Source organism: Dermacentor andersoni, chromosome 1 (assembly GCF_023375885.2).
Source record: "Dermacentor andersoni chromosome 1, qqDerAnde1_hic_scaffold, whole genome shotgun sequence".
Classification (NCBI taxonomy): Eukaryota; Metazoa; Arthropoda; class Arachnida; order Ixodida; family Ixodidae; genus Dermacentor; species Dermacentor andersoni.
The window spans coordinates 251,994,382-252,138,560 of NC_092814.1; the positions used below are offsets into that span (position 1 = coordinate 251,994,382).

General features: G+C 48.3%; 1 protein-coding gene across 4 annotated transcripts; it reads right to left on the bottom strand.

Annotated features, from left to right (window-relative positions):
* Positions 1-28,052: 28,052 nt before the first annotated feature.
* On the bottom strand, positions 28,053-90,998 carry LOC126548454 (innexin unc-9-like). 4 transcript variants are annotated; one of them, XM_050196643.3, is made up of 4 exons: positions 90,880-90,998; positions 49,510-51,555; positions 49,403-49,449; positions 28,053-28,395 (listed from the first exon to the last, which is right to left on the bottom strand). In XM_050196643.3, the coding sequence occupies exon 2, from the start codon at positions 51,253-51,255 to the stop codon at positions 49,855-49,857; it is 1,401 nt and encodes a 466-aa protein (XP_050052600.1). In that variant the 5' UTR covers positions 51,256-51,555; positions 90,880-90,998; the 3' UTR covers positions 28,053-28,395; positions 49,403-49,449; positions 49,510-49,854. The 4 variants fall into 4 exon arrangements, with proteins under 4 accessions (XP_050052600.1, XP_050052602.1, XP_050052599.1 ...); XM_050196645.3 differs by having other exon boundaries at positions 49,403-51,495; XM_050196642.3 differs by having other exon boundaries at positions 49,403-51,555.
* Positions 90,999-144,179: the final 53,181 nt, after the last annotated feature.

Genomic DNA, 144,179 nt, shown 5'->3' on the forward strand with positions numbered 1-144,179 from the left:
TAACGATTAATTAACCAACTTCTGTAGTAACAAAGCTTGGGAAAAAATTCAAGTTAGAAAGTTGCAGAGCGGTTTGCAAAACGTCCGAATAAACAGTTTGTCTTTCTAACTATTAACTATTAGTGCATTTCAGCTTACTGATGATGCCCGCGAAATGCAAAACACCACGTGACATGCCCGCTTGCGCGTCGTGGTTGCACTGCTCCCAAATGTTCCGCGCATAAACAGCCATAGGCGCGCTGCCGTTTAAAAGGCGACAGGTCAGCGACTTAGGCATTGACTGTGCGATTTACGCCAGCAATATGCCACCCTCGCGAAAGTTTGCTATAGCGATAAGCAAACGCAGCGGTTATCACTTGCGCTGCCGGAAGCAACAGGTCCGTCATTTCGCGATAGGTGTAAGCAACTTAAACATCCATAAATGAGTAAACTCAGTTTTCAGAAGGCTGAAAATGACAGAATAAGAGTATCCTAAATGGCCAGACGCAGTCTTTCACTGAATTTACGCTTATTTTTCATTTTTCATGCGCTTTCATAGCAAGTGCTCGAAGAGGTCACCTTCTGCAGTGATACAATGCTGGGAAGGCTTGCTGTCGCTGCCTTGAACACTGTCAGTGAAATGCTGTGGCAGACTTCAGTTGTCTTCTCCTGTAAGTCTTCTGGAGTCGTCGTATCCGTCGTGTATACGTGATCCTTAATGTAGCCCCACAAAAAAAAAAAAAGTCATGTAGAGGTCGGGTAACCTTGCCGGCCGCAGGACATGCCCGTTTCTCCCTATCCATTGCCATGGGAAGGTAACATCAAGCAATGCTCGTGCTTGAGTGCAGCTGCGGGCTGGGGCGCCGTCGTGCTGATACCACATTGCGTCAAGCTGGTCTAGTGCCATGCTGCAGCAGAAGTCTTCAACCAGCCCTTTGAGGAACTCACTTACATGCCTCTTGCCGGTCATAGTGTTGTTAAAAAACACTGGGCCAGTGATTGTACTGTCATATATTCCGCACCAAACGTTAAAAGACGACTGATATTGGGGGCGGCTTCTTCCTAGCCAGTGGGGATTTTGCTCACTCCAATAGCATGCATTGTGGGTATTTATACTTGGCAATTTCAGGAAAAGCTCGCCTCGTCAGTCCAGAGAACCTTGGTGAGAATGTCAGAATCCTGCTCCTCCTGCTCCTGCTCCTGCTCAGAATCCTGCTCCTGAATCAAAATCCAATTCGCAAAGTCGAGTCTGTTTTGGAGATCCCTTGACTCCAGGCATTGATGCAACTGTAGATGATAGGAGTGCAGTCCAGCTGTTTTTAAAATCCTCCAGACAGTTGAGTTGGACACACCGAGCTGCGCGTGCTAGCGCATCAGGCTGCGCGTGCTAGCGTGTAGACTGGCTGCCAATAAAGACAAAACGTTGGAGCGAACCTCATTATTTATGACTGAAGCTCTCTGCCTCTTTCTTGTGAAGCTGTCGGCCTCCTCCAGCGACTCGTAGGTAATGAATATTGTCGTCGGGTTCGGTCGCGTACCCGGGTGCAAGCTTCGAAGTATTCTTGTAGCCTGCCGTTTCTATCGGCCTGCAGCTCCTATAGGGCAAGGATCGTGTCTCCTTTTTCCTCAGTGGGCAAAGGCATCATGAAATCGATCGCGTTTTAACAGCCCATGTACGGTAGTGTGTTTATCGCTGTCGGTAACTGTTACCACCACCATGTCAGTCAGTCGCTTTACGCAGCGCAAGCGATAACGGTTGCTAGCCTAAATCGAACAGCCGACGCTTGCGTCGCTGCCCTGTCGCTTTTCAAGCGGCAGCGCACCTATGGCTGTTAGTGCGCGGAACGCTTGAGAGCAGTGCAATCACGACGTGTAAGCGGGCATGTCATATTTTTCTTTTTTTTTTGCATTTCGCGGGCATCCACATTAAGCTGAAAAACACTTAACACTTAATAGATGGAAAGACAGAAAATGTTTATTCGCGTGTTTTGCAAACCACTCTGCAACTTTCTCATGGGATTTTTTTTTCCTAGCTTCGTTGCTTCAGAAATTGGTCAAGTAATCGTGACTAATTGTATAATTAAACAAAATAAAAAACTAGCGCGACACACTGCATACAAAAGTGAGCAACATGCGTTTGGTCACGTCGTCCTAGAGCGCATCGGCATATTTTTAAACCCTGGCTAAAGTTAGTTGAAATACCCTGTATAATGCATCAAACAAGGCAAATAAACATGTTGCGCAATTACAGATTCACAGATCACAATATCTTAAGGCCCGCCCCCCGCCCCCCGCCCCCCGCCCCTTCCTTCTCCCCCCCCCCCCCCCCCGGTGCATCGCGTGCGACGGAAGGCGGCGCGCTTGCTCCCCGCTTTTCTCCGTTGCGCACACAAAATTGATCCACCATCGTCGGCTCCCCCATCCCTCCCCCCCCCCCCCCCTTACGCCTTCACTCGCACATACAGCATGCGGCGCGCGGTGACGATGTTATCGCCCTTCGACTTCATACGGGACATGAGGGCGAAAACGACGACAGGAATGCGCCTTGAGTGCTCAATGAATAATTGCTATCGCAAGAATAAAGTGAGAGTATCCGGCAACTGACTAGTGCCGTGAGCCATTAATTTCCGCAAAAGAAGAAATTACAAAATCGAAATTTTACCATGCGACAGTTTGCTGCGCCGCAACAATGTCTTTTTTTTTCTTTTGTGGGGCGTGGGCACCGAAACGAAAACACGCAAAGGAGATCATGTTGGCCACAATCTAATGCCTAATTTGGGCACCTAATGTGGTTACCGAAGGAATATCGAAAACGTGAGACGCTTGGTCCACAGAGAACCATATGCATGCTGCTCGTTATCCTACACTGGCGAGACAAAAGAGTTTCCGGAGAGGTTGCGATGACATCAAAATGAAGGTGATGCCCTCAAGCGAACGCGTTGCAATCCGTCGAGTCCCCACAGGTGGTGGCGGCGAGCGACCAGTGATTCTTTTTCTCGTCTGCTAGCCAGACAGCGTCCAAAAATCTCTGAGGCCAATGTGCCCTCGGTTAGAGAAAAACGAACGCGCACCGAATTGCGCCGCGCGGTTGTCACGGCAACCTCTGGGTGGCCTCTGGATGACCTCTGGATGACCTCTGGGTGGCTCTAGCAGCCCGCGGGTAGCGAGAACAAGAAAGTTGAAGAGGCTCAATGTGTCCTCGCGAATAAAAGTCAAAGTAGAAAAAATAAGTAAGAACGTAGTGGCTTTAGTGTGTTGACATGGATGCTTTGGCGCAGGTGACATGACGGCACAAATTAACCATCACAACGCTTCGCCTCGCCAGACCTGGTTGCGTGCTTTGCCAACTTGTCTGATAGTGTGTTGATTTGGCTTGTCTCTTTGTATAGTTCTATGTACGACTTTAGAAAAGTTATTGCACCTTCGGCGTCAAATGTTTATAAGAACATTAAACCCAGAAAGATCAAGAATTGAAAATCTGAAGCACGACTTTGGAAATATCAATGCACCTTTCGCATCAAAAGTGTATGTGATTTTTACACCCGTAAAGTTTCGGAATTGAAATCTATGCACTCCGTCGATTTCGCGGCCTCCGCGAGATGCCGCGACGAGCCCGCTCGCCATCAAAACGCCCTTAAAACTTTGTGCTTGGATGGGGCTCTTTGCCTTATGCGACTCCAGGTGCACGGGCGTTGCCGAGAAATCCAGCCCAAGTTCACAATCTTCGCGCCAAATTGTCTTTTCGAGCGTGAAAAATACATTGTAGACAAAATCCAGAAGGATTTCCGGCGCCGGGAGTTGTTTTGGTCGGCGGTGCATGACAGGACGAAAAAATTTCGGGGGGGGGGGGGGCTGTAGCCCCATAAGCCCTCCCCCCTCCTGGCTACGCCCCTGTACAGTGTGCTACTCCATCTGTCAGCTTCATTCTTGATTTTGTTTTTCTTTTTGTATAAAGTTATTCACTGAATTACTTGCACGGAGCTACTATAGGTTCTGGTTAACTACGGGTTCCGCAGAAGACTACCTGGGAAACACAGACCCGTCAACGTTCGTGCCTTTTTCAGCGGACACTCGCCTCTCCAGAGAATACCGAGTCAATACAATTGTCATTTTCTCCATTCTTGATATCTTTCAAAACATGTTGCAATTTTTCTGTTCCATCTTCGTGCTTCATCTTGAGCATCCTTTCTAGCCGCACTCGTCTCCTGTCCTTTCATAGTTTCTCCATAGAGAAGGAAATTGTTTCTCTCTCCTTTCGTATATGTCACCTTGTGGCATGTGCACTTCCAGCCGTCGACTTGGGTTTAATCATGGTTATTCATTGTGTCACCTATTGTCTATGTCTGTAGTCTGTCTCTCAATATTGTGTAATTGCTGAATTTTCGCTCTCTATTATTGGTAATAATAATAATAATTTAAGAACCGAAAGACACTTGAAGATGTGGATCGAAGCAGCAACCAATTCACTCACTTCAGTGCGAATAAAATAATTTTCTGCTCACCATGGAACAAAATAGAGCGGCCACAGTCAAAAGCCTTTTGAAGCTTCCTAGGCCCTGCCGCACAGCTTCCTTTCAATTTCGATGGACTTGTAATTGCGTCCGACTGATTCTGGCTGAACTCTTTCAGCCTTAAGTATAAACCCCATGCAAGCGATCTTGAGCGCGACAACAACAAGCGACGCGATGGAGATGACTGTCACGTTCGCTCGTCGCCTACAAATCGTACCCCATGCGAGCGATGACTTCGAGCGACGTCTCCCCTGTGTTGCCGGTATGAGGGCAGCAATATAGGCGCCGAAACTAGCGTTACGCGTGCTTTATTAAATTAAGTTGATGTTTTTTTTTTACTGTAAAAAGCAGCATAAAATATTTCTGAAGGTCTTCCAGTAGGTTCTTATCCTTGCACTATACAAATTAAATCGTTTGCTCGTTCCGTGCTGCAATCGGTAGTACTTGAGCAATGTACATTCAGTTCTTGCTTCGCGCTATTGGCTAGTCGCTCATAGCACTTCCGGGCGACGAGCGACGAATTCTAGATTTGCAGAACCGAGCGATCGTGCGACGAGGCCGAGCCATAGGTGTTCTCTGGCCGAGCGATCTGTTCAAGCGACGGCCCGATCCGTCGCTCGATGCCGTCGCTCGTCGCCGTCGCGCACAATATCGCTCTCATGGGGTTTAGCCTTTATGGTCGCTTTTTATGTAATCAGTATTCACCTCTTACACTTCCCAGAACATTTAAACACGCAGAACATTTAAACACGGCTTGACTATTGGCGATAAGGGCTTCGTTCCGAACTGCAATCCAGGCTACCGGAGTTGTGCAAATTTTCTTTATTTCGTTATCTTTAAGAGGTGGTGCAGTTTACCATGCGCTAAGCAGTCATTCGGGTGTGTCAGAAAGGCTCGCAATAAATTGCACTTCAATAACGAGTTCCTATGGACGAGAAGGCCACATCCTCGTTGCCTTTATGCCCTTTGGGCAGTCCCCCCGTCAACACAGAATAAACACTTAGGTGAACACAGAGTGAGGTGATTCGATGTCGAATGCAGCGGGAATACTTCCTACACTTGCCACGCCTAAAATGCGTGCATACAAGCCACGGCACCGAATTAACCAGCAGTACCTGAAGTAGGACCGCCGCGGCTTGGTAGGACAGCGGTGACACCGTAGTAGAACCTCATAGTCAGTGTATAGGCGTAACTTTTTAAATGCGTAATCATTTCTATGCCTACCCAACGAAGAAACCTGTCTGTCCGTGCGTCCGTACGTCACGTAAGAGGAATCGCTATAAAGAAATAATGTATAAAACAAAATAAATTCGAAAAGAAAAACTCTGGCGTGTTTCGAAGCTACGACCCCACGCGCTGAAGCGGAGTGTTTTATCCACTGGGCCAAACAACCACGCTTGCAGAAGTTGAATATAAGTGAACCAAATGAATGTGTTTTACCGGTGGTGCAGATGTCAAAGGAGAACAGTTTCTATGAAGGTTCTGTTGAAAGATTTGGTGATGTTGGAATAAAATCCATTTCTAGGGCCACATGTAGGGCCAACTTGAAACATTGTAGACATCAGGAAAATTTCGATTTTGCGAAAATAAATGCCAAACACGCCATTCCCCCGATGTGTTTCGGTGGTCGTGGGATGCGCCTTACGTTGGGGCGTTCCTTCACCGACCGGAATGCCACCGATCTGTGAAGGCTGTTGCGGTTCACGTCGCGCAGCACAGACAGATCAGCAGCCCATGATTTGATAAGGGGTGATGAGGGGTTATACGTGTCTCATCACTGTTGATAATGGTTTGACGTGGATGGATCAGGTGCTAAAGAGCGATAAGGGCTTATAATGGTTATAACAATTCTGATAAGGTCAATAAGCACCGATAAGGGTTGATAAGGGGCGGATCAAGTCCGATAACGTTGATAAGGACCGATAAGAGTTGATAAGGGTCAGATCATGTCCGATAGGGTTGATAAGGCTCGGATCGAGTTCGATAAGGGTGATAAGAACCGATAAGGGACGACAAGGGTCGGATCTAGTCTGATAAGGGTTGATAGGGGTTTACACTGGCCGGATAAAGTTTTCTGTCATTGATAATGACACCGCACTGTGTGGAGATGAGCAAGTGGCACAATGCTTGCGCATACTCAGACAACTCGCTGCAGAGTTTCTGCGTGAATTTTTTTATATTTCCTAAGTTTCTTCACAGCCTCCTCAATTCCCCTCGATTCCCCCGCACACACACAACAGAACAGAACCATATAAAAAATAACGTCATGAAGACAATTCCATTGGGTGCCTTTGAGCATGGTCTAACCCTTGCAATCACTTTTTCTCCCGCAAGAATATTGAAATATTTGCACATTTGAACTTAGCTAATTAGTAAACTAATCACACTTGAAAAAAAAAAACTTTGAGTAACGCACGATAAGTATGAACAATATGCCGTTGGTCTCTATTGCCTACAATTAATACCTTTTTTTAAAAAAGATTGGTTCCAGTTACACGAAACACCTGTCCTCGCATTTGTCTGTAAATTGAAGGAAAATTTTTAGAAGTGGGCTTCTCCACACAAAGGTTCTTATTGTAAAAAAGCCAGCTTTGAAGGTTTTGGGGGAACCCCGACTGCGTTGCTGCGCTGCCGCCGACAGCTAAGGGCGGCAGAGCGAGAGCGAGCGCTCGTGAAGGGAATAAAGTTCAGTTGATTCTTGTTTGTGGTCGTGGCAATTTCGTCCTTTCGCCACAATGATAAATTGGTACTCGCACCTGAAGACACCTCGATCGAGCATTGTCGAACAACGGCTTTTCCCAAAGTTGTAGCCGGGAAGAAGGATAATCTGACTCCTCAAGCTGGAAGCACGATTTTCCCTCCGTGGTATCACATCGAAGCAGAGCAAGTGTCGCATCACTGTAGGCATGCTTTGTCCTGCTATGCGCCGTGGTCTCCCTCCAGCTGGACTGCAGGTTTACGATGCGCTCCGAATCTTCCTGCTAGTCCTATACCTGAACCGGCAGTACCACGTCAGATACTCCCGGCCGTGAAGCCCGATCGCTTCGCCCCTTCGTCAGCGGTATGGCCTGCCTCGACGTATATAGCACTGGCTGATGCGACAGCAGACACGCAGCACCGATTCGAATGCATCCTACCTATTGCATCTCCTTGGATACCAACAGCCTCCGACATGCGCGACACCCTTACGTACACGCCCTAGCTCCCGTCTCTCGACGTCGCACAGCTCGCGTCAAGCCTTCGGACTGCAGATATTACGACACCCCTCCTAAGCGTAGGGCCAGCGCAAAATTGAAAATGGCAACACGCAACAAGCACGCCGTAATGATGGCACCAACAGAGTACTCTGCTGACGCTCCTTTCCTCGCGCCTACCCACAGTCGTCACTTGTCGAGGTATATAGCTTAGTGGCTATGGTGTTGTGCTGCTGAGATCGAGGTTGCATGTTCGATCCCGGACGCGGCGGCCGCATTTCGGTGGAGGCAAAATGCCGAACGTTAACAAAATTTGTGCTGGGCTAGTTTGATCATGCTTAAAAACAACTTAACCAGGGTTCAATTGTTAAAAATGCAGAATGCTCATGTACTATGATTTAGGTGCACATTAAATAACCCCAAGGGTTCCACTTAAATTGAGTACGACGCAACGAGCTATGGAAAGAAGAATGATGGGTGTAACATTAAGGGGGAGGGGGGGATAAGAAGAGAGCAGATTGGGTGAGGGAACAAACGCGAGTTAATGACATCTTAGTTGAAATAAAGAAAAAGAAATGGGCAGAGCATGTAATGAGGAGGGAAGATGACAGATGGTCATTAATGGTTACGGACTGGATTCCAAGAGACGGGAAGCGTAGCAGGGGGCGGCAGAAAGTGGACAGATGAGATTGTAGGAAGTTTGGCCACAATTAGCACGTGACCGGAGTAGTTGGAGAAGTATGGGAGAGGCCTTTGCCCTGCAGTGAGCGTAGCCAGGCCGATGATGATGATGATGATGATGATGATGATGATGATGATCCACAGGCGGTCGAAAGTAACCCGGAGCGCCGCACGGCGTGTCTCATATCAGATCGTGGTTTTGGCGCGTAAAACCCTAAAATATAATTTTAACCTACAGCCGCCAGGGAACTCAGGTGCGTGTTGAAACACAGCCATGCGTTCCCGCTCGCTTCCCCTTACCTTTGAGCTTCACTATGCCGGTGCATCTGAAGGGTTGTGACTTGGGCGGGTTAGTATAGCATTTTTGGAAACAGAACACGACACAAAAACGCAGGACACAGTAAAGGGGCACATACGCAGCGCTGTGTATGTCTCCCTACAGTGTCCTACGATTTCGCGCTGTGCTAGTTCTGTTTTGACAAGCTGCTTCGCCCGAAAGGCGATCCATTAACGGAAATAGCGAGGTATTAGATTATTACACGTAGTTAAGAATCGTAGTTTTATGGGCAGTACAAAATGTAATAGACATTGGCTTACTAGCTAAACAAGCGTGTTGTCACGCTCCCAAAGGCAATCACGAAAAGCGTTCACTCAATGACCGTGAGCACTCGCTGTGGCAACGTTGACCTGATTGGGAGCGCTGACAGGGAGGAGCGCGCATTCTTGTCCCATAACGATCGTTCCCATGCGGCCGCTCCCTTCACTTCTTCAACAGCGCCGCTCCCACAAAATTCGGGAGATCGCGTGACCTTCAACATTTGTTGCGCGGGAAGACAGCGCGCATCAAGCCAACAGCCTTCTCGGATTGCCCTCGCAGCAGATGACCTTCGACACACGGCGCACGGGCAATACGAGCTCGTGGGGCTCGCCGCACGGGCCGCGCATGGTGCCGACGGAGCCAACGCTCGTAGAGTGTCCGTGTAATTGCTACTGCAATAAAAGTACGCCGAAAGCTGCGCTCCCTTCACCAATTATCGCGCGTCATTCTTACAAAATATACGGGTAGATCTGCAGGCTCAAGCCCGCCTTCGTCAGAACTACCCCGGTCAGTTTTGTGTTCTCCCCGTCTCCGCAAATCCCGTCCTGCGACTGTTCGGAGCCGTCCCCGTCGAAGCAAAAGAACGTGCGTTGGGCTTTCGACCGAGTCTCTGTCTCTACGGCGGGCGGCTCTGTGGCGGCGCCGCTACGCAGACGACGATGACGAAGCGTGGCAGAGCGGAGAAAGGCCTGCGAGAAGAATAAAGTTGGTCCGATTCCTGTCTGTTGACGTAGCAACATCATCTTTTCGGCACAGAACTGCGCGCATCAAGACTCGTGAAAAAAAAAATAATATAGAGAGATGACAACAATAAAATGACTCAGCCCTTCCACTGAAGAAGGAGGAGCAGTGAAGCTGTGGTGTGTTTTACCTCAATCGACTTACCTATGTATATTATTATTATTATTATTATTATTATTATTATTATAGCGTCGGCAGTAGGCTTTCGCCACAGCCTGACGTTTATTTTCCGTACAGGCACTTCAAGGGAATGCAGACAAGGAGCATGCGTCGTCCAGCCCGGTTGATCTAGCAATGGTCTGTCAGCAACCAAGAGCGATAACCGCAAGTTCTTCACGCGGCGGTTTTCAAGCCTGTACAAGCCAGATCGCCTCCACATCGAGCAGCCAGAGCCCCAGAGGGCTCCTGTTCGTCTCAGCGCAGCCTTTAAAAGCCTGGACTGATTCCCGGCCTTCTGCAGTCGGCGGCATATCTTCAGCACAACCTGCATGACGTTTATTTTCCGTACATGTAGAGCGCTTTCCTGTACATTGTTTTTATTTTTATATATATATATATATTTTTTCCGCTGACTGCCGAGTATTGGTGAGCATTGATGCGCTGTTATGGGTGACGATTATGAATGTATTGTCTGTCAGAAGGCGTTGCCCGACAATGGCCGTTTTATCAGATGCATGGATTGCAAAGAGCCGTATCATTTGGGGCAAAACTGCTCAGACATTGCTCCAAACACGTTAAATACGATGCGACCGCAAAAACGAGACGTCTGGGTGTGCAAAACTTGCCGTACTAACAAAAAATGTACTGGCTCCAGTTCGCAACAGGTGCCACAACCTACTGACAGCTCTGACACGCTAGCAGCACTTTTAGCGGAGATAAAGGACATCAAACGAATCGTCGAATCACTGCCAGAGCTCCACGCGAAGGTGGATTCCTTGCTTCTGTTAAAGGCAGAATTCACTAGGCTTTGTACAGTGGTTAATGAAGTAGAGGAATCCCTGAAGTTCCTATCTGCACAATACGATAATGTGGTCGAACAATTTAAAATTGATAAAGAGGAAGTCTAGGCTTGCAGAAAAGAAGTGCACCAAATATAAGAAAAGGTGCTCGCCCAAGAATCATTGATTAACTGACTGCAGCAAGGACTAAACGATTCCGAAAAACATAGCAGGAACGCCAACATGTAAATTTATGGCTTGAAATCGAAAACAGATGAAAACCTGACCGAGTTCCTTGATGAACTGGCCGAGAATCTCGAACTACTGAAGCCTCGTAATGGGGAAGTGGTGGCTGTCCACCGTCTTCCAAGCAAGAAACCATCTCCACCGATCTTGGTGTGGTTGGCTACAGTGGCTGTTCGGGAACGCTGGTACGCAGCGCAAGGCAAGCTCCCGAGCGTTTTTCAATCGGAATCATTGGACCAGCTCTATTTCAGTGAAAATCTGACACAGTTCAACAGGAAGTTGTTTTGGTTAGCAAGGACCAGAGGAAAGAAAGCAGGCTACAAATTAGTATGGGTAAAATGCGGCAAATTCTTCGCAAAGAAAGATGAAGCTGCAACACTCATCCGAATTACTTGCGACTCTGACATCGATAAGATAAAATTGTTGACCGCACATCACCCAGCCCACTAGAATTTCCAGACATGGCCGCGTTTAAGGCAAACTTTGGCCGAAACGTAGATCAGGAATTCACGTTGGTAAACTTGAATGTTCGTAGTCTCCGCAAATATTGGGAACAATTCAAGATTTTAGCAGAAGAGTCTACAGGATTTGTCGATGTATTTGTTCTCACCGAGATAAATGCACCACAGTCATGTTTAGATATGTTTACAGTGAATGGTTGTCGTGCCAGTTTTATTGTACGCCCGGTACGCCATGGAGGAGGGATCACTGTCTTTGTGAGCGAAAAATACAATGTTTCTACTGTTAATATTACGTTTATGCATGCGGGATGTTTGGCTTTAAACGTGAATCTATTACACACGGCTTTTACATTACTCGCGGTATATAGACCACCGTCGGGTAGCATGGCAAGATTTGTAATTGAACTCGAGGAAATGCTTTTCAAGTACAAAGTAGCTGAGTTTTTCTGCTTGACAGGTGACCTGAACATTGATATTTTAAGCACAAACAAAATTTCTATTTTAGATTACCTATCCTCACTTTCAGCATATGGAATTGAAAACGCTATCACTGCCCCCACACATGAAGATTTCTTGAATGGTCGACAAGTTAAGTCATTTCTTGATCACATGGCTATTCGTGCGCCGAATCATACTTTGACCTCTCGCATCATTTCGCAGCGGCTAGCAGATCATTATTTAACCGCATGTCATTTTTCTCCTCATTATAAACCGTCTGGAACTGCTTCATCAAGTTTCAGGTGATTTTAATAAGATACCCGTAACAATAACAGATGAAAGAAAGTTGGATGCATTAGTGGCATATTTTCATTGGGAAACTTTAATTGCAGATGATCCAGCCGAGGTAGGTTACTCAAAGATGTTCCGTAACCTTGACGAGCTCAAAAAAAAAAAAAAACTTGTACGCAAAAAGTTATGCGTAAAAAAAAGGCGGAATCATGATTGGCTTAGCCCTGAAATTTTACGGGCCATGTGAACAGAGACTGGCTTCAGAGAAGTTCCAAGCGTGCTTCTAAAAACTCACTCTTCGCTCAGATTACAGAGCCCCCAGAAACAAGGTTGTGGCGGCTCTGTCAGCAGCAGTTAAACGAGCGTTTATAAATCCTGCAAAGATGTGGTCGCTGATTAACCATCTTCGTGCACAAGACGGGAACGTGCCTAGTTCTGGTGTTTTAGTAGATGAGCCTGTTTCAAAAGCTGATAGTTTCAATAAGGACTTCACGCTCACGGCGGAAATGGCAGCAGCGGGACAAGGCGTAAATTGCACATTAAAAGAATCTTTATCAGCTTCCGCATATCTTCCAAAGTTATCAAAGGAAGATCTTGCTAGATTAGGGTTTAGCTACAAGCGGAGTAAGGCCACTGGAATAGATGGCATATCGTCGGCACTGTTGCAACAGAATTTTGACGCTCTTTCGGACATTATGCTCTCTTTGATTAACGGTTCCTTAGAAGACGCAGTCATGCCAGAAAATTTGAAGACCACTATTGTAAGGTCACTGTTCAAGGGAGGTCAGAAGAACGCTGTTGAGAACTATCGACCGATCTGTTTTGCCAATCCTATCCCAAATATTGGAGAAATTTCTATTTGAGTGCGTGATGTGTTTCTTAAACGAATTCGCTGTCCGTTCAAACCGTCAATATGGTTTTATTCCAGGAAGGGGCACCATACACCTTGGAGGAATTCGCAGACGAGGTGTACGCAGCATTTGAGGAAAACTCGTTCAGCTGCGCTCTCTTTTTAGATTTTAAGAAAGCTTGTGGTACGGTTAACCATAGCATTCCTTTACAAAAACTGTACTTACTAGGCTTTCGAGGTCCCTTTTGTGCCATTATCAAGAATTTTTTGAGCGGTCATTCTCAAATTGTTAGTTTAAACAGCCAATCAGAATATATTAGCAAGCTTCCTCTGAAGGCTAGTGTACCACATGAATCCATTTTATCTCCATTACTCTCTAATATTGCTACACGCGTGTGGTATTTGATTGTTTGAACGAGGCGCGTGGGTGCCATCACTCGAGAAAAGAGGAGGAAGAACGAACTAGGCTCGCGCTGTGAATCTAACTGGTCAGCGCTGCAACCGCTGTTGTAAATATAACCTGTAAATAGTTGCTCGTCTTACTGACTCGTCCTTTGCGTAACATTGTGGTGGGGGTGGAACGTTCCCCGTCCTCGCCACAGAGCTCCGAAGCGGCCGCACCGTCGTGTTCTCAGCCATGGCTTCCGATGGAACCACCCCGTCGCCACCTACACCTGCGGCGGCAACCACAACGTACGTTACGGTTCCTAGTCTCCGTGATCCTGGGACATTCTCCGCCCAAAATGACGTTGACGTCGACGACTGGCTCAGCATGCATAAGCTTGTTAGCCAAAGCCACCACTGGGACCCTACCATCATGCTTGCCAATGTGATCTTTTATTTGGACGGGACACCGCGTTTCTGGTTTCGCACCCATGAGACCGAGCTCTCCAGGTAGGACATTTTCAAAGAGCGGCATCGCGACCTATTTGGCAACCCGTCAGGTTGCCAACAGGCTGCGCGAAAAGAACTTGCCACCCGTGCCCAGTCGTCGACCGAATCGTATGTCTCCTACATACAGGAAGTGCTCGCGCTTTGCCGGAAAGACGACGAGCGCATGACCGAGGTTGACACGGTGGGCCATATCCTAAAAGGCATCGCGGACGACGCCTCCAATTTGCTCGTCTATAACGACGTTTCTACCGTCAACGCCATCGTCAAAGAATGCCGCCGTTTCTAGGTAGCCAAAAGCCGCCGCGTCGTCCCACAGTTTTCCCGGCTCCCAAACATTCCTGCACGACCATTTCAAGAGAACGTCACGCGTATCGTTCGCCGTGAGATTGAAGCGGTGAGTCCGGCCCTCCTTCATCCACGACCCCCTGACGGTACCTTTGACCATGCGGCCCCCGCTATTTCCGTTATTCAAGCAGTTGTGTGGCAAGAAATTGCAAACCTTGGCATCCCTTCCACCTGCTCTATCTCCCCACCTGATTCGGCACCCATTTCCATGACGACAACCTGTAAAGACCAGTATTTCGGTCCCAGACCTCGCAGTCCTGCCAGACGACAAACCGATCTGCTTACGCTGCCACCGCGTTGGTCATGTATCCCGTCACTGCCGCACCACCCGGATGCCGCCGTACTGGAGCACATTTCCTGCTCCTCGCCCATACGTTAACGCTCGCCGTTATTCACCTCGCCGTCTGTACCCTACTTCTGATGCCGCTGACAGCCGCTCCTCCGTGCGATCGCCGTCGCCTCAACGCCGTCGGTCCCCGTCACCCCAGCCTCGCCGCTTTTCCTCGCCAAACCCACGGACGGAAAACTAGGCCATGCAGCTCTTGGAGGTAGTGCTGCATCATATTCGTCCTGTCCAAATCCTCCGTTGACTCTCCTCACCGTTACGAACCTAATTGAAGTAGACGTAGACGGTGTTCCGTTGACGGCATTAATTGATACTGGAGCCCAAGTGTCCATAATGAGCGCTAACCTATGTCGTCGCCTCAAAAAATGTTCTTACGCCTGCCACCACTCGAGCCGTACGCGTCACCAATGGCGCCACTGTTGGCGTCAGGGGTATGTGCACTGCTCGCATAGGAATTGCTGGCCGCCAAGTTCCAGTCCTGTTCACCGTGCTGACCAGTTGCCCTCATGACTTAATTTTAGGGCTCGATTTTCTGGCGACGCATTCTGCCCTCATCGGCTGTGCCACCGTGCGCTGTGCCTCGAGCGTGCTCTTCTTTCCAGACGTTCTCCCCGAACAACTAAACACCCTCTGGAATACAGCGTTTGTTCGTTCCAAAAGCCCTAACCTTCGTCGAATTGGCTTCAACGGCAACCGTATCTGATGGCGACTATGTCGTCGCACCTATTCGTGATGTCCCCCTGGCGCGCGACATCTCTGTGCCACACTCGGTCGTAACCCTTGCCGCTAATCGGATGTGTCTCCCCGTCATCAATTTTGGCTTGACGACGCAAGTGTTACCTGAAGGCATAGCGGTTGCCACGCTCCGGTTAGTGTCAGACTACCACGTCACTGCTTTTGGAGCCGACGCGTCTCCAGATCCTCCTGATTACCCGCAGGATGCCTTGAACCTCGACGGCCCATTACGTCTCATGGTCGCTCCGAACCTCGCGCCTGACCAAGCAGCCGCCCTATATCGGCTTTTGCTTTCCTACCGCGACATATTTGACACTGACAATCGACGACTTGGTCAGACGTCCCTTGTTAAGCATCGGATAAACACTGGTGAGGCTGTTCTCATCCACCGCCGACCGTATCGCGTGTCCACGGCAGAGCGGCAAGTTATTCAGCAGGAAGTAAACAAGATGCTCGCCAGAGGCATTGTTGTGCTCTCGTCGAGTCCTTGGGCGTCGCCAGTCGTTCTCGTCAAAAAAGGAAGATGGCACGTGGCGTTTCTGCGTTGATTACCGCCACCTAAACCGAATTACTAAAAAGGATGTTTACCCTTTACCACGAATCGACGACGCTCTTGATTGTCTTCACGGTGCCAAATACTTTTCGTCCATCGACCTTCGATCTGGTTATTGGCAGATTTCCTTCGATGAGACCAAGAAAAGACCGCTTTCGTCACTCCAGATGGCCTCTACCAATTCAAGGTTATGCCGTTCGGTTTATGCAATGCCCCCGCCACGTTCGAACGGATGATCGACTCTCTGCTTCAAGGTTTCAAATGGCCAACTTGCCTTTGTTACCTCGACGACGTCCTTGTGTTTTCTCCTACATTCGATACGCACCTTGAGCGCGTCACAGCTATCGTTGACGTCTTCCGCAAGGCTGAGCTCCAATTAAACTCATCGAAGTGCCACTTCGGACGCCGACAGATTACAGTGCTAGGCCATCTCGTCGATGCTTCCGGAGTGCAACCCGACCCGGAGAAGGTTCGAGCAGTAACAGCTAACAGCTTTTCCTGTACCTCAGTCTCTCAAAGACGACCGGAGTTTTGTGGGGCTCCGTTCTTATTTCCGACGGTTCGTGAAAGATTTCGCAGCAATCGCTCGACCACTCACTGAACTTCTGAAGAAAGACATGCCTTTTACGTGGGGTTCCGCTCAGGCTGCCGCATTTTCACTCACGATTCTCACCAATCCACCAGTCTTGGCCCACTTTGACCCGTCCACATCTACAGAGGTCCGAACCGATGCCAGTGGTTATGGTATCGGCGCCATCTTATCGCAACGCCAACACGGACACGACCGCGGTATAGCCTACGCTAGCCGGCTCCTGACAACTGCAGAGCGCAACTATTCGATTACCGAGCGCGAATGTCTTGCTCTCGTCTGGGCTGTTTCAGCGTTCCGCCCATATTTATATGGCAAGCCTTTCTCAGTAATCACAGACCATCATGCGCTCTGTTGGCTTTCGTCGCTCAAGGATCCTACTGGCCGGCTCGGTCGTTGGGCCCTCCGACGACAAGAATACCCCTACACAGTGACTTACAAGTCGGGACGCCAACACCAGGACGCAGATTGTCTCTTGCTAACCAGTCGAAGACGCGACCTCTACGTCTGATACTGGCACCGACGCCTGTGTTCTTTGTTTTTACACTGCTCCATGTCGCCGACGAGCAGCGCCGTGACCTGTCCTTGCATATCATCATTGACCGCCTGGATCGTCACTTGCCGACAGTTCACTTCGCTTATTCACACTTCAAGATGGCGTACTCTAACGCCACAACGTTCACCCCGACGGCCCTGCATTACTCCTTGTGATCCCTGAACACCTTCGCTCGGCTGCTCTCCACGAACTTCACGACCTCCCCACTGCCGGTCACCTGGGTGTGTCACGTACCTACGGCCGGATACGCCGACGTTTCTTTTGGTCAGGGCTTGCTCGCTCCGTTCGAAGATACATAGCTGCATGTGAGAAATGCCAGCGACGCAAGACACCATCCACGCTCCCTGCTGGGTACCTTCAACCACTCGACATTCCCGCGGAACCATTCTTTCGTGTTGGTTTGGACTTACTTGGTCCTTTTCCTCTTTCTACCTCTGGGAACAGGTGGATCGCTGTGGCCACGGATTACGCCACGCGCTACGCCATCACCCCAGCGCTTCCTACATGCTGTGCCACAGATGTCGCCAATTTTCTTCTACGCGACGCGATTTTATTGCATGGAGCTCCGCGACAGCTTCTCACAGACTGTGACCGGATGTTCCTATCAAAAGTTATCGCGGACATCCTGCAGTCCTGTGCCGCGAGGCACAAGCTATCCACGTCATACGGTCCGCAAACAAATTCACGGAGCGTCTCAATCGCACTCTCACAGGCATGCTCGCGAAATATGTCTCTTCAGACCACACTGACTGGGACCTCGCTCTACCATTTGTCACATTTGCTTATAATTCCTCGCGCCACGACACAGCCGGTTATTTCCCATGTTCCCTTCTGTTCGGCCGAGAACCAGCACTGCCCCTCGACACAACCCTCCCTGTTCACGCGGCACCGACCAGTGAATATGCACTTGACGCCATCGCCTGCTGTGCCCACGCAAGGGAAATTGCCCGTGACCGCCTTCTGAAATCCCAACAGAGTCAAAGGCGTTTGTACGACCGGTGACACCGAGACGTGCACTTCACGCCTGGTTCTTTGGTGCTTCTATGGTCTCCGTCGCGTCAGGTAGGCCTGTCAGAAAAACTGCTGTCTCGTTACACAGGCCGATACCGAGTGCTTCGTGCCGTGACTCCCGTCACCTACGAGATCGCCTCGGGCTTCGCAGTCCAGTGATATCGTGCACGCTACACGACTGAAGCAGTATCACCCTCCCAGTGATTACATTTAGACGCTCCGGGACGTCGCCTCTGCCACCGGGGGATTGTGCTAAACGCGTGTGGTATTTGATTGTTTGAAAGAGGCGCGTGGGCGCCATCACTTGAGAAAAGAGGAGGAAGAACGAACTAGGCTCGCGCTGTGAATCTAACCGGTCAGCGCTGCAACAGCGGCTGTTGTAAATATAACCTGTAAATAGTTGCTCGTCTTACTGACTCGTCCTTCGCGTAACAATATATTTACGAATGACTCGAACTCAATAACTTCTAAGTGTTTAATATTTCAGTACGCGGACGACACTGTCTTGCTCACAAGACATATGAACTACGAGACAGCAGTTAATGTGTTGCAGGAAAACAAATGTAATGAAATGGTTCGCTGAGAACGGAGTTTCAGTAAACACACAGAAAACCAAAAAAATGTTTCAGAAATACTTTAGACAGCCCTTATAGACACACAAGTATTTTTACATGATCATGATTCGCTCTCCGGTCGTTGCTAACCCTTGAATACGTAAATTCATTCAAATATCTCGGAGTTGTTTTCGATAGCACTTTATCATGGCATGCCCACTTGGCTTACGTTTGTGCCAGGCTACGGAAGGTTTTATGGTTACTCTTTAATAATATTAGATCTTCGGCTCCAATGTTCGTGAAGAAAATTGCAATTTATGCACTTGCGTACAGTGTTAGATATGGAATCACCTTATTTACGTCATGTCCTTCTCGTTGCCATTGCCGAATTGATAGCATCTTTAAAAACAATATGTTAAAGAGCATTGCGTATAATTGTCGCATGCCATCCGGGGCGGATATTTTCCGGTTCTTACGTCTTCCCTCATTCCATTTTCTGTTCATGCAAACTGTTGTTCATCGCCGCTTTTGGAATTCACTTTTTAGTTAAATATAATGCTAATCGGAAGTTGCGAAAAACCTTTCGATATTATGTACCGCGGAGCTTAGCAAGGTACGGAAAGTCAAGACGGTGTGCTTATGTGCCTGTCATTTTTAATGGGTTACCAGAAGAACTTTTTGCTGTAACCTAAAGATGCATTTGAGAATATTGTGTTAATGGTTGCATTCTTTTATAGTTGTGTTTAAAAGTATGAAATTACTTATTTTGAGTTTTGTTTCCTTAGAGTTAGCATTGATGTACTTGGTACTGGTTTTGTAATTGCTTTGTTTTTGTACTTCTTCAGCTGCAGCTATTGTTCATTTCAATCAGCGTTCCGTTTGTCGTTGTCATTTTGTTACCTCTGCCGTAACTGCCGGGCCCAGTCCCTCAAACCTCCTGTTGGCTTTGACGGGCCTGAACCTCTCTATATACTCTATAAAGTAGCAATAAATCTGATTATCATTATTATTGCAGGACATAGATAACGAACACATCTTTTGACTGTGGAGTGATTTATCCTTATTCTTTTATGAAGTAGTGACGTGTGCAAGTACTGCCGCATGGCAGACGGGAATTCCGCAATATTTACAGCTTCACTGTGAACTACGTAATTATGAAGAATAGATGAAACTCGGCGTAATGTTAGTCGTATAACTTCTTTCGGGATAGTTTCCATAAAACAAGAGTTAGAACCGTTTCCTGTAACCATACTCCCTCCGTAGACGGTCATGTATTGACAGCAGACAGGAATTCTGTAACGTTTACGACTTCACTGTTTCAGTACAATTTTTTTCCAAGATATCTATACGTTAGAATGAGAGCTGCAGAGTATTCCCGAGAAACTGGATACGAAATTTTTTTCGTGTCGACGCGACGCGTAGACGGACGGGCATCGACCACAGCCGGAGGGCAGCTACATGTATACAGCTTCGCTGTGAAATTATTACGTTGTCTGTTCTTGTAAGACCGCTTCCTGGCGAGTCCACCAGCGATCTACAAAATGCGGCTTCGAGGCCTTTCATGTTCAAATTAGAACAACAAGCACTTTTGATATGTTCCCACTTAAAAAAGCGCACATTGCAGAGATGTTTGTATAACCGAATTATTCCTCTTTTTAACGGCCTGTTTGGCGTGCATGCCAGTGGCGTGCTTGTTTTCATGCAGTCATGGCACTTGTCAAATAATCCGTGCACGAATTCAAAGGTGCAGTTCTCCGTAGCCCGCACCGCTTTTCCTAATATGGATCGGTGGCGTCGGCTGGGACAGCATAACCACTTCGGCATACTAATGGCAAAAGAGGGTGAAAATGCAAATTCAACGAGCAAATAAGAAGGCAAAATAAATTTCTTATTGCCCTAACAACGTAACGGTGTATGAATCAATTTAATAATATAAGTAATATTATTTTCATGGTCGGGATTCGGTACCGTGCACAGAATCTATTAATCTTTGGAGAGCAGGCAAAGTTTGGACGTTATATATAAAAGCCACTCATTTCAGTTTTGCTGACACCCCCTCCCCCCCGAGCTTTGTTTCCATATTGGCTTTTATAAGTACACATATTTTCCAAATAAAGGCCCCATATGCTTGATGGATCACTTTCTGGGATATGACTCTCATTGGGCTTTGCATGACTAAGCATCAAAAGTGAAGGAGGTTGGCGCATCTACCTTGAACGTTATCTTGAGGTCGCATAGTTGGGGAGTGCATTGAGATATAGTGCCCGTCGCTCGAGTCATGCTGAATATGACGTCATTCAAAAGGGAAAGTATCGCCCAAAGTGATCGATCTAGAATGCGGCCCCAGTCAACTTAACGTTCCCGGTGTTGAAATAGTGGGGCTTCTGGCCACCAGAATACATTACTAAGCTTGGCAAATGTATACTACAAACACAACTGACATATTAAAGCTCCTTAGCTTGCCCTAATATAAAAATTTGATGTAAAAAAGACACCTTTGCATGAGAAGTGTACAGGAATGTTCTTGCCCACCCGAAACTACCAGATCCTCCTAACTACAAACATGAATTTCACTTACGGACGCTTGTGAGTTGCCAAAAATATATTCTGTGTAAGGTATCCCAAAAGGGGCGGAAATTATGTTTGAAAGTTCCACAATTTGGAGTAGATATAATATGTGCTTGTTGAATCACTTAGCGAAACAGTAGGCTTAGGCTAACAAATCTGCGTCTATATAAACGTTGCGTTATAATTTATATTTGCAAAAGTGGCCTTGCAAGGAATAGTGAATTTTAAACATGAAGTGGCCTTGAAATAGCTGTGATTTTTTGGTAGTTGTTTGAATGAAATTAATTGTTATTATCAATTGCTTGGCTGAATAAAGAAACAGAAGTACAATAAAATACTTACTGGATAGCTGGAACCACAGTGGTGTACTTGAGTGAAGTAAGTTCGTTGGGACCGAGCTAAATGCTTGCTATATCGGGAGCTTTACAGCACAGTCGGTTCGATACTTCACTTGACCCTACCGGTCTGTTGCCCTTACTGTAAGAGAAAACTTCATTAGTCCACCAACAAACGGCATATTATGTAAAAAAAATGCGATGGCGCTTCACAGAGGAGGCGGGCTATATGTTTGTCTACGATCTTTATGTATTTCCTCGGCAAGCTTTCGAGGCATGTCTCTGTACTACATTGTTATTGACTATCATCCAACGAGTTTAATAGTCTACTACCTGTATACAAAAATTTATTTATTGATGTGGGAGGCGGCACGAAGAGGTAGCCGCTGTGGGCCAGGGTTTATTTAGGCCGGTCAGCCATGGGTGGTGGTGGTGAAAAACGTTGATTTTGCTCTATTTACATATGGATTTAGTGGTTCTTCAGATGGCTTCTTCCATCTTGATATCCAGGGTTGGTTCCCCTAGTCCAGGGCCCCACTGAGGGTAGCTGCCGTGCGAGCACGCCTTGCTAACCCTTGCTGGACTTTCAGGATGTCGCTGGAAAGCATCCTCTCCCACAGTTCCGCACTCGGGTTTTCTATTATGGTTATTTATTTTGCTTTTTGGCAGGCCCACGTGATATGATATAGCGTGGGCTTGTCCCCGCACCAGGGGCATGTGTTCTCATATTGGGTAGGGTAAACTTTGTTTAGTGTGTATAGGTTCGGGTATGTCCCCGTTTGTAGTTGCCGCCAGGTTACGGCTTCTTCTCTGTTGAGTTGTTTGTCTCTCCCCCTCCCCATCTTTCATCTCCCCCATCCCTCTCCCACGTGTAGGGTAGCAAACCGGTTAAGCTAAACTGGTCAACCTCCCTGCCTTTCCTTCTCCACTTTTTCCTTCCTTCCTTCCTTGTCTGGTGCCGGATGGGTGCTGCGGGATCTCGGCAGCGGCCGACACCGCGGCCGCTCATGTCGAGCGCGCTATAGCGTGTTCTGTTCTCGCGATCTATGCGCGTGAGCCGTCTTCTTCACCAGCTCTGGAGGCGATAGTCGCGCCGCTGCAATTTACTTATTACCCACATCGCCAGTAGGCAAATTTCCAGCTAGAAGGGACGTTTTAAGCACCAATGTGCCGCTTCCTTACCCATTTCCTGCTCGGGCTGCAGCTCCATAAAGTAGCGGCGGCTTCGTCCTGGCTTTATCAACTCGTCAAAACCTGGTGTCTTTGCTAAACTGTTGCTGCCTCCTGCTACGCTCCGAGAGCGCTGCGCCACCGACGCTTGCTAATGCACTCGGCACTTCCACTGCGTAAGGTAGCACGAAAATCCGAAATGGTAAGAAATAGCCATGGCTGCTGAAATTAAAACATTTCGAAAGGACCACCGCGGCGCTTTTCGGTTCGTCGGCCTCTCAAGCCTAGATATCAACTTGGAAGAAGCCTCGTGCGGCTGTGTGCCAGCCACGTGCTCTCACCACCGAGGTCAATAGTGTTTAATATGATGAGTATATTAGGAACGCCACCTCCTGGACCCGGACACCACCAGGGCCGAAGGCAGAAGAAACATGGCCAAGTTAATCCACAGGCATGCTCAGGGCCCGGGGGTGTTCCTGGCCGAGATGCGAGACAAGTACATCGGCCCGCAACTCAAGACACCGTTACCTGCGGCCTACCAGGGCCGGCCGAACGCGCACATAGACGAAGACATTACGTTCGCTGAGGTGTCGGCAGCCGCCTACAAGCTGCGGACGAATACGGCGCCGGGTTCGGACCGCGTTACCAACAAGATCCTACGCAACCTGGACGAGGCCGCAATGGAGCAGCTCACCGAGTTCATTAACGAATGCTGGAAGACGGGCGCCATCCCGGGAGAGTGGAAGACGTCAACGATCGTCTTTATACCAAAACCAGGCAAACCACTCAATGCGGACAACCTCAGGCCGATTTCACTCACATCATGCGTCGGCAAACTGATGGAGCACGTGGTCCTAGACCGTCTCAATGAACACGTAGAAGATGGGGACGAGTTCCCCCACTCTATGTTTGGTTTCAGGCCACACCTGTCCTCCCAAGATGTGCTCCTTCAGTTAAAAAGGCAGGTGATGCAACCCGAAAGTCCGGCAGACGCTCGCCGATTCCGGTGCCTCCTGGGCCTCGACCTGAAGAAGGCCTTCGACAATGTCGCCCACGCAGCGGTGCTCGAGGGCCTGACCCAACTGGGTGTCGGAAACCGAGCATACCAATACGTCCGAAACTTTCTCACCGACCGGAAGTGCCGGATCAAAGTCGGCGAACATGAAACTGAATTTATAGAGCTGGGGAGCCGAGGCACGCCGCAGGGATCAGTCATCTCCCCTTTTCTCTTTAACGCGGCGATGCGCGGGCTCCCGGAATTGCTGTGCTCTATCCCTGGGCTTCACCACAGCCTCTACGCTGACGACGTGACGTTATGGGCAGCGGCGGATGATCCACAAACTCTTCAAGAGATCATGCAACGCGGCATCGACGTCGTACAAGCTTATGCGGAGTCGAGGGGCCTGACGTGCTCACCGGAAAAATCCGAATACCTACTGATCAAGCCCGGCAGAAGTAGATGTCCCAGGGGATTACCACGGAGAAGGCGCTTCCTTGAACTTAAGGTTGGAGAACTTACCATCCCGGAGCGCCCCAGTATCAAAATATTGGGGCTAGACTTTCAGAACACGCTGCGCTGCGGGCTCATGTTAAAGAAACTCCAGAGGGCGACCAACTACACACTACAGCTCATTCGCCGGGTGGCTAATCGGCACCACGGCATAGGCGAGGGCGATCTGCTTCGGCTTGTGCAGGCATACATAACCAGCAGAACCATGTACTCGACACCATATGTCAAACTCGCAGCCACGGACTTAGCCAAATTAAACACCATGATCCGACGAAGCACAAAGGCAGCCTTGGGCCTTCCGGACCACGCGGCCACCGCAAGGCTAGAGGCCTTAGGCATGCATAACACGATCGAGGAGCTCTTAGACGCTCACCACACAGCCCAAGTCCGTCGTCTCTCGCTAACCCCGGCTGGCCGCACAGTCCTCCGGAAGCTCAGTCTCGAGGCTATCCCCGAGGGGACAGAGTACATTACGATTCCGCGAAAGGTCAGGGGGCATATTTATGCCCCACCTCTACCCCGCAACATGGACCCCGAGTTCCATCAGGGCCGTCGGCAGGCCCGTAGTGAAGCCATTTGGCGACGCTACGGCTCGCAAGATGGAGTGCTCTACACAGACGCAGCCAGACACCCTCGGGGCGACCTCATGACCGCGGTGGTAGCGGATCACAACGGAGGACTGATAGAATATACAACAATCACGGCTGGCCAAATGGTGGAAGCGGAGGAAACCGCGATTGCCATGGCCATGCATGCGGAAGCGAATACCGTCATCAGCGACAGCAAGCAGGCCATCGGCAATTTCGTCCGTGGTAGAATTTGCAAACAGGCGTACCATGTCCTCACACGACGCCCCCTAAGCGGCTTGAAAACCCTCGTGTGGACCCCCGCTCACGCGGCTGTGCCCGGCAACGCGTCGGCTCACAGTCTGGCTCGAGATCTCGCGCGCCGAGCCTCGTCCGCGGATGCGGACGGCGTGAATGAGGAGGAGAGACACGAGGAACCCTGCGAGACTTATTATGAAATAGCTCATCGGTATCGCTTGAGGCGTCGCGCGCTTCCACCACCGGCCAAGCAACTCGACAAAACGCAAGCGGTCGCGTTTCGGCGACTTCAGACAAATACATACCCACACCCAAAATACATTAACAAAATCACAGGGGGCAGGGAAAGCGACAAATGTAGGCTCTGTTCAGAAACAGGAACACTAACACACATAATGTGGGAATGCACCTCGCTCCCGTTCTCTCATCCCCCCGTCAGCAGCGAGACTGACTGGACAGCCTGGCTCAGTTCCGGGGACGTCGACCGACAACTTGAACTGGTGGACTGGGCGGAAAAGGCCAAGCAGGCCCAGGGCCTTACTTGAGCCCTAACCCTCAGCCACGTCCCTCTTTACCCTTCCCCCTTTTAATAAAGTTTATCACCACCACCAGGAACCGTATGTTGCATACGTCGTTCCTTCGCGATTACTTTCTTTTTTTTTTTCATAAGAAACCCAGATAGCTTACCTTTGCTTATCCGAGGCTACTGTCACGACGTTCTGCTGAAACATCTATCCAGCGCCGCTAAGCAACAAACGCGCCGTGAGATATATTTTATTAGCTTCGGAAGGAAATAGTGAATTTACCACCACCAGAGGAATATGTAAACTACGTCATCCGTCATAAAATGCAGCTCAAATGCAGCTACAGTCTAACCTCGATGTAACGAAGTTGTAATTGCAGCGAAAAACTTCGTAAATCGCAAATTTCATTAATTCAAGGTTTTAAAGTTTCAACATTAGAAACAACTTCACAACTTCCCAGAGCATTCCTTGTGGAGAGTGTCCTGTTAGTCAGCAGTTGTAAACAAATTGGAATAATGTCGAGCCATAACAGCACGGTTCTGAGCGTCAGCCCGTGGGGTGTTGATCGCGCCGAAAGCAATACATCCACGTGGCTCGCGGCGCCCGAAATTTGTATGTTGCGTCGCGCGGCGCCGTGAATTTCGGACGCCATATCTAACAGCGCTTAGTGCCCCGCAGCCGGCAACCCCAAATGAAAACGGTCTGAAAACATACGGATATTTGTGTTGAGAAAAAGGAAAGGAAAAAGGAACCTCAGGAAAGCCACAGTTTTGCCAGAAAGGCAGAACATCATGGCGATAGCAAAGAGATAACCGCACGAAGTATGGTTACGTAGTTCTATTGGTGCCACGCGCGCTCAGGCAAACATGGAACATATCTCACTGGATGACCACGAACTCGCAGTCACAACGCGAGTGAGCGTTTCGCATCGTGTCTTGGAAACTTGAGATTACGCGACCGTCAACACCAGACGCGCGGGAACAGCGCAATCCGCAGGAAGGCACCAACAATTTCGGCTAGGGCTTTGCACTTGCCCTGGAGAGATTACCTTCAAAATACGGCGCGTGGCCAGGGCACAGACGCGCGCGACGAGGAGAAGGCAGATAGGCGCGTGCTTGAGGACTCGACTCCCTCTCATCCCCCCTCCCCCCCCCCCCCCCCCCCATCGCGTGCTTGATCACGTTATTGCGCGCTCACTCCCTTGCCATCTCCTTGCGCAAAAGGAATCGTCAGCTCGTGTGTTTCTCCCAGCGCTGCGAGCTGCGGCGCGCCCCGCGGCCTCCGCAAGTTGTTTACCAACGGGACAAATGGCGCAGCGGTGTCTCCTTCCTACCACATCCCGGCGCGCGCGCTTTAACGGCGGTTTTGCTGCTCAAACTTTGCGCTTGAAATAACCTTTGCCTCGGCGGTAATTTCTAGTTTTTTTTTTTAGATTTAATAGCCATACAGGCTCCAAGTACATGCGTGAATTAGCTTAAAGCTTTGTTAAATCAGAACCGTGTCACGCAATTACTTCGTTAAATCTCGAAAAGAAATAGATGGTTTTGAATGCAACTGAGATCGGGAAATGAAGATAATTTGTGACATCGCGAACGTCATTAAATCGAGGTTCGTTATATCGAGGTTCGACTATTGCGAAAGCGGAGAATTCCATACAAACTTTCCTTTTATTCACTTTTATTTTTTGGTAGCTTTATTTACGATGACAGAAGTTTGACTTGGCGGATCATATTTATGTGACTTGTGCTCATGAGGGCTATATCGAAGGTCACGATAACCTTCTAAGCAACATTCCACTGCTTCAACCATGCAAAGAATTGAGAAAAACGTACTCACCCAGGCATTTGCGCCCGTATAAACTGATGGTATGCTTTGCAGTTGCGTGCAAAATCTCATATACTTCGCGGTTAACTCTGGAATATGTTATAATATTGCGTCAATAATGTCTACGGCCTTTCATCTCTTAACATTTGCTCAAATTGCTAATATTATATTTTTTATTTGTTTAGAGTTCGTCGAAATTCATGAACAACGTTATTTCTTATTTTATGACTAAGAAACTTTCACAGCACCCATATTTGTGAGAATAGAAACAGTTGAGCGAAATAGAGCTTGCAAAAACAAAAATGAGGTTGTTGACAAATATACACTAATAGAAGCGAGCAAAATGTCCTGTCTTTCGTGCGCACAGCGTGTCTATCGCACATGGCCTACATCATAGGCGTCGAAAAAGCTGTATTCTTTTGCTTCAGCTTTTAAATGAAATTAGTAATGCCACCTCGTCCCCCAAGAAATTAATGACATGCTGCGCCCTATGCTTCGTCCAAGCAGGCTCATAGACCGTGGACATCGCCCATCACCAGCCGCCCTCGTTGCCGACGTCTCGAGCTGTGGAAACCCATCGAGTGTGTCTCCCGTACAGAGCGCCTGGCGTCTTCCTTGCTTGTCCGTGCGAGAGGGTGCCACCGGAGCTGAAACGGCGAGCCCCTGGAATGCCGGCGGCCGCATGCCGTGGAGTGCGTGTCGAGCTTGTAGACCAGCTTGTACGCCGAGCGCCACCGAGCCCCGCGTCGCAGCGCTGCGCGCAGTCACACACGAAGGCCACTGGGGTTGGGGGTTTACTCCCGTTTGTCCGTTTATTAGAATTCGCAGCTAGGAACATATTCTGGATGAGTAATTTAAGATTGTTTCTTCGCTCCAGAGCCCGTTAGCAAATAATATCAGCTGATGTGGTTAAGCATGAAATACTTGGCAATGATTTCTACGTTCGCCTCTGAGTCGCGAGTTGGCAGTCCGAACGGCTGGTGCGGAAGCCGAGCGCTTCCCGCTGGGTCCCAACGGGTGCTCGCCAGGGCGGGATCTCGCCGTGCAGGAACGCTTCTCGCCGGCCCTGTGGGACCCGCCACCGCGCCACGCGGCATCGGCCCGGGAGGCTGCCCTCGGGCCGGAAGACCTGCAACAGAGAGAGCGAGAACGTCTGCGTGGGGCACTCGCCGCACGGGGCGTACGCAGTGCGCATACGATCTTTCTACGCCTAAGCGTGCACGTTGTGATCATTTTTCCAACACTGCTTCGACAAATTGCAGGCGATTGGGTGCGGTTGGCGTGAAATGTTTACGGACCGCGGTATCTGAGAAAAACTTGAATTCTTCCACAGCCTGGGCACGCAGCCTGGCATTCGGATTTCTACCTTGTGCTAGTATGTTCCGATAACATAGGCTTGCGTAGTTTTACAAGGTTTGGGCATAAACTGCTGTAAAAGTCACCTTTTTTCCGACTGTACATTTTAACGTCCATCAAGGACACATAACGATGCCCTCTCAGCCGTCTACAGTCGGCAGAATAACGATCAATAAGCTTGCCCCGCCGAAAGCGTTCTTGCGCGCCGGGCGCGCCGAGGACGCTGCACCGTCGCCGCGTGCAATTGCTCGCATGCGACGAGATTCGGCGGGAGCAGTCGAGCGACAAACGGCACTTGCTATGGCTATCACTGGTCACACATCGCCGCGCAGCACACGTCGGCAGAGGGAAAGCGCCGTAAAAACGAACAGAATTTATTTCCTACGCAAAAAATTTCAGTTGTTCGAGCATCATTTGAAATGCAGCACTTTATATATATATATATATATATAAAACCCGCCATGGTTGCGGCCGCATTTCGATGGGGGCCAAATGCGAAAACACCCGTGTGCTTAGATTTAGGTGCACGTTAAAGAACCTCAGGTGGTCAAAACTTCCGGAGTCCTCCACTACGGCGTGCCTCATAATCAGAAAGTGGTTTTGGCACGTAAAACCCCATAATTTAATTTTTAATATATATATTGTGGATTCACATGACTCGCTTGTGGCATAGGCAATTGGATTGATCGCTCAACTACAACACATACAGTTAGATGAAATACAGTCGAACGCCTCTACTACGATGGCTACGGTGAAATGGCCTATATAGCGAAGGATTATTTACCGGCCGAATTCCTATTTTTCATACGTATTGTGAACGCCTCTACAACGAAGACCACGGGCCCTATAACGCAAAACTATTCCAATGTGTTTTTTATTCCAATCTCCTGACGTCAAATTTACGTAACCGCCAACGCAAGCATCGGGCGGTGACCCGCAGCGTTGTCTGAACAGCCCAATCAAACGCTCTCCTCGTTTATAGGAGGTCACTTCTGTGTGCTTTCGAAACGAATAACATTGCCTACATTGAACGGTTTTTCTCATCTAATTGGCTGCTTATTGCAACGCATCAGCGCGTGTGACGGCTGACAAATACGTTGCAGATAATGACTACTTCATGATGCAGTCGTAACTGGCGACCGGTGGCGTTTTCAAAGCTATTTAAGGAGGAAAAGACGCAAATTTCAACGAAGGCAACCGTGATCAAGATTCTGTAAACGAACAAGTATTTTGACGGCAAGGGAGGCGACTGAGGCTTTCGACGATCTGCAGCTTAACTTTGCATAGCTCCCGCGTTTCGCTAGATGCTGCAAACCTCAGTGCAATAAGGCTGCCTACAGTCGCACATCCTTCCACAGTGTGGATGCAAATAAATTAGCAAATTATTTCACTAAGTTTCTCTTGAATTCATGTTAAATAAAGGCCTTTTTTTTGCTGCACGTGCTTAGCCTCTCTATTGTGAGCGATACGGTACGTGACCTTTACAACCAAGTCACCTGTATGACGAAGGATTTTGGAGGTCCCTCGCGCTGCGTTGTAAGGGCGTTTTACTATAGTTGCTTCCACTTGTATTAATTTCATGTTTCACAAGTTTGGGGAGTAGTAAGAGTAGAAACTTAAAGTTGTGTGGTAATGTGAACTGTTCGAAGCGGTATCATCTTGTGATCTCATAGCCACGCTTTCGTCTGTATGTTGTTGCCTTGAGGTCCTGCAAAGGCAGTATTCAAACGTTTTTCTCGACTCGATGCTCATGCGAAGTAACTAGCGAAACGCTGTGACCGCTAAACCAGCGTGGCTGACGTCTACGGTTCTTGCGTGAAGCAAAGCGTGCACGACGCAGCTCGAAATACCAGGCACCTGCACTGAAGGCAGCAACTATCAACAAGCATATACGTTGACAGTTGGCGTTCGCAGCATATTGTCGGACTTGAAACAGAAGTACATTATTGGAACAAATGCTGCCTGCCGAGACCTCGGTCAAGCCAGGAGCAAGAAAAAAAGAAAAAAAAAAAAAAAGAAGCCAGGTATAGCGGCCACATAACTCTCGTCGATATCAACCTTAAAGGAGAATAATTTGAGTCGCGTGACAAGCAATAACCATTTGTGTGCACGCGCAGCTGATAAAGTAGTAAGAATAGCGTAGCGCAAGGAAAACAGAAGACAATAACACGCAAAAACACCGTTACTTATATTAGTAACATATAAGACATATAGGCGTCGTTTAGATGTATAATATAGTAAACTGTTTGTTTAAAAGCTATTACCGTGGTCGTAAACACTGCGTCATGATTAAAGGTCAACCGCAACGAGCTGGGTAGGCCACGTAATGCGTAGGATAGATAACCGGTGGACCATTAGAGTTACAGAAGGGGTGCCAAGAGAAGGGAAGTGCAGTCGAGGACGGCTGAAAACTAGGTGGGGTGATAAAATTGGGAAATTCGCAGGCGCAAGTTGGGATCAGTTGGCGCAGGAGATCGCAGGGAGAGGCCTTCGTCCTTCAGCGGACATAAACTAGGATGATGGTGATGTTGATAGTAGACTGTTTGTTTAAAGGCCATGATTGTGGTCGTAAACACTGTCATGATTCAAGGTCAACCGCAACGAAATCTTGAGCCGCGTAGAAAGCCTAGTTTAAGATAGCGTACCTATAGAGGAGCTTCCACAAAAACCTTGACATTCGAAATACGAGCGTAGGAGTCATGAAGAGCTGGCGAAAATAGGTTTTGGTAAGGAAATTGAAAAAAGAAACCTTCACCGACGGTCACGGTACTCCTTAGTGCGAATTTTGAGCACAGCTGTTGTTTTAAATTTGCGATATGTTGTGGCGCAGAATTTGCTTCTGAACGAGAGGGTGCTCTTGGCGGCGGTGCTGAGCTCGGGCAGACGAAGCATTTCCACCGTTTGCATCGCTCATTGTTCAGAACGCGTGAACGCGCGGCTCCCGCGGAGCTCATGGTCTTGCGGCGGCGGCGCCGCAGGCGAGGTAGCGCATGCGCAGTGGGCCCGAAGCCCACGGCAGCGCTGTTCCCGCGCTCGCCGCATGCCTGGTCGCCGCCAGCTTTCCTCCTCACCATTTCGCCACATTTCCTAATCCACTTTCCTCCGCACGCCTCTTTCCTGTCGCCGCTTTTTTTCGTCCTCGCTGCGCGCCGCGTTCGCGCCCATCTTTCGCTGTGCTCGTTCGCTCAGTTACGCCGACGCTCGCCGCAGGAACGGGCGCCAAAGAGCTGGGATCTAAAACAATCTCAAACGATGACAATCGAAGCAAGCGCGAACGAGACCAACCCAAACAAGCGAAAGTGAGAGCTGATGCGACCAGTGGATAGTACGAAACGAGCGGTCCGGCTGAGGTCAGATCTTTCCAACTACGTAGAATTTGGATATTTTTAAATCTTGGTGCGTGATGGTTGGGACACTCTGTAGATCCAGTGATTCGTGGCACACCAGTGCTTTTACTGGCCAGACCTTACTGCTGCATGAAAACTACACGGCGCTGCCCCTGCATATATGGTTAAGAAGCCACCCTCTCCCGCAATGAAAGAAGAAGGAAAGAAAGAAAGTAACGTTCTCGTCTGTATTCAATGATGACCAAGTGCGATGTGAATGGGTCAGTTCTGTGTCACGTGATAAGTGCATGTTTAGAATACCCTCATCGAATGCAAAGAAGACAAGAAAAAATCGTAAAAAAACATGCTCATCGCAATGTGTTTTCCTTGATACTTTAGTGGCAGTGTGTTACATACGGTGTCGCGCAAGCGCAGGCGTCATTATGCGAAAGCGAAGGTGCACTTGAGTCCGCTGTTAAAATTAGGCTCACCGAGGCACGAAATATATGAGGACCATCGCGGAGAGGTAACTGCAATGAACTCGTGTGAGTTCGAAGCGATGCACCAGTCAACAAGCGCTGTCAGGGAGCAAGCAGTGACTCAAATGGGGGCAAATGGCGAGGTTGATCAGCCCGATGCTGAATGCCAGCAGTAATACGGTGCTGGTGCGACAAATAAAGAAACAATACTAATAAAAAAGAAAAAAAATGTCCGAGGTATCGACATTGCAGAAGTCGCATGAGAGCGAAAAAAAAAACGCAACGGGCAGCAGAGTCAGTTGCTTATAGTAAGCAAAATAGGACGCGATGAGCCTGGTTGCGTCGAACCGCACAGCCACTCGCATACAGGCATTCATCGAGAGTGGTCATGAAGACGAATACGCTCTCAGAATCAGTGTGAAGTGCTCCGAGTGCCTGCCAATGCAGCAAGGAGTCAGTTCGAAAGGAGTCAGCAGTGCCGTGCAAGTTTCCGAATGGCTCATATTATTTTGCCTTGCAAAGTTCGGGTTCATTGTGGTGGTTATGTTGCTCTTAACATGGCTGGAGATTGAAAGACGGGAAAGTTGGTGCGGATTCGGTAGCTGTACTTCCGCAGCGCGACTGAACACACACAGAGAGAGAGAGAGAGAGAGAGAGAGAGAGAGGAAGAAAAGAGAGAGACGAAGACAGTGCACGTGCTGCCTATTTTCGTCGTCTCATTTTTTCCTTTCTTTTTTCTTATTTGTCTGTGCTTCGTCGCGATGCCCAGGTATGACTCTGGACAGTGTCAACCTTGCAGTGCCCCTGCCGGCATTTGCTCAGCTCGCGTTACAATGACCAGCATGGACCAACCCACGGCGCTAGGAAACACAGCACTGCGAAACAAAAAGTACTTGATAACACACACTGAACTGATACTCCGGAATGTACACTGCCGCGCCCATCATGAAGTGCGGTTCAATGAACTCCATGTCACAGACACATTATATGGATGGGTGTGAGTCTTTTTGACGAAACGATATGGGTCGCCACTTTCTTGTAACAGCACGCGCATTTGGGTAAACGACCAAATTACTTGGGATCTAACCAACTGATTCAAACTGAAAATATTCGTGGATGAGCCAAATATTGCCGACAAGATAAGATTGTAATATCCTTTGAGCATACGCGTGACGTAATCGGCTCATAAAATGGTTCCTCCAATGTTTCAACGTAACCTGCGTCTTTCAAAAAGAGCGAAAGCTCTTAAGTCAGCTTCTCTCAGCCCATACAGAAAGTGTGAGTTTAGATGTAGAGCCAACTTGCGGAAGTACGCTGTGTTTAGATAAACCAATAAAAGGGATATACAGTGTACGTTTATTTGGGCCTTCTGAAGAAGTGGGAAAAGTGTAGTACACTAGCGCCACGCCACGTGGTCGGAAAAAGGAACGACGACGAATATCGCAGTTAATAGCGCGCTTCGACTGCACGTCATTCTCTTGAATGCCATTATCGCATTTCCTACAGTGCAGGGGCGCTATAACGTAAAGCTATTCCAATCTGTTTCTATTCCATTTCCGCCATTAGCCCACTGCGATTGACCGGAATTTTTCGGGCCACGCCTACTTCGTTTGTCTGTAACTCAACGTCAAGAAAGCCGCGAGAACTCGCCTTCTCAAAATGACGTGTAGACAATGATTATGCATGATTAAGCCGAACAAAAAAAAAAAAAGTTTCTTTCCCCGTTGTGCGCCTTTGTCACAATTAGCCCTCCGCTGTTGGTCGAAATTTTTAGCGCCGCAACCACGTCGCCTGTTTGCCACGCAACGCCACAAATCTACAAAACTCCCCACGTCAAAGTAACGTATACGCAGTAAGAATATTGCGTCCCGCGTCGGACGTCACAGCGGCAAAAAGATTTTTTGAACCAGTTATACCCAGGCCTTCCATATGATGCAAGGAATCGACTGAACTAATTGAATTTAACAAACTAAAATACTTATAAAAATCCTAAAGAACTACTTGCACACAACCTGCAGACATGATAGCTCTCGGATTGTAATTCGACTATACGAGAAAACATAATTTTGTTACACAAAAACTCAAAGAAACCCCTTCACACACACAAAACGGCCGCGGCGCCCGCCATTTTGCACGCGCCGGCGCGATGGGTGTCTTGCGGCGGTTCTTTGCATTAGCTCCAGCTGGCGCTCGCCTCCGCCGCATCGCGTCCCACGCAAGAGGCCGTGGTTCCACCACAAAACTCGCCTTCGTACATAGGTTCGCGGCAAGCGCTTCCAGGTGAAGATTACGGTTACATACGCTCCAGTTTTCGGGAAGCATGAGAAGCAGTCAGGGATCTTTGAATGCTATCGCATTCCACTCTTAAAGGCGAAGCTTAAGCGCCCTCCAAATGTTTATGGCGAGCAAAATTGCTTTTTTTAATTTAAGTAGCCGGAGAGTGCTCCGCTCCGAATTGAGTAAAAGATGGCTACCCGCCGATTGCTCTTGTGGTGGCTGCTCGGAGTCAGCAGTGATAACATATTTCTTCGTGTGTAACATGAATAAAGTTCGAAACGGAACATCCAGCGATAATTAGGGGATATTCTGAGTGATACACCCCGCACTTATTTACCCAGTGCCAGCGCGTGACGAAGTTGCGTAAAACGGTGTCTGCTCACCTTGTTCTACTCTTTCATGGCTTCACCCGCCGTGGTTGCTTAGTGGCTATGGTGTTGGGCTGCTAAGCACTTAGATTTAGGTGCACGTTAAAAAATCCCAAGTGGTCCAAGTTTCCGCAGTGCCCCCACTACGGCGTGCCTCATAGTATTTAGATCGTGGTTTTGGCACGTAAAACCCCAAATTAATTTTTTTTATTGTTTCCAGCTTTACTGCAGCAAATACAATACTTCTCAATTGAAAGTGCACCGTACGGTAGCTGAGACCTCAATTGATCTGGCAGCGCTATAGGCAAAAGTATAAGAACCCACCAGCTGTTTCCACAGCGGGTGCAATAATGCCGGCGCTGTCGCTACGGCTTCGCAAATCGAAGTACTTGCGTTTGTTTTGCTATGTATTCGAATTGGTTTTGCATTGAAAGATTATACAACAATTTTGATTTCAATGGCACGCAACTGTTTATTAAGCGTTTCTGTCCAAAATGACTTTATGATACGGCTCCTCTAAGAAAAAGAAATCAAGCAGAAACCGTCGAAGATTATTATTCAACCAAAAAGCTTTGTCATTCCACCGTGTGGATTTCCGTTGCATTTCCGTGGATCACTGCAAAACGGACGTACAAACAGGATTCTGAAGGCATCCTGCTTAAGGACTTAATGATGGTTTATTATGCATGCATTTATTTGTGGTGTAATGTTTGTACGAGTAAAGGCAAAAGGTTTGGTGGCGCAATCAAGGATGACAGTTTATGTCAGTTTATTTTTTATTAGTTTATGACAGCCGGTCGCGCATATCGCCCAGAAAGAGCCATTAAGATATGCTTCTAGAAGTAATTGTTAGCGCAGCAGTCCGTAATTAATGCTGACGTTCCGCTTCCCAGCGCTGAACGCTTAACTCCATTCGTTGCTGCCATTCCGAACCCCTCACTACGTTGTCGAGCCTTTTAGGCTCGTAGACGACGCCGCTCTATCAACTCTTCTTCGCCAAATAATCGTTTTGGCGACATTTTTTTTAAAAGGCACGTAGACGACGCCGCTCTGTCAACTCTTCGCCAAATATTCGTTTTGGCGGCATTTTTAGCTCACCGTTCCACGCCGCTGCGATCGTAGAGGCGCAAGCTAAGCAAGAGGATGCGGACCAATCGGAGACGCCGGCACAATTTTCCTAATCCCGGCCTCTCCTACGTGACGCCGTCGCAACCCTCTTTCCGCAGTTACCTACTGTTGTGCCCGTACAACCAGCCCGGGTTCCGAATCTACACAATGCAGAATTTATGAACGCCCTTTGGACAAACCCGGGGCTGCGCCGAAAGGCTCAGCGCCCTACATCTCCCTTGACAAGTCAAGATGCTGAGCCGCCAGACAGCGGCGTCCTGAGGAGAAGCATCGGCGAGCGACATGTCCAAACGTGCAACAAAGTGCTAGACAGCCCGGCGCCGTATTTCCTTTTCCCTGGAGGTCACCGCGCGCGGCGAATTTGAGCGGGTGGCCAGCGCTGTCGCTGGTTGGACCTCACGGACGACCGTTGAGTGCTAGCTTTGTATTGGGCCGTTTGAGTGACAATCGTTTCTCGGGGCTTTATAAGCCCCGACGCCGCCGCCGGGAGAACCGGATCCACCGAACCACCGTGAGCCGAGTGCCGCTCTCGAGTGGAGTGATGTGTTACGCGTTGGAGTCTCGCCGGACATCGCCGTGCGGGAACAGTCGCGTTTGCTGTGAGCTCTCGGCCCCCGTGCCGATCTGATCTTGTCCTGTATAATGACCTGTATATAGTGTATAAAGTCCCTTTCGTTATTCTCACCGACGCCTGCCTCGAAGTCTTCGCTACCAACGCTCTGTCACGAAACGGGTGACGAGCGCTACGGGACCACCTCAAAGTCGTAACACTACTTCGCTCCGCTGGCTAGGCCCCACCGAAACCCTCTCCACCTCTTCGCGCTCCTCGCCTCTGTTTAGCCAGTTTGATAAGGAAAACCAGCCACTGCAGGCGATGTTATTAGCTTTAAAACCAAACAAAAGGAACTGCTTCAAAAAAGCAGACCGTTTAAATAGGCTGTTCAAACAGAGTTGCAGCTACCCGCCCACGCTTGCGTCGGTGGTTACTTAAAATTGACGTCATGAGAATCTAATAAAATCAGTGTGGAATAGCTTTACGTTATATCGCCACAGAATCACCTAAAAAACTGACAAGAGTGGCCAAGTTAGTGCATGACATGAGAGAGAGGAACGAAGAGAGAAAGGTAGCGAGGTTAATCAAGGACGTGCCCGGTTGGTTACCCTACACTTGGGGAGTGTGAATGGGGAAGAATAGATAAGAGAAGAGAAATAATAAAGTGTCAGACATTCGCAGAGTCAGTCGCAGAGGAATGTCCTTTGTCACACGCGTTCGTAAGTCCAGTATCCTTCAAGAAGTGCAGAAGGGCATTTGTGCCTCTTTGCATGCAAGAGTGCATAGGCCATGGTCCCAGGATCATTTCCTCCGAGAGCGCTCTATTATCCAACAGGCTGTGGTTAGCTTGTAGAGTACGTTGTTGAGCGTCATAGGATGGGCAGTGACGCAGAAGGTATTCTACAGTTTTATCGCACCCTCACAAATTGCACACCGCACTGATGGCCATTCCTATTAGGAATGAATAGGCATTTGTAAATGCGACGCCCAACCAGATGCGACATAGTAGTTTCGCGACGGGAGAGACCAGGTGGCAGGCGAAGTCGCAAGTTAGGGTCGAGAAAGTGCAAGCGTGAGTTGGTGAAACCCGGCGAATTCTATCGTAGAAGTGTGATGTGGCGAGCAAGTGATTGAAGTTGCCGCGCAGCATCCGTTCTTGAGAGTAGTATAGGCACCCGTTGATGTTTGTAGCATTGCGCTAACGTAGCTATGAGCAATACATATAATTGCTTTATAAAAATGTTTATTGAAACTCAGTTACCTTGAGCACCATGTACCTGATTACCACCTTCTCTACTGCCACAGTTGACGCTAACGAAGTGAAAGCTATGACGGGTGGTGCTATGCAACGTGACGCACGCGCCAGCACGTGGTCTCAAAGAGCCAGTTGGCGTTCACCTATGATTGTGGCCTATTAGTTAAAGCATCTCGCCGCTATGCTGGTATATCGAGCTTCGGTCCCACCATCGGACATAATCTTTTTTTATATATTTTTATTGAGGAGGCCCTAAACGATGCGAGGCAGGAACGTACCTGCTTACCGCTAAGTGCCAGGTAGCAGGTAAGGAATGCTTTGCATATTGGGGGAATCCTCACGTTACAGTACAAATGCGTTGCACGAGTGGATTTAGGCCGCTCTTTACCTTGATGATGCTATCCTTATGTCGTTCTTCCTGCCGACACTGTCAATTATGGCCAACCCACATTCAGCGTTTCTACCGGCATCGGCTATACCGTCGCATCGCTTGACGTCCACGACGAGCCAGACACCAAGACGAAACTCTGAGGGCTGGACAAGCCAGTCTCGTTGTCGGCTGTAGAACATGCCAAGTATTGGCCCGATGATAATAACTTCCATATCCGGATTTCGGCGTTTGGCTTGTAGCCTCACTCCGCATCGACCCTGAGTGACGCAAAGCCAGCCGACGCCGGTAATAACGCTGAATGTGTGCCGGCCTTTTTTCCGCATCTTCATACCGAAGCGAGGCCTGGCGAGACACTATCTTCATCTCTAGTGCCCTGTTTGCGTCAACATTTCGCCGCCCTAACTACTTCCAAACGCACAGCCTGTTGCTATAACATTACCTACCATCGCTCATTGTGCATTAAGCCGTACCTGGTTCCGTGCGCCCGCGCTGCCCAGTTTCAGCTCCGACGGAGCGCGGGTGACGTCATCCATCGCGCTGTAGTGTTCAGCCGTGAGCATTACCGCAACATTTCCAAAACCCGTTGTGGCGGCGCTTTCGAGTATTGCAAACGAGTTGCGTCGTTCGCCGCAGGTTTTCCCGCACAGAGCTCATTTTATTCGAAATGAATGACAAAATTTTGTAACTCATGCTTTCCCTAGGATATTTTAATACATGACATTGTCATAGAGGGCAATGCGCTTAAGGACAAAGGTGGTGCGTAAAATTAAAATAGGAAGACCAGACGCGTCGCAGTAATGAACTGAACGTGTGTCAACACGTGAAAAAGTGGTTATACCATAAGTTCACACTCCTGCATGGGTACCGTAGCAGGCTAATTCAACACATTGCGCGCGGCGCTAGATTTCACAAAAAGTGTCCGCGTCGCCGCTAAGGTTCCGTATTAAATTTGGGAGAATTATTGCAGTGGATGACGGGCGTCGTCTATTATGGGCAGGCGTAATTATGAAAATCCGGGTTGATTGTGAGCTTCAAAAGAAGTTTTCAAAGTGAAATAACGCTGATCGGTACTTCCAAAAAATCCTTCAACATAAAAAAATGGGGAATTTCTTTTTTTCCTTTTTGTAAGACTAGGGCTTCTGTCTTCAGAAATTTGTAAAAAAAGTCGCAGCTTCGGCCGAAAGGTGAAGCATTGATTGCGATAGCAAATTAGCAGGCAGCCATACGAAGTAAGGATAGCACTTTTATCGGCCGTATGAACTTGTAAACATTCGCTTGCTAACTCAATTAACAAGCATGATGTCAGCGCGCACTTCAAACATGAACACATCACACTCGATGACCACGGACACTCTCTGTCAAAATGCTGGCGTGAGGAGGGTGGCGGGGCGAGGTGACGGGGTGGCGGGGTGAGCATGCCTCTCCTCTTCTAGCTCGGCCGTGGCTACGCATGGCTGTTCGCGCGGCTGGGCGCATGCGTGGCTTGCGCGCTGTATCTCGGAGGTAATATGCGGCGGGTGCAAACGCTAAGGGCGAACTTAGATGGCTGGCCGCTTTATGCACTCTGTAGAGCGCATCTACTGTTAAAGGTTACGTAATCTCGAGTTCCTGAGGCGCGGTGAAGCCAGAAGCAGCACGAAGCGTTTACGCCCCGCTGCCGGCACCTTTCATCACGCCAGCATTGTGACATCAAGTGTTCGTGGTCATCGACTAAGATATGTTCAGTATATGCTTGCCTGTGCGTGCGTGACACCATGTTTGTTAATTTAATCAGTAAGCTAATTTTCACGGCGATTTATACGGGCGATAGAACTACGAACCTTGCTTCGTGTAGTTGTCTCCTTTGCTATCGCTATATCAGTGCTTCACTTTTCGGGTGAAACTGCGATTTCTTAACAATTTAATTGGTATTAGTGATGCCAAATGTAATAGGCGTCGATGTTAGCAACATAAGAATTGACGGCTTCACATTGCAGCAGCGATGACATAACCCGAGAAAGCGCGTCTGTTCTACAAATTAAGATGACCACTGCCTTCGATAATTTTTTTCTTTAATTGGCATGACTACAAAATGAGATGTTGGAACCAGGGAATGGCGGCGGCTGCACCTTGTCACACGTGAAAAGTGGACATGCGAAGTGTTTCAAAACAGAAAGTTAAAAACACCAGACAAGGCGCGGAGCATCACAAGAAAAAAGAGAGAGAAAACACATCATGAAACCTCACAAAAACAAGATGCCACAAGAAAAGAAGTGATATTACCGAAGCGATATAAAAAATAAAAAATAAAAAAATAGTGAGAGAACAGCAGCATACAATATCACCCTGGCTGCATAGAACGTTACATTCATTGTGCACAGGCTATTTTGTCAGCACAACGCCTCTAAAATCTCTTTCATAGCAATAAGTGAGTATTTTTTAGATGCATTTGTTCACCACAGGTCCAACGGCTTATTTATGCTTGTAGGTCTCATAAAGTCTCATTAGCTATGACGCCGTCAGTGCCTTGGCTCATCGTATTTACGGCATTAGAAAAGATGCTGGACATGCTCATATGCGTTGATCAGAAAGGGTATGCTGTAGGGGTCCAGCGCAATGTAAAAACTGTATCGTGTAAGGTAGCAGCCAGTCGCAAACAGTGAATAAATGTTTCCAGACATGTGTACAGTTCAACTAACATGTGAAAGCCAGCCTAATGAAGATGCGAAGCTTATAATATTTATCAAACCGTCTTCATCTGCTTTTAGGAGCGGATCGGTACCTCCGATGATTCAACGTATTTTACATTGCCTTTCGGGACACCAGTCGTTGTGATTTTGTGATGTACCCTAGTGCTGCTGCATTAGCTGCGCAATTTTACTGATTGATTCATAGGCTTTAACTGCCTAAGGTAACACTGGGGCTATGAGAGACGCCGTAGTGGAAGGCTGCAGATTAATTTTGACAACCTAGGATTCCTTGAAGTGCACCTAAATTTAAGTACACTGGCTTTCATGCGTTTCGCCCCCATCGCAATGCGGCCGCAGCGGCCGGAAATTGAAACCGTGATCGCATCATCTGCAGCAGAATATCACAGCCACTGACCCACCATGCACAATTTCCGGTTCATTGATTCCATATTCTGGTACCTATTGAAAGGCTACGGTATGCTGCACTTCATTGGATTTACTTTGATTTATCCTGCGTCTCACCTCTTTCGCATGGGCCAAGGTACGTTAAGCCTTAAACTCATTGTTTCGTGCCTGTGCATTGATTGTGTAAAGAAGGCGTACTTGCTAAGCAGTTCCTAGGAAGTAGAAGGTTCTACATTATGGTGTTTTGAACCTACATTCCGAAACTAAGCACACCTAAGTCATCTAAGCATACGCACATCTAAGCTTCTTTGTTTGTGTGAATGGATGGGGGGGGGGGGGCTGTATGTGATTGAGTGGGGCAAAAGGGCAGCTCGGCGAGGTGGCGCTACGGTTGCGCCCTATGAAAGAGAATAGAAACGCGTTACCATGTTCTCGCGTGGCCACGTGTTGACATTAGGAACGGTAAAGCAGCGCGAACCTAACATAATTTTACATAACCGACACACACAGATCAACTGCGTGTTTGTTAAGTGTTCTTTACGCTCATGTCCTTCGCGCTAGATTGCTACTCCTAATGTCGGACCAACTGTAGCCCTAGCTTCCAAACTGCTCATCGTGTCGAAGGTACGCGTGCCTGAGCTTCGATCATGGCGCCTTCCTTCGTATCCACGGATTTACTACAAGTTATACATCGGCTACTGTGCTGTTCTAACAATACTCAAGATAAGTAGGGACATTTCAAGACTGAAAGATCGCAAAATGTTGAATTGCTACTCCGCCGTAATTAAGACGTTAGAAAGTCTTGGATGAAGCTCCTGTGCTCGCGAAAATAAAATCTCTCCCATATGTTGGCAGATCGTCGGCGACGTGAATGTCGATGCAAGTGTATGAATATATGAATAAGCTCGTGTGATATGGCATAGTAAACGCATCTTCGCCGCGGAATTTCAGTTTGCCATGTTTTGATCTTACGAGTTGTTGAGTGATGGACCCGAGTATTTCTGCATTTTAACGAGGATTGATCGCTTCTACTGTGCGTGGGGTCGCGCGATTTCAGTTTGTTCGCGTGCTTAAGATTCAGGACTTGCGTTTATGATGGGTGTGCGTCGCGGCTACTCAGTTTCATGTTTAAAGGAGCAGTCGTCCAACTCAGCGCTTCCGCTATGCAGTTCCGGAATGTAGTCGCGGCAAGTTTTTGCGATTTGTTTAGTTACTCCAAACATACTGATGTCTCTGCTGACAACGGAACTATGCGGGCTGCAGTAGCTGTGTGGCTGCGCCTAAATTAGCAAGATGACACATTGTAAACCATCACGTCGTATCGACGTGGATAACTTACTGCCACTCCGCATCAATATATGATGCCTGGAAAAAGGATATTTTCATTGATGCGTGTTGCCCCTTTGTGCCTGTATATTATTTCACTTACCGCGAAAATAATGTAAATAAGCACTCATGAACGTGAATTAGCGCGCCAATCTAGTCGATTTAAAGTCGCCACGTCGCCGCCAGTCAATCGCCCATCCTACGAGGAAGCATGCGATGATAAAGTGGATCTGCGCTGGATCGACGGAGACCTTCTTGACGACATGGCAGCTTAAGCGACCTCGAACTTGACTATAAGGAAATGAACAGAAGCCAAAGCCGTTTACATGAATACAGCAGTGCTCTGCGTCTCAGAACTGGAGTTTGCACAACGTTGTTTAGTATCTCGAAACGTATTCACAACACGCTTCTTACACTAAAGTTGTTCCTGAACGCAGATGCCATGTAAGCCAATAGTGATGTTGGACATATTATTAGCAAAGGCGGCTGACCAACAGCAACGCGTAGTTTCGAACAAGAAACTTTGTGATTTCAGCCCCTGCTTCTAGTGTTATATATACTTGTCTCGCAGTGCATATAAACCAGGCACCAGTGGCCTTCGCCTTTGCAAATATGTCTGGCATAAGGATTCGTTACAATTTGCTCTTACGAATAATTATAACTTATGAGTTTTTCTGTGAATAAGGGCCCAGAATCTTTCACTCTCGCACACGCGTTCAGAGCAAGCGCACCTAATCTCGACCCCCGTCGCCATGTATAGGCACGGCCCGCGTACTGGCACTGCGGGTTTGTGACGGGGCAGGCGACGGCAAACACACGACAAGCGAGCACTGGCAGCAAGCTTGCGGTAAGAACATGCTGAGCGCAATCGGGCCGTTCGTTCGGCCAGTTCCCGCAGCCCTATGCAAATGATGTCTTCCGCCTACAAGCGCTGCTGATTCTGGGCCCGTATTCACAAAAAGTTCTTACGCTAAAATTCTTCGCAAGAGAAAATTTCAGCTAATCCTCGAGCTGAACATATCTTTAGCGAAGGCGACCGCCGAAATTAAAAGAACACGCGTGGACAAAAAGCTTTGCGAGTTCGGCCGCTGGTCTATACGTTGATGGTTTTTTTTTTCTCAGCCATTCGTGTTTACTAAGCGGTTGTGGCAGTTGACGGCTCAACAGTACTGTGTGTCTTATATATTCAATGACAGAGGAATTGCAGCCATCGCGAATAAACAACGTCTTTGTCCGCGCGATATTAACTTGCCCTGTCGAAGTATCCTCTGCCCTTCCATCCCAGATTGTCACCACCGAGAGGGGAGGTCGTACCCGTTAATTATAAGTAAAACATATTCAAAAACACTTGGAGCACGTTTGAAGTGCACGAATTGCGGAAGCAATCTTGTCAAGCAGCCAAGGCTGCCGGTCATCTCCACCAGTGCAGGGAAGCGGCGTTACGCCACCAAACTTCGCCACCGACTTCTGCGCACTTCCAACGTGCGTTTTGCGTAGTGTGTGTTTGGTATGAGCAGCAGGATGGGTGCGTCCGGACTGTGACGCAACGGTGTACGACGATTATTGTGGTGTATGACTTTTTTTAATCGGCCGGATCTGCGTAATTCAACAAATAAACATGATAGATGAATAACAGCTACTAGTACCGCTTACTTCCTCTCACATCACTGTTCTTTTACGTCTTCCTAATGCACCGAGGCTGTTGTTGTTATCGTCGTAGTTGCTGTTGTTACGGCCCTGAGTGTTCGTGGCGCATAACCCCAGTGGGGTATTGACCATGAATAGGATGGTTGAAAGAAACGAATAAGAACGAAGGCACTTGACAGCTTGGAAGTTGAAGTATAAATACAATGAACACAAGTAATTTGCTGTACTGCACTTCCTTAACTTCAGTAAAGAAGTCGAGGCGCGAGTGGCGAGGAGCTTCGCGACACTGATAGAAAGCGGGAGTGCAACAAAAACAGCTGTTCGCTGTAAAAAATACTGTTCAAGCCCTTCAGAAGGTTTCTATTGACTCCAAGCAGTGTTTCGAAAATATTTAAATCTCGCACGCATGTTGCGTCTGTGACGCCTAAGTGACTACCCAAAACGAGAACACTCAGGAAGTTCCTGTCAATGAACACGTTAAAAAAATGGAGGCAGCCTTACGCCTCCCCTTTCCACCGCAGCGTCTTCGGCGCATTTTAATGTGGAATAAACGTAGTTTCATTCATTCATTCATGTCAATGAACGCGACCCTTTAGAGTCAGCCTGTGAGTCCAAGTTCCTAATCCGACCGGCCGCAATGGATCCATGATGGTATTCTACTGCTTGTTAATTTTCTTTTTTTTTTATTTGCTCACACATGAAACTAAAGCTCTTATCCGGACTTGCTTAACGTGAAGCAACCTTACTGGGTCCATTTGCGAAACGAACGCTTATTCATGTTTAGTTCGAATGACAGATAGTGCCAAGTGTGACACATGTGACACATTGGAAACCATATAGACCATCTGTTGTTTGGCTGCCTTGCACACGATGATCACACGGCTTGTCATTCGCGCCGCTTTCAGGAAATTAGGCTACAAGTGTTTCACAGCGATGCACAGGGCCACAAAGGGGCTGCTGCGCTTTTCGTGACCCACCAGTTTATGTGACCGCTTGTGACTGACTCAACGATGAACCCTTCAGCGTGTGTGCAAGTGCTATGAACTTTCTTTCTCGTATCTATGCCCCCTTTCCCCATCCAAAGGGCAGGGTAGCCAACTGAGCTCAGCCTTGTATTTACCTTATCACCTCTATCCAAGGTGGCCATATTCCAAGAGAACCGAATGAGAGGTTGCTCGTGCTCGGTGCACAATCTTAGATGGCCAAACTCCATCCCGAGCCCTCCACTACAAAGCATCTCGCATCCCGTGCGCAAGTTTTGGACATGTGACTGTCGCTGGGTGTTACTTGTTGATTGATCTAGTCCAATGATTACAACCACAAATGGTGCAACCAGTCCACGGACCAGAAAGCAGCTTTCTTATTTGAAGCGTTTTGCAAAATTTTAATGAAACTTTCTGCAAGATTCCGCGCCTCACTTGCATTTCTTGTCACAGCTGATTTGCTTTGTAAGAGGGAATTATTTAGAGTATCCCTCTCCATTTGGAGAGCCCAACATCTCCATTCTAAATAAATAACTTCCTCAAGCACGCGTAGCATAGTTTTTGAATGTTCAAAAATACGCCCTACTCGTTCATTTTGCGGGAGACACAGAGCCTTGAAAAGATTTCCGTATACCGCCGCCACCTATAGGCCACTCGGCGCATTCCAGTGCGCCGTTCGCTGAGGCTGCGTCTTAACATGTTTCCATTGCTGCTGGAATGGCTTTAACCGTGGGGCGCATGACACGCAGTATAACCTCCGCTATGACCTGGCTGACCGATGAACAATTCATTGCCTAATGTCCATATTTTAATGCTCAAGATTGAAAGCACGTAAACGCAATTTGTATAGTCCCTGTCGTAGCCCTGCTAGCTTCAATATTTCTGGAGCTGCAAAAAAAAAAAAAAAAAAACGATATACTGCTACGACGCTTTCTAGGGCATATTTTAGTACGCACCGGACACAGTTGATCGTTGCAATGCTGTACACTGGCTGTAAGAGAGGATATATAGTAGGGCGCCGGAGTTACGTCTACCACCTGGAGTTTTTTAACGTGTACCCAAAACATGGCCCACGAGCGTGTCTGCGTTACGTCCATAGGAATGCGGCTGCCGGAGCCGTGAACCAAACTCCCGATTTCGAGCTGAGCAGCATAACGCCAGAGCCACTGACGCACTGTGGCGGGCAGAAGGCAAATGAGTTGTTGAGCCACCGAAACAAGTTATTGCGAGTGAGTTCAAGTAGGCGATATGTGCCTCATTTTGCCGGCTTATTTAGAAACTCGTGCGTCATGGCTTCGAATTGGAACTTTTGGGCTACCGCTACGGGCTACTCGACTTAAAGTTATCACCGGTCGACGAGTGTGGGTGGCGCAAACGGGCCAATGGCGAAGAACCCTTACGAACGAGAAGCTTTGTGAATTCGGCCGGCCCGAATTCACAATGCTTTTCGCTCGTAAGTACTGTTTTGCTACTTGCCGGCCGCCTTCGCTAATATGTTCAACATCGTGATTGGCCCGCATCTGCTCTTGTGAAAAGTTCTAGCGCAATAATTTCTTCTGTGAATACAGGCCTTGAAGTTCAGCAACCCGCAATCCTATAAGCGACCTCCGGGGGGTCCTTTCACGAGTGCGTTTGAAGAACAATATGCATAATATGGAATTTAAGTTCAGTTCTAAGTATCATATTCTTGTTAGCACGGGAGTTAGACCGCTGCATTCTGTTCGTTCACATTCGACTCACGCAGCTTGTAACGTGTTTGGATAGAAACCGCAGCAGTCAAAAGGGCGCTGTTAAGATTATCCTACTATACTTGAAAAGAAAAGGAGAAATTGAAAACTGTTCCTATCTAGTGCTATGCCCTAAACAGGCACAAACGACCCGACTTCTCGAATTAGCATCTACACGTTGCATTATACCGCTCTGTCGCTCGTTATTTCGTTAAGACGTTCTTATTAAAGTGCTAGGTTTTTGTCAAATATGCTCTGACCAAGCCGTAATCAAAAACATCTCTGGTACGAAAATAGAAAAGCAATGACGTCCCCAGGGGACACACTAGCTCACCAGGGGCTAAAGCAAACATAAATTGTAGAGAGGCCTGAGAAGCCCTGCTGCGGAGCGAGGACCCTACTCCACAGCAACAAGCCATCCGCCTGGCGTAAGAAGCCGCGAAGAGTCAAGACCTCTTTGCTTGTATCTAATCGCGGAGGTTCCGTCCCTCGTCCCCAAGGCCTGTGTGCCGGGGACGGGGAGTAGGGGCCTACTTATCCGGCGGTACAATAATGTTGCCACCACCACCACCAACCACCACCAAGCAGTGAGGCGAAGCCTCCTCGTCCGTGGTATTGCTAAAAAATGAGAAGTACTGTCTACGAGCATAGCTCGTCTTAGACCGTTCTTAATCAAAAACGCGTGAACGGACCCAGCTTGTTGAAGGCACGGAAGGAGTACATAACTGCGTTCAATATTTACTCTTTCTTCATCGCCTATACCACATATTCGGTGACTGACCACATCAGTACCAGGAATAAGGGGATAAATAGTATTAGCCGAGCGTTTATAGTTATCTTCACTTTTGGTCGACCGCCTATATTACATGTGTGCTTCCAGTCTGCAAAAAGAGCGAATACCGCCCATCTGCGCAATGAAACATGCCGTCTGCTTTGCACAAGACATGATTAAAAGAGACACGAGAATTCGGGTAGCCCTAACAAACATTTTGATGCGAAAGCATCGTATTGCAAGGTTGTAAAGAGAAGATAATGATGATAAAAGACTGAAAACAACTGGCAGAGGGAAAGAAATTTCTGCGTACAGGCAGAGATATGCTAGACTTAGTCTCATAGAAGTGTAGAAAGACAGTGATCGTGCTTGAGACAATTTAATCAATGCCGCATATATGCTGACATGCATGAGATGCGACACTAACTACTTCTGCGCCATCACCGTAGATGCGTGGCTTACGTCTATAGTTTTACACTCATGAGGGGCTAAAAGAACATAATTGAAGACAGTAAGTTGGGCTAGTTGAAATTTAGACAAAGGCATACCATTATTTTCAAAAGATTAATAGAGTTGAAGAGCAGCGTTCTACCAGTCCATTCGTATTTCTTTCTCTGAGCTCTTTTCCGTTCTTTTCCTTACGCGCTGGAAGATGTTCTTCGCTAAAAGAAGCCTCGCGAGGAGAGCTTGCCAGCGCACATAATTATTAATGTTCAATATCGATCGCACCAACAAGGCGTGCACCCAGTGCACTTCATTGGCCAGGGAGCACTTAACTGTGTAGTTTTGTTTGATACGTGTTTCTAGTTTATTTGACACATATGCCTAGAACACCACGCCTATATGTTCGGATTTGGAAAGGTAAATCTTATGTCACCAATTTCTTCGCCGTTTATTAAGTCCGGTTCTCTGCATGCCCACCTGGTATTGTAGACTGCGCAATGCAGTGCGCTGGTCACATTCACTGCTTACAGCCACAGGAAGCACTTAAGTTTAAGTTGCACTTCGTGCCTTAGTACGGCATTCAACATTCATATGCAATAAATGATGCAAAACGTGACACGGACGAAGCTAGCGCAGAGCGCACGAAATGAGGACGCTGCAAAGTGTTTCTTCATCACCGCGGTCTATTCGAAATTGCTGCTCCCACGTCAGGTCAGACTTGACGTGGCTACAGCGATGGTCCTAACGTAGTACACGGACGTCAACTAACGTGGACAAGGAATACAGTGGTGTGAAGCTTCATAAACTGGATAAAGTCGACGGTCGCGCGCAACACTTTGAACTGTCATGCGCAAAGCGAGATGCAAGTAATTGTGGCACTCGGCGTCAACGGCTTGTGACACGCCGTGCTTGTTCACAGCGGACATATGCTCGGCGCTGCCCGGAGCCGTTGCAGCCGAGGAACCAAAGCGCAGCGTCCGCAACGGTCAGACAGGTCGCGAGCGCTGCGCAGAGGGTGTGCGGTGTTCACCTCGTGTGGTCCTGGCCGTCGTCGTCGTCCGGGTTGGAAGGCTCTGCCTGCGTCGGGGAGACAAGGCGTGGAGTGGTTGCCGCCGGCGCGGCAGACGCGAGCCTCACCTGCGCGCAGGCTGCCCGGAGAGCGGCGGTCCTCGTGCGGCGGCGGCGGTCCTCGCACCGCCGGCGGGAAGCGGCCCCTGGCGAGCTACTAGTCGGGGCGGCCCCCTCGTAAGAGAGAGGCGCCCCCAGGCGGTACCAAGGGGTCTGGCTGCCATTGGGGCCAGCGGCCGCAGCAGGGCCCGGGGCGATAGAGATACACGGTGCCACGCGCGAGGCGGTGTGGAAGCCGCCTCGCCGGGCTTGCATAGCGAGGGCGGCCCTCTCTGGGATACATGTGTGTGCTCTAGGCGAGCCTAGCGGCCGCTAGGGCCGGCTACGGTAACTGGCTAGGTCCCTGCTGCGCGCTCACTTGCCCCAGTAGCCCCCGGGCCGCCTGGCACCGAACTGGTGGGCGCAGGGGGCGGCCGCGCCGCCGTGGCAGGGCGCGCCGTGGCATGGGTGCATGGCGCCGGACTGTTGGGCGGCCACCGAGGGCGGCATGGGGCCCAGCTCCACGTCGGAGCCGTCGTCCTGCGCCTTCATCTGGTTGGCGTAGAAGTCGTACAGGCGGCCCAGGATGACGGTGGCCATGGCGCTGCCATGGTTGTTCTCGATGAGGCGCAGCACGAACACGCCGTCCCAGCCCAGGTAGTTGACGGCGATCTTGCGCGACACGCGCGACAGCTCGCCCAGGCTCACCATGCGGGTCCTCCAGAGGCAGAGCCGCACGAAGGCGAACCGGTTGCAGCGGAAGCAGCGCCACAGCCAGAGCAGCAGGCTGGCCAGGTTCAGCGGCAGCAGGAGCGCCAGGTAGAACCAGACGACGGAGAAGATCTTCTCGTTGAACACGTTGATGGGCAGTACGCAGCGACAGAGGTAGGTGCGCAGGCCGCCCTGGAGCGCGGCTCGCACCTGGCACAGCGTCTGCAGCGGGAACCGCGGCGAGTTCCACCAGTCGCCGTCGGCGGCCAGCCGTCGTGCCAGCTCGAGGCCGTGGCGCAGGAAGCCGCGGCCCAGGAAGGCCGTGAGCATCAGGAACTGGAGGCCCACGTTGAGCACGTAGAGCGACTTGACCAGCAGGTAGAGTAGGCAGAGGTAGCGCGTGGGGCCGCCCACACAGCGGCAGGCGAGCGGGAGGCCGCAGGCCGGGTCCGTGCAGCAGCCCGCGCTGCCGGCCACCAGCGTGTGGAACTGGTCCACGAACTCGGACAGGAGGGCCTCGCGCTGCTGGCAGCCCGGCGGCAGGCTGGCGATGTCCGAGGCCCGCTTGAGCAGCCGGCGCAGCTTGACGCCCGCGCTGTGCGCGCACGCGCCCCATAGCACGAAGGGCAGGTGAAAGCAGCAGCCCTGCACTAGCAGGATCAGCGGCGCCCACTGGTAGTACGAGACGTGCACGCGCCGCAGACGCTCGACGCCACCCGCCGGCGGGGTCTCAAAGCCCGCGTAGTCCAGCTCCTCAGGCTGCACACGCGGGTCCGGCGGCTCGCGCGGCGGAGCTTCGGCCGCCTCGTCGCCCTCGGCGTCGCTCACCAGGTAGTAGGTGGAGGCTGTCCAGCAGTAGCTGTTGACGAAGCGCGCCTGGGCGTCCGTGAAGTAGGTCGGCGTGAAGCACTCGATCGGGTCGCCGATATACTGGCGCGTAAAGATGGGCAGCGCCAGGAACAGGAACACCACCAGGGTGTACTTGCGGTTCAGCTTGTCCACGCCGTCGTCGATGGGCACATGGATGCCTCCGATCAGGTCGTGGAAGCGGAACAGGAAGGACATGCTCTTGCCTTCGCCAGCCGGCTGATGGTCGTGCGGCGCCTGCGCGTGATCCGTGGTGACGCTTCGGGGCGCTGCGCGAACGCCGCGGTGCCTGCTGGCCGCTCTGGGTCGCCCGGGCCCCCGCCGCCGGTGCCGCAACCGCCGGTGCCGCAACCGCCGCCGCCGCCGCCGCTCTCACGCTGCTGCTGCTGCTGCCGGGACCGCTGCGCTGGCGCATGGCAGCCCGGGCTAGCATGCCACCTGCAGCAGCCAGGCCGCCTGAGCGGCGCTGCGCTGCCCGGCCGCCATGGCCCCACTCACCTGCAACCGCGCGTGCGCACCGCGGCACACTGTTAGCCCGTGCCAGCCGAGCCTGACCGCTCGCGCTCACAACCAACCGGTCAACACTGTGGTGAGGCATACTGTTCGTGAAGATTTCACCAGTTTGGATCGCACTTTAGGTTAAACCTGGTAGCATATCAAAGGGTTACGGCAGATAAGTGATTGTACTGTTCAGGTTCTCAAACATTCACAGTAATTTCTATCGTTCAAGTTCTTTAGTTTCTTTTCTCGAATATTCAAGAGGAGGTGCCACCAAAAGCCTTTAAATGCCTGTCATGGCCCCACTCCCATGGCAATGAGTGTCATCTAAAATTAGTATAAAGCTTTAGTTAATTAAAATGACAATTCGTCTGTCCTTATAACTGTAGCAGTAATTTCGAACTTGACCGTATGAGCAAATCGCTATTCTTCACGCAGGAGCCTACATGAAGTAAGCAACACTGTGGGCGTTATCGAGTGTTTTCAAATCCGCATATGTACGCTTTGCAGGGAATGGTGGCTGCTACGTAAAATCGCGCGGTACTGCAGTCCTACTTATCACGCGACGTAAATGCACAATTACTTTCTCCCTGATCAAGTGTAGGCACCGTGACCTACACTTGATGAGTGGGAAAGTAATTGGTCATTTGTGTCGTGTGAGAAGTTGGACTGCAGTACTGCGTCATAGTCTGTCTATAGGAGTAAACGGGACGTCGAGAGTTGTTCGGACGCGAACAAAAAAAAAAAAAAAAGAAAGAGAGAGAGAGAGAGAGAGAGAGAGAGAGAGAGAGAGAGAAGAAAATAAACTGCGCCTGTCATTGTGTGCTCTTTCTCTGTGGTCGTTTGTTTGCGCAGTTATAAACCTGTCTGCGTCACCGGAATTTTAAACGCACTGTACTCGCTGGTGGTGCATTTTCGGAGCACATATTAATGACCTTCAGTATTTTACAACGCATAGCTGCTAATGCGGCGAGTGGCGCCCGAGTTATCCCGTTCGTCTTCCCCAGATATACCATCAGCATCACAGTCTCGCCCGTTGACTTATTTTCGCCGCCCCTAAGCCGTCGGCTCCACAACTCGCCTTCGTCGGCGTATCGACTGGTCGCGGCCATTGCGATACGAGAAAGTCGTGTTTTCTGCACTCCACTGGATGGCGGTGGCGTCGGCGCGGTCGCCAAAGCGTTATGAGTCCACGACAAGTATGAGGTTAAAGGCGTGCGGAAAGGAGTCGTACTTCGTTGACTTACGTTTCGAAACTCCGTGCCTGTTAAATCATAAGTGCAATTGGGACTAGATATGATATAAATAGCTGTGGAAAGACTAGCCTTTAACTGCCCGCAGGAAAACTACAAACGAAGTAGAACATGCAGGTAGAGATCAGCTGGACGTCTTCTGAAGCGAGCGAGGCTCAGGGCCAAGTATGTGTTGAAAACCGACTGAGCAATATAAGATAGATGGATGGCGAAACGTTCATATACGTCTACGTAGATTGGAGGTTATAGTAACTCCGGCCCTTATTTACGAAGCAGTTCATACGCTAGAGCGGTTCGTAAAGAAAAGTACACCAATAGTGGCAGCGAACGTATAATACAAGCTGAAGTGGCTGATCCGTAACAAACGGTTCTTGGGATTACTAAAGTTGTTTTGAATATGTCCCCATGGTGCTAACTAGTAAGCACTAGGCCAACGGGCGTGGATAACGACAGGGAAATTACCGTTCAATGCATAAACAGAGATTCAGGAACACCATAGTGGATGGGCGCAACGGAGAGGAAGCAGACCAAGAAACCGATCTAACAGCATAGAAATAACTCAAAAGAGAAAATATTTATGATAATTCATAAGGTAGTGCATTACTGTTCAAAGCCTAATGAGGGTGTAAATATAGCACAGAAACTATTGAGTACGTTTAGTTAGCATGCCGCGGTAACAAAACAGAGACAAATGAGGACATGGTTACCGTGCCCGTAGCCTTGGGTGTCAAAGACAGCACAGGGAAGATGAATGCGCATGGCCGTGAAAAGTTAGAAAACACGGTTGGACAATATGTGACGTAAAAGTAGGGAACATGTAGGACTAAAACAAGGATAAACTTTACTTTTTATGTCGATAAACTACTTTGACACTCGACGGTTTGTTTACACGAAATGGACCTTAGGGTGCGATAATATGAAGGCTCCACAAAAGTAAATATAACGAGCTTGACGACACTAGACACCAAACCATTTAAAAGGATGTCCTCATAAAATTCATCCACCCATTCGTCGGAGAAATATGGCCAGCAGCTGTCAAAGCCGGTAGTGTAGTCTGCTATTGCTGCCAGAGTTCGTTGCTCTCAATAAAAAACATTATTACGTCCTCATGACGACGATAAAACGAAACATAAAGGTTCGAACAAAAGAATGTACCGCAACCAATGACTACAATAATTGACGCTCCAGCGAACTGTGTCAAGACAACGTCGACGAAGCACAACTAAATGCAGCAAAGGCTCACGGCACACCCATTGCGTTTCGTTCCAGAGTGCACAAAGGCGCTAAGCGTCAACTGGGTGCTAGAACGGAAGCGACGGCGCCGTGTAGTCTCGGCGGCGGATGAAGCAGTGCAGGGAAGCGTCGGCCTCCTCCTGCAGCATGTCTTGATAGTATGGGCCAGACTTTCGATGTTCTCGACTGCAAATGTTTCGATACACGAGTGTGATAACTATGCGTCATTAGTGGGGCCTACCGCGTAGCAGCTATTCGCTATCTGAGACGTGTAGCTTGTGAAAGTTGCGCAGATCTCCCGGACATTTTTTTTTAATCAAAAGTTTGCTAAATTCCTGCGGTCGTACTTGCGCGAGATCGACGACCAACACAGAAGCGACTAGCTCGCGCAGTGCGTGCCAGTCGTCTGCACCAATGGCATATCGCTGAGTCGGCATCTACGGGTGCGCGCGTTTGAATAGAAGCTTGCTTTGCTTAATTAACTTCTGTACTTCAGATAGGCCGCTCGCACATGTGTTCGCGGCTGTTTTCTCGGAGTTTGAAAGGGTAAGCATATACTAAAAAGGAGGTAATGAGCATATTTGCCTCCGAGGTAATTCTCAGCAGACTTTCAGAGAACCGACTGAGGCACACATAACAGTGTTGATCTCAACGTTGGTCTTGTACGCCGTTTTCACATCCTGGTCAAGTAGTTGAAGTGCCTAAATATAACTGCCTAATCTTGAAATAATGCGCTTCTATGTCAATGTTGACGGTACGTTTATTAAAATCAATTAAAGGACTGACTTCCACCACACTGAGTGCGTTCTCCCAACAGTGCAAAACTTACGCAGCGGCCACCATTTTCTTATTGGAAATTCGTACTGGCAAGAACACCATTAGTATACCAAATCATCGAAATGCCAGCGGCATGCTACACACAGCCCTTACTATAATTCAAAAGCATTTAGCAAGCGTCTCTGCGCTATCGGCTTTAATATCATGGAATGTGAGACCTCGTCTGTACGAAGCACAATTATTCAAGCCTAACATCTTCGTTACCATGAAGTGAACGTTTCTTTAATTAAGTGGACAGCAGCTGAACCACAGTCTCAGGACCTCTTTTTCAGCATATTGGAAATATGGTGCTTCAGAAGAAAAAAAAAATAGGCCAAAGGAACGCTCGTTACGGAACATACGGCATGTTTTGGCGACGACTGTCTGTGATTGTCAAGAATAGGGGATTGTAGGTAAAATAATTTTTGCTGACCAGGCTTTGTAAAAATGGTGCACCTACAATTTGCGCTTAATATTTCACAGAATTTTACTAAATAACTTTTTGATTAAGTACTTAATAGGACACGTTCGATAACTACTGAATTGAAGTCAGTCAGTACTCTCTGCAGGAAATTTTGCGGCTTGTACCAATTAAAACAAAAAAACGGACTCGAAATATGCCGCGAACTGCATTGCCGTATCAGTGAAAAATTGACCGTACCGCAATTTTTTCCGAGTTCGTAAGCATTAACTAGATCACCAATGCATTTCGCTGCAGATGTTGAGCACCAATTTTTTTTTTTTTGTACCGTAGCAATGCAGAAAGTTTGAAAGGTAATGGTTTCAGTAGTGGCTGACTGATTGTTTGATTAATCGATTGATTGATTGATTGATTGATTGATTGATTGATTGATTGATTGATTGATTGATTGATTGATTGATTGATTGATTGATTGATTGCAACGCGTCCCTAAAGTCATCAAGTAAAATGTTAATTATTGAAATTTGATTACTTAAAGATCTTGGTGGCGATTACCACGCTAGTTCCGATGCCCAGCGCTGTCATGAAGCCGCGCCAGTAAAGATAGTCACTTTGTCCCTAATCCCTTATTTTTCTTAATAATCTTAGACAGCCTTTCGCAGGAACGCGCAGTAGTATAACCACTCGGGCACAGCGTTTTGCAGTGTGACAAATAAATAAAAATCACGCCCAGGAGCTGCAAAAATTGCAAATTCCCGTGACAAACATACCAAAAGGCCAGTGATATCCAGAGATGTTATATTTAGGAATAGCTACGAGTTTGCGACAAAAATTAACTTACGCCTCTTTTATGCTGAATTCGATTTTGTGTCCCTGGTCACACTGATCACCGTTACCGAGACAAAACATCAAGACCCGGCAAGCAAACTACCACTACAGAGCCAGGAAAGTAGCATGCGAGAGAATAGAGAGGATTGAAAAACATCGTGCGAGAGAATAGAGACGAGTCAAAAAGCACCATGCGAGAGCGCGGAAAGGAGCAAGTGCAACATGCCGGAGAACAGGGACATCGAAGGTTCAGGGGAAAATTGGGGAGCAAGCAGTTGGCAGAAGGGAAACCCCCGCGGCATTCCGAAAGGTACATATATATATATATATATATATATATATATATATATATATATATATATATATATATATATATATATATATATATATATATATTCTAGACGGCTTAGTTATCTTTTATTTATTTGTATTTGTTTTGTTTCCCTAGACCTCTTATGCATTGCCTTTACGAAAGCCAGGAATGCAAGAGTGGTATTACCATCGGCGACACCGATCGGTGAACGGCAGTCCGGTCTTGAAACCTTCGGCTTAAAGCCGCCGGCGACAAAAAGGGAAAGGGCCCCGTCGGCGACAAATGAGACGAACAAGGCAAGTCGTTCGTATATATAGCGCAGATTCTGGCAAGTTTATGACGCAGAAGGAAGAAGCGCGTCTTCTGTATATATACGTACGCAGCTCGTTGGCGCTAGCTACTGACCTTACTTTATCCTTTCTTGTAGCCTAACGCTTGATAGTAACGAGGTCGGTGGGAAGAGGTCAGGGCAGAGAGGACAGGAGGGTAAAGCAAAAGGGGAAGCCCCCGCACGGCTCGACGCTGTGTTTTGCTTCTCTGTGTGTTTCATATCCATACGAGGAGTCTGCGAGAAAGTCGGCTATTCCAACATTGGTCATGAAGCATTTCGTTACAAAGTACTTAAATAAATAGAAAAATAACGTGACTAAATCTACAGCAGAGTTAATTCATGCCCCCCCCCCCCCCTTCCCCTCCTCAACTGGCGCTTCCCACAGCTAAAGTGGCGACTGCTTTATCCCTCTCGGAAACCAACCACGGGTGATCGAAGCCAGTTTTCCAAGGAGGTTTAAGAAGGCGAATGCGCGTTGCTCTTCGTTGTCTGGAAATCGTATCGCGTTCTATTCTGACGTTCCAGATATATGTACCCACATCTATTGAGACTGAAATTTGACGACAAATAGCACCGCGTGCAACATTCCAACATACCGCGTTCTCACAAAGTGCTGTCACATTAAAGGAACGTATCTCTGCGGTGGGGAAAAAAGCTGTTACAGGTGAGCAATTGACAAGACCTAAAGTATACGCAGGGATACCTCCATCCAAATTCGGCGGTGGTGGTAATAATAATAATAATAATAATAATAATAATAATAATAATAATAATAATAATAATAATAGCTATGAAAATCAGAATTTCCTGGAGCCTCGACCGGGATAAAGGATATTTTTCAGCCATAAGATTTCACGAAGTTATATATATAAAAACTGCTCTATTAATGCATATTTCGGTGCACTTAGCGCTTTCCCAATAGCTGCCAGGAATCAGGGCGCTGATATATTACATCAGGTCGTGGAGTATAGGCCTTTCGTTAGTCGGCAGTATAAACGCAGTTCTCCACAGCCCGTACCAAGTATACGTTGCAATCTTTTATTCCGTTTGTACGCTCTGATCAATCGGGTGTATTAACATCACATAATCGCTATAGTCTGCGTACTTCCTCACGCAAGCGTCCCTTGGCCTGCTTCTTCCATATGCAGCGTAGTGAAAACACGGCGCACGTGGCGAAGTACCGGCTGTTCTTGCACCGGTCCGGCCAAATGCAGCCGCATTTCGTTGGACAAAGAGCGCGGACACACGCCAGCGCTAATTCATGCGCACGCTTAGGAAGTACAAGCTTCCGTTACGTATGTCGCTTCAAGTGTAGCCTCTTCTTATAACCTCCATAATTGCATTCGGATGAAAAGTAGCACATGTTCTATCGCCGCTAATGGGCCTCGTTCTTTCTCACCTGGATTTTCCCACAACTGATTGGTACTTGCATGCTGTCTTACACGAAGTTTATTCGGGCCTGTCACGCCTTTACGTTCCCTCAAGTCTTCGCAGTTTCCGTGCGATGATCACGCAAGGAAAAGAAGGGGGGGGGGGGGGGGGGGGGGAATGACCAAAACGTTTCAAGCGGTACTCCGAGCGAACGGCTCGCGGCAACGCCCTCGCAGATTTTTCATGCAGTCCTCGGGAGCGCCTCTCTCCCTCGAGAGAGAGAGAGCCGCTGGCAGCTCGCCGTGGTCGTATGTCAGTGTCACGGGGAGGCGTGCGTGCGCACAACTCAGAGGGACGAGCGTTCCGGCAGCCGCGCGTTCTGAGCGGCCACTTGTGAGCTCAACGGCTCCGGAGCTCTGCAGCGTCTGCATTATCGCCTGGCGCCAGGCTGCAAGTGTGAAGCACGTTTTGTCGCTACGGGTGCTCTGGTCGCGTCCAATCTCCAGCGATTCGCTCGCCGAGTTGGATTAGTGTGATGACCACGTCGGCCCGGGCGTGCCCAACCGCTCTCGCTTCCTGTGCCGTGTCACCGTGCGCGAGTGAGCGCCTTCCGGTATAGGTGTTGGCGAAAAGATTCTTTCTCGATAGCGAGGCATCTGTTTACGGAACCTGAGTAAAACTGTGGCCTATGTAAATATGAGCTCAGCACTGGGTCCATGCCGATCCGTCCTTTAAATCTGCTCTAAGGTTCTACGCCTTCAGTAAAAACGCGTGATGTACACAAGCCCAAATTCGAGTCGAATTATTTTGCGAACGAGCACGGCAGCAATAACTACACTGCAGCCAATTGGCTTAGCCAGTTGAATAAAGAAGAAATAGCACAGCAGACGCGTTAAGGATTAGAATATGCCATCTTGTGCGCTGTTCGTTCCTAATTCAGTGATGCACCAACCGGAACATAGGAAGCTGTGAACGTCAAGGCGCACGCCATGACATGCGAGCGCGTCGTGGGCGCAATCCCTCCGTCTGTGCAACTCATGCATGACCCACCAAGTCCAGATTTATATGAAGCGCTTGCATCAATCTTTGCCACAAGTTTTAATGAGTGCGTGTAGAGTGAATACAAAAACTTGTTTCGAATTTTTTCTTATTGTCTCTCGTTTATGGATACCACTGTCAACCGTGAGTTTAGAAGGTTGATCAGTTGACCTATACCTATTAAAGGTGCAGCGGGCCGGAAGAATTTGGACATTTGGCTGTTTCTGCTTGTCTTTCAAACAGCATAGAGGTTCACAGGAAGATGGAGACGATGTAGTTAAGAGTGGCTGGACAAGGCAAGCCTCTGTTTGGAGCCAACGTATCGGCAAGGGGATTTGTTTTCGTCAAGGTGAAGACAAGCATCGTTTCTTCGTAACACAAGTTGCTTGCTTCTCCTTTAGTTCAATAGGGTCTTATGTGGCACACTATGGTACCGAATTTTGGTTAAGTAAGACTCCTATATTCCAAATGCAATAAACCAGTAATGCTGGCTTTGGATTTGTGTCTCAAGAACCTGAGCTGACGTGAAGCAGATGCGCATGGTGCAGATGCGTTTAGGCCACGAAAGCGCCATTCGTAATCGTCACTCCCAAATATTTATATTCGCACACTTCGTTTACCACCGGGCCATCGATAGGGTAATAGTCACTGAGTAACTATCCTCCTTTGTGCTCTCTCTTCTTAAATTGCACTCTGGCTTCTTTTCTCACCTTCATTTTCATGCCAGCTTTCGCAGTACGCCGAGTGTGCTAAGCAATCTCAGAATTTTAAAAGCAGGTGCGATAGACGCGGATACAAGGGAGACTGAAAGAACAACCCAAGCACTGAATGCCGCGAGAGATGTCGCACTGTGGCAGAAAGAAAAAGAAAGCAAGCCCAGGACTCTTGACGCGTGCCCCAGAAAAAATATATGCACAGATGTTCACTCTCGAAGGAACCTAACGGTGGTAGCATGACAACTCTTCGCTCAGTAAGGTGTAGCTTTGTTCGTTCTGCGTTAATACGATCAGCGCGTGACGCGAGACCAAACACAATTTCTCGTCTTGTGTGTTTCGTCTCCCGCTACGCGTGCTCTCTTCATTGCCGAGAATAGGAGGCTGACTTATTACGGACGTGACGCCGAAATTACTGACATATATGAACGCTCACGCCATAACTCGTGGGAATAATTGTCAACGAAATATCTGAAATGTCCCCACTACGACGACTGAACTCTCCCAGCCGGCACTGCGCGCAACAACAAGCTGTCACACGGAAGAGTAAATTTCTGTTTCTTTCACTGTATATACTTCCTAGCAGCTAGCTTTCTGCGATTGTGTGTGCACTGAGAACTATAAGGAGAATATGTGTATAGGGCCTGTGGGCGTGGCGCTCGCAGAAACACTTAGCAAACGCCATGCTGGTGCTGTATATATGTTTGTTTGAAAACGCCACCTCACAAGTCGTTTGCAACACTTCCGATGGTATACGAGGCGTATCCTTGAGCAGCGGAATATCCTGAGCGTAACATCATTGCGCAGCGGAATAAAGTTCAGGGCGTAACTGTCTGATTATTGGCCGGATTAGAGAGTTTTATTTTTGCTTGGTAAATGATACCGTACATCGATACGGGACATGTTAGGACCTTTGCGCATGCACGGCGTATATCGCGAATTACTGTAGCGGTGAGCAAACGACGCGGTGCAGATGAACACATCTCGAGGGTTAATCGGCCTTCCTATTGGCTCAGGAGCCCTGCAGCTTCCACAGTGCTGCGAACGACTTGTGGCCGCCGCCGGGTGCCATTGAGGTCTTCGCGAAGTCAGCGAGTTCGTCCACCGAAGAACGACGACCGCCTTGTCGTGTGAAGGTGGGAGCACCCATCAACATTGGGGTATCTCTTATATACACCTGTATGAGCGTGTCAGTCAGTCCCAAACTAGGTATATGACTTGTCATGGCGGGCAGAGGTCAGTGGCGATGCATGCCTCTATTTGGGACGTCCTCGTAGAAGTTATACTGGGGACAGGCCAGCGTGGGTAGCAAGGCGACGCACGAGAGTCTGTCTCTGTAATTTCTCCGGTATTGACGTAATCGCGCTCTCTTCTTCATCGGGCCGCTCTACGCAAAGATAAATGTACCCTCTTTATGGGCGAAAAAAGAAACGTACAACCAAATTTTAATTTTTATTATGGTCAGATAAAGTATAATATTAAATCACGTTCCAGAATTGTGTTGAAAGAAAGAAAAAGACAGGAAGTAAAAACAGAATAAGGCCCACAAAAATCGAGCAGAACATGGTTTGAGCACGCGTAATGTAAAAGGAAAATGAACACGTATTCAATTCCATTATACCCTTTGCCGCTGCGAAAAGAAAATGCGAGTGAATCGTAATGTTACGGCAACTTGACATCTATCTTCGATAACGGTCGTCTGCACGGTTGCGCGATGCCGAGCGGATCCGATTGCGCACTACACGCCAGACGACGTTCCGCGGGGCGAAGGAACGGTGACGCAATGCGTCGAGACCGTCCTTATCACTGTTTCGCGCACTTTTCTCGGAATAGCTCTGCTTGCTATTTTACATACAGAATGCGGTGGTTTCACGCATGCTATTGATGTGCTGCCTGAGGGTTACACCATGCCCAGCGTGACTTTTCCTGACAGTAATACAGCTTATATAAACGCTTCTAGAAACACTTCAGCGCCAGGATGTCTGTCTGACCCTGGGGTCGTATTGACAAATTGCTTATCGTTCGTAAGTGCTGTTTGCCATTGGCCGGTCGCCTTATATAGCCAATAACATGTCCAGCATCCGGATTGGCTGAAATTTGCTCTTACGAAACATTCTAGCGTGTTAGCCTTTTCTGTGAATACAGGCCTTTGTTCGTCGCCTTCTTTACACTGTTAGCTCCTGAAGGAGGGCAAGGTTTTCATTTTGTCGTATAGGAAGACGCGCAAAATTCAGTTAATCCAGAGCTGACGACAAAACAGCTACTATCGGCGTGGCCGTGCCAGTATCTACAGATGACGCAGATGAACCCCTACAAGTGCTCACAGCACTTATACCGGCACTTGTATAAAGAATTAATGTATGTGATTGTAGTGCCCAAAGCTATATACTGATGCACGCCGTGTTGGAAACCTTCGTTTCGACTAAGGCCACCTGGGGTTCTCTAAGGTGCACCGAATTCTAAATACATAGGCAGGTTCCATTCCCCCTCTTTCCCCTTTTCGTTTTCCTTTATATCTAACCCCGTTGTGGCCGCCGCGGCTGAGAAATAATACGCGACCTCAAGCTGAGCAGCCGAACGCCTCGCAAGCTGAGGCGGTGGATGGGCTCACTTGTCTCTCCTATATAGTACAGGCGAAAGTCACAGGAGCTATTTTTTTTTTGTTGTTTAATGCACCGTATGTGCTTGCGCGATGGTTGACGTGGGCCTCTGCATGTGGTGCCGCCTATATAGACTGGCAGAGGCTTGGCAAAAGCACATTTGCGGCAGCTCGAGGCGATCTTGTTCGGTCATTAGAAAGCAACGCAGTACTTGTGCGGTTATGCTTTTCTTAAACTGTACATGCACATCTTTATTGCTACAAGTTGTATTCGCAGCGCTCTCGTTTTGGAATAAACTGCCGGAGTATACAAATGTCCTCTAAAATAGCTCAAAAAGGGCGCGCTGTTTGGGCATATTGAAAGGCGATTTCTTTTAAATTTCCTGATGGAGGATGTCCTGTCGGCAATGCACGGCTTGGCCGTGTTATGAACTCTGCATTATTAATCTTCAGTAATGATCCACAAATGTCAGAAAGTTCCAATTAGGTATACCTGACGTTGCTACTTCTAGGGATACCCGGCCGCCTTTCGCTAACGCCAAAGAAAGATTCTTTCTACGTAAATTTTATGTTACTTTATTTGTTCGTTCTTGATTTCGCTTAAAGCATTTATTCGAGAGTCAGTACCTGTGGCGTTCTGCTGTCAAGCGCGAGGATTACCAGCCGGGGCGACAACATTGTGACGAAGGCGGAACTAAAAGTTGTATCTGCTAAAGTGCTCCAAACATAAAATTTATGTTTCGAGCTGCTCGTAATGAACTGCCCTATAAATGATTCACGTTAGAATGTGCCAGGAAAAAAAACGAAGACGGATAAACCTCTTCAATAGCCAGACGGCGATCGATGACGGCGCACCCCTAATGAAAGCGGTGTTCGTCTAGTTCAGACTAGACGAGCTGCCGTATAACCCGGAAAAGACGCTCGCGATATCTCCGGACGCACGAGCTCTCACCGGAAGCAGTTCGTCATTCGGTCGCGTGACTGCCATCTGAGCCCCAAAATGATGGAGGACACGAACACCGCTCGACTTGGGCAACTGCAAGTATAAGAGGAAACAACTTGATCGATGGGAGCGCCGGGGACACGCGCTGCGAAGCAAGCCCACATGCACTGAGCCCACTTCGCGATTTATCGACACGACGAAGAGCGTCAAACACCGGCACGCGCGAGCAGCAAACGTTTAACGGCAAACGCCTCCAGTGCACGCTAGTCTGAAAAGTCACACAGCTGGCTGAAGGCTTATCGCACGAAAGGAAAGCGTGGCAAACACTTCAACCGCTTCAACTCTTCGCGTTGCAGTCACTTGTTCCTTGCAGCGGACGCGCGCTCAACCGGCTCGGCCGAGACTCGATTGGCTACGGACTTGGCGATACTTCGTGCTTCCCGATTCCTCACCAGGGTACAGCAGCAGGAAGCTTCCCGGTTAGTATAAGTGGCCGGTTTGGCAATTGATTTGTCTTCACAAGAGTCTTCCCAATGCTCACTCTACTGAGGACAAAGTATATCCTTAAAGATAGCCTGCCAGCGTTCGGTCACGCCGCTTCTAATAAGTGCAGACGCGTCAAGCAAGACTGGCCCAACGGTATCTCCATAGCCAACGAAATGATGACTCACAGGGCACATGGTAATACGGGATATGATATACGATAAAAAGAATGGAGGCGTAATGTACATGGCCGAATTATAGCTGGCCAGCACGCGCTTTTTCAGCCACAAGCACTGATTTAGAAAAATCCTAAGACCCCTAAGCATTTCTTATGAGTTGTGAATGAATGAGTTGTGAAGTTCCATTTGAACGCCGCTGAGTGGTCTTTCGAGTTACGAACTCCTCGCGGGCAAGACGCATAGCACAAGGCCGGTGCACTTCAATTTGTGACGTCATGGTATCTTGCCCGACTGCCATAGAATCTATGGGGACGCTCCCGAATAAGTCGCGGTGATTTTGATCACGGCTTTCGTCACGCGGGGCTTGGCAATGGAAACTTCGCTTCAAGTAGCATGATTTCATAAAGCAGAGTACACGGGTCTGTTATCCAGAAGACGCTGGTTTAGCCCCAGTTGGTAAGTAGCCCAGTTGGTTGGTAAGGCTTTTGAGCGCGGGGTCGTAGGTACGAAACTCGCTACCACCAACGTTCTTCCGTTCGAATTTATTCTGTTTTTTATACATTAATTCTTTAATAGCGATTACCAAGGCGAAGTTAGAACGCAGGCGAGAGCTTGGGCTGACAAGGTGCGCGCGATAACACAGGCTTGCGAGAGTGAGGGTGACGTGGCGTCGCGGCGATGCCCTCTTCCTTTACGCAACACCTGGCACACCAGCGCAGCAGCACGTGTACCCTTTCGCCCGCTCTGCTCCGTCGAGGCGGGCACGTGACATTGGCGTCGCAGCCAATGGGAATTTAGGTGCCGTTTCGCTGCTGCAGACGCCGGCGTTTTCGCTCAATAGGCCATTTGATGTTTTCGCATCGGAACTGACGCATATGTTTCGCTTGTCGCAAGTGGACGTGAGTCATGCTTTTGCTCCCCGCAGTAGCTCAGTGTCTATGGCGTTTTGCTGCAGATCACGAGGTCGCGGTTTCAATTCCCGGAAGCGGCGGTCGCATTTCGATGGCGGCGAAATGGAAAAAGCACGTAAACAACAGGCAGTCAAAATTAATTCGGAGCCCACCACTACGGCGCACCTCGTAACCTGTTGTCTCTCTGCGGGACGTTAAGGACCACAAGTTTATTTTAAGCCGTGATATTCCTTTGTCCTTGAGTGGGCCATTTCATGTTTCCACATCCAGAGCCCTATTGCGCTTCTTGAAGGCGAGTGGACTGCACGAACGCTTTTTACTGGTAGCGAACGTACGAGTGTATTCACACTGACTTATCTACTCAAGCAGCGTCCAGACCAGCGCATCGCAAATGGAACGTTCCCGCCTCGGGTTAGCGGTCGAGGCTTGCTTTGTCGCGCTAGAGCGCAAGTGCTTAAGCTGTGGGTTGGCTGTGTGAACGTGTTTGAACGTTTATACAGACAAGGACGTGTGGCCAGTCCATCGTGTACGTCTTGCGGTCGCTGCGAGACACTTCAGCACCTGATATTAGAGTGTCCCGCTTTCAGTGCGCAGCTCATGTCGCTAGTGAGGGACTATCACCTCCTTGGCCTACGGTGTACGACACTCGACGAATGTTTGTATCCGAGTTGTGCATCTCGACGCGTTCAGGCTCATCGCGCTCTTCTTAATTTTCTAGAATGAACTAACTTAGGCTCACGTTTGTAGCTCAGACATTATTTCTTCTATTTAACATTCTGTAGTAGTGTGACCTTCAGTGACCGGCCCTACTGTGTGTGACCTGTACTGTGTGTTCTACTTGATTCTTTTAGATTTGTCCTGATGCTCTCTCATTCCTCTTTCCTCTCTTCCATTTCTGTGTTTCTGTCACCTCCTTTCTGAAGAGTAGGCAGGCGTTGTGCCCCTTCCGGTGGCAGTTGTCAGCCTGCTTCTCGCTTTCCCTTTCGTGTCAAATGTATACGTTTTCAAAACAAATAATAATAATATTATTTATTACTTTTCTGAGCTTTCCATTTTCTCATCTATCTTTTCCTCTTTCCCCTTCCTCAAGTGTAGGGTAGCCGATCAGGTGCGTCCTTGCTTAACCTCTAAGCATTAAAAGTAATAGCATCGGAAAAGGCATTGCTAAAAAATCGCGGCCCTGGATCCTATTCCGTCTCTCACTTTTCGCGCTTTGTCAGTTGTCAGAGCGATGCTCCGCCCGCCTTATCAAGTGGATCAGCCGGGCGTGAACGGTGGATGATAAGAATGGCATAGAATTAGCAGAAGGCATCGCAAGAAAATCGCCGCCCATTCTATTGACAAAGCGGGTGGAGCGTCGCTATGACTACTGTCAAAGCGCAAAAAGGAATAGCATCGGAAAAGCCATCGCTACAAAATTGCGGCCCAAGTGAACATCATGCACAGAAGTGTTATACTATATGAATCATTCCCTAGCGCATTTCAAACGCAACCGTATATTATCGGCGCCTTCCTGCCATTTTGTCAGCTTTTGCAGCCGCTAGCTGATCCGCGCAGCACACGTACCTGGCAAGTGCTACGCGGATAAGCTAGCGCACACGCAGCTGGGATGGAAGCAATGTTCGGCTATGCCGAAGCACAGTATACTAACGCTTTCCATAGTCCCGAAGCGTTGAAACGCCGGCAGCTCTTCACGTTCAGGCGCCACCGTCTCAGTACGCGCGGCTCGCGGTACGTACTGAATGTGCCCAACTCGCATGGCAGGCGGCGCGATGTGTGCGATATAGCGGTAGCGCTCCCGTGCCAGCGCGCGAGGCCTGTAAGGAATGTCTATCATAATGTGTTCTGCTCGTTGGCATGTCGAGAATCACGAAAGTTCCCTCGAGCCAGAACGACCCGGCAGGCAATTTTTTCCGTGCCCCCGGCTGTTGTGTGCAGCCAGATTCGCCGCGATGGTCGGCATCAATCAGTCAAGCGATAACTCAGCAGTGTAGTGAGAAAGGCTCGCGGTGGGTCCATCTGACAGCAGTTAGGAGCGCTGGACCGCGGATGATATGTTGCACTGAATCTTCCTTTGTTTAGTACATGCGAAGCCGAGCTAAATTAGATATAGGGAAAAGGTGCTGATTACTCATGCGCGTATGTTATATAAACGCACGTAAAAGGCGTTCGTATGTGTAAGAGCAGATATTGGCTTATACGAACACAACAGTATGCTGGGCTTCTAGAGCTTCAAGTAATCAGCAGTTCGCTCTATGGTTAGGCTTCTGTTTCCGAATTCACTACAGCGAGGTGCGCTCTGAAGAAATGGCTTCGCTGCCAAATAAAATTATAGCAGTAGTGTTTATTTGTGTCAGTACGAGGTTAGATATATCTGAATTGAATGATTAGTTGACAGTTCCAAAAAAAGTTATGACCAGACTGAGATTACCGAGTTATCACGTATTTTCTGTTTATGAGAAAATTAGGTGGTGTCTGTGGGGCAGTTAAATATGATATTAGCTGGTAAACACACCTGAACCTATGCAACGCGAGCGCTGAAACCCAGACACGATGATTACTTTTACTTTAAAATGCTCTTTTGCTAAACTGCTTCGCGAGGTGATGGCACTTGGCTTACGTAGCCCGATGCAACTGCATGTGTGTGTGTGTGTGAGAGAGAGAGAGAGACAGATAGAGAGAGAGAGAGAAACACGGGTAGTGCAAGCGCGGGAAAGGGCGCCAATCCGCTAAATGATGGCGCTGCAATTTCATCTGTCGCCAGGACACGAACGATGCTGATCTGCTAAGTGAAATCTGATCAGGAAAAACTCGTCGAAGGTATAGGCGATGCTTTGGTAGTCAGCCGGTCGTTCCCTGCGTGAGCCAGAGGCCCGAGAATTCGTTTCAACGCGAACGCGCCAAAATTCGAGACGCGACTACTATTTCCTTGAATCAATTTTCAGCGAGAAAGCATCAGGCAACGCGGGAGCTCGTCGCTCCTAAACGTGTCAAAGGAAGCGCACGATGGCTCCCGGCGAACACTCGGTCGCCGTCTGACAGGGTGAAGTGGAGTGAAAAGTTTTGTGACAGTTGCACGCACGCGCAAGTTTTAGTACCGGAGTGTGAGAAGTTTCTAAAGGGGCCGAGTGATCTCAATTTCACGGCATGCGCAAGTTACGTAATTTGAGCGCCCTGCTACGCGACCATCTCTCGTCTTGTCATCACATTTCTTCTGGAGGGCCCTTTGTCGAACTTTTTCCGTTTACCTGCCAACGCATTCATGTTTTTCTCCGGCTTACAACATCAGCGCACCCATTCACTTGCGCCGCCTCCAATGTCGGGGAAGCACCGTGCCACATGATTACATATTTATAACGAGTTTTCCCGACTTGTGCCCGTGAACAGAGGGAGAGCGAGCAAAAGCAGGCCCGTCATCGCTGCCTTGGCTAAAAGGTTGGCCCATTACTAAATCTGTTGGCGGGCATCATTTCTCCGGCGCTCGTATCCCCGCAGTCAAAACAGAGAAGTGGGGTCCTGTGCCGATGAATAGAGCAACTAGAGCGCAATCTCCGGAGGCCAGGATCAATAGAGCCCCTCTGACGTTGCTCTCTTCTCATAAACGTCCATCACGGGGCCTTTTCCTCGTTCTCCCCGCCGACGGCGTTTGCCCGCACCTTTTGACGGGCTTGCCCACCGTCCCGCCAGATCCCGTTGCGAGATGGCCTGGGCGCGTGCCTTAAATCCTTGATGGATGCAGGTAAGCGGCGCGAGTGGCTCGGCCCGAGATGAGTGGTAAATTGCGTCCCCCTGGGGCGGCCGGCCGCGTGCGCTGGGCGCTGACCCAGATGCGGCCGCCTCTGGCATTCCCGGAGAGCTATTTTTAGCCGGCGCTCTTCCCCCTCCTCTTTCCTCCGGAGAGAAACGACCGTGTCGGAGGCGGCACGTGGTGACCATGGCGGACGGGCCATCGATTGGCATCCCGGCCGACGCCAGCGCCCTCGACGACGGCGCGAGCGCTCCCTCTTCCGGGATGTCCGCGGGAGGAGGCGCGGGACACGCATCCACCCTTCTGCTCCCGCGTTCGACTCCCGACCAGCTGGAGGAAGAAAGTCGCGTGCCGTGGTGCGTGGGATTAACTATCAGAGCACCCCGCTAAACCGCTGCTCGCAGTAGCGGAGAGACAGAGAGAGCGATGGAGTGACGGAGCGGCTGTCGGAAGCAATTGGAAAGCCTTTCTTCGAAATCTAACCAAAGATAAAGAACGAGATTAGATCCGTCTTCGTCGAGGAAGCGATCGACGACCAAAGAGGAAACAATGTCGTCGCAAAGGAACGTTTCATTCATCGAGAGATGGTTGCAGCGTAGATATTTTTTTTTTCGGCCACTACTGCTTCTTGACAAAAAAGAGCGACTGCGAGTCAAGTGCGGCTCCGCGCCAAGCTTTAGGAGCTGAGGACGTATTACGCGCGCACGTGGTTTAGAGAAGGCCAGGCGGTCGTCAACGGTAGGGGAAGCGAAAATACTTTCCCGCCGTAGGAGTTCGAGATACGGAATCGTAAATCTCGAAGCGGGGAGGGTCGGCGTCCGCAGCTCGGAGCTGCCCCGATGCCGTTCAGCGGCGAGCGGTCGTTTCCGGCCCGCGCTGCCTGCGCGCCGCGCTCGCCAGGGCGGGGCCGCCCGAAGCGGGAGTATCGCCCTCGTCGTCGTGCGTGGCGAGCAACGATGGCCAATAACAGTAAAACGCTTTCGTAAAGCAGCAGAGAAAATTGGGCGAATATGGCGCTCCCCCGCTTGGCCCTTCCACAGAATAAACTAGGCTTTTATCAACGGGGCATGTCAGGTCGGGGGTCGCGCTCGATCGTTCGTGCTACCTCCCTTTCTTTCTTTCTTGCGATCTCTCTCCGTTTCCCACCTCTCCCACTTTTCGCTTTTGCAGTGCCGCAAGGACAGGTGTAGTCAAGACACCAACGAAAACGGTCCTGCCTGCACTTTCATCACCACTCGCGTGGGGGACCCCCCGTCGCTATTTACACCCTCGATTGACATTGACAGGTACACAATACTGCACTTTTAACAGACTTATTCGTCGCTAAAGGGGTCATTAAATGGCGAACACGTGCGCACATGTTTCATACTTGCTGTCACTGATATCAGTCCCATCCACCCCCTACCCCCCTTCACCTTACCCCCTGTCCTTAGAAGAGAATGAAGAAAAACAACACCAGCCTGCGCCACGCCTCGCACATATTTATTCTTTAGAAGCCATATACTGCGTACTGCAATTTACACCAACTTGGTCCGAGTTTATCGGTGATCTAATAAGAATCAAAGGAGTCACAAGTGGAAACGTGGGAGATCTCGCAGAAGACCAGCTTTATTGCTACCTACTCGTTCCTGATGTAGACGATAGAAAAACGTGGGTAACCAAACGCATCAATTTTGTGGCAATGGTTCACCGCGTAGGAGGCGAACCATCCACTTGAAATGTGAGATAAAAGGTTCTCTTTATATGCCATGACGACCTAAATAAAAGGGGGGAAAGGTTCTAATGCTAGCAGTTAAGTTCCTGGAAAGGACTCAGAGGCACGCTGCGTTCTTTTCTCTCTTCGCGGCGCCCGCTCGAATTTCACCCCAGGGAGCCCTCTGTGGAAGAACACGCGGCACGCCGACCCGACGCGGTCACCGCCTCTCAGCTGCCGCGGCAGTGCCAACCGAACGAGCACTCTCCCGAGCTCGATCAGTAGTAACGCGTTCACGGCTGCACCACGCAGCTCAGACGTACTGCAAAGAAGCCAACAGGGATCGGTGGTGCCCGAGAGGGTGGACAGAAGTCACTTTTAAGCGTCGCGGTATTTTCACTGCGGAACTTGTATAATTTTACAATGTTTCATTCCATTTTTCTTCTGTCTTCCTTTTTTTTTACGACGTGAGACGTTAATGTTCGAGCCCCGTTAAATGAAAAGCAATGACTTGACCGGCCTTTCTTCTTTTTTCTCCTTTTTTTCAGTAATAAACCCTTAAGGACCGTACTAACGATTGATGTAGTCCACGATCCTCTCTTAAGTGCTGGTCCGCTCGTGTCCTATCGATTATTTTAATCAATCAAGACTTCCGTTGGTTGCCACCTTTCGCAGTTTTTCTTTTTTTAAAACATCGATTCTGGTATGTTTTAAGCTTGACTGAAAGGCCTTAAGCCGCCGCCCCGGAATAAAGCCCTAGCTTAGGCCCTAATGTCTGCGAGGGGGCTCATTATCATGCCGGGCCGAGGTTTCATGCTCCTCGTCTTCGTTCTGCAAACACCGAGCGGAATAAAATCTACCCGCGCGGCCGGACAGTGTAAGCTCCCGCACATTAGTGCCCGCGCACCGCCTCTGCCGACCTTAAACGCGCCCCCTGACAGCCGGTCACGACCGTCAACCCATGGCACTGTTTTCCTTTCTTCTTTTTAACGTTAGAATGTAGCGAGAGTTTGGGTGCACGACGTGCCACATACAATAGGGACCGAAGCTCTCGGCTTAATCCACTTTAAATTGTTGCGAACTTGGCGTTGCCGTTGTTTTGCTGCGTACAGCACTAAAGGATGAGCGCGGGAATCGAGGCCGACAAATCTCCGCTTCCTGTCTTCAGCGTTCTTCTTTGCATTGAGAGTGCGTTTGTGTAATTAACTTTTGATTAAAAAATGTGGTGGAACCAGCATAAAAGGCCAAGTGTATAAAGCACCGACTCTAATGAGCGTAACATGCGGAGATCGTTTCATCGCGCCCATAATGCATAGCAATGGATTTGGACATAAAGCTTTAACCCCTCGCACAAACTGTAGCGCGCACTGCTTCGGCGCCTCATCTGAGTGTTTTATGCTTGAGTAGTGTCTGGGCGCGTTACGACAGCAGCAATGCACATATTAAAGAATTTGGTATTTCTGGAAAATTTCGGCGTCCATTGCTGCTTTAATATGCTCAGTCACGTACGACCGAGAAGCCAGATATATTTTTTAGGCTCAACGTGATAACCGTAATTTAAGATCACAACAGCAGAAGTGTGTGTGGGGGGATCAGGGAGAGGGAGGGGGGCGAGTAGCAGGCATGGTATTAAAATTGTCTCTGAGCTTTTTTTATAACCTGTGTCCACACAGGTAGCTGGAGGCAGCTTCTGTAGCCAACAGAAGCTCCTATATTTGAAGGAATCTATATAGCCAACGGCTTGCGTTCACTCTTTGTCTTCTCTGTTCCCTTATTCGTTGCAAAATTATTACGGGATGGTGTAATGTAAGAATTCCTTTCGTAATATTCCATTTATTTTTTATCATCCGCCTGCTCACGACCCACTGATTCAGGTGATAACGGGGCTATAGAGCGCCGCTCGGAGCCCAGAAGAAGCGTGATAAGGAATACTGGCCGTTGGAATAGAATCGTTACATCATCAAGACCATGGTTTCTGTATTCATCGATCAGGAAAGTGACTCGGCCTATCAGTAAGATGTTGACAATGCATCTTGCTGACAAGCAAGATTCGTTAAATAGGAACGACAATGCACTTCTGCAGTGTCTAACGCACGAGGCTGGGTAAAAAAACGAAAAATCTCGCGGAGCTCTTGATCCGTTTTAATATTTGGCTCGTATGTTTTGCAGTGCTGCGTCCCTTTGTTGTATTTATTTATTTCTGCAAGGTTAATTTCCGATGTTACTTGTCTTTCGCTTTTTTTGTTAACTATGAACCTTAAAAATCCATTTGGGGTTTATGTTGTCCCCAAACAACAATCGTTATCTGTCTTGATAGCAGTTACTTTCTTTAAAATATTGCGTCCTACACTTTCCCGTCAAGTACGCTATATTAAATGAACAAAACTGATGCAAGATGTATTACGATTATTGTTTTGTGAAAAGATAAGCCCTACAGGGTTCAAACTTTTCTTAGAGTGTAATTCTAGAATCTTCAGACAGCTCAGTGCATCAGCCAATTAAGCGTGCTGCATTCCAGACGAGGTGCTGTCGTCCGTACTCGCTACACGGACAGGTACAACACAGGGTGCAGCGGAAAGCTTTCTTTTGGAGAATTTCTTCTGCGTTTCTGGGTGCACCTCAAGGAACTTGAAGATGAGTTCACAAAGCTTTTCGTTCCTAAGTAATGTTTGTGATTGACCGGCCGCCTTTACTAATAGTATGCCCAGCATGACGATTCGTTGGAAATTTATCTTATGAATAATTCCAACGTAAGACCCCTTTTTTTTTATGAATAGCGGCCCTGGTCTCGTATTCCCGACGGAGTTCGTAAGCTTGACTAAATCGTAAGAACAGCCACCAGGCTGTCGTAATAGCTGGCTCGCCAATGACAAACAGTTTTTGCTAATGAAAAGTCTTGCGAATCACTCCCTAGTTCCCGGCACCACCACCACCAAAAGAAGAAGTAAAAAGAAAGAGGCTTCTATTTTCTTGGCAAAGGGCCAGAGGGTCTGCGCTGCACCATCACAATCAGTATGCGGTATCAGCCATTGCGGCGGCGTGCCGCACTATTAGGAGCATTTCTACAGCAGGATCAGGTCGCGGCATCTCAGCAAGGGGCGGCTGTGGGCGCACAGCGAAGCTCTTGCCTCGTTGGCCGAGTTTTCGCTTAACACAAGAAGCGTTGCTGCCAGACCCGTCAGCAGCTCACGCGCGTTGCCCGCATGCAGCCAAGCGCCAGTGGACGCTCGCGGGGATCAATAGAGTTGTTCCAGCGTCCAGCAGCGCAGCCATGGCGTGCCGCCAGCCTGTTCCGTGGTGAGCACAAGCAATGGCGCTCCTCCCTCTCTTCTCCGAGCGGCCGGCCGAGCGGCGCCCGACCGCGCCCAGGCGGCCGCGCACGTCCGACCGCTCCCCCCGATTGCGCGCTGCATTCCGCCGCGCTGCTCCATTTGCTGGTGGCGCCGTGCCAGCGGCGATTCGCCAACGATGCTCCGGATCGCACGCTGCTCAGCGAATGGCCCGCGTTCGCCGGCCTCGGCGGGCGTGCGCTGAACGATGCTCGCGCCGTTCGAGCACCTATTTACATTCCAAACTGTCGCGTTCAGACTTTCACCGTGCGTCGGGGCTCAGTGTTTATGCTACGGCTCCGTGCACGCCATGGGTCGAGCATTCGTTCCTCTCGCTCGGAGTTTTCTTCCTGTTCTTGTTTCTCCCCCTCCTTTTCCAGTAGTTGGGATGCAGCTCAAAGTTCGCTGTTTGAGCGTGCTGCTGGGAGCAAAACTGAGCCGTGCGCAGCGCAACCACAAACAGGCACGGAACGCGTCGCGGGGCCGCTGACAAACAGTCCAACCGCCGGAAGCGATGCCGCGAACGACGAGGCTCGAATAGGCCGTTATTGTTGCCGGAACGGCGGCGGTGGATCGACGCTAGGGCTTATAGAGTAGCTATATAACCGCGTGATGTAGGGTGCATTTTTCTTACACGGTGCCAGCGTAGGTGCGCGCCCCAGTCTCACATCGTTTTCAGGCTGTGATCACGGTATATAGCAGCTCTCGGAGGCTAAACGTCGCTCGCTTTCGTGTCTGTCGTACTGCGTGTATTAGGAATTCATGGACTCTGCCGTCTAAATATCTCGCGGTGATCGCCTTACTCAACATGCGAATCTTTTTCTGGATTATATTATTAAACGTAACGGTCGTCTGCTTTAATCAATATCAGAGAGAACACTCCCTCCAGCGTCCCATTCTGCCCCCCCCCCCTTCCTTTTCTTGCAGTAACGTGCGTGCCCGCGCCTTTCGGAAGAGCAGTTTTTTATTCACAATAGTTCTGTTTTAACCCGACGGCGTTAAGGGCCCCGTGTCGCAGAAAATCCAGCGTCGGAAGTCGTTTCGGTAAAAAAAGATCTTCGAACCACCCATACCCGCCCTCCGAACCAAGGAAGCTACTGAACTAATTGAACTTCTCAAGGTAAAACACGTAGAAAAATCGTAAAGTACGACTTACACGCAACTTACAGACATGATAGCGTCGGATTGTAATTTGACTGTACGAGAAAATATAATTCTTATACGCGGAAACTCAAAGAAACCCATTTTCCGGCGTTTCTTCCATACATAGACCGGTCATGGCGTCCGCCATTTGCGCGCGCCGGCGCGTGAGTATCTCGGGGGCCACAGAGCGGCACGCCCGTTTCCTTGCAATACCTCCAGGTAGCGCTCGCCTCCACCGCATCGGGGCCCACGCATTAGGCCGCGCTTCTACCAGAAAGCCCGCCTTCGTGCATAGCGCTTGCGGCCAGCGTTTCCCAGTAAACATTACGGTTACATACGCTCCAGTTGCCGGGAAGCGTGAGAAGCAGTCAGGGATCTTTGAATGCTATCGAGTTCCACTCTTAAAGGCGAAGCTTAAGCGTCCCCCATATTTTTGTGCCACCAAAGAAGCGCTCGTATTTTGCTTCTCCTGTTTGATCAGTTCGGCAGTGCGTGGTTTCTTCTCGGAGTGCGTCCACTTATACTACCAGTTCTAACAAGATTAAGCCATGGGAACCATTGTTTGTTTAATTCACGGACGGGATTTTTGTACTGCCCTAAAGAAAGTGTTCGCAATCTTGCAACGACTTCACGTAGCCGTGCGCTTGTGAGAACGATTCGTTGTAGGCGAACACTCGCGCGCTGCCCAATCCCGATAACCCAATGACCTTTTACGGGGAGAGAGAGAGAGTTTCATAAAAGCTGGAGGTGCCAGCTCTGCTATACGTGCATGGCTTACTCCTTCATATGAGCTTCAACAAAAACCCTGCAATGCGCTTTGGTTTACGGTGGTAAATTGCTTCATATTTTGCATATAAGACATTTCTCTCCCTATCATTGCTCCTTATTTGATAACGAATGTAGCATCACGAATTTTGAGTTGTTGGCCGCGTGAAGGCACAAATGTCATGCCAGTCTGCCTGCTCAGGTTTTAGACCATCGCCTCAGATCGAAGGAAAGGAAAAGTGAAGTCAAGCGAGGAAGGAGGCAGACGTGTCCGGCGTGCATCAACGAAGATGGTTCTCGTAGTCTTCTCGCTCGAAAATTCGGGAATTTAGCATCGGTATAGAATAACCGAAGATGACAGCGAAGGCGTGCCTAGCTGTTTAGAATGCGAAGTGCTTCCGTGCAGTGGGACGCAGTGCAGGCGACGACGATGCAGCGAGAGAAAGAGCACGCCGCGCGAGCGTCCTCGCCCGTCTTCCGTGGGCTTTGAAAGGTCCATTAGCTACCGACGCAAGAAACGCATTCGACCGCTCCAATGCAGCACACGAGATGCTGGTGCTCGCTCTTGGAGTTCCGTACCCAGAACGCACGCAGGAAACGTCACAGAGAAGAAGAGCTGCAGTTACTGCCAGCAGACTCTACATGAAACCAAGCAGCAGTACGTCGGCAGGTGACCTTTATTTATTTTGCTACGCTGCGGTCGCAGCTCTGTGCCTGCGCTCTTGCCAAGAGCCGAGTTCAAAAGCACACTTTTTGAATGTTCGCCACAACGATAATTTTCTATTCAACTTGCATCTCCACAATTTATCTTTTTTTTATGCTTCATAATTTTCTTTTCCTTTTTGAAATCGTTCATTATCGCTACCTCTTTCTAGGGTTTAGGGTTATGTTCGCAGTGGCAGTCTAATCCCATTGTCGAATGTCTATGACTATCAAACACAGCGAGCTATCCTGTGTGTCCTTGCATGTGTATTTTACCGTCACCGTTATAATGTTGTCGGAAAAACTTGCCGAATGTAATGAATACTGAGAATGATTGCAAAGGCAAGACACTCCTCCGCCATTTTAAAGTTCCAATCAATTGCGGCGTTTCAAGCGGCTGAGTCCAGATGGTGATGATCGAGCTATCCACATCCGCAAAGAGAGCCACAAACAGGCACTGCTCGGAACGGGGGTCGTTTTACAGCAAGTGCCGTCGAAACAACCCATTTATGGGGGGTGACGAAGCCAAAGCATAAAGCACTGTTCACCGCTTGTTTCTGGCGTCGCAAAAATTCTGTTGGCTTCACAGCCTGCATGGACGGATTGCGCTTGCAGCATGCGTTGGGAGGCCTTCATTCTCAAACTTCACTTCCTCTTTCTTGCCGTACAAGTGGATACGGTCAATTCATCATCATCATCATCATCATCATCATTTTGTTCCTGTCCACTGCAGGACGAAGCCCTCTCCCTGCGATCTCCAGTTACCCCTATCCTGCGCCAACCGATTCCCAAAAAATTAAATTATGGGGTTTCACGTGCCAAAACCACTTTCTGATTATGAGGCACGCCGTAGTGGAGGACTCCGGAAATTTCGACCCCCTGGGGTTCTTTAACGTGCGCCTGAATCTAAGCACACCGGTGTTTTCGCATTTCGCAACCGATTTCAACTAGCACCCGCAAATTTCCTAATTTCGTCGCACCTTCTAGTCATCTGCCGTCCTCTACTGCGCTTCCCTTCTCTTGGTACCCATTCTGTCACCCTAATGGTCCAACGGTTATCTAGTCTGCGCATTACGTGACCTGCCCAGCGCCATTTTTTTCTCTTAATGTCTATTAGAATATCGTCTATACCCGTTTGCTCTCTGATCCAAACCGCTCTCTTTCTGTCTCTTAAAGTTGTGCCCAGCAATCTTCGTTCCATCGCTCTTTACGGAGTCCTTAACTTGTTCTCAATCTTCTTTGTCAGCCTCCAAGTCTCAGCGCCGTATGCCAGCACCGGTAAAATGCATTGATTGTTTACTTTCCTTTTTAATGATAACGGTAAGCTCCCAGTCAGGAGCTCACAATGTCTGCCGTATGCGATCCAACCCATTTTTATTCTTTTGTGAATTTCCTTCTCATGGTCAGGGTTCCTTGTGATTAGGTGACCTAGGTCACCACTACCACTACCACTACCACTACCGACAAAAGTTCAAAATAATGGCTGCTAGAACTTTACGAAGTAAACTTATGCTTCTAAGGAATATTATGGCTAAAGAAGGTATTCATGGTTTGTCTGAGTATACGTGGCTCTAGCACTGAAGAGAAAAATCCATGTCACGAATGAAAGCAAGGTCGACTTACGCTGCGAGGTTTTAAACACCGAAGTCCAGCATCGGGCTTTTTAAATTTGCACAAGGCTGAATTCACCTCCTGCCAAAGACCTGGTAGCATCAGAAACTGTGCTTCCGTTTAATTCCCTTGAATAAAACTCGCAGAATTCGCACGAAGGACCGATCAGCAATCAAAGCTTATTCGCGGACCGCGAGTCAAGTGATCGTGAATTTTGCAGCTGGTCAACGGGTGGCACGGCTACGCCGGTGTCACTCACTGTTTACGTGAAGGAATTTATGAATTAGAAATATGTGGTACTGTGATAAGCGCTGGAAATTAGAGATACGGCGCAACAGGCTCGAATTGCTTTGTCATACGATGATTAGCTCATTTCAGGTGACGGAGTACGCAGTCGGCACAACGCCCGAGTTCCTTGACTTCAGATTTTTGGTACACAGGACTGCTCGGAAATGATTATTTGAATTTATATATTACACAACGACAGGATATCCAGAATGATTTATAAGCAACGTAGGCAACCGCGTTCAGCTAAACATTTCGCTCATAATGTTGCGTGGACATTAGCGTAACTATCTTCCCTCCCTGGCGACATCAGTGAAGCCATACGGTAAACGCCGTGTGCCAGGCGTTCTCAACAGCGTTAGTGGCGCCCGCGGAGCTCATCGCCAATAAATTGATAATTAGGTGAAATTTCTCCGTAGAGTGCTCCAACAATATTGGGGCGCGGCAGGCAGTGTTGCCAACCCTTGATGCCGAGTAGTTTAAAACGACAAATAAGACTGTTAGTTTCGAAAGCTTGCTACATATTATTGCTATGATAGTAACATAATAGATAAACATTAGAGTACAGTGCGAGAAGATTTGTGCCCCGCGTGAGGACACTTGTTCCTCAAAGTGACTAGAAGTGTTCAACAACGTTGCATATTTATATTACTGATTGCTTCAACGATTGAATATACTCAAAAACAGACTAGACAAAATTAAAAAAAAAGTAACGATGAGCTTAGACATGCTACCGCAATGCTCTATTTCTTAATGTATGGCAATGAATCGATATTTCCTCTCTTCCCGACCAACCCTGCTCTGTTTTTTTTTTCAGAACTACAAAACATATGCATCTACAACTCAACGAACGCGTACAGAATGCAGAAAGAAGGCCTACAGATCCCCATTTTCTGAAACAAAAGATATAAAGGGAATGGAAGGCCCTAGATTTAGGGATAAATCCCTATGGGTAGAATCACCGCCGCCCGTGCCGATTCAATCAGTTTCTCGCGCTCGATGGTAACGCCGGTGGCGCCAACCATTGGCTGCGGAGCACACTAATCGGTCTGCACCCAACGGCTCTTTCCCTTGCATCCTGCACCTCTCGGATGTGAGGGATGTGGTGGCGCTCGGACATCAAAGCCAAGAAACCCTGCAAGAAGGCTTGCCCGTTCGCGAGCCGCATTTTCTTCCCTTTCTTTTTTCTTTGCTAACTGCGCAAGCATTAACGAAAGCCGCATAGCCAGCTCTTGCGATGGACTACGCCGCTGAGGACAGACAAGAGAAGCTGACGCACCTTTTGTGCTTGCTAGCACAGGCGACGGGCGATTTTAGGAGAGCACAGACTTCGTCCGATGTGCGGGGCTCACCAAGACTGCGACCAAGTCTCTCTCCTAGTCGCCTGCTAGGATAAGTAACGGCGCACAGGACACAATAAACGAAAGTAATGGATGAGCGGTTTCGTCCGTTCCTTTCATATATCCTGTCTCATGCGCTTTTGTTGTATTCAGCTACTACATGCAACGACCAGCTCAAGTTAGCACTCTTTGCCTGCTATGAGTCCTATTGCATCGCCAGCTCTCCGCAGCTATGAAAGATAAAAAACATTTTATTGCTATAGCAGTTATATGGACACTCCAGGCGCATTTCTGCAGTCACCGTCGGCGTCGGCGCGATGTTTCGTATAAAGTCCAAGGATGATAACACCGTCGTCGCGCGCCCTACGCTCTTAAGTGCGAGTAAAAGCGTTCGAGGGGAGCCGACGATCGCAGCTCAATCTCGCCCGCGCGAAAGAGGCGAGCGGGTAAGAAGCGCGTCGCACGTTGCGAGGTGCCGGAGGAAGGGGAGTGGGGGAGGCGGCGAAGTTCTGCTCTGGCTGCAACTGCGTATGTGGCGGCTGCGCGCGGTCGCGCGGCCGCCACAGTCCAGGTGCGTCGACAGCCCGTATACCTTTGCGTGTGCTGCGCGTTCTCAGCGCTCAGCTTGCGTTGAAGCAATAGACAAGCACGAAGGTCACTTCGCGCGCTGCTGCTGCCGCGCCTGCCCACGTCAGCGTTTCGACAGCGAGTGTCCGTGGTCATCGAGTGTGATGTGTTCATGTTTGCTGGGCACGATGACACCATGCCTGTTAATTGAGTTAGCAAGAGAATGTTTACAAGTTGATACGGCCGATAAAAGTACTATCCTTACTTGTATGGCTGTCTGCTAATTTGCTATCGCAATCGATGCTTCGCTTTCTGGCGAAACTGTGACTTTGTTTTCTGGATCTGATTAATTTTGGAGTCCGGCTGATGGCAACAGTGATCAAAATAAGAGTTCGTCACACTGTGGATGTGTCGTGTACCTTACAGGCGATAAGCTCCAGCAGCTTGATCTTTCTCAAACTTTCTCTGCGTCGCGGGCCATTCGAACAGCTCGTATTCGATATTAGGTGCCTACTCCATATATCACAGGACAAAGGACACCACGTGACGTTTCAGTGGCTGCCAAGTCACTGCGGCGTCACTGGAAACGAAGACGCCGATAATGCCGCTTGGGCAGCTCTTGAAGACGCACAAGAAGAGGCCATACCGCTTTCACGATCCGCCGCAGCTAGCAGACTTCGAGTGCTTGCACAGGAGATCCCGCTCTCTCTATGGTGCACACCGAAGAGCCAGACGAACCAGAGCAACCGCCAATACCACCTGCCCTCTTTGATGCATCTCTATATGCCAACTGGACTCCGCCGAAGAGAGGCGACTCTGCTTTATCGCTTATGGCTAGGGGTGGCTTTCACGAAATCTTACTCCTTCCGCATTGGAATGGCCGACAACGCTCTCTGCAATGCCTGTCTTTGCGAGGAGACGCTGGAACACATTCTGTGCGACTGTCCTGAATATAATGTTCAGCGACAGTCCCTGGCATCTGTTCTAGCGCACCTTGACACTAGACCATTGTCCCTCGACACGATTTTCACATGCCGCAGACAGAAGACATCGCAGGTGAAGGCGACGAAGGGACTACTTCGGTTTTTGAAAGAGACGGGATTGGACAAGCGGCTGTGACAGTGATATCACGTACCATGCCAGATTGATGGACTCCAACGGACGATGTGTGTGTACTGTGCTATGTGCTCTCTCTCCCTCACCCCCTTCCCCATCTTTCATCTCCCCCATCCCTCTCCCATGTGTAGAGTAGCAAACCGGTTAAGCTAAACTGGTTAACCTCCCTGCCTTTCCTTCTCCACTTTTTCCTTCCTTCCTTCCTTCCTTCCTTCCTATTTGCGCACTAGTGCAGTTATTGAAGTGCACCGGCCTGAGTGACTGTCCTCGAAGTGTATCTTCTGTTGTGCGCGCAGTTCTCACTCTCTCCTTCATTTGCCTTTTTCTATTTCCCTTTCCCTTACTCTCAGTGTAGGGTAGCGAACGGGACGTCAGTCTGGTTGACATTCCTGCCCTTTCCTATTCTTTTCTTCTCTCATTCTCGATCACTGACATATTATTTTAAAAAAGCGAATAGAATAAGGGAATCCGAGGCCTGACTTCTTTTTTTTTTTACAGTATCATACGAAGTGACATACAATAAAACCAGGGAAAGTCTAGAGGAAGCTAAATGTTATGTTTAACTGAAATGTAGAAATAATCCTTTAAAGGGTTATTAAAGTGGACGAAATGATCACTTGTCGCAGGTGAGGACTGAAGCCACATCCTACGCATTTCGCGTGAGGTACTTTGCCAATTAATTGCCAATTATTATTTCCAGAAAGTCGATTGGAGGCCCACAAAGCTGTCCTAATGTTGTTTTCAGCTATAGGGTGTCGACCGTCGTCTGTGGAGCTCACACCCGGTTTGCAATGCGATGTGTTGTGTTGTGCTGTGCCACACTCTTCTCTTTCCTTTCTTTTATTACCCCCTTTGCGCTAATGGGCAAGGCGTCCGTTACAGCGGGCAATAGCTAGCCTGCTTTTCTTTCCATTTATGTGGTGTGTATGTTTCCACGAACGATAACAATGGCAGGCGACATCCTTTATGTGAGAAGATAGACGAGGGACAGTGCTTTCCGCGTCTCGCACAATATCAGTCGGCTGCGCAGCGTGTGCAGAGGAAAAATGTGGATTAAACGATGATGACAGATGGGAGTGCGCGTAGGAGCCCTGGCGCGCACAGCTATCCTGCACTGTGGTGTTGCGCAACGCGCGCTCCTGCCGAGTGGACCAAAGTGGGCTTAGGCGAGAACGTGGAGCGATGGGGGGGAGCTCGGCTGGCGGCGTTCGTCCCTTGGCGCGCAATTTGGCGGCGAAGGGAGAGTCAAGGAGGAGGAGGAGGAGGAGGAGGAGGAGGAGGAAGAGAGCGCTCATATTGGAGCACAAAATATGGAGACCAGCCAATGACGGCATGAGTGAAAGAAAGGCTGAAGCGGAGCTGGCTGAGATTTGGGGTGAAAGCGTAAGGAGGCGCTGATGCCGGTGGACCAAGAACGTCAACTGCACAACTAAACGAGGCGTAACTACACCTCCTATAGATAACTGCGCCCGCGCGCTTTATGCCCTACGTCACGCAGGAAGAGCGACAGACCATACATTTCAATGGAGTACGAGGACAACGCTGAGCGCTAACATATTTCAACTTTTTTATCTTAAAGGGCCCCTCAGCAGGCCACGTAGAATATGTCGATAATAGGCTGGAAGTTGTTACATACCCTCTTGGGAGCGTTCTACCGCAATAATTTTTTTTCAAATTGGTTCATGAATAGCAGTAACAATAGTTCAGTACCGCGAACCCATAATTTCAGGAGGTGAGCATCACCGCCAAGGACACTCTCTCCACTTGCCCCGTCTAGCTTCCGCAAGCGAAACTCCTTCCCGGCGTTCTCCCATACCGGAGCTGGAGGATCGTGCGACGCATACGTCACGGGCCCTGCCTTCTTTGTTTTTTTCTCTATCTCTGTCACTTATTAACGCGACAGCATTAAGGAGCTCGTGTCGCAGAAAAGCCGGTGTCGTCGGCGTTGGCCGTGAGCGAAAAATGGCGGAAGGCAATTCATGAATAAAAACAACTTGCTCCGGAGTGTGAGACGGAGACGCTGCCACTCAGCCAAGAGTTCTATGCTTCAAAGCGGGACAAAAGCGCCTCTAGTGAATGTGGTGTTACCTTAGAAACGTGTCGTAGAAAGTTATACTGTGGTGTATAGCGGTAATTATGAGCATGTAAATTACAGAAGTCGCAGTTAAACGCGTAGCGAAGTACGCTTCCGCTACATTTATTCTGCGCTTGGCGCACACGCAGAGCCATCTTGCGGCAAACACAGAAGACCCCCTGCTCGCAATGTACGGCGCTGCCCCGACAGGCGCACACGCAGAGCCATCTTGCGGCAAACACAGAAGACCCCCTCCTCGCAATGTACGGCGCTGCCCCGACAGGTGGCGCGCCACTCGCCCGCTTCTCCCCTTCGTCTCGTTTGAGCGCATTGGGGCCGTGCGGGGACCGGTGCGAGGATGCCCCAATACCCTTGCGTTTAATAAGTTTTCTCGCTCTCTCCCATTCCAACTTCCAGCGTGCGTCACTCGAACCCTCGTGTTTAGGCGACGCGGCTCCTCTTTCCGCTCACAGCGCGATTCCTAGATGCAGCGTCCGACGCGGGACGCCTCTGACGTGATCGCTGCGCCGTAGCGCGTCTGGTGGGAAAGCGTCCCCTGCGATGTGTGCCGTACTGCTGGCGAGGAGTCATGCGTCTGCGTGGTGCTCCCAAGCGAGATAGAGGACGATCCCATCGAGGCGTCAGCCCCATGATCGCGTCCGCCTTCATGGCGCGTTGCTGCCCCGGCTGTCCGTGCCGATCACGACGTTTGGCTCGCGTAGATCGTTTCTCCCTCCGAGACACCGCGTTCTTTGGTTCGTTCCGCTTGCTCAGGCGCACGTTTCGTCTTTGTGTGACTCAAGAGTGCCGAGTGAATGAGTGGGCGGTGCGAATTTGGTGCGATAAAGCTATCGCGTTCCACTCTTGAAGGCGAAGCTTAAGCGTCCTCTAAGCTTTTTGCTGCGCGGCGCACTTACGCTGACTCGCGCGCGCGAGCTGTTGCGTTTGTGTCGTTTCGCGCAGCGGACGATTTTGCGCGCTGTGTATGAGGACACCTGACTAGCTGTGTAAGTCAGTGCTACACGAATACTGAGGCAGACACAAGCGAATCACAGAGCATGATCACGCGGTGGAACACAGTAGAAAACGACAAAATTTCGCTGTCAGCGCGCAAACAAGCAGACGAGACAAAAGTACGTACCTCTTGCTGCGGTGTGAAGTAAAACAAAAACACGCAGACATTCGGTTTGTGTGTTTTATAATGTCTCTAAACTTTAATTCGTCTACTGAAGCAACAGATTACACAAATAACAGATGTTGCCTTGAATAATTATCGATGTGCCACGGCTCACTATAAGCGACGTCACAGCATGTACGTAAGCGCATTTGCTGATGTGGTACGTCATAAACCCGTCTTGGAGCGCGGCGCCCGCGAGAAGGGCAAACGGCGTTTTGTTTGAAATTCCAGCTCTTTCCGAAGGCGCGTAGCGATGTAATTCTTAGCAGACACGCTTGTCAGTGCGCATTGTATGCACAACGCTTGTCAGCTCAAAATGGCCAGACCTGATGAGCGGTCCTTTAAGGAAATGGTTTTCAACGAGTTTCTTGTCTTCGCGCGTGACCCCACGCCTCAAATCGAGCAAGCCTTCTGTTATCTAGGATGCATTGGACGGAATCGTAAGGTTCGTGCTCAATCTGTCGCTTGCATTTCAGTCGAACGGCAATGCGAAGGAGAATAAAAGTTTTCTATAATGCCTGTCGAACTGGAAAATATGACATTGACGGCAAGGATACAAAATCGCCTAAACAGGCTAATACCGATCACACGGGTTTCAAGGAACTTCATATTTGCCGGCGATGAGGAAGTGAATCCAAGAGCAGAAAAATGATGGTATGCCTAGAAAGAAATGAGCTATGAACGGAAGAGAAATAACCAAGAATATAATAAATTATAATCTCTGGATGACATCAGAATGCGAGAAAATGTGCTAACTGGAGACCCAGACGCTCGTTACTTAAATTGAGGAAATACGCCTGACAAGAAATTTTCTGATTATTGATCAACAAATTACAACTTCGGTGCATAAAGCACTTAGCATTCTTGAACAGGTATATCAGATATGCAAATGAAATCTACAAAGTTCAGAAAACGCTATCATAAACTATTTTCAACATAGGACTCAATTGAGAGGCCAAGTTCAGGCGCCTATTGCTTGGTAGCATTAAACAGGTTGAACATTCTCGTTTTGCCTTACCTAAAATGGTGCCCAGTATATTGTATATTACCGCAGTATCAGTTTCAATTATGCCGTACTAACACACTTTCTGTCTCGTTTGATGCTGTCCTTGCCACGGCTTGCAGCGTAGCCAGTCTGTGAGTCGTGCAACAAAACTGAAACACTGAGTCGATAGTTTTTCTTTTTCATTTGCGCACTCTGAAAAGAGCGTCTCGCATAAGCCTCAGTGTTCACTACCCACGATACGCCGCTCACGTTCGTGCGTGCTTGCCATATTTTCTCAAGCTGCAGTTTTTCAAGATGCGGTGACTTCGCACTCACACCCGCCGCGGTAGCTCAGTGGTTATGGCGTTGCGTTGCTAAGCACGACGTCGCGGCTTCGATCCAAGCCGCGAGTGGCCGCATTCCGATGGGGGCGAAATGCGGAAGTGCTCGTGCGCCGTCCACTGGGTGCGCGTTAAAGAGCCCCAGGTGGTCAGAATTAATCCGAGTAGTCCACTACGGCGTGCCTCATAATCAGATCATAGTTTGAGTACTTAAAATCGCAGAATTTGATAACCTTCGCGCTCTCGTTTTATACATTGTCTATCCGAAATTAGTGATAAGCTTTGCTCTCGTCACTTCATTCGCCTCTGCTGAACACCACGAGGCTGTTCTCTTCGGTGCTCCAGGGCTCTGCTACCAAATGTTACTGCTTATTACCTTTGTCAAAATTTGCGTGATCAGTTAGTCAGCTAAAGAAAGTGAATAGCAAACGAGCAATTGAGCGAATTTTTCTATATAGGCTGGGCGACCTCTACACACGCATTCTAAAAAAGCAGCCTAAGATTTGGCGTGTCTGCGTAAATCTGCTTAGCGGAAGCCCAAATTTGTTCTTCAGAGTCACACAAGTTATGGATTTTCTTTTACTTCTTATTCATGGGAACAGTAAACTTTAAAAACTTTAAAAAAGGTAAATAGTTCACGAAAATAACCAATACGTAACGGAACTGCATTGTCTCGCATCCTGTTTACCCTTTCGCGTTAAACATTGCGCCCGTGACACGCTCCCACACATAGGGGGCGCGCTGAAACATCCGGCCACGGCATCGCGGTTTCGATTTCCTGCGTTGAAATGAGTTTCGCTCCAAACGCGCAAAAGTAGGACAGGCATTGGCGGACACTTTTTCATTTCATACACGCTTTTTACTCGTGCACGCGCGACAGGAAACGGCAGCCTGCGCTTGTTGTGTATTCGGTGGGTTGCCGCTTAGTTCACACACTAGCTGCCGTTTCGCCAAAGGCGGCAAGGATCAATGAATGATCAGTAAAAAAGAAGCACAAGGGAAACTACAGAAGAGCAGAGGAAAGACAGAGAAGGAAATGCTATGGAAGCCTGAGACAGGAGCTGCAGTTATGATATACTGTTTTAGCACATAGGCACGAGGCAGCGGCAGAAGAAAGTTACACGCCCGCCAAATTGCAGACACCGCACGCTCCAACAACGTCCATTTCTCACCTCTCCGTTCGACAAATGGAAACAGCGTTTGTGCTGCATATCATCTCGGGAGTGACAGGGCCGATGCACGCCATTATTTCTTATTTTATTTTTTTCGTAACAGCACGCACGAGCTCCAATTGGTGTCGAGGCCGACACTCTATGGCGCAAATCGCTGGAATGGCATCTCTGATGCACCGAGCATCACCACAAGGAAATGCAATGTGGGAGTTAGCGTTGAATCCACTACGGGATGCACCAACTGCTGTGCGCAAGCTTGGGCACTGTAATAAGATACATAATACTAATCTGCATACTACCCGGAAATTAAAACTAAGGGACTTGCACTCACGCCTGCGTATAAGCCTCTGTACGAAAATTGAAGCAAAACATAATTTACTCGCCTCACGCCTCAGTTTACTCGCCTCAGTTTCACAATCAAGGACGTCCAACCTCTTTCCATATGTTAATGCACGCCATGTCGCCTTCTGCGTCACGCTTCCATTTCTGATACGGCGGCGCCATTTCCCCACCCATATTCTTTAGCTTTAGTCAGCGCGAACCAAGGCAAGAGTTTATCTTTCCCTCACGAAGCGACGAAGTGGAGTGCATAAATATCAAGCGCAGAAGTGCTAGGGTAATTTTAGGCCAGCCATCAAATTAGGAGGTCAGAAACGAGAGCAGAGCGAAGAAGGTAGAGCGATTTACGCGTTCACGCACTGCGAACTTTACTGGAAAGCAAATGTTCGACCACGCATACGGCTGGCATCGCTTTCCAAAATCGGACGTGGAGCTTTCCCACTCGTTTCTTCCTCGTGTAAAGCTGAGTTGAGAAATACGTCATAAGGTCAGTACACAGCAACAGCTTAACGCTCCCTCTAACGCCAATGAAGCAGCAAGAAGGTATCGTGACGTCCGTACTTCAGCTTGTGAGTCATGGCACACATTTATTAAAAAAAAAAACAATGAAACATACAAAACAAGCAGGGGATGCCCTGAGTACACGTATATATTGTTGCCCTATGCACTATAACATAACTTCACTCTATGACCGTCTACGGAGCACACGATTATAAAGCATTGCACTTGGCTTGTAGCGCAAAAAGAATTTGTCTTTGTGCGTTATTACAATGTGATAATTTGCATGGTTCAAGCTATCGTTGTGGCTGGTCTGATATATGATGTCCATCGTGCTTTAACCACGCGTCTTATGTTTTAAAGGGCACTAAAGCAAAACACTCAGTCAGTTTAGCCTGATAAAGTGCTCTTTCAAAACTATATCTTCGTCTATTTCACAGTGGGAGATTGAACATTATAATAGAAAACGAAAATCAGTTATTTTTTTTTATTTCGCGCCGTAACAGTTGCGCTGATACGTCAGTGTGATGTCACTAATTTCAAGATATATTTTCGTATTTTGGCCGCTGTGGGCTCAGTAAATGTTCTTGAAACTTGCAGAATGCAGTGTTTGGCTCTTTTAGAATACAATGCAGTCCACAAATGCCGATAACAATTTAACTAGGCCCGAGCAGTCGCCGTCGAAGTCGATGACGTCACGGCGAGCTGAGGCGGGAACTTCAAAGAGGCGTCGCCACCCGTCTTTCATTTTTGCGTCTTTTCTGGTTCACTAGGCCTCTTCTCACGGTAAGAATGCGTTCTTCAGTATTGTAGAGTGGTAATTTGCTAACACAGCTCAAGTTATTTTTTTCTCTTTAGTGTGCCTTTAAGTTGATTCATTCGGATTACATTATTTAGCACTAAGTTATAACGTTTCAGAAACACATATTTTAGTGTCCTTCAATGACCATAGCTAAATGTCACAGCAAAGTATGTTTGTGAATAATTGTAAGGTACACAGAATGGAACTTTAAGCACACTAGGAATTGCTAGAAAAGGGTTTCTCATTAAGCTAAATGGAGCATCTTGCCTACTACAGAGACTCATAACCAATGTGACGGAATATGCATCAACTATGAATCCGTGCACTTGCGATATAGCTTCAGTGGCTAGACCTAGCCTTACCGGGTTATGTGCGCTTATTTCTGTAGGGCAATGATACGAAAACTGTATTATTCTTGTTTGTGTGCCTGCAGTACATGGATACTGCTAGGCAACGACAACTATTAGCAAAATTAGAAGTGCAGCCACATGTACAAAGCCATTCACACGGAACACATTTCATGATTAGCCAACCAGCATCTGCAGTTCAGTCACGGTAGCAATGATGAACAGAGGACAGCAAGAGATACCGGCCGATCGTAAGACGCGGGTGCGCAAACGGCTTTTGCGAGTTGAGACCCTGATTAGTTAATAGTATAATTGGAAGAGATGGGCCCCAACAGAGACGCTGCCGCTAAGCACTTGTAATAAAGATAACAACCCAAACATTTGCGCTGTCGCTTGCCTCGAGACCACAGCTCGCGCCTGGCTGGGACTGCCCTACGCTTAAGGTTGCCAGGTTCACTACACTTAGCAAATAAGCCTCATTACAAGCGCAATTTGCTTGTCGCATGTATCATTCAGCGTACACACTACCAAAGCCACATGGGCATTCCATTTTTCTCCACAAAGTTGCGAAAGTAATGTTTCAATAAAGCAGTCTTATCACTATCACTATGGCATGCGTGCAAGTCCACATTTTTTTCCCTTCATTCCTGGGCAAGCATCGAGCGAAGTTCTCCATCGTGCCGTTCCAACACGGTTCGTGGTGGAATAGTGGCCCACGCCGAGCCCCCCGAGGGCGGAAACGTGCGCGGAAGACACGCTCTGCCCCCTGTCGAACAACCCCGGCCCGCGCGCTCCATACCCGGGCAGCCCGCTGGCGAAGCTGGGCCATCGATGACGTCAAACGCGCTCCTCGAGATCCCGCGTGGCGCGCGCGCCCGGCAGCTCCCGACCTCTCCCCAGCCCGCTCCGGTTTGCGCGCGTGCGGCTGACCGCGTGCGCTTGCGGGACGGGCGCATCAGCCGAAGCTGCAGCAGCGCGCGAAAAGGATCGACCTCGCGACGCCTGCTCTGGGTTAAGCCGGATGCGCTCCCCAGCATCTCTGCATCGCAATTCGCTGCTCTTCTAATAAAGCTGATGCTCAATCGCAACGAAAGCGAATACGAAGTGGGATGGAGAATCGAGGTCACCTCACGCTATTTCTTTAATCGCGACTGGTAAGCGCCCCTTATGTGTTGCTGCTTTTTCCCGTGCATTGCACCGCCTTGTTCACAAGCGCTCGCGGTTCTTTCTGCTAGATTCCTTAACGACGGAGATGAACGCACATAGCAGGCGAAGCCCGTGCCCTTGCGAGAAATGTTGGGGCAAAGTATACCCCCGAAGTCAAGGCGGTTTGCGGACTGGAGCGCACCTTAGGGGCCGCCGCTAAGGGGCACGGTATTACGGTCGTAGGACACCCTACACAGCGTAGGCTGTCCTACGGCAGCGTCCGTTCAGCGTGGTCCGTCTGTCGCTAGGGATGGGACCGAGCCCAGCTGCTGGCGGAGCGCGCTCATGGCGGGCCCCGGGGTCGGGTGCTCCGGCGGCACAGGGACCGAGCAGCATCCTCCACGCGGGGGGCCGGAGTGCCGACGGGGGTCCGTCGGCCAGCGCTTGCTCCCAGGATGGCCGGCGGTGCGGCGGGGGGCCATCGTGTATAGATGGGCATCTATAGACGATGGTTGGGGCGGGGTCGGCCCGGACGTGGGGCCGTGCGAGGGCGCATCGATCGCGGATGGGGCGGGGGTGCGGCCATTAGGGAACGATGACTGATCCCCGGCCATCGATTCCCCAAGAGGGGGGGTCAGGAGGGACCAGGAGGGCCACTTACCGGCAGACACAGACACAGACAAGGCGTCCTCTCCTAGGGGGCCGCATTTACCTGAGTGCAGTCCCGACGGGGCCCGGGGAGGCGCATCACTGGCGCGCACAGTCCCTCGCCAAGCAGCAGCGCACCGGGCAAGCTCCTCGCCGCACTGGCAGCCTTGGCGTTCTGCTGCGCCCGCGCGCAGCGGCGTCTCGCGGAGCAGCGCACCGCCAGGGGGCTGCAGTCGCCCCCATCAGGCGCCTCCGGGATGCGCGTTTTCCCCTTTCCCCTCGCGCCCCGGCCAGCCTCCCGCGCTTCGCAGAGGCCGATGGCGACACGCCGCGCATGGCCGGCCACAGGTCCCCCCACCTCTCCCGAAACAAAAGAAATTAGGACGACTTTATGATACTTCCCCACCCCTCGCGCCCGCACAGTTTGCCACGCGGGCTGCTGCTACTTGCCACGCTTCGCGTGAAGACGCTGGAAGTGCTTCTTGTTGAGACCTTTGCGCACGGAGAAACGATTGGCCGCCACAGACAGCGCGTTATGGTGTATCCCGCAGGCTCCGGCGACTTTTTCATCACTCAATTCTTTGCCGATGTGTCCCAATCGTGTTATTAATGGACGGTGCCGCTCTGCGAGCGAACGCGCCTTGCCACTCGCCTCCAGCATGCGAAGCGCCGCCGTACTCCAGCTTCGACAGCTTTCAATCTTTTCGACACTGCGTGCACGGCTGGCGAGCTCTTAAGCTGTTCCGAGTAAACCAGTGAACCGTTGCGCAAAGGCGGTCGATGTTTCAACTCGAGATATATCTCTTGTCCGCTGTCTTCGATACACGTCGGTTTTAGAGCGGACTGCGCAAGAGCAGTGTTCGGTGGCGTCACGGGTATAAAAAAAAAAAAAATTGAAACAGAGTGGCGCTCACACACCTTTCAGTCCAAGACGAGCGGGACGCGCTGTTCTGAAGCAACGGGAAAAGAGGTGAACAGCCGGCTCCTCACGCCGCGTTTTTGCGTACTTTGGTAAGCGCCTCGGAGAAGAAATCGGGAAGGCCATTAAGGAGTCAACCAGTGGGCCTAAAGGCGCAGCGGCTGACGCCACAGAGTTTGGAGAAGTGCACTTTTGGGTGACAGACTCTTACAACGACACGCGCAGTGCTCTGCATTGACACGACGTGCAGCAGTGACTGCAACTCGCGGAGTTCTCTTTTCCTTTTCTTTTAATTGATGGAACCAGTATACGTGACATTCATGGGATGATAGTGGTGTGAGTCGGTACGTACAAGGAATTGCGCTGACTCCAGGGTTGTCCCATGCGGCATAATTCCACCGAATCCGGGACATGGACTCTGCACCTTTCAATATAGTTGCTTGTTGTTGTTGCTTTGCTGTTGCTTCTTTTCGTTTATATATAATGCGGAGGACTAAACGAAAATGAAAGTAAGGGACAAAAAGAAGGTCATTGCTCGGTTCTGCTCGCGCTCAAAGAAAAACGAATTCATTGGTAAGGCGCGTAAGGCTAAGCTGTCTCTTGGCGGTCTTGGCATCACAGCTTCAATCAACACCCCAGTCTACGTGAATGACCACTTGACGCCTCAAAACAAGTCATTATTCACCAAGGCTCTGGCTCTAAAGAAAGCCAACAATTGGAAGTTCCTCTGGACTGAACGTTGTCTAATCAAGGCCAGGAAAACTACCGATAGCCAAGTTTACCGCATTTCCAGCGAATCCGACCTCTCTTTTATCATCTAGACACCTTTTTTTTCTTCGTTTATTACTGATATTGAGCCAGTATGTCATCGTACCTTACAACAACTGATTTAGAACAATTTCTTTCTTACAGCTCTTGCTCGCTTATTCATTTCAATGCCCGTAGTACGCGAAAGCATTATGACGATATTCAGAATCTTCTTTCTACGTTGAACAAATCATTTTCCGTCATTTGTGTCACAGAAACTTGGCTCTGTGACGATGACGAAGATCTATACTGCTTCTCCGATTGCACGTCAGAATACACACATAGACAATCAAGTAGCCATGGCGGAGCAGCCATCTATGTTTCGGCAAACTTTAAGAGTTCAAACGACGACTTGATCTCGCACTAAATTTAACTAACTGCGAAACTGTTTGGATTGAATTCGATCATTCGTTCCTTAACATTTAATTTTATTTTGGGTTGCATTTATCGTTCACCGTCCACTTCCATCAGCGATTTCTGTAGTGTCTTAGATAATCGTTGTCATAATCATAATCATATCTTAGAATCATTATCTTCTAAAAACAAGAACGCGATAATTATGGGTGACAGGAACATAAATTTGATTGACAGAACGTCCGTTAACTACACGACATATTCTAGTTGCTATCATAGTTTCGGGTATGAACGCCTAATTACTGAATCAACACGTTGCTCTCACGATGGCGGAAGCTCATTGATTGATCGCGCATTATCTAACCTTTTAGTCCCACATGAAGCAGGCATTCTTATTAGTGACATCACAGACCATTATCCCATATTTTTTTCAAGATCAATTCTATTCCTTCTTCCCGTATCGTATTCTACTACAAACTTGTTCTCGATAAAGAAAAATTTTTCGAAGCCGTAACAAAGGTAGACTGGTTCACAGTAAAAGAAACTAACGACCCTCACCAAGCTTTTTTGCGCTTTTTGTCTATACTTTTACACAAATTCCATTTCCATTCCCACAAGAAAAAATGCAAGAAGGTACTAGCGTCGCCGCAAAACCCGTGGCTTACTGATATATTACTGAAAGCAATGCAAAGACGAGAGAATTTATATAAACAAAAAAAAGCAGGCCTTTATTGTTAGACTGATAGCCCGGTACAACAAATACTGCAACCATATCTGCGCCCAGCTGAAAAGAGCAAAAAGAAGCTAATTTGAACAGAAAATATTGGAGTGTGGGAACAACTCTGATAAAAAATGGAAAATAGTAAATTATTTCCTAAATAGAAACAGCAACCAGGAAACCGTAACTAGAATAAACCACTGTGGCAATGAATATTCAAACCCTCGTGACATAGCAGATGTGTCTTCAGTGACTTCTCTTTCTCGAGCAATTTGGCTTCGGACAAGCTTTTTGATTATCAATTGACACGCCTCTCACAATATTTTTACATGTTTCCTACTACTCCTGATGAAGTCATCTCTGTAATTAATGATCTAAAAGTCAAAGTTCCGGTCTTGACGATATTAGGCCATGTCATATAAAATTAATTGCATGTCCAATATCTAATATTCTTGCGGATGTTATTAAGTTAATATTTAAAACAGGGACGTTTCCTCGTGAACTAAAGCGTGCCAAAGTTACCCCAGTATTTAAAAAGGGAGATCGTGAATTATTAACGAACTACCGACCCATCTGTGTGCTGCCATTCTTCAGTAAAATAATCGAGAAACTAACTGAGAAACGCCTAACAAATTATCTCAACAAATTTAATATTCTTACGCGTTATCAGTTCGGTTTTCGATCAGGATATTCTACAGATCTCGCTCTAATATTTCTCACAGATTATCTAAAGAAAGCTATTGGTGATGGTAGCTATGCCAAATCTATTTTGTTGACCTAACTAAAGCCTTTGGCACCATAAATCACCAGATACTCTTTCTAAAATTAAAAGCAATGGGAATATCTGGTCCTGCCTTGCTAATGATCCGTAGTTTCCTCCATAATAGAAACCAGGTGGTCAGTGTTTCCGGGACTTAATAGAAGCAAAAGATGACTAATATAGCGGTGCCACAAGAGTCCATTTTGGACCCACTTTTGTTTTTAATTTATGTTAACGATCTACCTCTAATTGTAATTGTTTGCTGTATGCTGACGATACTACAATATTTAAATCGGATAAAAGCATGAACTGCCTATAGTAGACAAACTTAAAGCGGACCTTTTCAACATATTACACTGGCGTAAATTAAACAGATTACTATTTAATTCAGCTAAAACTAAGTTCATTGTCTTTACTTCACATCAACGGTCATTAGTTCTTGTTCCTTCCATTTTCACGCCACAGTACTCGATCCAGGATAGTGATGACTGCATGTATTTGGGCGTCAGCACACGAAGGAGCAACCCTTGTTTCTGTACCTTTATCGCGCACCGACGCAGCCCAACACCTAGGCAAGGTAGCACACCGTATGACATTAGAGAAGTGGCACACACCTGAATTCACCCAAGAACGATTGCATTCCCTCGACCCCTCTATGCAGCTGCGGCTGTTACCAGGGCTTCTGCGAAATGAAGAAACAATGCTGTGCCGCTTACGCTTGGGCGTCGCATTCACCAATGCATATACGTTTTTGATTGGAATGACTGATAGCTCCGACTGTAATGCCTGCGGTGCCGAGGAAACTATAGAACATCTACTGTGCTACTGCCCATCTTTTCAAAACGAAAGACATGACCTCTGCATAGCTCTCAATCAGCTAGATAGAACACCGTTCACCTTGAAGAAGATCTTGGGACCATGGCCTCGCATATCGCAGCTACAAAAGGCCACAAAAGCTCTGCTGCGATATTTGAAGGCTACTGGATTGAGTCAGCGTCTGTGACCCGGACTGAGTGACCGAACGATATACCCAGTAGACTTTCTCTTCTTCTTTTAATCTTTCCGTCCCCTTTTTACTTTCCCCTGTGTAGGGTAGCCAACCGGGCTCAGTCCTGGTTAACCTCCCTACCTTTCCTTTATCATTTGCTCTCTCTCTCTGGGCGTCAGACTAGATAGAAACTTAAAATTTCATCACCACATTTCAAACGTAAAAAAAAAAAAAGATGTCCTATGGTATACGCATCCTCAATCGAGCTTGTCCCTTTCTTCCGCATTCTATTCTGTTATCATTGTATTATGCATTCATTCATTCACATATTAACTGCTGTATAATTACATGGGGTAATACATACGGTACTCATCTTGCGCCACTACAAATCGTCCAGAATATAGCAATCAAAATAATAACTTTTAGCTCATGCTACACCAACGCCAACCAATTATTACAAGCCAATAATATCCTTAAAGTATCCGACATAATTAAATATAATTTAGGTATCTGGTTATAGAAACATATCAACAATCGATTCCCCTTTTCTTTCATTCCGTCTTCTTTTCTAGACAACACTAACAGCACTAGATTTGCTCTTAAGAAAAATCTCATCTTACCTAAAGTTCGAACCAACTACGGCAAGCAATCTGTTCAATTAAGCGCTTTTTTATTATGGAACTCGCTACCATTTGTTTTAAAATTAATGAAACTAGATTCATTTATTACAGAATTCAAAAAGTTCTTTTTTAACCAAGCCTTACATAACATTTTTTTGTATATGTCGCATAATGCATGCGTTTGCATTTTCATTGGTTATTACTGAAGTTTATATCATGCTTATTAATCACGTATAAAACTGTTTAAACAAGCCCATTTTCTGTTCAATTTGTTCATGTTTCCATATTTTGCTTAATTGATTTAATTCCTGTTCTACTGTTCCTTTAATTGCTGCCTTTCTAATTTGTTTTTATAGTTCTATTTATTACTGTTGCTGCGTTAACTAAGTTTACTTTTCCTTTCGTATATATCATGTACAAGAGGTCCCAATTCAGTCTCCGACTCCAGGACCTCCTCCTGTATATTACATGTTGTAATAACTTCGTATGTAGTAATAAAATTTTATTCTGACGTGGGCTGCAGAGCAAAGCTTGCCGCTTCACCCAAAAGACAATAATGCCAACACAGCCACACGCTGCTATCTCACGGATAAAAGGACAGCGTGCCTGCTTTTTGTGGGCGGATTCGTGAAATCTTTCACAAAAGCGGCACACGATAACGCTACAGTAGTGGATCTTGAAATGCCAGTAATGACCACGAGTCGTCCAGTATCGAGGCAAAGCATTTCTAAATCTGCAACCGGTCAACTCCGGTTGAAGTGTCTTGAATCTTGAACTGAATTGAATTCTGAGGTTTTACGTGGCAAAACGACGATTTGATTGCGAGGCACGCCGTAGTGGGGGACTCCGAATTAATTTGGACCACACAGGGATCTTTAACGTGCCCCCAATGCACGGGACACGGGCGTTTTTTGCATTTCACCCCCATCGAAATGCGGCCGCCGTGGCCGGGATTCGATCCCGCCACCTCGTGCTCAGCAGCGCAACCCCATAGCTGCTAAGCCACCGCGGCGGGTTGAATCTTAAAAAGTACAAAATACCACCAAAAGGTATTCATGACACTGTACTAAATACTACGTTACAAACGTTTTTGTGGTATACGAAGATACTCACAAAAGTATCTAAAATACAGTATCTTGAGCAGAGTATTTCAGGCACCTACAAATGCGCGTTCAGGGGGCGATAGGTGTCTGGCGCCGCGTTTTGCTTTCGCGCCGAGAGGCAGCGGAGGAGAGAAAAAAAAAAAAAAAGAAGTCGTGCGCTTCCTCCCATCTCTCATCGTGAATTATGGCGTTCCGTGTGGGTCTTCCCGTAGCACTGATTATAGGGGATGTATCGTTTTATGTAAAATTCTTAAAGAAAAGAAAAAAAAAGAAAAGGCGAAAGATGAAGGCCTACAATGTTTCCTCGAATTACGACACTGCAAATGAATTATATACTCAGGCGGTCATCATTTGCAAGAAAAACCAAATCAATTCATTCACTAATTAAACTAATAACATTAATTAACTTTATAATTACGAACATTCTGGTACATGTTTACAATGGAAAGTGAATCGTCATAAAACTGTGGTTCCGCATTTCTACATGTTAAATATGGCCATGTAGACCGAAATAGCTGTAATCAAACTATTCATTCAATTTGCGAGATCACGCACGCAGCACAGCGGCTCGATCTGCAACTCACATGAGCCGTAGAAAGGCGGCGTAAAATGAGTCTTACCGCGCAATAAACCAGTCTGTCTCGCCCATGCTGCTGAAGTGACAATTGGAAGCGGCTCAAAGCGCCAATCGCCATTAGCTCGTGGGAAGAAGGAAGTACGACGGCAGCTCCATTTTGCGCCACACTTTTACGTCACAAAGTGGTTGAACAAAGAGCCGCGCCTTACGGTGCCGCGTGCGTAATCAGGTCAATTGAACGAATAATCTGACGCCAGTTCTTTCGGCCTACATGGTGATACGACCTCGACCGGTGAGGTGGGTCTTCACCGCAAGAATCAGGAAACGACGACGAAGTCGGGCATCGTGATGATGAAAAAAAGTAGAAAAGATTGCATTAACTTCATTAGTACATGGTTGTGACTCTTATCCGAGTCTCGAGCGGTTCTGATTAACACGGGAGCCAGGACGGCCTTAAATAACCCCTTGCGGTCTTGTGGTCGTGGCTGTCTTCTTGGGAAGCCTGTGGAAGCATTAGTGCTTTCGTCAGGTTCTGCCGTCGACGACCTCCTGACCTTTGGATTTTCTTCTCTTCGTCCTTCCCTTTGTGTCAGCTCGGGGAAAGAAAGGGGTGACGCTGTTTCGGAGAAGAGGGCAAATATGTAGATATGGGAACGCCCGCTTGAACGCTTCTCACACTTGGCAGGTCGATGTCCAGGCCTATCCTAACAGCCTTTTCTGGGACGAGGCAAATCATCTTGTCGTGGGAACGCACGCCTGAATGTCTCTCACACTTGACAGGTCGATCATAACAATGACCCTTATGGAATTTAAAAACCCGTAACTAGACTTTTGTAACGGTTCCCTTCTACTTTCCATTATAAATATGTGCCATGAAGTTTGTAACTAAGAAGTTAATTAATGTAGCTAATTTAATTAGTGTGTTAATTGTTTTGGTCCTTAAAAATAATGCTCGCCTGAGTATATAATTCATTTGTAGGGGCGTAATTCGAGGGAATTTTGCAGGCCTTTTTTTTTTGTAGGCAATCTTTTTTTTTTACTTTGATTCATGTCATTGCCATTTTGTAAGGTGCATGGAATGTAGCATAATAGATGTAATGTGAAGAATTTGGTTGAAGCGCTTATTTTGTCCTTATTTCCACACAAGAATGAAGGTCGCAATTAACAACTGATGCGACGAATAAAACAGGTTAGCACAATTTTATTCAACCTTCCCTTTACTAGCTTTACGTATGCCTTGAGGAAAATGTCTCGCCGCCCAATAAAACTCATGCAATGGCAAGCCGTGTCACATGCAGAAAAGTGTTCTGAGGGCCCGACACGGTGCTGATCACACGCAGCGCATGGGTGACAGCGATGACACTACGCTTAGACGTCCACGGTGAAAACGACACCGCTCTCCCTTAAGCGCTATTTTGCTTCAGAGCATCATTTGTCCGCATAATATCCGCGTGTTTTCCAGCTGCCGAGAAATATGCGAATTTCTTAGAGCTGACGTCCTGAACGTGCGCTTACCGCCTTCAGCAGTCGGCAACCAAATAAGTTACGTGCATGTAAGCCGAGATGAGGCCGCAGTTGGACATAGCGTCTACTGCTCTCGCATGATCGTACGGACGTCAATGGCCCTTCGCCGTGCTGAGTCACTCCGAGGAGGTGCGTCCCGTTCACTTGTTTTGGAAATCCAGTGGGTGAACCATCAGACCAAATAGCCAGGTACATTTCACAGTATCGACGTTTGGGTTCGCCGTGACTTGCGAAGCTGATTAAGCATGCAGTGTTCGCTGTTTCGTGGTCATGGCGATGCTCAGTTTCCATTACAGCGCCGCCATCGGAGTATCTAGCATCTTAGTCTGCTTTAAATTCCGTTTTCATCGCCGACTGCAGCAGAACAGCATATGGCGTTGATTTTTGGCAGCGCATATGGTGAGGTACAACCTGCTCGCAGGAACTGCTTGGGTGCCATGCTGTTAGCGTATTATTCGCGCACACTCGACATGGAAATCGGCTGCAAGAAAAAAAAAAACAGCAATGTGCCGAAGTTTGACGGCCTTTTGATCTAAAAAGCAAGTATAATTATTGCACATTAACATATCCAAAAGTACAAATGAGGCAGCGACGGAGAGTACTGCCGAATTTAAGTAGAAGCAGGTTTTTATTTCTTTGGACTCTCCATAAACCCTCTCTTCGGTTTCTCTTGCTCCCCACTCCACTATAACCCTACTCTTAGTTTGGTACCTGTGTACTAAATGCGACGTCACCCATCTCGCTCTTCTTCGGTAGCTGCTCACTCTTTATTCCTCACAAGGAGTAAGCTGAGATCAGCAACTCCAGCTCAGCGCTCGTTCGACCTGGCCACTTCGTCGGTAGTAGTGGTACTGACGACGCCAACAGGACGCCGTCAAAAAGCGTGGGCAGCAGCTCGAGCGGCAAGGCGACCGGGGCGAATAAGTTTCCCCCACACAATTCATGAAAGCGCTGCTTCCATTGGTAGCAGCTTATGGCGTCACTGGGTGAGTGAGATGCAAAAGCGGATACTGAAAAGTTGTTCGATGTTTGCGTTAATGAATAAATCTCATCAAAGCCTTTTCGCCAGAGAGAGAGAGAGAGATAAGAATACAGGAAGGCAGGGATGTTAACCAGTCAATAGTCTGGTTGGCTACCCTACACTGGGGGAAGGGAGAAGGGGAAGAGAAAGAAGGGAGAGAGAAGGTGTAGGTACGTGTACGGATAACACTTCAGTTAAAGTCGCTCGAGCACCTTTTCGCCAGCAATTCCTTTGAGTGTACAGGGCTGATGTGGATTCTTGTGGAGCGTTCGAAAATGGTTGCGGATTGCGTCCTCTGCTGCAGGTTCTTCCGGGCGAGGACGGACGCTCCCAGGGAACTTTGTCTGCTTTTCGCACAAAGTCACAAGCTTCCTGGAGTTCTCCGAGTGCCTCCAATAACCGGCTGCTAATATGGACCATTCGCTACGGTTACAAGGGCCGCCTAACTTCTCCCGCTGCCAAGCAACATTGCCGTATCGCTTACGGCTGGGCGTGGCGTTTACGAACGCTTATTCTTACTGTATATGGGAATGGCTGATACAGTCCGACGTGCGACTCCTGTAGGTGCGAGGAAACCATCGGACACATATTATGTACCTGTCCTCGGTACGATGTCCAGCGCTTCTATCAGACAACTTTAAACGGGATGGACTCCACGCCATTTTCTGAGTCTAAAATACTGGGACCGTGACGACATTCGTCGCTCCATTGCGCAAAAAGCTGTTCGCGAGCTACTGCGGTTTCTGAAGATCACCGGTCTGACCGTTTGTTAACGCTTTGCGTCTTTTTCTGTGATCGGCAGTGCTCACTTTGCTTTTTTCCTCTTTCTGTTCCCCTTTGCCCCCAGTGCAGTGCAGCAAACCGGACGCTCGCCTGGTTGTCTCCCTGCCCCTTTCCCTATTCTTGCTGTATCTTTCTTTCTGTCTCTCTTTCTTCGGGGCTCTCAATTTCAGGGCACATGATAGCGCTTCGCGCGAAAGAGCGTCAGCTATATCACTGCCTTCAATTACAACGTGAGACGGGACCAACTGAAATTTCACCTTGACTTCCCTGCTTCTGAGGTCTTTAAATAGTGCCAGAGATTGCCTAATAAACTTATTACTAGACAGGTCATAACGCTGACACTGAGTCCATGAGCATAACGACATTTTGTGCAGGAAAGGCACTCAGATTTCGCAGAGCAGCGGTAGATGCACCACTTTCCATTGCAGACGAAACTAAACAAAATTAAATTATGGGGTTTTACGTGCCAAAACCACTTTCTGATTATGAGCACGACGAAACTAAGGGATGACATGACAGGACATGACACATCATGGAAATATGTGCAAACACAGCTGCGCAGCTGTCTGTACATTTACGCGCGCCCACCTGTCTGTGTAGACTAGCGTGTGGTTTCGATATGCTGCATTCAAGTGGACTAGCACACGGAACTTTACTTTTGGCACTTGCAATGGTGCGTTTTGCCTGTATTTAGGGTACACTGGCGCTACAAGTAACATCCGTGGCTAGACCATGACATAAACCCTCATGGTCTTTTCCTTTGCAGCTCTTCTTAATTTCGGAGATCAATAACTTTCGTTCTCATGCGCGAACTTTCGTAACTTTTTCTTATTTTTTTGCATTGAACTCGGCATTGCAAAAATAAATATTTGAAGTGAAATTATTTACAGTCAAAGTAACCTGTCAGGATTCTTTTATAATATAGCGTAGACAACGAATACGAGAAGTGAAAAAGCTTTCTGGAGTGAAATGGTGAAGCTAGATCAGTGGTCTGGCTGTGTTGTCTTCATTTTACAGTACGTGCACAATGTCCCCTATGGCGAACCGGAACACGTAGTCTTTTCAACGGATAAACAATAAGGTAGGAATAAGTAGGTTGACGTTAAACAATAAATACCTTGTTTCAACTGTCACCACCAGCTTTGTAGCCCAGCCAATAAATACTTTGATGTGACACATAGCTACTCACCTAGTTGTTCATGAAAATATTCGTTCCTTTAACGTTCGCACTTGGGGTGACCCGGCTGCAACTACAGCTTCCGCACAGCTGGCTTAGCTTAAATATGCTTATTACTTTAACGATCAGACAAGAACGGGAAAATGCGTCAATTTGAGAAATAGGGACTCGAGATCTGGATCCAAATGCATTGCTGTTCCACTGAACAGTTCTTCGTACCGAATTCTTCCAAAGTACGGAATCGTAGTAACAGGAACACCAATGCATTTCGCTGAATATTTTTCCTGTCTCTGCGTCAGAGCCATGGCGAACAAATTGAGACCGTTAAGGACACGCCTCGTTTAAAATCCAAGTGTGACGTCATGCGACGGGCTTTCGTGACGCCGTGACAAAAGCTCCCTCACAGGCCGTCATGACGCAATGTCTTCTCCGCGTCCCTATTGTCGTCCTCGACTCCGAGCCGCGCTCCTTCCCCACTTCGAGCTTCTATGCGTGAAAAAGGTCTGCTCGAACCTCTGTAATATATTTCCTAATTGCTTTAGCAAATCTTTAAAACCACCATGAGGATCTAGAGGGGCTACTTCATCATTGTGCGCAATTTCAGGCGCTATCTCACAGTGATTGTTCATGATTTTGCAAGCACTTCGGAGCTCTCCGAAAGGCCAACTTTGCAATTTCTCAGTCTTTAGCTACTTCTTGTGGCGTCCAAATTTTAACCAGACACCTTTTACGACCCCTGCGAGTAGTTACACGGACTGTTCTTAAACTCCGGTCATTTTCATTTCGATATCTTGCCTCCTGTAGTAACTGTTTAAACACTGCACATCCTGCTAAACCTGAAATTTGTCGCACCGCGCGCCGGGCGGACAAAACACCACGGAACACAGCCTTGGCATTTATAGCTGTAAAACGGATGACAGGTAAATGTTACTACGTATAATGAAAGCGAACAAGGACATATAACTGAAGCACATTCACACGGACGATTTGCTAAGTGCATATTGCAATTACGAGAGAGCGGGGCTTATATATATGCATACTAAAATAATAATAACAGGTATTACGCTTGAACTGCTCGGCAGAACAGGTGCCAGTCCAATCGTGATGACGGACATATTATTCGGAAAGGCGGCTGGCCAATGGCAAGCAGCACTTGCAAAAGAAAAGTTGCATGAATTCGGCCCCAAAGCAATTTCAGCGCCCATGTTGAGCAGATAACGTTATACCCGAGTGTGTTCGTATTGCATCCTAAAACATGCCCTAGTTTAGATATGGCAGCTGCTCTAGTTGCTTCGAGTCTGCGCATTGGCTCGGCCACTCGGGAATCACTCCATTTCCTACGAATCAGGCAATGCCGTGGAAACTTCACAAATAGTGCCTCAATTAGAATTTATCACACCGTGCCTTTCGGGGCGAGGTTGTTCAGATATTCGCAGTAATCTACGTAATATGTTTTCTTAAATCAGAACTCAAACGCATTTATAGTTAATGTTACCTCAAATTGTGTGATGTCTTTAAGTGACGTTCGAGAATTGATTTTTTTTTGTTTTTATGTGACGCATTATCTTTTGGTGACGAATGTCGAGAACATGTAAATGCAGGTGATAACGCGGTGAAGCCACGCTTGAGGAGTCGCACAGTTTTGGAAGCACATTGCGCAACAAACCTCATTTTCAGAAGAAAAAAAGGTGCAGTCGTGTTGACGGCGATGGTAGCGTTCTGTTTCGCAAATGCGAAATTACTGCGTGAAAAATATTTGTAGTAGAACTTCCAATAATCATATTTCAGATTAAATAAGACAGCATTAAAGAAGCCTCAATATTCTCTGCTGCGCTTATCTTACACGTACGCAATATCGCTCTGCTTCAACCTCTTCGGAACTTTCATTTTCTTCAGTATTTTGAATATTCCTGAGGTTAAAGCAAGCGATAAGCAAAAAGTCACCAGAGTGTATATAAAATATTTCAGAACTCGTCGGAAACAATTTACATACCAAGTCTAGAGAAATCGTTAAAAAATGAATGTCCATCATTAACTTCGCATCACAAGATCGATGGCCGAAATGCTCATGAAGCGCATCAAGTGTTCACTAAAAAAGTTAATTAAGAATAATATAAAGAATCATCAAGAGGAAATGAAATTGTACAACATGAACAGAAACTCCGCATGTACTTTTAAACGGAGATGTAATCCTTTCATCCGCATCGCATCTAACCTGCGCTCCTCGATTCCAAAATCATTCACAGGCGGTCTCACAACCATCGATCGACAACATGCGTGAGTCTTACCAACTCGAAAAAGTAGCTCTTAATGAAGTGAAGACTGAACACCCGGTAACGAACGAAGCAGGGGCCAGCGTCATGGTCAATTTCTGGACACCGTCGGGGCTGCACGTGGGAAAGTGATAGCTAACCAAGAGCTTTACGACCACATTAAGTGCTAATTTGGGACGTTTACACTAGACGCATAAAAGACGGATCCGAGAGCCTTGCATGAAGTCAGCCATGAACCATTACTCATAAGTATTATTACCTTGAAGTGCTGCAATAATACAAGAAGGGTGCGAAAGCTATAACTAAGTGTGCGCAAGCTAACACACACACACACACACACACACACACACACACACACACACACACACACACACACTCGCACTTACAAACACACAGAAACACACAAGCATATATATATATATATATATGCGCTCGCACGCGCGCACACCCATACAGACACATAGAAGTGCACGCGTTGCGCCAAAAGATGTAGTTTCGCCGAAAGAAATAATCACAGTAACGGTTAGGAGCGTTTAGGCGAGAATAATAGACGCCTGTTGCCACAGGAGGCAACAATGTAAATTGTGGCAGTGAGGCAAACGTCCACTGGGTGCTTCGAACTGTCAGGACAGAGCAGCGCCACGGAGTAGCGCCGAGCAAGGAGTGGGAACCCTGCGATAGGCGACCGCTGAAGGCAGACGCTTTCGCCGCGGCCCCCAAGTGCAGCCTGCGAGTCCGCGGCGATGGCACCCTCTGATCAGCCGTGTCTCAAAACGAACACTTCTTTCGCCTCGCTGTGGTCGATGGCTGTGCCGACAGTGCGGCGCGCAGCAGCCCGGTCACGGACGGTGCCCCGCCGAGCGCAGTTCTTGAAAGACAGCTGTTCACGAAATGGTGCCCCCGGTGTAGAAACTCCTTGGCGCGGAACCGCGCGGCGATGCGTTCATTGCAGTTCGCTCAGCCCGGAGGCCTGTTGAGGCAAGCCACCGTTGCACTGGCGTGCGCACGTATACGACCTTTGCGCGTTTTCGGTTTGCGTTACTCTGTTTGCTTCTTCCCCGCTCAACCCGCGCGAGAAAGCCCACTCGTGAATGGGATAGATTTATAACGGCTGCGCGCAGCCAATGCAGGCCGTGCAACGCTCTTCGCGACAACTCTTTCAAAAAACGTCGAAAGTTGCTCTCTCTCTCTCTCTCGATATTTCTTTTTCTCGGACAGGGAAACTCTCACTTCGAGTTATTGATTTTCTTCCATACACACGAAGAGAAACGTTTCTTCGCCTGATAAATCGCTTTTGAAACGCAGTTTCCTTTATCTTTCTCGCAGTTAATGGCTCAGACCTGAAGATCGCTTTGTATTTTTATCCCCCGAGGGATTTCGTGTTTGCCTCTTTCTCGGGGAAAGTGTGATCGTTTGCAGGCTCACGCTGCGAATCCAAGAAGCTCGAGCACGCTCCCCCACGTCCACGCTCCGTGGATCGGGCCTGACGAATTCTTTGCGGAAAGCGGGGAGGGGTGCTGGAAAGCGGCTCGGTGAAAGTGTAGCCGAGATAGTCGGCCATCTTTTTTTTCTGCTCCAACCCGACCCTCCGATTCTCAGTACGTGGAATAATAACGTGTTTTACTTGCTTTTCAGTGGCAAGAGGTTTCTTAATGGACCCTTTGAATAATAAAAATGCCTTTGAAAACGAATTACCGAAAGAGAAATGGAACTGTCCAGCGAAATTTACAGCTTAGCGACCAAGTTCATACCATCTAGTCAAGTGCTTCAGTAAATAACCTACGAAAGTAAAAAAGAGCAACTGTCACATTCTGGCAAGCGCCTGCATAAGTGTGTCAATATAGAAAACAAGAAGGCCCTTAAAAAGAAGGCAGTGCTCAACACTTCCTGCATCAGTTTCCTTTTTCTTCTTTTCCTCGTAGCTGTTCCTTATTTTTATTTTCTTCATTTTAAGTGAACCAGCAGGGTGCTACGGAGAACGTAGTTTTGACAAGTTTCCGGACGTCACCTGAAGGTGCCACGGCGCTCAGGAGACGGAGCGCTGCACTGAAATATGCGCCATCAGTAAAAAGAACACCGACCAACAAACCAGATATGCTCTCTGGCCGCACTGATATTAACGCAGTGGAAAGGTATAAGCGAGTGGTGGTTGTCTCTTGCTGCTGTTATTATTTTAAAGGAATTTTAAAATAACATATTAAACCTTTTAAATATTAAACATATTAAACGTACTTAAAGGAATACCCTGAAAGAAGGAGACCACACTAAATTAGAAAAAAAAAGTAACACGAGTTGTCATCTTTGTAAACTTAACAGAAAATCATCTTATCGGTCATGACAAGTGTTACCGGTGTTTTCTTTGTTCTTTCTTTTTTCGAGCTGCTTGTAGAAACCCAATTTTATTAGGATTCTTTCGAAAGCAATTGCACATGGAACTTACGAAATTAAATGATCGCACAGTCATTAGCATTTGAGAAAGGCTACATTGAAATCCAAAACTTTGGCTACAATCTGGTACAGATTTAAAAAACTATCAAACGCTCCGTGGCGAAACAACTGATTAAAACTAAGCTAAAAGACTGCCACCCCCCTCTCCCCTTCAACGCCCACAATTTCGCATTAACAAATACAGTAGCTTTGAAACCTACAACGCGCAAACCAAGGTGGTTTAGACTATAGCGCATATACAGCGGTGCAATGAGCCGATACGGCATTTTCTTTTTCTCTTTTTTTTTTTTTCTGTATGTTTCTCTGCACTTTTCTAACGGTGCGCCCAAGTGTCGCTCCGTCGACTCATTCGCGCGAGGCCCCTTTCTTTCATTTCCCGCCTGCTTGTCCCAAAACTCTCTCGTCCTCCGTGTCCCGTGTTTCAATCTCTCGCAATCTTTTGTCGGGGTTGTGCCACGATACCTTCTGTTGCGTCTCTGAAGACGAGAGCCCGAACGGCGGAATAAAGCCCGCCGAGCGCAGGAGGAAAGGGAGGCTGAGAGGGCGCAGCATAGTTACGCATGACTGGCCGAGCGTCGCGGGCACTGCACCGAGCTCGTCCCGGTATAGCATCCAGGGAATTCACGCCGGCGAAGGGAAGGCGAGAACCGCAGAGACAAAGGAGCGGCAGCTTCGGCAAAATGTTCCTCAGGTCCCCTTTCAGGATAACACGGGCTCTATTCGCTACGCTTTCCTTCTTCGCAAAATCCACGCCCTGCGACTCCCTTTAGCTACGCTTCTGCCCCGCCGACATTGTCCCGTGCACGCGCTTCGCCTGCGAACCGCGGGACAGGTCCTCACCGGGAGAGAAGGGCTATCAGGGAAGTCCTCCGCTGTGGATTTAGCGAATGAAGGAAAGCGTAGCGGCAATCTCCATGGACCCAATGCTCCCGCTCGTTGCAACACATGTCATGCTCGCGTGAACCACCGTTATCGCGCGAGCTTTGGCGCTTTCCGCTACGTAGTTTATGAAAGTTTATGGGAAGTAGCCTTGGAATTGTGCAGTAACTTGATTTGGCGCCAGCAAAAGTTGAGCTTCAACTACGAACAAGTCATGCGGACAACAGTATTCTGTGTTTTTTTTCTCGGTTCCATGTCACGTATGCCACTTTTTTTATGAAATCGGCTTCACAAAACATTCAACATGAACGTGCGTAGAAACCATGCGATAACGATGTAAGGGTACTTTCGTTAAAATTAATTTATGGCGGTAAAGCCTCCTGTGAAAACTTTATTTACGTTTAAGCTATTAGATATATTTCATATCCCAGCTATCTTCCGCCACTTTAAAACAATGCCGGCGTCGGGAGGACGCGAGTAAAAGCGTGCTGTTGACTGTTCTATGCTGTATACAGCACCCGGAGGCTACCAAGCGTCGGAGGTTTTTCCGACGCAAACGTGAGCGCGCATGCGGTGAAACTGCGCCCTTCGGCTGCATCGCGCGCATGCCCATACACGTTTTCAAAGATGAGCAGATAAGCATCAGGACGACACGTGAAAATTGTGCCGGGAAGGACCAGCAACGCTCAAACACATGCTGTGGGAGCGCAATGTAGTTATAGGAGGGATGGCAGTTAATCCGGAGACCTTGTCGTCGAGGTGGGCCGCCGCTCTGCGCAGCTCAGACCTCGGAATCCAGACGTGGGCAGTCCAGCAAGCCCGTGAGGCGGCGTTGAGGCAGGGCTTTGACGTTCCCCCGTGGGAGACCTGAGCCCGGGTCGCGTTAAACCTTGCCGGACATACAAGAAAGTTGTATCCATCCATCCATGAGCAGACGCCTCAAAAAGGAGTGAGCAGCTGCGGCACCACCGAGCAGTGACGGTTGTCAGGAGTCACCTTAGGAACGCGTCGGTAACGCCATCACCCGTAGATGCCAACTGCGCAATCGCAAGACATATCCAAGCACTACCATCTTTACTACGCTTACAGGTGTGCAGGCTGTCAGCCTGGTTTTTTAGGGAATTACTCAATGATAAAAACAAATGACACACAAATACCCTTACTGCAACAAATATACGTCAAGATCACAATTACTTTATTAAAGCAACCCTTTCTAAAATTCGTGCGCCTACTTTCCTAACCATTGGGAAGGCACTAAATGGTAAAGTATCGCCATCTTGCGAATTGGCATGATGACGATCGCGTGACGAACGTACATGGTACATATTTTCGGCGAAGCCCCGCCGAACACTTTTCTGTTGAAAGCAACATGTGATTACGCGCATGCGCGCCATGATCGCAGTGCTTTCCAACATCCGCGCATGAACTAACGGCGCGTTTAGCTATAGTCGCCGAGGCTGGTATAGTAAAGATTCTTTTCACACGATTCTATTCCATTCCATTCATTTCTTATCATCCACCGTTCACGGCCGGCCGATCCGATGATAACGAGAGCGGAGCGCCACTCGGACCACTGAAAAAGTTATTGGGTTTTACGTGTAAAAACCACAATCCGCATTTAGGGCTGGATGAAATGCCAAAAAAGAAAAAAACGTGTACTTAGATCTAGGTGCACGTTAAATAACCCCAGATGGTTAAAATTAATCCGGAGTCCCCCACTGTGGACCACTGGCGAAGAGCGAAAAGAAATAGCGCAGGAATAGAATCGCTATGTAATCCTGGAATTGTTCTTATTTCCTTTTATTTCCTTTTTTTGTAATATTTAGCGGACTGTTTTTATGACGCAGAAAAGTTAGGTGGGTATTTAAAAAGTGCTGAATAAAATTTTCCCCTAGATCCACAAAGTTTTTCAATATTCTATATAATACTTGCCAAGTTCATTAAATAATCATGTATCATTATGCAATTAATTAGAATACAAGAAATAGTGACTCGCTCACTATGGCTTACAGCATGCCTCTAGTCACATGCTGCCATATTGTAGCAACCGGCATATTTTTTAAACCTTGGCTGAAATTAGCTGTGACACCGTGCGTAACAATGCGCCACAGCTTCAAAGCTTAGCATCTCTACAATAAGCAGTAATAGCACTTAAGATTGGTCAGAACTTTGGCAAAAGGTAGGTTAGTTAAACCTGCAAAAACTGTTTATTTTGAAATTAAGGCGCTTTATGCAGGTAATTAATAATAACGTTTTCTTTTACCGGGTAATGCTGAAAATGTTCTAATTTGTGCTAGATTCGAAGTGCTTGCATCTTGTATGACAATCGACAAGTTTCTGGACATTCTTCTTCAAAGCCGGCTGTCCTAGACTCCCCAAGTAAAGCCGTTAATAGAGCAAGTTGATTTTTTCTTAATATCGTTCGCTGCTTTGTAGGCATTTAGATGCATGGGAAAGTAGTGCATTCTCTCTGATAGGCATTCTGTGTGGACTGGACAAAGAGGCATGTTGTGGCATGACCCTGAAGCCCTCCAACAACCACTCGCAAAAAGCCGTCTATACTTCCGGACGTATCTCGTCCAGACATATCTACCGTTTCGGACACGAGACGCGTCGCCACAATTTGGTTGGTTGGTTGGTTTGCCTCTCTTTATAGTCGCCACTGTCCGCCAACTCAGTATGCCAATCGTCTTCTTTAATCTACTCTTCAAGGACGAAATGGAGCGTTTGAGCAGTGTTTCGGCGAGTAGAAATGCAGCTTCGAACCAGCCCACCCTCGCCGTTCTCCTCCTGGCACTGGTATGTGCGGATGGCCGTTTTTCTCAGCGGCAGTTTGGAACGGTAGCGGCGTCATTGCAAATTAGTGCGATTCTAACGTGTTCCCTCTGTGATTGCTGCGATTTCAGATGGCTCAAGGTCAACGGGCTTTCGCTGTGCTGTATTCGGCTGCAAAAATAACTTTCGGAAACGAATGTGAAGTGCATCTTCAGCCGCGGCGACTCCGTGGACTCCGCCGCTGCGGTTGCTGACGAGCGTCGGCTTTGGATTGCCAGCATAAACAGAAAGCACTTGACGGCATCAGCTTCGTCGCGTGTATCTTCAGATTTTGTTTCCAGAAAGCGCACGGTGGCGAACTCGGCACCTAACATCAAACTGGGATATGAACGAAAGGTGCGTATTCGGAGACGGTGAACTGCTGCCAATGTATAAAGTCAGCTATTTCTTCGTGCACGCGCATTAAAATTATTCTGTTCAAATGCGTTCGAAGGTTATCATGCTTGCCAACCAACGTCCCGGTGTACGTTGACCGGGAACGGAACATGAAGACAGTACGTGCCGGCAAGAAAGTGAAGGTTCATTCTTTTTCGTTCTGTAACCAGAGCCATGCCTACCATGCGCCGGCCGCCTATAATTCACATGGCTTCTCCTGTGCTTACGTATATATATCGCCGGCAAGTTGTCTGGCCGACGCCGCGCATCGAGCGCTGTATTAATTAAGAAAATAAAGTTCCTGTTGCAGGAGAGCAGTTCGTCTTTACGCTCTCTCGAGTCGGTGAGGTGCCCTTGCACAGGCACCACTCGAGATAGTGCGCATGTTCTTTCAACGCGTCGCGTGCGTCTGGTTGATTGCGGCATATTCGCAGGGAAGGGGAGGGGGAGGGGAGCGCTGTCATTAGGTCGTTTTATCGAGTACTCCATGTCAACGGCCCTTTCGCTTGATTTATTTTACAGCCCGTTATGTTGTAAAGGTAAATGCCAGGGTGCGAGATAAACAATGCTTAGAAAATCGTACCACGAAGATTTAGGAGCATGAAAGCTAACAATAAGTGTTTCCTCGGAGCTTCGCTAGTTACCTGGATTGGGATGTACGCTGATGCGGTGCACCGAGTGGTACGCGGAGACACTTCTCATTGTTGCCACCTGAGTGATACCTTAATAGAGCTCAAGGCTAGACCTACAATAATAACACATTGCACGTATGTTCCGCCTCGACAATGTTCAGACTTGACTGGGTTCCTAGTTCGATCGCGGGCAGAGCGGAGGCATGGCCTATAGACTGCTACGATTGGCATCCAGCACCACGTGCAGAAAGGAATTTCACCCGACATTCTTCGTCGAAGTGAAGCGTGACTTCTGCTACGGTTGGCGTCCCGCACCTCGTGCAGAAAGGACTTTCTCTCACCCCGACCTTCGCCCACCATGCCTCGTCGAAATGAAGCGTGACTTCCTAATTCGCCATGACCATTTCAAGTGTCTGCCGGTCTGGCGCAAGCCCCGCAGTGTTTACAGGCCCCTTTCGTGTGTGTGTGTGCGACTTTAGAAGGACCCTTTCCTCGAACTGACAAGCTCTACAGGGGAACTTCCGCGAACCAGCAACACCCAAAAGAGAAGGACAAGCGTCTGCACTTCCCGAACCTGAGGCTTGGTATAACCGGAGGCGGGACGACCTCCTCCTTCAGCAGGCTTTCTGTGCCGGTCACGTGACGTCGACGGAAGCGAGATCCCTCCCACGATTGTAGAGAGCCTATTTAAGGGGCTCCGAAATGTACTTTTAATATCACTTCATGCTCTTCTCATCATCTTTCATCAACCTTTGAATAAACCGTGCAAGTTTCGCACTAGAAATCGTCTCACCTTGCTTGGTCGCCATGGTCTAGCGGATGGCTGCAGCACGCCGACAATGCCACGCTACCCAATAGTAACGTCGGTCGAGCTTCGATAGGCAGGCGTCGCTACAACTCGGCAGCAGTACGATACGCTACCCTGGAGAATGCAACAAGACCCATCACTGTTGGATATTTCAGCTATATCGAAGATCAAAGCTTAGTAGCGACATACTAAGAAGTTCCCCAATCGCAAAAGATTGCTGAGACCTCAGAATAAACGCCAGAACTTACCACTCATCGTCAACAGCGCGTTCGCTGTGCACTCTCCAGCGCGCTCCCACGTATACCAGCATGGCGCCGGACGATAGACGGCGCTGTGATCGCAGAATGGCAGCAGCCTCGATAAAATGGTCTATAGAGCCGTGCAGAAACTTTGTTGAAACGGAACTGAAGCTGAAGAAAAGAAGAGCTCGAGGTCAGGTGTCGTTGCTGCTTGTCTCTGGTTCTCTATTAAATTACTGCGTCCTGACGCCTTCGTGATGATGGACGCTCTACCACATCTGCTGCCAGTTTTGAGTGGCGGTCTTCAAGCTTCAAGTCAAATAGCTCGGTTTGAACATATGGACATGGAGCCGCCATTATTATCGGCTTTAACGTCGACGACATGAAATGCTACGATGGCTCTATCGGCGCCAGAAATTGCCGTTTGAAAAGGTAGTTCAGCCGTACTTCAAACATGAGTGAGTTTGACTGCAATAAGTCATCTCCTTATCAAGAGAGAGAGAGATAGGCAAAGGAAATAAAGGGAGGTTAACCAGAGGATATCTCCGGTTGGCTACCCTGTACCGATGAAGGGGAAAAGGGATGCGAAATATGAGAGAAAAAGAACATATACAGTCGCCTTCGTCCAATTAAGCTACGGACAACCTCAGTACCCTCAACATACAAATGCTTCTTATCTCTTTCGGTTCACTCCAGGACAAGTCAGGCAGGTTCGCTGCATTTAATTCGACAAGAAACATAATCACTATTGATATGTCTACATAAGCCATACTCGACACGTTGAAAGTTGTGACTCGGTTGGAAGCGACAACTTTACCTTCTAAATTGTCGCTTTAGGAAAGAAATTAGACAGATTTGTCCAATCATTCGATGCATGGCTGTAACGAAATCCTGGGCGCCATCCACATCATCCACATCGTCTCTTCTGCACCTCTCTTAGGCCATTTCTGTTGGACGCCTTAGCTGTGCCCCTGGAGCTTAGACATTCCGCTAGCCGGAGACTTGAAGGTCGTCAGGCTCGTACAGTGATTCTTCCTGGGAGTACCTTGTTGTTCTCCTTATACGGAGCACTACTGCAAAGGTACGCGCTCGCACATCCCGAGTTTACTTTCAATAGAAGGCGCTTGGAGCGCATCTGCGACTACTGATTAGTTATAGGGACCATTCACTCACAAGTACCCCTAGTGCCCGGTGCCTGGCGTGAGTCATTCTACTCAGAAGCCTTTGTGTTTCAAAAAAGAAAAAAAAACCTACTGTCTTTGCAATATTCACGGCGTGACATACGCTAAGTCAGCTGCGGACGGTGGCAAAATTGATGGTGTGACGTTTGGCATAACGCAGAGATACTATGCACTACCTGCTGGATTCAAGCAGTTAGAATTATGTTCATTTCTTGCACCTGTAGATATACCGAAAGCTTTTTTGCAGGTGGTTCTGTAGCAGCGACACCATCCGCAGTACCTTTCATGGAACCTGGAATGGGGATCACCCAGCTTTTCGAGACAGAGCACAGAACGCCCTCCACCTCCAGTTGAGTTGACCGATGTGCGAGAAGCAGTAAAGCATACATACATACATACATACATACATACATACATACATACATACATACATACATACATACATACATACATACATACATACATACATACATACATACATACATACATACATACACACATACATACATACACACACACACACACACATACATACATACATACATACATACATACATACATACATACATACATACATACATACATACATACATACATACAGTGATTGGTGTGCTACGTGGCTCATGTCCCTAAACGTGTCGAAGTGCAAAGTAGTTTCCTTTTCTCGAAAAACTGTTAACTCTCACTTTTCTTATCATCTGGATTCTAACATAGTTGACCACACCACAGAATATAAGTACTTAGGAGTGCTCCTTACACACAATCTTTCATGGACTAAACACATCACCTCCATTTCAGCTAACGCCTCCAGATCATTGGGATATCTGCGCCGCAACTTAAGAAGTGCGCCTTCACCGCTACGAAAACTAGCTTACGTAACTATTGTACGGCCACAAATTGAGTACGCCTCTTGTATATGGTCTCCTCATCAAAATTACCTCATCGAACTCCTGGAGAGCATCCAGAATAGAGCGAGCCGTTTCATTTCTAAAAATTATAGTAACCAGTCAAGTGTAACCCAAATAAAAATCGATCTTTCGTTGCAACCACTAACTACTCGCCGTGATATTTCCCTTCTATTATTATTTCATAGATTTGTTCACACAGTTGGCCTAACATTATCAAACCTGAAGAAAGCATCCTCGACGTCACAACGACTGAACAATCAGTTCAGCTACACCCGAATTTATGGCAACACGCATGCTTTTAATTTTTCAGCTTTGCCTCATGCGGTCCGCTTATGGAACGCACTGCCAGATACCATTGCATGCCAAACTAAACACACTGCATTTCGCAATCTACTAACCAATCAATATGCCGTTTCAACCGTCTAAACACGTCATGTCTTTTCTAATTTTCTTGCATTTTTTCTGCAATGTTAAAGAATTTCAGTGCTCACATTTTTTTTTTTTTACAATACTTACTACTGTATAACATGCAAAAACGTTTACGATGTTATTATGCTATTATGTTATTGTTTACCATTTATTGTTATTGCTCTACATATTGTATTTGCTAACGTATTAATTTTCCATGTTCTGTTGCTGATGTTTATTTCTTTCCCGACTCCATACTAATATGTTACCGTATTTCCCCCCTTACACTATGCCTTCTCGAAGGCCTGTAAGGTACATGGAAATAAAATAAATAAATAAATAAATAAATATTACAGCGCAAACCCTCGCTCAGTGGCCAATATTCCAGGCCAGCATTGCAACTGCACGACAGCACTTGTGTGACGCAAGGAACGGCGACCGGCCCACTGAGGCATGATATCATTACTCTGCTTGCCGAGGCGTGTGGATCAGGGGATATTATTGCGCTAGAGTGGACTCCAAGTCGAATTGCTGGCAATAAGCATGCTGACGCAGAAGAGAAAATGGCCCACAGTTGCTTACAAGAATGAACTTCTGCCATTACGAATTTAATACCTTTTTTTCCAATCACATCCAGACTTTTACGGCCGTCAATAGAATGACCCCGACCATCGGCAGGAGCGCCTTTAGAGACGACGCATACAAATTGTACTTACGGCTTCTTGGGCTCCGGAGAGGCTAAGCATCACATGGGAGTTTTATAAATAGGGGATCCGAAGTTCTGAGACACTATCAGCCGGGTGTAAGAAACAATTTGCAAAGGAAGTAGAAAAGAACGCAAACACGGTTTGTGTTTTTGGGTACATTGTATGCCGCGCTTAGAGACAGTACTTCCGAAACTCCCTTTAATACATCGATTACGGCTCGGTGCTGTGTACACCCGCCGACACCGTCACAAGATTGGATATGAACGAAGCTCCGATTTCTATGTGTATAAATTATATGGCACATGATTAGCGTGTGACCCCAATGTGCGGCCGAGTGGAGGGCACTTTATGGTTTTGCCGTTTACCAGTTGAACTCCCTTCCCTTTCGGAGATCTTGGGCGCACAGAAAGATGTTGAGCACGCCCAATGCACGATAAAAGCATTGTCGGGGTTTCCGTGTTTAACGCACTCGGACGCTCGACTATAACACACGGGTGACATGAACACGTTTCCATGTATAGTGGTACAACGTATGCACGTTTGTAGGCTTGTGGGGCTGCGGCGAGACGTATGCTCATGAGTTCCTTTTCTGCGGGCATACGTAGACCCTGCATATTGTGCACGTAGTGAGCATGCCTCATATTGAACACTGCGTATGGCGCATTGTATTATTTCATCGCCACCAGTCACGGTACGCTGATGTCTCCTGGCAAAAAGAGGCACCGGGTCGGTCTTTCCGCAGCGCGGTGACGTGGTGGAAAGGGGCGCGGACAACGCGACTGATGTGTGCTCTGAACACTTCCAATGTCATATAAGTTGTGACCCTGACTGCCTCCTTACGCCGGCCGAGAGGCTCCTTGCACCTCCTTGGTGTTTGGCTAGCCCACAAGTTCGACTCTCAGTACCGGGAATACGAACGAAAGCAGGGCTTTCGTCACCAGCTCTCAAGCAGCTATCTCTACTCATGCTGCACGAGACGTATAAGGACGATCTCCAGATTTACACTGATGGCTCGACAACAGTGGACGGATCTCCAGGAGCTGTGATCTTTCCCGAAAAAGCCATGACCATTCAGTTCAAGACATCTCACCGGGCAACGTCGACTGCTGCGCAGCTTGCTGCGCTTCGCAGCGCACTTCGCATGGTTCATGAAGACCTTCCTCGAAGATGGAACATATTCACCGACTCGAAAGCAGCCCTGCATTGTTTGCTATCCGCTCTACATCGTGGACCACAGGGCCAACTTGTGCTAGAAGTAAGGCAGCTATGTATATACCAGCTAGCAGAGAATGGACATGAAATCACTTTTCAGTGGCTCCCAGGCCACTGCGGCGTCAAGGGCGAGGAAAACGCCGGTGAAGCTGCTAGGAGGGCTCACGAAGATGCCGGGAAGGAACGTATCCCGCTATCAAGAACTGACGCAGCAGCAAAGCTTCGAATACTAGCGTGTGTTGCCACACGATCCATGTGGAAAACGCCAGCTTTCCTAAATACTCGACTGCACCGCCTGGACCCATCCCTGCTACTACGCATTCCATCTGGAATATCCCGAATCGAGACAACTGTTCTCTGCCGACTATGGCTAGGAGTGTCTTTCACGAATGCATTTGCTTGCATTGCTGCATAACTTAAAGCGCTTCACCTCGGGAAAAGCTAACAGTACATCAGTGCGTGGGGTACAAAAGGCTTACGCCATAGCACAGGTTTTCATCCTGACATTGTATCATAATACTAAGTTGAACCCACCGCGGCGCGTTACAGTTGATGCCATGGAGAACAAAGCTCTTCAACATGGTGAGGCTATCACTGATGTCCATGTTACCAAGTGATGCGGGTTCTCTCTCTCTGTCTCTCTTAAAGCAAAACGCCTGAATAGATCACAGAAGTTTGCGTTGTTAATGACGCGGAAAAATAAAATCAGGTAGGTCCTAGCACATCGATTACGAATTCATGGGTTTTACGCGACGTGCTTCTTGTAGGCAAAGCTGAGAGCGCAGTTTGTTGTTGTTCGGGATCTGATTTGATGAAGACGTAGATAATATGGTTTTACACTGCAAAAATACGATACATGCCGCAAAGAGCGGCAAAACTGCGAGGCCCTGTAAGTCTCGGTTCCAGGTAAAGAGCGTGGTTGCGTGATCAACAAAATTCTCGCAGAGCTGAGCGATACGCGCACTTAGTTTTCCTTCAAAAATTTGTGGACTCAGAGAAATATATTTGGAATTAGCGCAAAGCGTATTGGTCGTAATGCTGGAACGTTGTACGTGCGAATAAGATTCTGACGATTGTGCCCAGAAAATAACGCATATCCTGTACTTGCATATATATGCTTTCCACCTGCTTTCGGTGATATATATGGAAAAACCTAGTCATAATGATGCGTTCGCTTTGGTACGTATGCATCGATGTTACCATGCGTTCGGTGTTTCTGTGTAGAAGTGCATTTCTGGCTGCACCCATTAGGCAAATCGTTTCAGCATTTTGTGTGAAAAGTGGTTCTGATCACCCAAAATTTGAGAACCTAAAGTGTGACCCAGGGCGCTATAACATAGAGCTATTCCAAACTTTTCTATTCCAATTCTGCAATCAGCCCTCCGCGATTGGTCAAAAACTTTTTTGGACCACCCCCACTTTACCTTTCTGTCATGCGACATCACGAAAACCGCGACAGCTACCAATCTGACATGACGTGTACACACTGATTATGCATGATTCGACCGAACGAAAGAAAAATAATTATTTCTGATTAGACACCTTTTCGCCGTTAACCCTCTGCTATTGGTCAAAAGGCTTCAGGCTGCACCCACTTCACTTGTCTGTCACTCGACGTCACAAAACCACGAAAACTTATAGCGCCAGAGTGACGTGTACGCGTTAAAGATGCATTAATATGCCGAACAAAACTGGGTTTCTTTCTGAATAGCCTGAGACTGCCCCGTTCCGAAGGGAACAGAAGATGGCTGCCACCGATCGCTTGGGCACCGGCTACTCGCACCTGCCGGAGAGCATGGGTTCATTTGCGTATAACAAAACTTTTCGCGTGGCCGCATAACGTTATTGAGCCCTTTCGGCACGTATACGACATCGCTCTGCCAACTCTCCTTTGCGGAGGATCCGCTTTAGTGGCATTTTTAACTGTCCGTTGCACGCCCGCGATTTTAGACAAGACACCGCAACCTAAATAAGGGAAAGCGGACCAATTGCAGACGCCAGCACCACCCATCTATTTTAAGTGCTCTAGTTCGGCCCCATCGAAACCCTCGATACTTGAGCGTGCTCCTCGCCGCTTGTGAGCCAATTAGATAAGAAAAACCGCTCAATGTACGCAATGTAATTCGTTTTGAAAGCAAACAAAAGCGACCTCCTGTAAACGAGCAGAGCGTTTCATTGGGCTGTTCATATACAATGCTGCAAGTCACCGCCCTGTGCTAGCATTGGCGGTTACGTAAATTTGACGTCAGGAGATTGGAATAAAAGCATATTGGAATAGCTTTACATTATAGGGCCTGTAAGGCTTCATTGATTGTTTTGTGTACTTCCTAAGTGTCGCAAGTCGCCCACGTGCTTTTTGTATTGAGGGGGGTCCACTGCCCTCGACGTCCGCGGGGCAACCGTTTGTTTTATGAGGGGTTACAAGGCCCACGTGGTGTCGGGTGACGAGTCACGGCGCACACCAGGGGGGCGCGGTGTGGATTCGGAGAAGACGGTATTGTGCGCATTGAGTTGGCATTCCGCCGACGACCATAATAGGCCCGCACAGACAAACCTTGAATGGGACTGCTATACGCGGTGTTGTGGCGCCGGCTCCCGAGTCCCTGGCTGGCTGGAGACGCCGCCGAGGTTCAGAAGGGCCTAGCAATACTGACCACGTGCTGCATGTACGCAGCGGGGGCTTACTCCCCTACGCGTCCGGGGGGCAATCGTCAGCCTTTGTTGCTGAGTGCTGAGAAAAGCCCGCTGTCGAGATGCAGTGCGCATTTGAGGAGCGCAATCGGACATGGTCATGGAACAACGTCATTAACTACGCATACAATTAGTCCGGTGCCAATTAATACTGTGATAATGGACGTATCCGACCTTCCTCAACTGGCCCGCCGTGGTAGCCTAGCCGCTATAGGCGTTGCGCTGCTGAGTTCGAGGTTGCAGGTTCAATCCCGGCCGCGACGGCCGCATTTCGACAGGGGCGAAATGCAAAACAGCTCGTGTACTTAGGTTTAAGTGAACGTTAAAAAGCTCCAGGTGATCAAAATAAATCGGAGTCTCCCGCTACCGCCTGTTTCCTGATGAAATCGCGGTTTTCGCACCTAAAACCCCAGCATTTAATTAATTAATTTTAATTAACGATTAACAGCCTTCGAACGAATACTGTATCTATGAAACTTTTCATCAACCGCAACGCGTATTATATATATATATATAACCGCGCGCGGATTAACAACGCACCCAGCCAATACGCTGCAAATGGGACTCGCACGCGCTGTCGGAGATCGATCACCAGGAGACACGGAGTGCGGTCCCGTAATGAAGTAGAGCTAATGGCCTTATGGCCAGCGTGGCAAGCACTAGCCGCCCGCCACGCACCGCCGCTCACCTCGGCCGCTCACAACGCGACCTGCCTTTAAAGGACGATTGCCCCGGTCGGCGTTCGGGTAAAACATAGGAAGGGGCTGCAGTGCCGGAGCGCCGGGACCAGTGCTCGCGATGATGGGAAATGACACGAGCGCCAGTGACTGAACTAAGAGCTGCGTCACTGCCGTGCGAAGTCTGTCGGAACACACAGACTGGAGCAGCGGTGCGGAGTGAAACAACGGGGAGCCGTTTAGAAACGCATAACCTAAGCGTTTTCGGCTGCGGCGTGCCAAACGTAGGGCGACGACCTGTGCATTCAAAGTGGGGCGCCAGCAAGGAAGTATAGAGACACATGGCGCGTACAAGGTTTTAGTCTTTAGTTTTTTCACAGCGTATGAGGAGCCTTAGCGTATACGTACATTTATGAGATCGCGGGCAACATGCCGAGTCTATTTTAGCGTCTATAGGAGGTGTCAAGTATTGGATGATTTCGAGTCCAGACGGTGCTCAGTAATTCGAAACATGATATTTTGACGAGCTAAGAAAGGCGACACGGTAGCGATACTTGAAGCGCACACTTTCTGCGCGTCATAGGAAGCTGCTGGAGGCACAATCCGTAAATCATGCACAAGCGCATACTCGTTTGTCGAGCTTCAAATGCCATACGTTTCCAGTGGCCACTCGTTTCTCGCGCGCACTTCTTTCGATTCTTTTCCTCTGAATCTTTCTGGATGCCATCAGACAAATTTCTCCTTTGGAAATGATCTAGCGAAAGAGCTCAATCTATGTGCATTCTGTATACCAAATTTATGATTGTTATAGGGTCTACTGACAGGATATTGCATCTTGTCAGGGAAGAAAGAACAGCCTCCATGGAAATTTCAGCGGGAATCAGTTTAAGTGAGATCGAAGACTCACCGGCTTAGTGAAGGCATCGCTGGGCGGTTGTCTGATGTCATTTCATAAATACCGCTAGATTCTGTAATAGTGCATTGCTTGAGCAAGTCGACCTCTTCTTCCGTTGGAGCCTCTTCGCTCCGTTTCCGTTACAAGGTACACGGGCAAGTACTGCGCTTCCACGAAAGCGGGTATGTCTACCTTATACAAAGTTAACTTTTAATTTATCTGGGAGCACTATTTCATTATGGGACCGCACTCTGTGTCAGTCTGGTAGTTTCATTTCAACTCCTGATACTACGTCGATCTTTTTATTTTCTTTGTTACCACCTTTGAAAATTTTCAGGCGCTTCGCCCACTTATAGTATAGTTTTTTGGAATGCAAAATGACCGTGTTGCGCAACTTGAGGAAGTTAACTATTCAAGGGAAAAGTAATCTCGCGCGCTTTTCGACTTGACGGACAGTCCCTCTTTTCTGCTCTTTTTTTTTCTTCTCACAAATATGTTTCAAACACATTCTGTTTCTGACGCTCTCCATCGGACGCGATCGTAGTCCACTGTCCCTTTCAGGAACGAAATGTGCCATTAGTATGCTAATCTACAACGCTTAAAAATATGTCAGGCCAGTCGTATTCTTGTTTTCAAAATACTCATTTCCTGGCGTTTCCAGCAATAAAACGGCGTCTAACGACACACTCCAGAGCAGTATGAGTGCAACAATGCTATCTGAAATGCGAATGCAGCGTAATATACTCCCTGGCTCAGAATATACAAGGGTGAGCTTCTTTTTACGGCCTAATGCTGGTATAACGGTCCGACCGCATGAGCACTTCCGATCGCCGAGAACTGCTTCTTTCTTTGTTGTTGTTTCGGAACACAGACTGCCCTTTCAGATAAAACGTTCTGTGCGCCTTTTATCTTTCACGGTTGCTTGAATCATTGGCCGTAAAATGAAGGCAGCCGGAACAACGCTATAATAAATATTCAAGTCGCGTATACGTGTGCGAGACACGGAGCGGCAGGAAAATAAACACGTGGCAGTACTTTTCGCGGATTTTGGAGCTCTTGCTCCCTGTTCGTCGAGGCATGTCTCCATATGGAACTAAATTATGTGGATCCTACCGCAATGACATAGGCCCTAAATGCGAAATAAACGATTATAACGCGTAATTTCGAGTTCGCGTTTTCGTACATCGTCGTTACCACTAAAGTCACGGCACGTTGACTTTGATACACGAACTATTTAGTGACATTTATGTAAGATATGCCACTATTACAAATTTTGAATGATGTAATTTTATGGCCGAGAGGGTGCGCTATCAGCTCGCCTTTTCCAGCTCACCGTCGTTATCTTATTCAGCGGCCCACTCTATCCCCTAGCTTCTGAGTATGTTCGCGCGCACATCTGTGCAGCACGCAGGGACGCAGGCTCCCAGACACCAGCGCCATCATTCATAGCGGGCCTCTTCACAAGTTTAAAACGAAAAAGAAAAAGGAAACATGCAAGGACGGTCAGGGAGAAAACAGAAAGCTAACTTTCAGCAAATAGCTTATTGGAAACCAGGCCACACACACACACACACACAACACACGCACACAGCTATCTTATATATATATATATATATACTTCTCTATTCTTCGAGTACCTCTCGAGTCTCGACCTGCGTTCCGGCTACTGTCAGATACGTATGCATGAGGACAATAAAGAGAAAACAGCATTTCAAACACCAGATATGCTCTACGAGTTTAATGTCATGCTATTCGGCCTCTGCAGTGCGCACGCAACGTTCGAGCGCATGATTGACACCGTTCTTCGTGGCCTGAAGTGGAAGACTTGCTTGTGCTGTCTGGACAATATCGTTGTTTTCTCGTAAATTTTCTCTCAGCACTTGAAACATCTGGACGAAGTTCTCACGTGCCTTGCCAACGCTGGACTTCAGCTAAACACGAAGAAATGCCATTTTGCGAGCAAGACAATTAAGGTGCTAGGTCACATTGCGAGCAAAGACGGCATTCGTCCTGATCCTGACAAGATTTCGGCAGTTCGGCACTTCCCTCTTACCGAAAAGACCAAATATTTGCATAGTTTCCTAGGCCTCGCTTCCTATTTGCGCCGGTTCATACAAGACTTCGCCTCAATAGCGTGTTATGTTTCGCCTACAACGCGCGGTAATGCCGGCGCGGATGCAACGGACGCCGGGGCTTCGTTCAAAGCGGCGGACATTTTGGCCCGTGCGACGCCGCCGCAACGCTTCCCCGCCAAGCGTGTCCAGGCGTGTTTCAGTGCCACGTGTCTTCGTGTGTGCGTGTGTGTGTGTGTGCCCTCGCTTGTCAAAGCGCGGCAGCCGGGGAGCGGAGTTCCCCGAATGAGGAGCCTGGAGGTCTCTCGGCTCAACCGTTCGCGCCGTCGTGTGGGCGGGTTGGCGATGCGTCACTGCACTCGGTTCAGCAGGTCTCTCGGCTCGACCGTGCGCGGCGTCGTGGGCTCATGCTCCGCCGTCCCGTGACCTTCATCCCGTGACCTTCATCCCGTGACCTTCCCTTTTGGACCGCGACGCCGAGAGTATAAGAGCAGCTGCCCCCGGACGCCAGGAGAGAGGCTCCGATTTGTACTGTTGAGTTACGTGCTCTCCCGTCTCTCCACTTCGGTCGACCTGACCGGCCGCTCTTTTGCTATGTTAGAATAAACAAGTTGTTCTGTTACCAGTCTTCTCTTGCTTTGCCGGGACCTTCGGATGCTTCCAGTGCCCCAGGCCGCCAGGCCAACGCTACCCTTGGGGCTTGCGACCCATTGGCAATAACGGGCGTCAGCACCGAGACCCCAACAACTCGTGCCAGCGGTGCGATTCCTACATCTGGTTGCCAGCGGTGAGATCGCGACAACGGAGGCCAGCAGCGAAGAGATGCGGTTGACTGTATGCTGAGCAGCACAACGACCATCCGGGAGCAGTGCAACGAGCCCTGTGTGACGACTGGTTGCCTGCAGCGGAACGACTGCGCTGAATTCTTGGCTGCGAGGTTTGGTGAGTGCGGGACTTTCTTCTTCTGAGTTTTGCCAGGCTTTTGTTAGTGTTAGAAACAGAGCTGGTAATTGGGGTTGTCGTTGCTGCCGGGTTAGTTTGCGGCAAGACAATAGTAGGCAGTAGAGAAAGCAGCATTCAGAGCAGCCATGGATTTGAAGTCGTTGCGCAAACCGAAATTGCTGGAGCTTGCAAGAGAGTTGGGTCTGGATGTCTCAGACAAACTCAGAAAACCAGAACTGCTAAGGGCTATTCTTGAGTTAGAAGCTGACGATGACGAGCTGTCGGAATGCCTTGAGACCATTGAGGAGAGGGAGGAGCAAAAAGAGAAACAGGAGCGCGAACTTAAAGAACAGAAAGAGAAAGATGAGCGCGAACGTAAAGAACAGAAAGAGAAAGATGAGCGCGAACTTAAAGAACAAAAAGAGAAAGAAAAAGAAGAGCGCGACCGTCAACACGCTTTGGAAATGAAGCGTCTCGAGTTAGAGATGGAACGCGCTCGTAATGGAAGTCAGGCACACGGTGCAGGAGAACGAGTATTGTTCAAAATGACTGACCTGATGCGGCCGTTTAAGCTTGGAGAGGACATTGGTTTGTTCCTGGTTAACTTTGAGCGAACGTGCGAGAAGCAGGGGTTCTCTCGGGAAACGTGGCCACAGCGCTTGCTCACTTTGCTACCCGGCGAGGCGGCCGACGTAGTCGCTCGCTTGGAGAGAGAGGAGGCAGAGGATTTCGACAAAGTGAAATCGAGTCTGCTAAAAAAGTACCGGCTGTCAGCGGAGGCGTTCCGTCGGAAGTTTCGGGAAAATGAGAAAGGCAGAAGTGAGTCATATACAGAGTTTGCGTACAGGCTTATGTCAAACATGCAGGAGTGGCTCAAAGATGAGAAAGCGTTTGGTGACCACGAGAAAGTTCTGCAGTGTTTCGGGCTAGAACAGTTTTATAGTCGGTTACCTGAGAACGTGCGGTACTGGGTCTTGGATAGGCCAGACGTTAGTACGGTGGCTAGAGCCGCTGAGTTAGCCGAGGAGTTTGTGACGCGTCGGGCTCGTGGAGCTAAGGACGGTCAAAAGGGTGAATTTGGCTCCAAGTTTGAGAGGCCAAAGTTCACGCCCATGAGAGCAAAGGGGGACACACGTAGTTCGGATGCGAGTGAAAGCAGTCCGACCGAACGTAAGGAGACGGCGGCAACCGAAGCCGAACGCAGAAAGCGGTTCGAGACGAGGCAAGCGCGCGTTTGTTATACGTGCCAGAAGCCGGGTCACTTTTCGGCGCAGTGCCCAGAAACAAAACCAAAAGTCGTGTTTTTTTCATTAGGCAGCACTGACGAGAACATAAAGCTTCTCGAGCCTTACATGCGAGACCTCCTCGTGAACGGGAATGAGTGCCGAGTGCTTCGCGATACCGCAGCTACGATGGATGTCGTTCACCCCTCTTACGTAGAACCCGATATGTTCACGGGCGAGTGCGCATGGATCAAGCAAGCAGTGGAAGCTCATAGCGTGTGTCTGCCGGTAGCAAAAGTGCTTATTGAAGGACCTTTCGGAGCACTTGAGACGGAGGCCGCAGTGTCATCTATGCTGCCCCCCCAGTACCCGTACTTATTTTCGAACAGGTCCGATCACCTCCTGCGCGAGAAGGGGCTTTTGTTTGGTGAGGCTAGCGTTCAGGCCTTAACCAGATCGAAGGTTAGGGAGCTCGCTGCAAAGGCGGTAGTTGCGGGGCCGACGTTGTTGAACGATGAGAAAGGGTCAGAGGCGCAGCAAGCTGGTATTCAGAGCACGCCCGAACGGGATAAAATTGAGCCTGTAGCGTTAAAGGCACCAGATACTGGAGAGAAAATTCCCGATGCGGGAAAGTTAGAAGAGCTTCCGGTCGAGCTTCCGGGACTAGGCTCAGTGACAAACAGGAAAGACACCGATCAAGTCATTAGTGACTTAATAAGTAAAGCATCGCTGTCGCCTGAGCAGAAAACCGAACTACACCAGCTCTTACAAGAGTTTCAAGGTCTGTTCTCTGAGAGGCCTGGTAGGACTTCTGTCCTTACTCATGACATAGAACTTACCTCCCCAGAGCCAGTACGATCCAAGGCGTACCGGGTGTCACCCCGCCAGAGCGATATTATGGAGGCTGAGGTAAAGAAAATGCTACAGCTCGGTGTTATTGAAGCGGGTGAGAGTGATTATACCTCCCCTTTGATTTTAGTTGAGGTACCGGGCAAGGAACCTCGTCCTTGCGTCGACTACCGCAGGCTTAATTCCATCACTAAGGATCAAATTTATCCGATCCCTAACATCGAGGAGCGCCTTGAGAGAGTGAGTAGCGCTCAGTTTATTTCCACCCTAGATCTTGTCAGGGGTTATTGGCAGGTTCCACTTACAGAAGAGGCTAGTAGGTATGCGGCGTTCATTTCACCAATGGGGACATTCCGTCCTAAAGTTTTGAGTTTTGGTTTGAAGAACGCGCCATACTGCTTTTCAAGCCTCATGGATAAAGTGTTGCGGGGACAGCAAGAATTCGCTTTACCGTATCTAGACGACGTAGCGATATTCTCCGCATCCTGGCCTGAGCATATGGCGCACTTGCGGGCAGTGCTAACCCGCCTGCGCGATGCGGGCTTGACAGTCAAGGCTCCCAAGTGCCAGTTAGCACAGGCCGAGGTTGTCTACCTCGGACACGTGATTGGTCGGGGTCGTCGCCGCCCCTCTGAAATAAAGGTGGCCGCTGTGCGAGACTTCCCGCAACCGCGCACGAAGACCGATATTCGGTCGTTCTTAGGTGTCGCCGGCTACTATCAGAGGTACATCCCCAGGTACTCTGATATCGCGGCTCCCTTGACGGATGCTCTAAGAAAGACAGAGCCGCAAACAGTCGTCTGGGATGAGACGAAGGAAAGAGCTTTTAGCGCCCTAAAAAGCGCCCTAACAAGCCAGCCTGTGCTACGATCGCCCGACTACACAAAAGGGTTCGTTGTTCAGTGTGATGCTAGTGAGCGAGGCATGGGCGTTGTACTGTGCCAACGGGAAAATGGAGAAGTAGAACACCCCGTCCTGTATGCTAGTCGTAAGCTGACGAGTCGTGAGCAGGCGTATAGCGCCACCGAGAAAGAGTGTGCGTGTATCGTGTGGGCCGTTCAGAAATTGTCATGTTACCTAGCTGGCTCGAGGTTTATCATTGAAACGGATCACTGCCCTCTCCAATGGCTGCAGACCATCTCTCCCAAAAATGGCCGCCTCCTGCGCTGGAGCCTCGCTTTGCAACAATATTCCTTTGAGGTGCGTTACAAAAAGGGGAGTCTCAACGGTAACGCCGATGGCTTAAGTCGAAGCCCCTAACGTGGGAATCAGCCTCAAAATTGCTTGTTACTGATGTTTTTCTTCCTGAGGCAGGATTTTTAACCTATTGCTTTTGTGTAGTGTTTCAAAGTGATGATGTGCTTTTTAGTGCAATTTTTCCGATTTGTGGACGCGTTCTGAGTGCTGCTAAACTACTGTAAGGAACTAGGCAGCAGTATAAAAGGGGAAAGAGCCTGGCAGGGCTTAGTGAGGGTTGTGCCGTGCTTGCTGACTGAGCGGTTGACTTTCGGCGTAGTTCTAACGCTTGCCGGAAACGAGAACAAAAATGTCAACTCTCCCGAAGTCACTTTGCAGTGTCCTGTGTGCACCTGAACGTGAGAACGAGGCCTTCTCTGTGCGCTGCGCTCAAGAAACGCCAAAGGACGCCCGACTACGGTTATGAGCATCATCGAGCGACATCCCTCCGGACAGCGGATGCAGTCCCCTGACCATCGGGATCTCCTTCCCCCGGCGGGGCGGTCTGTTACGTTTCGCCTACAACGCGCGGTAATGCCGGCGCGGATGCAACGGACGCCGGGGCTTCGTTCAAAGCGGCGGACATTTTGGCCCGTTCGACGCCGCCGCAACGCTTCCCCGCCAAGCGTGTCCAGGCGTGTTTCAGTGCCACGTGTCTTCGTGTGTGCGTGTGTGTGTGTGTGCCCTCGCTTGTCAAAGCGCGGCAGCCGGGGAGCGGAGTTCCCCGAATGAGGAGCCTGGAGGTCTCTCGGCTCAACCGTTCGCGCCGTCGTGTGGGCGGGTTGGCGATGCGTCACTGCACTCGGTTCAGCAGGTCTCTCGGCTCGACCGTGCGCGCCGTCGTGGGCTCATGCTCCGCCGTCCCGTGACCTTCATCCCGTGACCTTCATCCCGTGACCTTCCCTTTTGGACCGCGACGCCGAGAGTATAAGAGCAGCTGCCCCCGGACGCCAGGAGAGAGGCTCCGATTTGTACTGTTGAGTTACGTGCTCTCCCGTCTCTCCACTTCGGTCGACCTGACCGGCCGCTCTTTTGCTATGTTAGAATAAACAAGTTGTTCTGTTACCAGTCTTCTCTTGCTTTGCCGGGACCTTCGGATGCTTCCAGTGCCCCAGGCCGCCAGGCCAACGCTACCCTTGGGGCTTGCGACCCATTGGCAATAACGGGCGTCAGCACCGAGACCCCAACAACTCGTGCCAGCGGTGCGATTACAACAAGCGTCACCTCTGCACAAATTACTGGGTTCTGGTGTTCCCTTTGAGTGGTCTCCCGAATGTGAATCAGCGTTCGCCCATCTGAAGCGCGCTCTCACTTCTGAACCAGTACTTCGCCATTTTGCTGAAGCTGCTTCTACCCTTCTGTATACGGATGCTAGTGGTCACGGCATTGGTGGCATTCTCCTACAGCGAGACGACTCTCTAGGTGAGAGGGTCGTCGCGTACGCAAGTCGCGTTCTGACAAACGCTGAGAAGAATTACGCCATCATGGAGCAGGAATGCCTAGCTATCGTATGGTCTGTGCAGAAGTTTCGACCTTATCTTCACGGCCGTCCTTTTACCATCGTTACAGAATATCATGCATTATGCTGGCTTTCAACGCTGAAGAACTTGCCTAGGCGACTTGATCGGTGGGTTCTTCGTCTACAACAATACGACTTTACTATTACCTTCAAGTGCGGTAAAAAACACTAGGATGCAGACGCGCTTTCTCGCTGTCCGCTTCCTACGACACTATGCAATGGGCCTCCAACTACCTTCCGTGACAAGCTTTCGCACGATCTCTCTTCACATGCTTTCTCGTTGGACACTGTACACGAGATGCCTCCACACGACAACAGATTATTCCAATCTCACCAACTTGCTGACTCTTACTGTCGGCGCATCATAGACCGCCTTCAAAGAAAAGAGCTTCGCGCCCGCCTAACGCCCGCCTTCGTCGACAGCTGACGCAATTTAAGAATGACAACCGCGTTCTGCACCGCCATGTCTATCACCCTGAGGGTCACCGCTGGGTTCCTGTCCTGCCACGCTCTCTACGTGCTCATGTCCTGCAGGCTTAATTCTCACGACGACATGACTGCTGGTCACCTTGGTTTCCAGAAAACCTATGACCACATCAAAGGTCGCTTCTACTGGCCTGGCTTGCCCGCCAGTGTAGCGAGGTATGCGCTTCCTGCGCCCTATGTCAGCGTCGAAAGCTCCCTGCATCATCTCCAAGCGGGCAACTGCAACCGGTTCCGCGTCTGTCGCAACCATTTGAAGTCGTTGTCATTGACCTGTATGGTCCTCTTCCTGTGACTCTCACCGGTAAACGATGGATTGTGACAGCCGTTGACCACTTGACACGCTACGCCGAAACAGATTGTGTGAGTTCTGCTTCAGCCTCTGAAGTTGCTGCATTCATACTTCAAGCCTTAATACTGCGTCACGGTGCTGCTCGCGTCACCCTGAGCGACCGTGGAAAAGCATTCCTCTCGCAACTAGTTCACGAAGTACTCAGAGCCTCCGGAACCACCCACAAGACTACCTCCAGTTACCATCCGCAAACCAACGGCCTAGCCAAGCGATTTCGTCGCACGCTGTCAGACATGATAGCCATGTACATCGAACCAGATCACAGAAACTGGGACGCAATTTTGCCATTTGTGACTTTTGCGGAAATATTACCGCCGTTCAACGCACGACTGGTTACTCATCATTCCACCTTGTCTACGGTCGTTCGCCCTCTTCCTGTTTTGACGTCTCTTTCTTCGCGCCAACTGTCAATCGATGTCCATCCTCCTGTGAAGAACCTTGTGAAGAATCGTTTATTACGTATCTCCGATGCCTACTAAACGTTGTGATAATTGCTGCGTCACAAGATATATATATATATATATATATATATATATATATATATATATATATCTCCAACCTTGACACGTGTGTTCGCAAATTTTCCGACTGAAACACTAGTTTCGCACATCGGGACTGTCCAAAGCGGTGAAAGTTGAACACAGGAGCCGACGACGACAGTAGTTTCGCGAAGTCAGTGTCTATAATCTCAATGCCCACGTCGTAGGTGACGCCTGTTGTCGCTTCCTTGTACGTGTAGAATACGTGAACAGCGATACTTCCCAACTTAGTGATTGCTTTCAGTGTTTCCAGTATGGTCTGTGTGTTGACTTCCACTGAAAGGATGCTCTTTCGAGCGTTTATGCGCATTTCTTCAACTTGAACAGGGGCAGTTTATTCAATATATTCCGACATGCTCTGCCTATTCAGTGAATTGAGGTTGTCTGATGTCATTGTTGGTACGTATGCGATAGTGTATGACTGCCTGCTACTCGCCTTTTTCTACGCCGGACGACTGGTCGGTGATGTCCTTATCTTTATTTTGAGACGCTGTCCGCTGTACGAGCCCATATCTTCTGTGGAGGAGCCATCTGATGTCAATTGGGACCACACTGGGGTCGAAGCGGTCACTCACGTTGGAGGCATAGCGAAGTGGTCGTTCAGGACCCAATTGCTGGGCGGGGTTTGAGTCCCTCATTGCAGAGGACGGCAGTGTTCTTGTCACACTGATTGCGGAAATCACGGATAATAGAATAGAAAACACAGACAGCTCGAAGCTGAAGCTGCTGGCTAAGATCATTTCTTAGACCAGCCATCTTTTGTGGCCTCGCCTTGCATGGCATTCACCCACTACATTGACTGCACCCACTACATTGATTGCACCCACTTAAAGGGTGGGGTCATCTTGAAATCCGCGAAAAGCCGACAGTTCCAGGACAGCCGGCTGCAGTAAGCCGCAACGCGTGATCGCCAGGCTGCCTCCCCAGCTGCCCGAGGAGCCAGGGAGCGCAGACGGTGCGGTCGTCGTGATACTCACGGCCGTGGGATCTACCACCACGGGAACGTCGACGAATAGGCAGGAGGGGTCCAAGAGCGGGGGGCCCAAGCTCAGTGTGAGGTACAAGCGCAGCGCAACTGCTGATGGTTGCGAAGGCGCCCGTTATACGCTGGATTGTAAGCTGAGATGTCCCTCGGCTCCGGTATGGGAAAAGGCAGGGAAGGAACAGCGCATGGGAACGGTACTAGAAGCAGAAGGAGAAAGTGGTAGTGACACTCGCCGTTAATTTCTTCTATCTCCTTCAGTAATCAACCGATTTGAAATATTCTTCGGTAAAACGCCCCTTAGCGCTTTACAGCTTCCAGTGTATAAACAAAATTTGCAATATATGGCCAACAACGGGTGGCGTCTTTAAAACCGCATAAATTATTTTTGCCTCCTGTGGCATTATCCTCCAATGCTACCGTTACTCCGTTGGTGTTAAAACCAGTAAATGAAAAGTTAATCAACCAATCTTGGTTGAATAGCGAGCGGACTGCGACGGCTCTCGACCATCTAGTGTCTGCCGTGCTGAAAGAACGAATAGCTAAGGAAAGCGTCATCGCAGCCATCATTTTAAATAAAAAATCTGTTTCCATTAAAATAGATCACCCGCTATATATGCAGAGTTCAGATTTAACTTTAAATTTATACATTCCTTCGCTCCAGAAAACGCACGTCAACCGTACTCTTAGAAACAACCGTGCCGCTTAACCGTGCCACTCAAAAATGATAACTCTTTTGCCAATGCGGAGAGGAACAAAGTGCTTACGAACTCAGAGTACAACCTTGAAATTCTTGCTGATTCAATTATTAATCTCGTCAGCTCATCATTTTCTCTCGGCAAAACAAAGGACCTTTCGAAAACCGATTCGCATCCACGAATGCTGCAAGTAGTACCAACCACCAATGACGTACTTGTCATCATTGCAATGCTCCTTTAATTAGTCACTCTGCACTGTACAAAACTGCTTTTCGCGTGAAAGAAGCATCTGATAAGCCACAGGCTTCTTTGCAATTCACATACGGCGCATAATGCGTCGTTTCTTTCAACGCTACTTCACACAATGCAGTGATAGCTGCTCACTTTAAAGACCCTTGCCAACTTTGACGGAGCCGAAACAACACTTCTGCGCAGGCGCGCTCTGGCCATCCTTTTCAAGTTATGCTAGATTTTGTGGAAGTAAGGTGGAATACATTTCCTTTTTCCGTCGTCTGCCGCTTCTGGAACGTTAGTGTGTTTACCAGGCGCCATACTTTGTAACAATTATTTTTCCGTCTATTCTATTATTTCGTTATCGTCTGTCGCGCCGAGTAGCCGGTCCTGGAAAAGACGGCCGCGCGAGTGAACGACGGTGAGGCAAATGAATGAATAAAAGAAATAACCCTTACAAAATCTGGACCCACAGTCTATTTATAGCAAGACGCCAGCGCTACGCCTGTGGCACATGCTTAAAACTTGATCATAGTGGTCACAATTAGGCTGCCTTTTTCCAAGCAGTGCGGCGACTGCGCTCCCTCATACTTGTCATCCTTTCTTCGCACAGGCGTATAACAAAACTATAGTGCCTATTAATGACGACAGCCGTTCTGTGGATCCCAAACAAGTATTCGCCGGATTCTGTCAGTCCGGCTGTAAAAAAAAAGAAAGGGTTGGTTTTGGCGGATATTTGCTTTTCGAAATTAGAATTCGTGACTGTTCGGTTGCGAGCCAAGTGGTCTTCTAACCATTGCATAGCGGCAGTTGCTTTCTTTGTAATTGTCTTGCATGCTATTGATTAGAGTGAATAAATTGAGATGTATACGTACATACCCTACTCTAAAAGAGTGACAAGGTTAAGCACTTCACAAAGATGGGTTACCAGTTCAATTTTGTTACTTACGCCATATATGGTTCATCTTTCAGATAGGCAGCCATTTAAGTCAAATGCATCCTTGCAGAAACAATCAGTTGAGCGTTATACGGCCCAACATACACGTTTCCCACACGCTGTACATTCCCATTAAAAAAAAAAAGAAACATATCGAACGATATATCATTATGACGAGGTGGTAGCAGGTATCACATAGTGTGAATATTGTATTGAAGTCTTTAGAGTTCTGTAAAGTGATGTGCAGAGTATTGGACCAGTTGGACAATCGTCCACTATCAGAACTAAAAGCTTTAGGCCAATGTTCCGAAAGAACATCCGCGTTGAAGGCCTCACTCGCGTTATTAAGGTTCCTGCGGTCTACGGGGCTTCACGACAGACTCTAAGAATGCCACCCCCTACCGCTCTGTAGTGTACGCGCCTTGTTCGTGCTTATCTCTCTTTCTTTCTATCTCCCCCTTCCACACTGCTTCTCTTTTTATCCCCCTTAACCCTTCCCCCTACGCCGGGTAGCCAACCGGAACTACCTCTGGTTAACCTCCCTGCCTTTCTCTTCATTATTTTATCTCTCTTATCTCTATAAACGACATCCCTGGACAAACACAAAATTACAAACAGATAGGTGTCTTTGCAGCTAACAAAACCATGTTACAATACTCCCGGCGCTTCAAAAAGACGGTATTTAACAGAAGTAACGAAAATACCTTTTCCTTGTAACCGCGTTTCTACAGCAAGTTATCGCGTTTGTGAAATCATGTTTCGGAGAAAGGAGAGATATACATTTTACGAACTCGCTTTAGTATACATCGCAAGAGGTGCAGTCAGTCGTAAAACGGGTGCGGAAAGAGCGTGGATAAGAAATGCTTTTTAAGTGTTTTGCGCGACAGTGAGTACGAATTGTTAAGAACGGCCAGCTGCAGTGCAAGATTGCCACCCACTTACGACTATGACGGCAACATTCCGGGAGCGTCGCCGCCAACTTCTAGCCACAGCGTGACTAAATCGACTTTGTGACGGAATGAGTTCGGCGGGCCAACTATTGTTCCCAAACTCCCCAACGCGCTACCCGGAACGGCTCCGAGTTCTACGGGGCCCCTCTGACGTCGGCTCCGGACATTCGAACGTGTGTGCATTTGTGCGTGTAGACCGTCCTGCGGAGAGGCGGCTAGTTTGCGATCACCAAACGAACGTTCGCGCCGCCTTGTATCGCGGGAGGACCGAGTGTTTAAAAACTGCTGTTGTGCGGATGCTCGACACACTTTTCTTAAGCAGTCATGTTGGACTGAGACACTCTCTCTCAAGCAGTCATGTTAGACTGATGTACTTTCTCAAATAGTCATGTTAGACTGATATAAATACTGTAAATAAACCCATATTCCTCGTTCTCGGTGAGAAGCAGTCCTTCCCTTCATCAACATCCTCAGCGTGGATAAGTTGGACGACGGCATGGGCCAGCTACCTTCGAATTCATGCCGGACTCCAATCTTGACAACGGATCACGAGCGATGGGATTGAGCCCCCAATCATAACAGAATACTCGTTAGAAAACCAAACTGTCATAAAATGAACCGCGAAGCAGACTTCGTGCATACGTCTCCACAGAAGGTGCAAAAGAAACAGAAGAAACAACTGAGTTAGGCAAAGTTCCGTTCTAGTGACAAAACGATAGGAGCATGTAACGGAGCTCGAAGCACGTGTAGCCAGACAGCGAGATGGTCCACTTTGCTTGTGTTTCGTGGAGGACAACACCCTGCCCCGGCAAGCATTGGAACGCTTGAAAAGGCAGATCTATTTGTCCGTGCAGCCAGATTTCTCGTGTGATGAATAACAAACCTGAAACACTTCTCGGAGAAAAATTTCAGTGAACCGAAGATCTTCACACATCGTGATATGGTGTCAGCACATTGTAAATTACATAAACGCATTGTGAAGTGCCTGTGAAAGTGCATTTATTAGAGTGCCCGTACGCTCCTTGGTCATCGAAAATACATCAAGACGGCTTGTTAGCGCTATATAGCAAACAGTCTTGTAGTTTTTTTTTTCTTTTCTTTTTTGCTCCCTTCACTTGGTCAAACCTAATAGCTGTTCCATCGCGTGGTCGACTCTTAATTTTTGTTCATTCTCTCCAGCCTGGCAAGTAGCCAGCATGTAGTCTTTTCAGCAGCATCTGTACTATGACATATGACCTGTGTGCGTATACAATAGCAGAAAGACAACACTTCAGTCAACAGCCTCGATGCAACAGTAGCAGTGTACGCGCATTTTCCGAATTTAGCAACACCAGAAAAAGGGACATGCGCTGCCTAAGCTTCCGTCTCACATGAATTAGTCAAACGTTTGCCTAACATTTAGCGAAAAGATTATTATTATTATTATTATTATTATTATTATTATTATTATTATTATTATTATTATTATTATTATTATTATTATATGAAAACACATATACACACACAGAGGGAAATAAATTCACAGTCAGTTTAGTATAGGCCAAAGTGGGTGAAGGCGAAAACCTGCGCGCTCAAGAGACAATCATTAAATTACTTGACATTCCTATTCGAATACCTTGTTACTTCTTATTACCTGTTTTCTCCCAAATAAGCTCGAGGGTTCGACTCCCACCGAAGGTCTTGGGTTCGAGTGCCTGAATTAACTTTATCTTAATTAATTAGGCCTTTTTGCATGATGAGCGGCATTTCACAGCCAACTATGGTCGAAGACGACGACGACGAACGCGCGAACAGTGGCACGAGCGCGTGTCTGCGCGAGGCGAGCTCACATGACTTTCTGTACCCCACGCCGCGTTTTCCAGACCATCGGGGTAGGAGCCACTTCACGCTTAACGCCACTTAGCGGAGCAGGCTGGCAACTGTCAGCGAGAGGGGCACAAAACCTGCCTACTCTTTAGGTAAGAAGGGGACAGAAAATGGCGTTGAAGATAAGGAGAAAGGGAACTGAAAAACAAAGAATCAGCAAGATGACAAGCCCCAAAGACTAAAGTAAGGCAAGAGCATTCACACAGGAACAGAAAAAGAAAAAAAACACGCAGGTCGCACTAATCTCAGAAGGATCTAAAAAGACAAAGTTAGAAAAAAATATTTCGTCCCTTGCCAACTCTCTTACGAACTGGAAGCACCGAGCCAGTGTAGAAAGGTAAGCAGCGTGCGATGAACCTGGTCGCGTCGAGAAGGCCAGCCATTCGGATGCAGGCAATTACAATGGGTCATACACTGCACGCCAAGTAGGCTGTAGGCTGCTTAGTAGCGACGTGCTCTGCGAAAGGAAAGCAGGGCACTCTAATATAAGGCGCACAATGGTCTCGCAGGAACCGCAAGAAGCACACGACGGACTGTCTACACATCCTTGCCTGTATAAACGTTCAGACACCAGGACACAGCCAGCCCTTAACTTAAGCAATAGAGCTAGAGTGAAACATAGATTGATGCAATCAAAGGAAGCGCTCTCCTCACACTTGCTGAATATTGTATACTGCGTGTTTCTGTGACGATTGTCTGATATTATTGCGATGGTAATTATGTGCACGCTTCAAGCAAATTTTAGCCGTCGTCGTTGCCGTTGGCATAGGCGTCGGCGTGGTGGTCCGTATGGATGCTCCGCAATGCTAGGATAGATGCTATATTATTCAAATGCCAAGGTTACTCTGACCAGGTCTTAGGGTCTTGACTGAATTCTTTCTCACAACTTTGATAATTGCACCGGCAAAGAACAGTCATGAAACATTCACAGCGTATGCTCTTTAGCTTAAAGCGTCTGAGGCAACATTTGCATAACAATACTAGATCTCAAATTCTGAAAGTGACGTAACTTCACTGCAATCAGTGCTGTAGTTCCCTTTACGGGCAGCGCAAAGAAGCTTGCGCGATGCTGTTACAGACCTTACACGGCGTGCTAAAGCTGTCGAGGGTGCCACAAATGTGGCGCTTCAACTTTTTATGGCGACAGAAATTGACCCAGTAAATTCCATTGAATAAGCTTGACGTCGTTACCCAAGTGAACATAATAACAACAATACAGTCGCCAGAAGCGCGTTCGCACCGTCGTTGCCACCGCTAGCGTTGTAGTGTTGTCCAGCTGACGTAGCATGCGCCTGCGCGGATTGCACGTGCAAGATTGCAACGTCTTCTGACACGCCTGGTGCGTTTCACTGCAGAAATGACGACGCGATGAGGACGCACCATCAACGCTGTGCTCAATCGCCTCTGTGGCGGAGAAAGTGCTGCGTTCTGCCTTCTGCTGCAGGCATGAGAGCAAGCACAATACAAGCACACTGTCGCTCCTGCTAAGCTGATGTACGTATGCCCTGGTCTGAGCGGAAAATGCAACGCTAGTGTTATGCAATATTTCTAATATTCCACCGGGCGCTGACTAAGGCCGACGTCGGTCTCATCTCGTTCAGCGTCGCGGTGCGACACCTGCGACGCCCCCGGCAGCGCTCACGACACCAGCGTTCTGAGGCACTTGTTCCTTCTGCCCAGCAGGCGTTGTCTTGCGTTGTGGGTCATGCCAACGTGTCGCCCCCGCGTATGGTTAGAACCACGGCTAGAACACCGTCCGTGGAGTCCAAGTGCAACGCTAAACTTTGCTGTCGCTGTCTGTGCTTCGCCCTTCGGCGAAACTGCGAAATTTTATTAACAATAAAATATTCAGGACGAACTGATATATATTATTACCCATGCTTCGTAGCAGCAGTCGACACCAAAATTTGCACGTCTGTTTGCCAATAAATTATTAACTTGATCTAACTAATTTTCATATAAACAATGACTTTACGGGGAACTTTGCAACTGCAGCATCGAAAGCATGTTGTAGTCAAAGCACAACTCTGGCTAGAAATCATGTGCCTGTAGCACCAGTTTTAGAAATAACTACGAAAAATCTGCAGTGACATGCATTGCTCTTCTAGTTTCTATTGTTACGGACCGATACGAATGAGGACGAATAAGTCAGTCATGCACAAACAATTCCAGCAGAACCTATTTCACGATGACTGTCGACGTTAGTGCGATTAGCAGTCAGGAAATGTAGCGCCGAACCGCATTGATGCAGACACATTTTTTTACAATCTGTAGTGTGGGAACTAGGCTAAGAATGTTAATCACATCGATACACGCATCCGCCAGAGCCCCACTACAGACCAGAGCGTCAGCACCTTCAGACGCTACAAAGAAAGCTTCACTAAACGCGGTCTCCCAACCACAGCGAGTTTTGTCCCGCTGGTACTCTGGAATTAGGGGTCAGCATATTTGACTTCAACTGAATTACGGCGCGATTGCTTAGGCGTACTTTTCAGGCGCAAAACTTTTATTCAGTATCAGCTAGAAAAGCGGGCGTTCTCACTTTTATCAGTCGGGCATGCACCTGTGTAGTGTGCTCGCAGCAAGAGCGCTCCGAAGAGGCTGACGTTGAACGTCAAAGCGAGTGCAGTGGCACGGGAGGTGCTCGATGTTCTCATCACATTTACAGTGGTAGTCAGCCATTCCAACAAGAAAGAACTATAAATTGAATCGAGCACAAGTAATCGTTAAGCTATACCGGCCCAGCATGCCGTGAAGAAGGTGTTGTCCGGCTGCGTGCAGACGTCCACTGAGCCATATGTGACGTATCTCCAAGATGTCTTGGGTCTCTGCCGCCGACCTGGCGCGCACATGACTGAGCCAGACAAGTTTGTCTATATATTTAAGCAATCGCTGATGACGCATTAAACCTGCTCAATTGTCTTTAACAGTGTATCGACGGTCGCAGTTACTATAGAATTCGCCGCCTAAAACTCGCAAGAAAGCCGACGTTGGGCATAAGAGTTTGGCCGTTTACTTAACACCATGGCGGTCTTCTTGTGCGGACGTCCTTCGTCCTAACATCTGCGAAAGCGTTATGCGAACAGTCGGACGTGAGCTCGAGGCCGCATATCCTGATACGCTGGAATCTAGCTCCTCCAGCCAACATGCAGTCATGATCTCCCTCATTCAAGCAGTTCCGCCAGGAGTTCGTCAACATAGGTCTTCACTCCAACGGTTCGGCCCACTGCCCTGACGTCCACCCGCATTCGGCGCTTTCGCTCTGTCCCTTATCGTATTTCGAAGCATGTTTCTGCAAACTATCTGAATGGCACACTGCTGACGAAAAGCCCATTTGTTTCCACCACCATCGAATCGGGTACATATCTTGTCACGGCGCAGCTGCTCGAGTACCCCGACCAACATCACCCTTCCCGCTTACTATCGCACAAACGGCTCTTCTCATACCAATGGAACACACCTCGATGACGCCGCCCCTGAACTTCCTTGACGCCTTCGCCCCAACACCGACGCTCTCCCTAGCCCCAGCCCCCCCCCCCCCCCCCCCGCCCATCCTCTCCAATCTTTCATGGATTCGAACCGTAAATCTAGACGGCACAGGGCCCTATAGAGGTGACGCTGCATTGAGCCCTATGCCGCAAAATCCTCTATTAATGCTTCCCATTGAAGTGAACATTCTTGACGAGCATGTCAATGGCGTTTCTGTGTCTGTTCTGATTAACACTGGCCCACAGTTATCTGCTATGAGCGCTAACCTTCGCCAGAAAATTCTGACTCGTAACGACGCGCGTAGCCCGTGTAGCCAATGGCGGAACAGCGTCCGTAATTGGTATGTGTGCCGCCAGTGCCTGTATCACCGATCGCTCCACTGTTCGATTTAACGTGCTCGCCCACTGTCCCCACGACGTAATTCACCGGCTAGACGTCCTGTCTGCGCAGTCTGCCCTCATACTGTTCAGCCTGAATACTCTCCGCCTTGACCAGCCTGTGCTGGGTTCTGTTGGATTCCATCGTGTTGAATGCTTGCTTGACGAGTGACGACACAAGTGTTGCCACGCGAGATGTCACTTGCCCACCTTAGCTCGTTTGAGGAATACTAAGCAGCGTCTGCTGCAAACCACGGCGGTTCAAACGACCCTAACTGACCTTCGCAGTCAGCAACTATAGTGCCGTCGCCGCCTTAAAGAAAATTATTGCGCCAGACCCGTCGCCTGAGCACGCTGGAAAGCTTTACGAGGCTTTCATTTTATATCGCAATATTTTTTTGTGTTAGCGAAAGAAGATTTGTCGGGGCGATGAGTGGAGCCACCCGACAGTCCCTTGGACCAATCGACAGCTGTGGCAATCGCATAAATACCGGCAATATCGTTCCTGTTCACCGGTGCTCGAATCGAGAATTGCCGGCTGAGCGTCCAGTTATTCAAGCACAAGTTCAAAAAATGTTCGCCGCTAACGTTAGTGAACCATCCTGTATTCCAGGGCGCGATCTGTTGTCTTGGAAGAAATAAAGATGGCTCATGGAGATTCTACGTAGATAGAGTTACAAAAATAGAGTTAATAGAGCTACAAAAAAGGGCCTCTATCCTTCGCTTCCCATTGATGATGCCCTTGACTGCCTCCATGGTGCTCGCTCTTTCTCGTCTATATACTTCTTCAACTACCGGCAAATTGCTGTGGACGACTTGGACAGTAACAAAACTACTTTTGTAACGCTTATCGGCCTTCATAAATTCAAGGTAATGCCAGTAGTTATATACAACGCACCCGCTACATTTGAACGCATGATGGACTCTCACATTTCGAGTTTCAAATAGTCCACATGCCTGTGCTACTTTAATGGTGTAATAGTCATCGCACCTTCCTTGGGAACTGAACTTCAGCCCCTCTTGGCGGTCTTCGACGTTATTCGCCGAGCCGCAGGGTTTCTACCAATCGGGAAAACCGGGGAAACCGGAAAAAACTGGGAATTCTTAGGGATTTCAGATAGTCTGAAAATACTCAGGGAAAACTCAGGGAATTTGTGCTTCTATCAGGGAAAATTAGCTGTAATTTTATTGAAAGGGAACAACAGTAGTGCAAATGCTGGCTTGAGTAACGGAGAGGAATAATAACGAATCGTCTTTGACGCCGTGTCGTCGGCTGGATGAGTAGTCAGTATACAGTCAACGACCGATTTTCCGGACGCCCGATTTTTGGGACGTGCCAGATAATTCGAACGGCTTCGAGGCACCACCACGTGCACCATAAGTCGATGCATAAGAAAGTATTCAATTTCGGACGAAAGAAACCTTCGCCGTCCGATTTTCCAGACCTTTTCCCGTGACCGCAGGTCCGAAAGGGCATTAGTCAAAGCCATCACCGCCGCCATTTTGATTATGTCGCCGCATCGAACCGGCGCCCTCGCACGCAGATCTGCTGGCAGCCGTAACGACCACCGCGGCAACGCTAGGCCTACTGCTTCGACGTTCGCTACCGTTAGCAATTCGCCGCTGGTAGCAATGACGCTGACTCGGGCTTTGTAATCCTCGCCAATGGCTTCGAAGCTCGGAAAGCACAACGCGTTGAATTATGCTGGTGTCCGAAAGTAAGCTTCGCCTCAATACACAAATGTTACGCGGTGAAGCATACGCAAAGTATTGTGGTGAAGCTTAACAAGTGTGGGAAGGAGCAATTGTCACGGGACCCAGTTTGCATTTATTTATTTATTTATTTATTTATTTATTTATTTATTTATTTATTTAAAATATCTTACAGTGCGCGAAAAGGCATTGAGTAAGGGGAACAAAAACAGCATAAATAGTATAGGAACAAGTATCAAATAACGACGAAATATGCAAAACAAGAAGTAAAAGGGAAATATTGTTCAGAGCAAATGGTAACAAAGAAAACTTCTTTCTTTGATGAAGACACTTACTGCTCAAATAGACAAAAATCATGCAGAGGTGCTCTCAGAACTTTATACAGTAAAGGAAATTCAGATGAATCTGGAAAAGCAAATGACAGATTTAAATGACAGGTTGACAGCTGTTGAAGAAAAATTAGAAGCAACTGAAAGCTGTGCCGAGGTGGAAGTTGCCCGAGCAGTGACTGAGGCTGTGGGTAGGGAGACGGCCGGCATTTACAGTCGTTTCGATGAATTCGAAGATCGGTCAAGGCGCGATAACTTGATATTTTATGGCGTCGCTGATGACCGGACAGAAACGTGGGCTGCTTCTGAAAAAAAAGTGCGGGACATAATTTCTTCAGCGCTCAACATGGAACTGTCGAATGAGGCCATATCTCGTGCCCACAGACTGGGAAAGTTTTCGCAAAATAAATGCCGTCCGATAATAACTAAGTTCACTAGTTTTAAAACAAAAAGCGAAATATTTTCCTCGAAATCCCAAATGAGAACGACAGGTATCACTGTAAGTGAAGATTTTTGCATTTCCACCCGCACAGCGCGCAAAAAACTAATCGAGTTTGGAAAAGCTAGCGGTGAACAATTTTCAGTACGCTACAATAAATTGATAATCAAAAAGAAGGCTTATATGTACCACCCATCTACTAACAGTGTCTGTGAGATCGAGTCCGGAATCGAGGCTGATGAATCATCCTTGCATCTTTCTCAAGCCGCTGTTCGATCTTCCGCGCATGACACACCTCCGGCATAGCTAAACTCGAACACACACCGCCTTGCACCTGATATTAATCTGCTCTTTTCTAACATTCGTAGTGTTGTAAATAAACGTGATGACATATCTTCCTTAATCGATACATGCACTGCCGACATTGTCACTTTGACAGAGACCTGGCTATCGTCAAAAATATCGAACAAAGAAGTATTCGAATGCCAACAACAATATTGTATCTATCGGTGTGACCGTGGTACTAGATTAGGTGGTGGCGTGCTTATCGCAGTGGCCGACAGGCTCAATTCGTTTCACATTCCTCTTTCTTCCGGTTTAGAAGCAGTTTGTGCAGGAATTAGAATAAACCACCGTGATGTTATTTTTTGCGCATGTTATAGGCCACCGAGCGCTTCCTCTACGTTTTGTGCTGAACTTCATGACCTGCTTAATACCATCGTAACAAGGTTTCCACACTCGCCCATTTTCCTAATGGGGGATTTCAATTACCCCAACATAAACTGGTCCTATCCTGTGCCAACTGTATCCGACTCATCCAGTGATAGCAAGGCATTTCTCGATTTGTGTTTTGATTTCCATCTTACTCAGCTGATTACTCAACCTACTCGAACTACAGCAACCAGTGCTAACATCCTTGACTTGGTTTTCACTACCGCTCCGGATCTTGTCAATTCTTTAAGTATTTTGCCAGGGCTTAGTGATCATTCTTTTATTCATTTCCAGCTGAAAGAAAATGTCAACCGTCCCAATAGCAAACAAAAATACATCCGAGACTACAGTAAAGCCGATTACGCATCAATGAACACACAACTTGAAGCTTTTGTAGAAGAATATATGCCGGACTTTTACACTCGGAGCGTTGAACAGAACTGGTCGCTCTTTAAAAATAAAGTTAATGAATTAGTACAAAAATACATACCCCTCCGAGTTGTCCGGTGTAACCATCGAGCAGCGTGGTTTAATGCATCCCTAAAACGTATCTTGAACAGGAAGAAGCGGCTGTTTCGCCAAACTAAAAAACGGAACACAATTGATAGCTGGCGTGCGTATCAGCAGGTTGCTTCACTGTTTAAAAACGCAGTCAAAGAAGCTAAACGCGTGTTCTTTTACAATACACTTCCATCTCTGCTGACTGAAAATACTAAAAAATTTTGGAAAACTGTGAAGGGTTCCGAGTGTAACACAATATCGTTAACTGATGTAAATGGTGCTGTTGTTCCACAAGAAGAATGTTGTTCTGTACTCAATGAAGTGTTTTCTAAATCATTTTTGAATAACGTGTTGCCCTGTGCCTCTCTACCTGAAATTGTTAAGATGAAGTTTCCTCCGATGGAGCC

Coding starts and splice junctions, on each gene's coding strand:
- LOC126548454 (XM_050196645.3), bottom strand. CDS start 51,255: ATGTCCTTCCTGTTCCGCTTCCACGACCTGATCGGAGGCATCCATGTG.